The 106,849-nt window shown below is 34.5% G+C and overlaps 9 protein-coding genes across 13 annotated transcripts; 4 read left to right on the plus strand and 5 right to left on the minus strand.

Annotated features, from left to right (window-relative positions):
• The first annotated feature begins 4,334 nt into the window (after positions 1-4,334).
• LOC110683528 (abscisic-aldehyde oxidase-like) lies at positions 4,335-14,854 on the plus strand. Of its 2 annotated transcripts, XM_021859919.1 has the most exons (11): positions 4,335-4,878; positions 5,663-7,330; positions 8,847-9,106; positions 9,215-9,424; positions 9,565-9,783; positions 10,243-11,208; positions 11,540-11,635; positions 11,836-11,934; positions 12,261-12,450; positions 12,534-12,774; positions 14,742-14,854. In XM_021859919.1, exons 1-10 carry the CDS (start codon positions 4,728-4,730, stop codon positions 12,761-12,763), a joined length of 4,089 nt encoding a protein of 1,362 aa, XP_021715611.1. In that variant the 5' UTR covers positions 4,335-4,727; the 3' UTR covers positions 12,764-12,774; positions 14,742-14,854. The 2 variants fall into 2 exon arrangements, with proteins under 2 accessions (XP_021715611.1, XP_021715610.1); XM_021859918.1 differs by lacking the exon at positions 14,742-14,854 and having other exon boundaries at positions 12,534-13,209.
• LOC110683530 (beta-glucosidase BoGH3B-like) lies at positions 14,435-18,489 on the plus strand. Its single transcript, XM_021859922.1, has 9 exons — positions 14,435-14,588; positions 14,742-14,982; positions 15,245-15,449; positions 15,781-16,020; positions 16,881-17,124; positions 17,224-17,328; positions 17,413-17,595; positions 17,684-17,888; positions 18,002-18,489. The coding sequence occupies exons 2-9, from the start codon at positions 14,763-14,765 to the stop codon at positions 18,487-18,489; spliced, it is 1,890 nt and encodes a 629-aa protein (XP_021715614.1). The 5' UTR covers positions 14,435-14,588; positions 14,742-14,762.
• A 595-nt stretch (positions 18,490-19,084) lies between these two features.
• Positions 19,085-33,900, minus strand: LOC110683529 (structural maintenance of chromosomes protein 3-like). The gene is made up of 30 exons (XM_021859921.1): positions 33,751-33,900; positions 33,516-33,560; positions 33,281-33,356; positions 31,984-32,022; positions 31,818-31,885; positions 31,109-31,180; positions 30,751-30,830; positions 30,552-30,630; positions 30,317-30,434; positions 29,339-29,514; positions 28,731-28,976; positions 28,481-28,602; positions 28,166-28,310; positions 26,654-26,826; positions 26,427-26,526; positions 25,619-25,755; positions 25,319-25,520; positions 24,620-24,707; positions 24,390-24,539; positions 23,565-23,716; positions 23,298-23,489; positions 23,010-23,193; positions 22,859-22,929; positions 22,627-22,778; positions 21,768-21,936; positions 21,446-21,592; positions 20,631-20,726; positions 19,863-20,037; positions 19,513-19,707; positions 19,085-19,415 (listed from the first exon to the last, which is right to left on the minus strand). The coding sequence occupies exons 2-29, from the start codon at positions 33,528-33,530 to the stop codon at positions 19,514-19,516; spliced, it is 3,618 nt and encodes a 1,205-aa protein (XP_021715613.1). The 5' UTR covers positions 33,531-33,560; positions 33,751-33,900; the 3' UTR covers positions 19,085-19,415; position 19,513.
• Positions 33,901-36,384: 2,484 nt separating this feature from the next.
• Positions 36,385-37,754, minus strand: LOC110683531. Its single transcript, XM_021859923.1, has 2 exons — positions 37,377-37,754; positions 36,385-36,859 (listed from the first exon to the last, which is right to left on the minus strand). The coding sequence occupies exons 1-2, from the start codon at positions 37,682-37,684 to the stop codon at positions 36,757-36,759; spliced, it is 411 nt and encodes a 136-aa protein (XP_021715615.1). The 5' UTR covers positions 37,685-37,754; the 3' UTR covers positions 36,385-36,756.
• Positions 37,755-43,060: 5,306 nt separating this feature from the next.
• On the minus strand, positions 43,061-55,569 carry LOC110683532 (serine/threonine-protein kinase TOUSLED-like). Its single transcript, XM_021859924.1, has 16 exons — positions 54,463-55,569; positions 52,823-52,909; positions 51,773-51,979; positions 51,493-51,543; positions 51,079-51,186; positions 50,948-50,992; positions 50,699-50,811; positions 47,659-47,725; positions 47,473-47,539; positions 46,275-46,372; positions 46,022-46,201; positions 45,637-45,847; positions 45,268-45,532; positions 44,375-44,429; positions 43,975-44,136; positions 43,061-43,529 (listed from the first exon to the last, which is right to left on the minus strand). The coding sequence occupies exons 1-16, from the start codon at positions 54,700-54,702 to the stop codon at positions 43,434-43,436; spliced, it is 2,052 nt and encodes a 683-aa protein (XP_021715616.1). The 5' UTR covers positions 54,703-55,569; the 3' UTR covers positions 43,061-43,433.
• Positions 55,570-57,997: 2,428 nt separating this feature from the next.
• On the minus strand, positions 57,998-64,055 carry LOC110683533. 3 transcript variants are annotated; one of them, XM_021859927.1, is made up of 7 exons: positions 63,185-64,049; positions 62,095-62,207; positions 60,255-60,308; positions 60,049-60,106; positions 59,792-59,929; positions 58,868-59,035; positions 57,998-58,573 (listed from the first exon to the last, which is right to left on the minus strand). In XM_021859927.1, exons 2-7 carry the CDS (start codon positions 62,142-62,144, stop codon positions 58,502-58,504), a joined length of 540 nt encoding a protein of 179 aa, XP_021715619.1. In that variant the 5' UTR covers positions 62,145-62,207; positions 63,185-64,049; the 3' UTR covers positions 57,998-58,501. The 3 variants fall into 3 exon arrangements, with proteins under 3 accessions (XP_021715619.1, XP_021715618.1, XP_021715617.1); XM_021859926.1 differs by having other exon boundaries at positions 62,541-64,049; XM_021859925.1 differs by having other exon boundaries at positions 62,095-64,055.
• Positions 64,056-66,915: 2,860 nt separating this feature from the next.
• LOC110683534 lies at positions 66,916-69,862 on the plus strand. Its single transcript, XM_021859928.1, has 4 exons — positions 66,916-67,039; positions 67,323-68,398; positions 68,488-68,522; positions 68,882-69,862. Exons 2-4 carry the CDS (start codon positions 67,325-67,327, stop codon positions 68,979-68,981), a joined length of 1,209 nt encoding a protein of 402 aa, XP_021715620.1. The 5' UTR covers positions 66,916-67,039; positions 67,323-67,324; the 3' UTR covers positions 68,982-69,862.
• Positions 69,863-70,355: 493 nt separating this feature from the next.
• LOC110683536 (ubiquitin carboxyl-terminal hydrolase 12-like) lies at positions 70,356-93,608 on the minus strand. Of its 2 annotated transcripts, none has more exons than XM_021859929.1 (32): positions 93,410-93,608; positions 92,993-93,059; positions 92,674-92,824; positions 92,419-92,576; positions 91,663-91,928; positions 91,355-91,573; positions 91,172-91,280; positions 90,951-91,066; positions 90,622-90,720; positions 89,867-89,976; positions 89,383-89,457; positions 88,019-88,097; positions 87,799-87,945; positions 87,630-87,710; positions 87,420-87,539; positions 86,745-86,867; positions 86,368-86,445; positions 86,120-86,208; positions 85,886-85,994; positions 85,502-85,570; positions 85,305-85,415; positions 84,120-84,175; positions 83,825-84,002; positions 83,617-83,718; positions 83,455-83,526; positions 83,141-83,206; positions 82,922-82,987; positions 82,613-82,699; positions 82,350-82,466; positions 82,163-82,237; positions 81,972-82,058; positions 70,356-70,454 (listed from the first exon to the last, which is right to left on the minus strand). In XM_021859929.1, the coding sequence occupies exons 1-32, from the start codon at positions 93,437-93,439 to the stop codon at positions 70,371-70,373; spliced, it is 3,396 nt and encodes a 1,131-aa protein (XP_021715621.1). In that variant the 5' UTR covers positions 93,440-93,608; the 3' UTR covers positions 70,356-70,370. The 2 variants fall into 2 exon arrangements, with proteins under 2 accessions (XP_021715621.1, XP_021715622.1); XM_021859930.1 differs by lacking the exon at positions 70,356-70,454 and adding an exon at positions 80,793-81,553 and having other exon boundaries at positions 93,410-93,606.
• Positions 93,609-97,325: 3,717 nt separating this feature from the next.
• Positions 97,326-102,504, plus strand: LOC110683537 (protein AIR2-like). The gene is made up of 7 exons (XM_021859931.1): positions 97,326-97,926; positions 98,488-98,610; positions 98,702-98,860; positions 99,750-99,911; positions 100,438-100,554; positions 101,571-101,678; positions 101,862-102,504. Exons 1-7 carry the CDS (start codon positions 97,621-97,623, stop codon positions 102,294-102,296), a joined length of 1,410 nt encoding a protein of 469 aa, XP_021715623.1. The 5' UTR covers positions 97,326-97,620; the 3' UTR covers positions 102,297-102,504.
• Positions 102,505-106,849: the final 4,345 nt, after the last annotated feature.

Below are 106,849 nucleotides of genomic sequence, written 5' to 3' on the forward strand. Positions count from 1 at the left end.
TTTTTTCGCTCAGAATAAAAATTGCCGAAATGTTTACCATTGTCCCTAATACCTGCCGGGAGTCCAATTGGGTGGATGGAACCATCCAATTTGGGTTTAAACGACCAATTTACCGGTTTACAACCTACACCAATAATGATCATATATGGTTCCAAAAGACATTATATGGCCCAGAGATATATCCCCTAGAATTTCAAGACTTTTCGACATCAGGCCCCGAAACCTCCAAAATTTCTCAAAAAGTGTGGATATTAGCCTTCAATTTTGGAATTGTTTTACTTTTTTTTGCCCGGATATAAAAATTGCCGAAATGCTTACCATGGTCCCTAATACCCTCCGGGAGTCCAATTGGGTGGGTGGAACCAACAAATTTGTCTTTAAACATCCAATTTACCGGTTTACAACTTGCACTGATTACATTAACTCAAGCCTACCACGAACATTAATGACAACATATAATTATCATATATGGTTCCAAACGGGGTTATATGACTCCTAGATATATCCCCTAAAATCTCAAACCTTTTCGACACCAGGCCCTGAAACCTCCAAAAAATTTTAAAAAGCGTGGATATTAGCCTTTAATTTTGGAATTTTTTAACTTTTTTCGCCCGAAAATAAAAATTGCCGAAATGTTTACCATGTTACCTAATATCCTTTGGGAGTCAAATTGGGTGAGTAGAAACATCTAATTTATCTTTAAACGACCAATTAACCGATTTACAACTTGAACCAATTTCAGTTATTCAAGTCTACCACGAACATTTATGACAACATATAATGATCATATATGGTTCCAAACAACATTATATGACCCCGAGATGTATCTCCTAAAATCTCAAGCCCTTTCGACACCTGTCCCCGAAACCTCAAAAATTTCTCAAAAAGCCTTTAATTTTTGAAGTTGTTGACTTTTTTTGCCTGGAAATAAAAATTTTCGAAATGTTTACCATGGTCCTAAACCTTTCGAGAGTCCAATTGTGTGGGTGGAAACATCCAATTTGCCTTTAAACGGCTAATTTACCGGTTTACAACTTGCACCGATTTCATTAACTCAAGCCTACCACGAACATTTATGACAAGATATAATGATTATTTATGGTTCCAAACGGCATAATATAACCCCGAGATGTATCCCCTAAAATCTCATTTATTTTCGACACCGAGCCCGAAATCTTTGAAATTTCTAAAAAGCATGGATATTAGCCTTCAATTTTGGAATTTTTTGACTTTTTTCGCATGGAAATAAAAATTGCCGAAATGTTTACCATGATCCCTAATACCCGCAGGGAGTCCAATTGTATGGGTGGAACCATCCAATTTGCTTTTAAGTGAACAATTTACCGGTTTACAACTTGAAACGATTTCATTAAATCAAGCCTACCACGTACATTTATGACAACAAATAATGAATATAAATTGTTCCAAACGACATTATATGACCCCGAGATATATTCCTTAATATTTCAAGACTTTTAGACATCGGGCCTCGAAACCTCCAAAATTTCTCAAAAAACGTGGATATTTAGCCTTCAATTTTGGAATTTTTTGACTCTTTTTCGCCCGTAAATAAAAATTGTCGAAATGTTTACCATTGTCCCTAATACCCTCCGGGAGTCCAATTGGATGGTTGGAACCATCCAATTTGCCTTTAAACGACCAATTTACCGATTTACAACTTACACCAATTTCATTAACTCAAGCCTACAATGAACATTTTTGAAAACAAATAATGATCACATATGGTTTCAAACAACATTATATGACCCCAAAACGTATTCTCTAGAATTTCGAGACTTTTAGAGACCGGGCCCCAAAGACTCCAAAATTGCTCAAAAAGCGTGGATATTAGCCTTCAATTTTTGAATTTTTTGACTTTTTTTCGCCCATAAATAAAAATTGCCGAAATGTTTATCATGGTCCTTAATACCCTCCGGGCGTCCAATTGTGTGGGTGGAACCATCCAATTTTCCTTTAATCGACCTATATACCGATTTACAACTTGCACCGATTTCATTAACTCAAACTTACCACGAACATTTATGACAACATATAGTGATCATATATGGCTCCAAACGGCATTATATGACCCCGAGATGTGATCCTAAAATTTCAAGACTTTTCGACTCCGGGCTTCGAAATCTCCAAAATTTCTCAACAAGCATGGATCTTAGACTTTAATTTTGGAATTTTTTGACTTTTTATTTTTCGACTGAAAATAAAAATTGCGGAATTGTTTACCATGGTCCCTAATAACCTTCGGGATGCCAATTGGATGGGTGCTTACCACGAACCATCCAATTTGGCTTTAAACGACCAATTTATCGGTTTACAACCTACAACAATTTTATTAACTCAAACCTACCACGAACATTTATAGCAACAAATAATGATCTTATATGGTTCTAAACAGTATTATATGACCCCTAGATATATCCCCAAGAATTTCAAGACTTTTCGACACCAAGACCCGAAACCTCCAAAATTTCTCAAAAAGCGTGGATATTAGCCTTCAATTATGAAATTTTTTGATTCTTTTCGCCCCGAACTAAAAATTGCCGAAATGTTTACCATGGTTCCTAATATCCTCCTGGATTCCAATTGGGTGGGTGGAACTATCCAATTTACCTTTAAACGACCAATTTACCGGCTTACAACTTGCACCGATTTCATTAATTCAAGCCTTCCACGAACATTTATGACAACAAATAATGATCATATATGGTTCCATACGACATTATATGACTCCGAGGTGTATCCCATAGAATTTCAAGACTTTTCAACACCGGGCCTTGAAACCTCCAAAATTTCTCAAAAAGCATGGATAATAGCCTTCAATATTGGAATTTTTTGACTTTTTTTCGCCCGAAAATAATAATTGCCGAAATGTTTACCATGTTCCCTAATATCCTCCGGCAGTCCAATTGGGTGTGTGGGACCATTCAATTTGCTTTTAAACTTTCAATTTGTTGGTTTACAACTTGCACCGATTTACCGGTTTACAACGACCAATTTAATTAACTTGCATCTAACCCGACTTGAACCGAAATAGACCTAGACCCGTTTTAACCCATCAAAACCCGAATTTAACCCAACTTGTTACGAACTTGACCTGAATTCAACCCGACCCATTCTTAACTCCACCTGAATTTAAACCAAATTGTTACAAACCCGACCCGAAATCAACCCGACTTATTATTGACCTGACCTTAATTCAACCCGACTTGTTATTGACCTGACCCGAATTTTACCATGCCTATTACTTACCTAACCCAAAAATTCAACCCGATCTGTTACTAACCCGACTCAAAATTAGCACGACTTGTTATTAACCCGACCTAAATTCAACCCTTATTGTTCCTGACCCGAATTCAAATCACCTTAAATGCAATTTAGACCACCTTATTATTATTGATCAAAGCATTTTGTATTGGGACCAAGTCGGTCTAGGCCAACAAAAGAAAGGAGCATCATTCACAAATTTAAGAATTAAATATACTATATATATGTTGTATGGCCAAAGGAGATAATTATCTTCCTAAATTATAAACTATAGTTCCCTAGCATATTTCCATATATATTTATAGTCAAAGGATATAATTAGCTTGATAAAAATGATAATCATCTATTTATAGTTAGTTGAACCCGAATATGACCTGACTTGGAAATAATTCGACTTGATTGTAACCTGCAAATTATTGACTTAAACATAACCCAACTAGAATCCGAGAATGACCCTACTTGGAAATGACCCAACCTGATTATAACCCGCAAATTATTGACTTGAACTGAACTCGACTTGAACTTGGGAATGACCCGACTTGAAAATGACCCGACCTGATTATAATCCGCAAATTATTGACTTGAACCGAACCTGACTCAAGCCCGAGAATGACCCGACCTGATTCTAACCAGCAAATTATTGACTTGAACCAAACCCGACTTGAACCCGAGAATTACCCTAACCCGTTTTAACCCGTGAAATCTCGAATTAAACCTGACCTATTGTTCACCCGACCCGAATATTACCCGTTCTGTTATTAACCCGACCTAAACTTGACCCAAATCCGATAAAAAGTATGACCCAACGTGACTTGACTCAAGCATGACCCAACCCAAACCCGACCCACATACATTATGGAATTTAGCTGAATTGACCCGACCCAAACATGACCCGTTTGCCCATTTACCCGACCCGCATATATTATTATGAAATTACTGGTTATACTGTAATGTTACACAATTTGAGTAATCTATGTCCCCACAATCGTATCCTATTTTAGATAACTTTTAGAAACCGCCCTTAAAAGAAAAACACACACATAAAAACAGAACACTTCCCTTTTTCTTTGATTCTCACACTTACAACGATGCAGAATACTTCAACTCTCCACTGCCACCGCTCCTTTCACTGTTATGTTACAGATTGTATTTAGAAAAATTATTAATAAAAAAGATGTTTTTTGTTTCTTGAATTTTCAAATAATAACACCCTTTTAAGTTCTTTGTATACATTTCAGTGATTATGACATAATTATGATGATGGGTTAAATTAATGTATTTTAATAATATTTAATTTATTCATTTATGTTTTCAAATCTTGTTACGTAAGTCAAAATATTTGTCATTTATTTAGGACTTGTAGTTGGAGCAGGTGTACTTGATTAAGTGATTGATATCTCAACTTAATTTGCTGCTCAAAAAAAAAAAATAATAAAAAAAATAAAATGGAGAAGATAATTGAAAGAGGGAATTTGTTGTTTGCTGTTAATGGTGAAAGATTTGAGATACCCACTAGTGTTCATCCATCAACTACTTTGCTTGAGTTTCTGAGAACTCAAACTCGTTTTAAAAGTGTCAAGCTTGGGTGTGGAGAAGGTTAGCTTTACTTAATTCTATTTTATATCCTTTCAAATTTATGTATATGGAAACCCGATGGGTTTAATCATCGGGTTTGCTTTTCATGTGTGTGAGATTGATCAATATCGGATGTTAATATTGGGTGTGAATTACTGTTTCTTATCATTTATTTTACTATGGTAGGTGCTATTTGCATGGAATTTGAGACTTGTATATTATGCAATTTCTATTGGGTTTTTGTTGGAATTAATTATGGTTTGATCTGTTTATAGATAAGGATTATGTGTGATTGAGTGAGTATGTGTGTGTTGTTGGGAGTTATTTTTCTCTGAACTTCAGGTGTTTTTTTTTGCTTTCTGCAGCATTTATGTTGAATTTCAGATGAAATATTAATTGATATCTAGAAATTCTGCTTTGGGCAAGTGAGGAATAATTTTTGTATCATTATTGTAATATAAGACTTCACTTGGTGTTCTAAAAGAACATAACTTTGATTGAAATGATACTACCTCCGTCCCACTGAAATTTCCCCATATGACCATTTTCGGGTCAATCCCAGCAATCTAGTGGGGATGGAAGGAAAAACAATGGTTTGCATGTGTAGAAGGAATGGATTGAAGCGATTGTCAAATGGAATTTGAATCAGATTATTAATGGATAACCAGTTCTAGAATTTGGTTGTGTAATTGTGTTTAGTGCATCTTTTGAATCTTTGTGAAAAGTTGTGTTGTCATTCGCTTAGGGTACGATGATATATTGGAGTTAAAATTGTGACATAATTGTTCAATGTCAACAATTGCAGGTGGTTGTGGGGCTTGTGTTGTGCTGCTATCCAAATATGATCCTGTACATGATAAGGTGGAAGATTATACAGTTAATTCATGCCTTACGCTGCTTTTTAGTATACATGGTTGCTCCATTACCACGACTGAAGGCCTTGGAAGTCAAAAGGAAGGTTTTCATTCAATACACCAAAGACTTGCTGGATTCCATGCCTCTCAGTGTGGCTTCTGTACGCCTGGAATGTGTGTTTCTCTTTTCTCGGCTCTTGTCAATGCTGAGAAGAGTGACAGGGAAGAATCCCCACCTGGGTTTTCAAAGCTTAAGGTTAGTGAGGCAGAGAAAGCCATTGCCGGAAACCTCTGTAGGTGTACTGGTTACCGGCCTATTGCTGATGCTTGCAAAAGCTTTGCAGGAGATGTGGATATTGAAGATCTAGGATTCAATACTTATTGGCAAAAGGAGGAGGGCAAGGAACTTAAGGTGAGCAGGTTACCTGTTTATGATAGCAGTTGTCAGATATCAACATTTCCTGATTTTTTGAAGAGTGAATTAAAGCTTAGAATGTTATTGGATTCGGGAAAATATTCTTGGCATACCCCTGTTAGTATTGAGGAACTCCAAAATAAGCTGGAATTGAGTGAGGCCAACTACGTAAATCGTGTCAAATTAGTTGTTAGTAATACAGGTACAGGGTATTATAAAGAACTAGAAGGCTATGACACATACATAGACTTGAGGTACATTCCTGAGCTCTCTATGGTTAAAAGAGATTCTGAAAGTGTCCAAATTGGGGCAGCTGTGTCAATCTCTAAGGCTATTGTTACACTGGATGAAGGTGGTGAAGATAGACTGAGTGAGGGCAGTGTAGCAATGCTTAAGAAAATTGCTGCCCATTTTGAGAAAATTGCTTCTGGGTCGATCAGAAACTCAGCAAGTATAGGTGGAAATTTAGTTATGGCACAGAGGTCTGGATTTCCTTCTGACATTGCTACTGTTCTCCTAGCTGTAGATTCTAGTGTAGAGATTATAAGATGCTCAAAAAGAGAGACCATAAAATTGGAGGAATTCTTGGTAAGGCCACCTTTAGATTCAAAAAGTATAGTTGTGAGTGTCAAGATTCCGATTTGGGAACCTTCCTCAAAATCAAATTGTAAAGTTATGTTTGATAGCTATAGAGCAGCACCTCGCCCTCTGGGAAATGCATTGGCATATCTAAACGCTGCTTTCCTGGCTGAAGTTTCTCCCAGCAAGTCTTCTGATGGCATCACGGTGAACAAGATTCACTTGGCTTTTGGTGCTTATGGGACTAGGCATGCAGTGCGGGCTAGAAAGGCTGAAGAGTTTTTAGCTGGCAGAGATATTGACCATGAATCCCTCCGCAAAACAATGAATTTAGTTCGGGCTGCTGTTGTGCCTGAAAATGGCATTTCACATCCTTCCTACAGGATAAGCTTAGCTGAGGCCTTTGTTTTTGAGTTTCTGCACAGTTTGGTTGAGCCTAATTTTGGGTTTACAAGTTTAGGCTTGGATCAATACATTAGTTCTCAGTCTACAACAAACTGTAGTGTGAATGAGTACAATAAGAAACCTTTATTATTACCTGCAAAGCAGGTAATTGTACCCGGTACAGAATATCATCCTGTTGGGAAGCCCATTGGCAAAACTGGAGCTGCTCTTCAGGCATCTGGTTTGTTTTCTGTTAGTATACTAGCTGCTTTAAAGTTTAATTTACCAATTTGCTTTCATGTAAAAATAGATCCACACTATGTTGATTTGCTCTAGAATCTAAATGCCCATCTAGTTTGCAGGGTTAGTATAGAGAGTAATCTGGATAAATTGTTTTCATTGATTTAAATTTATGAGTTAATTCAAAGTGGACAGACAATAAAATAAGGATAGTCTTGAATTATACATGGTGCTCGGCCTCAATAAAGCATGTTCTCTTTATCACTCTTCAATGATAATAATACTAAGGAAATTTTGTCAAATAACACCTTTTAAAACCAAATTGTTGTGAAAAAACACCTTATAAAATTTTTCTTGTTAAAACACACCTAATACCAGAATTTTTTTGCGAGAACACACCTTAGGGCGGTTTTAGGGGAATTGACTTGGTTTTCCGGCGTTGACCATCACGTGAAGGTCACGTGCCGACAACCTTCCTTTCTTTTCCCCCTTTTTTCTCCAATTATTTTCTCTCTCCTCAAGACCACCAACCACAACCTACCCAACCCAGCCGCCAACACCGACACCACCGCCTAGCTAACCCGACCGCTAACACCACCACCCACCAACCTAGCCACCATCACCAGCCACCCAAATCATTCTAAACCCACCACGTATACCATACAACACCCACCAAAACCACAAGATCCACCATGAAAACTACCCAAAAAAAACCCTAAGCATCTCCATAAACACCCTTAACCACCTCATAAACAACCTCAAATATCTTGACAAAAACCCTTAACACCCTAAAACAAAATAATAGAGAGAGAAGAGGGTTGGTAGTGGTTTTTCCCCCTTTCATACCTCCAATTGAAAACCCTAAACTAAGGTAAATAAAAAAACGACGAAATTAACAATTAATTTTATTAAATTTAACAACTTACCTGCCTCACAATTAGGTTAATTAAGGTTCTTTGCAGCAATTTGAGCAAAAAATGGAGTTTACCCATTCAATTGATAGAATTTGAAGGTTTGTTGCTAGGAAGAAAAGAGGAGAGAGAAAGTAGTCTAATTAGAGGGGAAAGGGGAAAAAAAGAGAGGAAGGGGTTTTCTCAAGTGGCTTGTGATCAGGTGTTGGCGGCTAGCTTGGTAGGTGGTGGTGTTGGCGGTAAGGTTGGCTAGGCGGTGGTGGTGTTGGCGGCGGCTAGGTTGTGATTTGGTGGTTTTGAGGAGAGAGAAAGTAATTGAAGAAAAAAGGGGGAAAAAGAAAGGAAGGTTGTCGGCACATGACCTTCACGTGATGGTCAACGTCGGAAAACCGAGTCAATCCCCCTAAAACCGCCTTAAGGTGTGTTCTCGCAAAAAAATTCTTGTTTTAGGTATGTTTTAACAAAAAAAAATTTATAAGGTGTTTTTTCACAACAAAAGGGTTATAAAAGGTGTTATCTGACAAAATTTCCTAATAATAATGCTATGTTACTTAGATCAGCAAGTTTTGTGCTATATTCTTAAACGTTTTGAGTTACTTTCTGCAGGCGAGGCAACATATGTTGATGATATTCCTTCTCCAAAAGACTGTCTTCATGGAGCATTTGTGTATAGCACAAAGCCATTGGCAAGGGTTAATTGTGTGAGATATGAGTCTGAATCACATCCTGATGGAGTTGTTTCCATTGTTTCCTATAAAGATATCCCACATGGTGGGAAGAACGTAGGAGCCCAAACAATATTTGGCCAAGATTTATTATTTGCTGATGATCTCACAAGATCTGCTGGTGAACGTATTGCACTAGTTGTAAGTCGATTTTCCTTTTAAAGCCTTTTTAGGTGGCTTTTTTTCTCACAGCCTTGGTTATCTTTGATTTGAAGTATCGAGGAATACTCAGTTCTGAGAGCATTACAGGTTGCAGATACGCAGAGGCATGCAGACATTGCAGCTACTAAAGCAGTTGTTGACTATGACTTAGAAAATTTAGAGCCACCAATTCTGACAGTTGAACAAGCAGTTGAGAGGTGTAGCTTTTTCGAAATCCCTCCTTTCTTGTGCCCTAAACCAGTTGGCGACTTTGCCAAGGGAATGGCTGAAGCTGATCAGAAAATTCTTTCAGCTAAGGTACCACTCGCACATTCTATGTGTATTCTTAAGTTTGTTTAAGTAGATTTACTGTCTGAAATTCTGAATGTGACGGTATTCTGACTTCAACAATTCTAATTCTTATGATTTTTATGTTGGTTGTATACTTGTATCTGTAGATTAGACTCCCATCACAGTACTATTTCTATATGGAGACTCAAACTGCCTTGGCTATTCCAGATGAAGATAACTGCATGGTGGTTTATAGTTCTGCTCAAGTTCCAGAATTTACACAATCTGTGATTGCAAGATGTCTTGGGGTTCCTGAAAATAACATCCGTGTCCTTACAAGGCGGGTTGGAGGCGGTTTTGGAGGAAAGGCCATAAAAGCTATGCCTGTGAGTATTATTGGTTTCATTATTCAGGATTAAATTTTCCTTTCATTAAGCATGTGCTCTGAATATATGTTTCAACTTTCAAGTTGTTTATATCTTGCTTCTTTGACCACCACAGATGTATGGGGGTTATTTTATTCTGTAAGCTCTTTAATACATATTTGATGACTGATCAGAATATACTGACCTAGACTTGCTCATTGCATGACTGTACTTGAATATAATATACTACTGAATGAGAGATAGGAAAAATCATATGATACTTAAATATGATGTCTTGCATCATCAGTAGCTGGATATATATTATATGCAGAAAATCACTTTGAAATGCTCGGTTATTATAAATCCAATTCTGAAAAAGCAGAAAACCTGGCCTTTCAATTAAGAAATATATGTAGATTACTTCTAGTTTTCCACCTCCACCTTTTTTTAATTAACAACACATTATTGAACATCTTATAGGTTGCATCAGCTTGTGCATTAGCTGCATACAAGCTTCGTCGCCCTGTGAGGATGTATCTCAATCGCAAGACTGATATGATAACAACTGGAGGAAGACATCCAATGAAAATAACTTATAGTGTGGGATTCAAATTGAATGGGAAGATCACAGCTTTACATCTTGAGATTTTGGTTAATGCTGGTATATCCGAAGATATTAGCCCAATAATGCCAGCAAACATAGTAAATGGACTTAAGAAGTATGATTGGGGTGCTTTATCACTTGATATTAAATTATGCAAGACTAATCATACAAGTAAATCGGCAATGCGAGCTCCTGGTGAAGTTCAAGGAACATTTATAGCTGAAGTCGTGATTGAACATGTAGCTTCTGCCCTTTCGATAGATGTTGATGTTGTTAGAGACCAAAACTTCCACACCTTCGATAGCTTAACTTTGTTCTGTCAGGCTGCTGCTGGAGAGCCGAGTGAATATACTTTACGTTCAATTTGGGATAAGATAGCTTCATCTTCAAGCTTTAACCATAGAAAAGAGATGGTTAAGCAGTTTAACAAGACTAATATCTGGCGTAAAAAGGGAATTTCCAGGTTACCCGCTGTGCATGGTGTTTCACTGAGACCAACCCCTGGTAAAGTCAGCATACTCCGAGATGGGTCAATTGCTGTGGAAGTAGGAGGGATTGAGCTTGGTCAAGGTCTATGGACCAAAGTAAAACAGATGGCGGCATTTGGTCTGAGTATGATCAACTGTACTGGAAGTAATGAGCTTTTGGATAAGGTACGAGTAATACAAGCAGATACATTGAGCATGGTACAAGGAGGGTTTACTGCAGGAAGTACTACTTCAGAGTCTAGCTGTGAAGCTGTAAGAATCTGCTGTAATACTTTGGTTGAAAGATTAACCCCTCTCAAGGAGAGCCTACAAGAAAAAATGGGCTCCATTAACTGGGAGACACTTATTTTTCAGGTAAGTACTTGTTCACACTTATTAACTGGGACAAACTATTCTTTTTTATTCTGGCTGACTAAGCATATGTACTTTAGGCCATATGATTTTCCAGTAAAAGTGTGCTAGTCTCTCTGCTTATTTCTTTACTGTATACTGTCAGCGCAAAATAAATTGAAGTTTCTTTGATGAATTGCAATTATTATTACTTTTTAAATCTTGCTTGGGAGTAAATAAGTTTTTCACACTAATCAGATAATGAGCAACATGGATTCTCCAACCTAGAATAAAATGTGAAGTCAATTTATTTATCTGATGTAGAAAGTGTTGAATAACAGTTTTTTAATTGCAGGCAGGCATACAAGCAGTGAATTTGTCGGCTAGCACCCTTTACAAACCCGATATGACTTCCATGCAATATCTGAATTACGGAGCTGTTGTTAGTGAGGTAAAACTTGTTTGATTAGCCATGTTTAAGTCTCCCCTTTATTGAATGCATTTGTTGTATTAATGGAGTAATTGTTATACAATGGCCCTAGTCAAGCTAGCATCATGCTGTCTGAAAAGAAGTAATAAGAAATTAAGCCAAGAGTTACTTGTTCCATTTTTCCAAGTACTATTTCTTATGATACTACTTTCCTTCTACAGGTAGAAGTGAATCTCCTCACGGGAGAAACTACTATTTTGCGGTCAGACATCATATATGACTGTGGACAGAGTTTAAATCCTGCTGTTGATTTGGGACAGGTTGATTTTATTAGCATTTTTACAGTATTACTTACTTCGTACAATATAATGCGTAAGATATAATGACTTATGATACATTTTTAATCCAAGTGTAAGATTTAGCCTTCGTTCCGCTGACAGTACTGCTTAAATATAATGCTTATGAACTAATTAATTCTAAAATCTATTTTCTTAAGGTGAGAAGACTAAACCTTGTGCACTGATGTATTATTTTTTAATGATGCCAGGGTGATTTTTTTTTTATATTTTGGATTGGTTGTGAACCTACTTGACTCCCCTTCTTTAGTTGATAGTTAAAGCATCCAATTTGTGGCATTTTTTTACAGATAGAAGGGGCTTTTGTTCAAGGTATCGGCTTTTTCATGCAAGAAGAGTACCTATCTGATCCTGATGGTTTGGTTGTTTCTGATAGCACATGGACATATAAGATCCCAACCATTGATACCATACCAAAACAATTAAATGTTGAAATTCTGAACAGTGGACATCATAAGAATCGTGTTCTTTCATCTAAAGGTATAATTATACAACAGTGTGCCTTCTGTACTTTGATCGCGTAAGAAAAACTGTCACTTTACTTCTGTTTGATTTGCTTGCAGCATCTGGAGAGCCACCATTGCTTCTAGCAGCATCAGTTCACTGTGCAACTAGAGCAGCCATAAAAGAAGCGAGGAGGCAGCTTGCTTCTTGGAGTGGCTGTGCTGATGATTCCTTATTCCAATTACCTGTCCCTGCCACCATGCCTGTTGTCAAAGAGCTCTGCGGCCTTGACATTGTTGAGAGGTACCTGAGTAGTTCGCCTGCTAACAAAGTGACTGATAAGCGATGACCTTTGTGCAGGTTTGCACACTGAACCTTCAGTTATATGTGAAACATCTGTAACTGTAAGATAAAGCCGTGTATAAAATTACATCCATTATGCTACACATCAAATTCTACTGTACACTATCAATTTGATCATAACGAACTTAAGATGCAAATAAAGAGGGGCGTCTAATCGTCTATGGTGTTTCCTAAGAGGCCGATAAGGTGGAATACACCAAAAATTGAAAGATAAGAAAACGTGAAGCTGAGGTTGATTGATCAGCAGCACACTACTAATAAAGCTTGCAATTGTAATGTACAAAATGTGTAGTTTGAGGTTATTTATGTTGTTTAAGGGCATCTCAACATTTTGTTGGTTTCTGAATTCTCATCAGTGTATCACATGTCATACATCCTCTATTTATAGAGAAACATCGCGTGTTATGTCATACATGATACATCTTCTGTTTATAGAGACTAACGTGAAATATGTCATTTCTCCAAGAGACAAATACTCTAGTTAATCATGAAAAAAACCTCACCAAAGACCATTCAACCAAAAGATGCCTTCTAAATTCTAATTGATGAGATATATTGCATTATAGCAAGTATAAAGTACTTCGTACATACTACGTATCAGTTGACATGTAATCTTGTCATGTATTCATTCATTTATAGAATGTGTCAAATTGTTAATTTACTTTGACATGTATGGTTAAACCTTAGTCACCTCTTATCCATCCACTCACTTCTAAATTAAGATCTACACTCACGTAATCAAATACAAATACTCCTTACTTTTTGTATATGTCATTATTATTTTTTCGGAAAGCATAAAGTGTTATCGATCATCAATAATTTCACTTCTTCTAATGCGCTACTATTTTAATCACACTTTTTTTTAGGTTTAATAAGTTCGAATAAAATAAAATATAATAAGTCAAGATAAGTTTAAATAAGATGATGTAAGTATACAAGGACTATTAAATTTTAATAAGATTAATTTTAAGGTTAGTAATCTTGCTAAAAAAATAAATTGATAAGATCTTTAATATTAGGAAAATATATTGTTCGTGATATATTTTCCATATGGATATTAGGATTGACTTAGTAAATCATAGTCCGCATCATTGTAATTAAGTTTTTATAGAAAATATCCGAGTTTTCTAATTGTCTTGATTTTTTTGAAAGAATCCTAATTGTCTTGATTGACTATAATAAGTTTTTTTTTTAACAACTTGACTAGGATAAGATAACTAATTTGGTGACTATTTCGTAAAATAAAATAAATAAAATTCAGATAAATAGAACATCGGCTAAAACATCTAGATGTAAATCAATCCTTGAACCACGGTCCATCGTCCACGGAAGCCTTTACGTGCAGGGAAGGTTCTTATTATTCATTTATACTTTCCACAAAAAAGCACAAAACTTTGGAATGCGACCGTTCATGCACAAACACAACGGTAACATTATTGTACACCTTCATTTGAATCTTAGGTTTATTATTTTTGTTCTAGTGTCCTTTTTTTAACATGCGACAACGTTCCAAATCTAAAATACACCCCCTAATAAAAGGATAATATTTAAAGTACAAATTTACAACTAAGCTAATTTATATTTACTTTTAGATAATTTTTTTAAAAAATAAAAATATCCAATTTTAGGTAAAAATTGAGGGCAGTTTTTCCTTATAAAAAGCAGCTGATAGTCAGCCAATTTTTCCCACCAACCCCTGTTTCTCTCTCCCACCTCCCCTCAATTGCATTGCAGATTTTTCTTCCTATTTTTCTTTAATCTTCTATATATTTCAACAATTTTCTGGGAAATACCCAAAAAATTAAATAAATGTAAGTTCTTGAGCAAATTTACTCTGTTTTTATCAATTTTTTCTTGTAAAGCTCAAATCTTTTTTGATTAATTGCTCAATTTGTTCAAGATTATAGCTTTATTTGTTCTACATTATTATCACTAATTTGTTTGGGGTTTTTTTTATATTTCAGATATTATTGGAGAAAAAAAAAATGGGAAAAATGTTGATACCCCAAGTGGGAATTCTGGTATTATTGATGATGATAAGCTTAGGAGAAGCAGAATACATGAAATATAAAGACCCAAAAGTTCCAGTTAATAAAAGGGTCAGAGATCTTTTGTCTCGGATGACATTGGATGAAAAGATTGGTCAAATGACCCAAATTGAACGCAAAGTTGCTTCTGCTGATGTTATGAAGAACTATTTCATTGGTATATACACTAAAACTTTATCCTACATTCGTCAATTAGTTTAGCTGGTTAAAGTCTCACGTGGTTATTTCTACGTTTTATACATAATATTGCTCACATTATTCTTTGTCAATAGACAATAGTCATGATTTTTTTTTTTTTGGTATATAAACATAATTGTCGATTAGTTTACTTGGTTAAAGTATTGCGGGAATAGTCCTGGGATCGAATCATATCTACATTATTGAGGCGTAATTTTTTTTTTTTTTTTTTGGGTGAATAGGTAGTGTGTTGAGTGGAGGAGGAAGTGTGCCAGCACCAAAGGCATCTTCAGAAGTGTGGGTAAAGATGGTGAATGAATTCCAGAAGGGTGCCATGGCTACGCGGCTCGGCATACCGATGATTTATGGTATTGATGCTGTTCATGGCAACAACAATGCCTACAATGCCACCATTTTTCCTCACAATGTGGGTCTTGGTGTCACAAGGCAAGTACTATATATTGCTCCTTACAAATAATCCTATTTATTGCTTGTTTTGTTGTTGTATATAGGCCTTTTTTTATTTATGTGATTGAGATGTTATGTTGAATGACTATAAATAACCAACTAGTAATATTTATATTTGTAAAATAAATACTTTTTACCAAAATTTTAATTTCCTAGCAAAAACAACTCTAATTAATCAATTAGGCCTTATATTTTGCAAGAAATCAAATTAAAATTGTAATGATTAGTACTAGTTTAAATTAATGTGGTAGAGAAAATTTGTGATTAAAAATTTTGTTGTAATTGTGAATTTGTAATTGCCCTTCATCAGAGATCCTGAACTTGTTAAGAAGATTGGAGCAGCCACAGCAGTAGAAGTTAGAGCAGCCGGGATCCCCTATGCTTTCGCCCCGTGTATCGCGGTGTGTAGGGATCCGAGATGGGGACGATGCTACGAGAGCTACAGTGAAGACCATACCATCGTACAAAAGATGACTGAAATCATTCCTGGTTTACAAGGAGATATTCCTGCCAACTATCCTAAGGATTTCCCTTATGTTAGCAAAGGAAAGTAAGTATTCTTTACCATTGATAGTCTTTACTTGGGCCTTTTCTTTTCACCTTACGAGTTTAATAAGTTCTGATAAGTGTTAATAAATTTAAGTAGTCATTGAGGCTAATAGTACGAAGTCATATCATAATGTGTAAGTTTGAAATGATCTTTCCTTAAAATAGGCGTGAATTATGACATTTGATGACGCGTTAATCCTTTGATTAATAGATATGACAAGGAGGACGGTGTAATTAACACGTGATTAGGTGGTGGAATTAAAAAAGTATTAGCATAATGCATGATTGCATGTCTGGTATGATGGTAGTCTATTTTGGTTACATGTAACGTGTGAACAACTTATTATTAGTTTGAAGCACGTTGTAGCTTGTAGTACTTGGTCTTCGTACTGAATCACTGGTCATAAAACTCATATTGTTTATTCTAAAAGGTTGTGAATGTTGATCTTATAAATTCACATAAACAGGTTTTACTTGATCACTGAAATTTAAATTGTGCAAATCTGAAACTTAATAATGCTCAATCTATGATGGTTATAATTAGATATTGTTATCGAGTATAGACTAATCGTATATTAAGATTGTAACATTTGCTTTAACTTTTGGATTAGAATCATTTTGGTCATAATGTCCTTAAGTACTAATGTTCGTCATAAAAATTGTTACACCATGCCCAAAAATTGTTACACCTTGCCCAAAAAGTTCACGTTTTTAGTCCAAGTGTTGCAATTTCTTTTGAAACAGAGTAAATAAGTGTAAAACTAAAAGGGTAGCGGGTTTTGCCAAGCATGTTGTGGATTGTAAGCATCTCCCTGTGTGATCTATTGGCATTAATGGATGGTTGTTTGCTACTTTTGTTAGGACTAAGGTAGCGGGTTGTGCCAAGCATTTCGTGGGTGACGGTGGCACGACAAAAGGAATCAATGAAAACAACACTGTGATCTCTTACAAGGGACTTCTTGACATTCACATGCCAGCATACCTTAACTCCATTAGGCATGGTGTTGCAACCGTTATGGTGTCGTACTCCAGCTGGAACGGTGTTAAGATGCATGCTAATCGCAAACTTGTCACTGGTTTCCTCAAGAATAAACTTAAGTTCAGGGTAAACAAACACAGTTTGATGATCAAACATTACTGTATTTAGCCAAAATTTGAGAGTTTGGAAAACAATGTGCTGATTTTTTTGTCGATTTTTCAATAGGGATTTGTGATATCAGATTGGGAAGGAATTGACAGGATCACTACTCCTCCTCATGCTAACTATACTTACTCTGTCCAAGCTGGAGTTCAAGCCGGGATTGATATGGTCAGTATGAATTTTGATTTAAAATGCTCTGCAAGTCTGAAGTCACTAGCTGTTGTTCTGATGTAACGAAAAAATGTAATGCAGGTGATGGTTCCAAACAACTACACAGAGTTTATCGACGATCTCAAGTCACTGGTGAACAAGAATGTAATCTCCATGAAGAGGATTGATGATGCTGTCAGGAGGATCCTAAGGGTGAAATTCATCATGGGATTGTTTGAAAACCCGATGGCAGACAACAGTCTTGCCAATGAAGTTGGCAGTCAGGTCTCTACTTTTTTTCAGTTCTGATTTTTCCTGTGTTTTCTTGATACTATCTTTTTCTGTACTGATAATTTTTACTACTCGCGAGCAGAAGCACAGGGATTTGGCACGAGAAGCAGTGAGAAAGACCCTTGTTCTTTTGAAGAACGGCAAATCTGCTCACAAGCCGTTGCTTCCACTTCCTAAAAAGGCACCAAAGATACTTGTAGCCGGAACCCATGCTGATAACTTGGGTTACCAATGCGGTGGATGGACAATCGAATGGCAAGGTGCAAGCGGCAATGACCTTACTAGAGGTATTCATCCAACTCAGACTATAACATCAGGGCATTTAAAACTTCAGCTCTCATTAGTCAAAACTTGTTTTCAAAATTCTTAATAGTTTTTAACTCTATATTGTTATATATAGGTACAACAATATTGACTTCTGTGAAGAGTGCTGTTGATTCATCTACCCAAGTAGTCTTCAATGAAAACCCAGACGCAAACTTTGTCAAGTCAGGTGGATTCTCATATGCCATTGTAGTCGTAGGAGAGCCACCCTACGCCGAAACAAATGGTGACAGCCTGAACTTGACAATTCCCGAGCCAGGGCCAAGCACAATAAAGAATGTTTGTGGAAGTATAAAATGTGTGGTGGTTGTCATCTCAGGCAGGCCTGTTGTTATTAAACCTTACTTGGAAACTATTGATGCCCTCGTTGCAGCGTGGTTGCCAGGAACTGAAGGGCAGGGTGTCACTGATGTGCTCTTTGGTGACTATGGATTCACTGGCAAGCTTGCACGAACATGGTTCAAGTCAGTTGATCAGTTGCCCATGAATGTGGGTGACCGACATTACGACCCACTGTTTCCATTTGGTTTCGGGCTTACTACGAAAGCTACCAAAGGATACTAAAATTTAAATATGTAATTAGTAGTGGTAGTTGCATTCATTTGACATCTTAGTGCGAAAAAAACCCATATTCATGGTTGAGCATACAACTGATACAAGTGATCAGTCGGAATTCGTGTAATCATGATATTATTGAATTGTTAATTCATCAAAATTATAAATTCATTTATGTTCACTGTCTTAATACATACTCTATAGTCTATACATTAATTAATACTCTTTTTAATTGCCCTGATATCCAATAAATGTACTCATTTGATCACGCAGGTGTTAAATCTCAAATACAGAATTTCTTAGCAAGGCAAATTGTATTTTCAAACAAAATGACAAGTCAAATAAAATTAAGAAAGTAACACTATCTTACAGCTATACGCTAGAAGTCCGCCAGTTTGCCAAGTCCATTTTCAAGTCCCGCAACCTCGAGTTATAGCGAAGCTTTTGATAGTTCAAGATGAGAAATCGAGCTTATCACACCACAACAAATCCAACAATTATTGTCTGATCTTAAGATTTACCAAATGATCCTGGTTAGTTATTTGTGCGTGACATGAAATAAGATCATTATCGGGAGGGAAAAAACAGCTGTTTGGACAATTAATTTTGACGAGATGATGAGGATGTTAGCAAAAAATAAAAAAAATATTTTGGTTCCAAAATGACCAAATAACAGAGTTGATCAACAAGAATATAAATAAATAAAACTACATACGACTATGTGCAACACTATATGATGTCAATACTTAAAAAAGTAATCAGAATGTCCGTTATCCATCCTACTACCATCTATGTTCGTTATCCATCCTACTACCATCTATGTACAACATAGGCCTCTGATATAAACTAATGTACAGGCTCAGTAATAGATGGGTCAACTCAAGTTGTCAACCATATGATCATCTCACAACGGGCGAATCCAGCACGATTGATCCCTAAATTAAAGCAAAGCAAGCAGCATACAATTTCAGAGCAGATGATTGTGAAGCACCAAAGCTAACAAATTGGAACAACTCAGAAGGTGGAGCTAACCTCACTGATCGGCATTGGTAGTCTGGTCTCGCTCAATGAACTGTATCGCTTCATCTTTAGAGACAACATTTACTCGACTGACACGTTTATGGTGTGTCACTCCATAAATCTTGTCAGCAACTTTCACAAGCTCTGGTCGAAAAGTTGTAGTAATGAATTGTGTATTTGCTTGGTCAGCCAACCTACGGATCATATCTAACAAAAGAACAGGTAAGGATCCTCAGGTGTTCAAAATAAAATACAAAGCCACAAATAATTTCGGAAAATTATTGCAGATATATAACTAGATTATGAAATTGCTCAGTTTTTTCACATTAAGAATGAAGACTATAAGGAAAAGTTAAGCATACTTCCAACAGCTGTTCTGTACTGAGGATCTAGTGCTGCATCTATTTCATCAAAAAGATAAAATGGGGCTGGATCACATCTCTGTATGGCAAAGATCAATGCCAATGCTACAACGGTTTTCTGACCACCAGATAATTGCTTCATAGACTGTGTCTCCCCTTGCCCAGTAAATGATACCTGTTATGTAAATCATCACTTAATATTTTCAGATCAATAATGGTTGAGCCGAGAAGAATTATTCAATTATTTCTAGGAGTAAATAATATTTTAAAAATAAGCTCTCATACAGATACAAGTGTCTTGATCAGATAAGAAAATCGAAGCTTTGAGTAGCTTCAGCAACAACAATATATACCTCATATATATTACTTAATTTTGTTAAATGATGTACACTTTCAGCAAAATACCAGAGATAACTGAATGGATACCATCCATAACTTATTATTCCCTCAAACTATACCATTACTTCACACATATTCTCTTCACCCCATATTCTACTGCAGGTCAAACTTACACAAAAACCTTGCATTATCTTTGCAAAATTTCCATGAAAACCTTTTCTCAAAGTGTAAAACCATGAACTATTTGGTAGGGCAGTTTCCTTTTTAAACTAATCTAACAGTCAAATTCAATTAACTTTATCAATGGGTTAAAATAACAAATCCCTTGTTTGCAGATACAAATGTAAAAGACATTCCGGACAAAACAATGAATATTTCTGTGGATAGAAAGATAACTCATGCAAAACAACCCTGCTATAGTATACTTGCCTTCACTTTCACTCCAATATATTTCTCTACTCTTCCCTCAGTATCTGCTGTACGGGGCCCATCTTCATCCATATCATCATCTCCATTGTCTCCATCCTGTTAAAAATTACAATGTTACAAGTTCAAGGCTTCAAGCATGAAGTACTGAAGTAAAGTGAAGAAACAGAAACTAAACAGAACAAACAAACAAGATCCACCTTCCTTCCTGGATACGTGATTCAGAGTTTCAGACTGAAAGCACAGAGATTGTATATAGGGATTGGAAGTGTCAGACCCAGCTAGTTGCCTAATCTAAGGGACTTCCACATGTATTGGCTAAATTTAAGTGCCATTAGTATATCTAAGGTTGAGCAAGAGTGGTTGAATAACTTGATTTAATAAAGTATGATTTACATAGCACCCCATCAACCATCCATCCAACAAAAAATTCATACATGCCAGCAGAATAAGTAGCACCAGCATTGCCCAGTAGCAGAGCCTGCTAATTTGCCAAACACCTTTCATGGTTTATAAGAACTGGATGTCCCTATCAGGCAAACTGTATGCTTTTGATCTCTATTTGTGTGAAGTAACAGGCAGCTGGTGTCTTGTCAATAAATCCAACAATAACTACCGGTCAATGACTACATAGTAACTAGTAATCACTCAAGAAATGTAATGGTAGGTTTTTATGCACTGAATAAAGTGAACAAGAGCCCGAGAAGATAAGGACTGAAGAATCTCAAGGAATTGAATAGACTAATATTCACGATAAAATAACATCAGTAAACACACTAAACTTCAAGAAGCTGGGTAAATTTAATAATTTTACTAACCTTTTTCTTCATCATAACCAAGAATCCGTGACCTCCTTGCACAAGTTCAGAGAATACCTCTCGAAAGTTCCTAGCAACACCCTTGAAAGTACGCTCTATAGACTCATCTTTTCGTTGGTCCAGAACTTCTATTAATTCTTTAATTTTCTGCAGCAAAAGGTAATAGCGCGCGCACACACACATATTTTACATACATCAGAGTACATACAATGGAGAGAGAGAGCCAAACGAATGTGATAAAATCAGAGACAATTCTCTTGAGCATATTTCAACAGTCAACAAGCTGAAAAGAAAACAAATAGGAACATGAAGTATACAATACCTCATCACCTGCATCCAGCTCAGCTTGCCTTTTCTGCAGCTCTTCCCGTTGCTCTGTGAAATTTACATACTGATCCAAAGCTTTTTTGTTCACATGACTAAACTGTTGAAGTTGTTCATTACACTTATGAAGCATCTTATGCAATTCTTTAGCACCTTTCCGCCTATACCTGTTTATACAAGCATATTATCAAAAAAGAGTTCTTAAGAAGAACAATTAAAATAAGTATGATCACGAATAAGATGAGTTACATGACTTTGCTTTCAAATTTGAACAAAAAAAAAAATCTATGGAACATTTCCCACATCTTTTAACACAAACCAGTCATGGCTCTTGGGAACAAAACCAGAGGCATACCATCTCTCTAACAGCATTGGATTCCATAGAAACAAAATTCCAAATTATGGAACTGCTTAGTTCCTCACCAAATCATCAGAATCCCCATACGAAAGATGACCCTAATAACTGAAATGACGTTCCTAATTCCTATTTGCACTTAAAGACATTTTTATAAACCATCTAAACTATCTTGCTACCAGATCCTCAACATATACAGAAAATTAAAACACGCTGATCACGCCAGCTTGTCGCAATTTCACCCATTTTCAAAAGTAATACTTGTATTAAGCAGATAAGTTCTGCATGCTAAATTTTGCTTATCTATCTAATACTCATGTAATAACAGGTAAGAGTGTAAGACATTCACTCAAATTGAAAGAGGACCCTCATTGATGATAATTAAACATTGAAAGTATCTGAATTGATCAGCATACATCAAACAGTTGTCAACTAAGCAAAAAAAAAAACTACAGCTATACTATCAGATAAATATATTAGTTGAGTGCAGAAATCACATTACGTGTCAAAAGCATCTGAAGACAACGGACCCAAGTCTCTGATTTTTTTTGAGTACTCTTCCTGCCTAGCAAGAAGCATATTCTTGTTGCTTATTAACTGCTCTAGTTCTTCTGCTTCCTCCTGAAGCCTTTTCTCATAATCGACTCTTAATTTCTGCATTGACAGTAGTTAAATCAACAACAATAAATCAAAAGACATTAACTGCTGCATAAACGTGTGAAATTGATCATCACCTGCAATCTATCATCTTCAATTTTAATTTCCTTTAGTTTCTTCGTTATATTGTTCATTGACGCAGAAACTCCTGCACAACAGACATTAGAGGATTAGAAGAACCATTCAAGCGAATAAGGTAGGAAAAAACAGATCTGACTCAAGACTCGCTTTTTAGCTCCTCTGTTGCCTCATCCACTAAAGATTTGGCCTCATCCATTTCCTTCTGATTTGATTCAGCCTCAGCAGACAACATTTCATCATCTGCAGATGACATAATGTCAACCAACTCCTGTTGGCGACGCAACAGATTTGTGGAAAGATTTGTCTCAAGCTCCAATTTTTTTGTTTCAATCTGTAAATGGAAAAGAAAAACATGAAGAGATTGAAGACTATACACAAAGTAACACATTCTTGACAAAAAATATAGTTAACTCTTCAAATAACATTTGTGCCAACCTCCATAAGCTTTGACCTGCATTCCATTAGTTTCTCCTTCATTTCCTTGATCTCTGGGTTCAATCGAGTCAGAAGAACCCTCTCCTCTGGATTCAAATGATCAACAAGGTCTGTACCCATCTCAGCCTGTTTCTGGGCTACACTGGCATTAAGTTGCTCAATTTGTGTACGTACATTAGAAAGCAATTTTTCCTACAAAAAAGCAACAAGCTAGATGTAAAAATCAAATAAATCACATTAAATTTGTAAACACCATTTGGTGCATACCTTCTTTTCTAGAGCAGTAGATGTTGATCGCTTTTGCTTGTTAGCATCTGCAATATCCTGACGAAGCTGCTCCACTTCTGATCTATGATGAGCACGATCAGCATCTATTTTTTGCTGCTCTGTAATCTTCTCAGTAATTTTCTGATCTATATGTGATGATTGTTAAGACATAACAAATGATAGACATATTGTCAAAGTCTTCAGTATCAAAATGTCTCCCTCTCTCTGTACAAACTCTAAGACCAGTATGGGATTAAACTTTTAGAATCCTCTTTACCCAACTTAAGCAAAAATTGTACTTACAAATAGATGGCTTAACGATTCACATCATAGTACCAACTAAGCCAAACAGTGGTATTAAAGGCATTGTTAAGGATGAGGTTAACAACATTAGGATCACGAAGATTGACAGATTTGGTAACATTCCCAAGAAATCATGAATTTGAAATTCAAAATTATTTTAAGCAGTAAAATATATCTATATACCAGCACAAAAAATTTAACATACAATTTAAATACCTATCACAGGTTAAAAACTTAATGGAGTGAACTTTACTTTATATATAAAAGAAATTAATAATAAGAAACAAAAAAAAGCGGTCTTACTTTAGGTGGATTGGTGGTACTATATGTTGAGCCAGAAGCAACAAAAAAACCTCAAATCCTTAAGCATAAAAATTGTAAACCAAACATCCTACCGGTTTCTTGAGAATTTATTTTGTTTTTTCTAAACCATGTACACTCCTAATATTTGCCACAGAGAGAGAGAGAGAGAGAGAGGGTTAGCATTTAAGTTTTGATTATAAAGCCTTAGGAGAAGGATATCTTGAAGTTGGAGCCTTACTTCCTCTAGCTCTTTCTTCTTCATATTAATTACCCGTGTATTCTGCTTAATTATATTCATAAACTTCAATTTTGAGCGTCTATAATCATAGAATCCTCCCGTCATCCCACCTTTCTTGCTCACTTGGTCACCTGCTCCAGTATAAAACAAAATCAAAAAGGTGATCAACAGAAGCAATATCAATTAGCAAGAAAAGGGAAAATTTGGGGACCTTCCAGAGTAATGCAATCTAAACCATCAGTACGAGCAACTCTGGCAGCAACATCCAAATTTCGACAAACCACAGTTCTTCCAAATACCTTGGGCAAGTTAATACAGCTTCATAAGCTTAAAAATGTTACAGAATAAAGGAAATGAAATGAGACTGAAGTCGAAAGCACATCTATACATAATGAGACTGAAGTCGAAAGAACATCTATACAAAATAAAAAACAAAATAAAATAAAATAACCAAAGAGATAACCAACAGCTTTGGATATAACCACAGAAAGAAGTATTTACAATAACCATATCCCAGTTCCAAAGCTCTTAGAACTTGGAAAAGGTAGCTAATATGATAGGAAAAAAAAAAGGACAACTATAAATCCTTTAATTAGCCCAACATCATTTACAATGGAGAGACATTTTGACAAGCACAATGGCCTTCCACCCTGCCTTCATACAAAGTATACGGTGTTGTAATTTTGGGACTAAAGCAAAAAGAGCCATCATGCTGCTAAGCAGATAAGAGATAACTTAAAATAAATCAAACACCCCTCTAATGCAGTAGTCTTTAGAAACGTCAAGTTACGAAAATGGTCAATGGTGAAGGTATGAACATTTCATAGATAAAAATATACAAACTTTCTAACAACCAAAGTATCATATTAAGAAGGAAAAAAAAAAGGGGGGGAAGGGGGGGGATGCTCACCTGGGAAAATGCTTTAGAGTAGTTATCTTGAAATTTTAATTTCTTCACCAAAGGTACTACATCGTCGTTTTGTGGACAAGTGACATGTGGAGGCCTGACCTTGTTCAGAGGTATAAATGTCACTCGTCCACCCTTTGAGGCATTGAGATGCCTAATAATCTTAGTTGCGGTTTCATCTGAATCAACCACCACATGGAATAAGCTGCACATAGCAATAACAATGACACATGAAAAAATTAGTCTCTGAGAGATTGGACATAGCTTTCCAAGGCTAAGTTTCATCATAGGAACAGCATATACCTGTTTCCAGCAGTAACTTCAACTGCAGTAAAGAACCTCTCATCACATTCCAACAACTCAATGAGTGACCCAAAGACACCCTCAATCCGGTATTGGTCGCAAATTCTCCTAACAGAAGTCAGTCCCCTCCTAATATCCTACAAAATAGAGGAGAGAAAATAAAGATCAAGTAATACACTTTGCTGATACATGGTAAAGGAAGATGGAAAACTACTATTTCCCTTCTATTATACTTATATTATGGATGGCCATGCAGGGAAGGTAGTCTAAGCCAAGTTGATCATCAAACTATAGATTAAATACTAAAAGAAGAGGTGAGTAATACTGTAGTACATTGCTAGTGAAATATTTCATTTACACAAAGAGTGTGGAGCCAGGAAGGCAGATTGCTGTTTTAAATTCCAGAACAAGAAACTTTTATCTAATATTTAAGTGTTAACGGATATAAAAAGGCACAGGCCATAATTTAAGCATAACAACCCAAAGTTCCATTATTCAAAAACCTAATTGACTGATCAAGCAGAAAGATGGATCTCAGCAAGCACCTTCACTATAAAGCATAAATCAAGTCTTCTTTTAAAATGCCTCTTTATGTACTACACTAAAGCTTTACCAGCACAAGCTCACGAAAGTGAGACAATCAATCATTCAAAAAAATAATTTTGCTCAAACATTTGGTCAAAAGAAAAAAGATAAACACCAACACCAAGACATCACACTCCCACATCAGGTTCCATAGAGCATATAACAGTTGTCGTGCAACTCCTACACGAATACAATACCAAATGGATAGTTCAAAAGCACTTACACCAGGAGTGGCATGGTCAAGATTCTTTTCTGCCTTCACCACCTCGGACGTTAATTTTTCGATCTCAGAAGACAGCTCATTTTCTCTTTCCCACAACACCCTGGCATGTACAATATTAAAATTAGAAAACAGTGCAACAATCCAGATAGACAAGAAAGGTGAAAATTAAAAATTGAACAAACAACCAAACAAACAAGGAGACTTAAGGACAAGGGAACAGAACTCACTTCCGCTCATCTTGTAGCTTGTCTCTTTGCCCCTTGGATGTAATAAACCCATCGTTTGACTGATTAATGTTGCTTTCAAGTGCTGACAAATTAGCTTTTCGGGATTTAATAAAATCATCTATATCCCTGAGCTGAGCATTGAGGTTATCAAATTCATCCTGGAGCTTCTGTTCCTGTAGATACAGAAGCAAGACAGCAGAAAAAATAAACTCTAAATTCAAAAGAAGCTGATGATAGTGCAAAAAAAAAGGAAATTCAGCACATTAAACGTCTACAGCTCACAATGCAACAGCACACCATAAACCTCAAGGCTAATCAAGAATTCAAGACAAAGTAGCACGTTCTAGCAATGTAGTGCTTGTTAAGATACAAGGTAAAATCTCAAGGCTAATGAAGACAAAGTAGCACGTTCTAGCAATGTAGTGCTTTGTAAGAATCATTGAGAGTAGCAGTCAGGAACAAGGAATTATCTGCCCACTCCATCTCTTTTCTCTAACAACAGAGAAGCACAAAATCCAAATAATACTCGACTTCAACAATCAATATGTGAGAAAATTAGTTATTGGATTGGACAGACAAAAGGATACACTCCAACAAACAGATGCATAATATTGTAAATCACAATTGAACAGTCAAAATAAAGTGTGTTATCCACAAGATAATCCAAACCCCCACCCCTTTTTCTATCCTTATATAATTGCTAACCATTCCACTGCCAGACAATTGCCACTGCTTGCTGCCAATCTGGAAATGAACCAACAGTAAAAAAAGTTCCAGACCCAGCATCCACTGGTACAAAGCTGCAAGACACCATTCTTTTTCAATCTTATTTTTTCCTCTCCACCAGTACCCAGTATTGTCATTCCTACAGTGTATCCCTATCCATTATTCAATCCATTAGCATTACTCCCAATCTGGACAGATCAGAGAAACCGTGAAAGCTTGCTTGAAATTTTAGTGATGTACAAAGGCACACCAGTTCCATTTAACAGAAAATTCTTCTCATCAACAAGAATTATGTCAATTACTCCCTCTATCCTAAATTAGTTCGAACACTTACCACTGCAAATACTCCCTTGGTCCCAAATTAGTTCGGAAACTTATCACAACAAAGAGCTATAAAAGATAACTTGTCATTGAACAATCTATTGTAATACTAGAAAAGTAAAGTGTATAAGAGGAGATGGGGATGCAATCAAGACAAAATCATTGTAAAGCAGAAAATACGTTCAAGATTTTTTTTTTTTTTTTTTTTTTTTGAAAGAACGTTCAAGATTAGTATAAAGTAAAGACAATAAGGAAAATTTTCCAAACCAGAGGTCATGCAATGGGATAGATGACTGGGCCTTATAAATAATGAATAGCAATCATTGCAAGTACCAAGGATTTTCCAAATTACCCCTTGCGGTTAAATCTGAGCAGTGCATTAAAATAATGGATGGCTAAGATTACTATATATTAATATTAGTTTTCTTTATAAAGCCCATTAGCATAAAATCTGCAATGTATTACCTGTAACTGGTTTGAAGAAAGAACTCGCTCAAGTTCATCTATTTCCTTTTGAAGCCACTTATCACGAGCTGCTTTACTAGGAAACTGAGTGGCCCGACCTTGCTTCTGATAAAGGATACTGAGCTTCTTTTCACGCTCCATTATTCTGCAAGTTACAAAAGGGAGAAAAGTAATCCAATCAGTTAAATTATAGTGCCTTTCATCCCCGGCATAAGAACCAAAAAGCAATCTCTAAACTCAAGGAAAAGGCAGGCCATCAAATATTAGCAGGCACATGCCAGAAATATACATATCCAAGGCTTTTCCCAATCATACCCTTTAGTCATCTCATTCTCCTGCATCTTTAAGGCATCATATGAAGGCTTAATTACTTCAATCTCATTAGTTGACTCCAAGATTTCCCGTTTCACAAACTCAAGCTGTTTGGCAGCATCATTCTACAACAACCCATAAAAAAAGGAAAGAAATGTTTTCTATCTTCAATAAATTGCATCTTCAATAAATTGCTACTCCGTAGACAAAGAACTTAAATTTTTAAGCAATAATACAGTCAACCCTCTACAACCTTGACACGTGAACTTCTGGAAATCCTCTCTTTCAAGTCTCTGCAATCAAGCTCAAGTTGTGTCTTCCTTTTTATTGCTTCTGTACTACGACTCTCAACTGCCACTTTCTCCTTGCTCAACACTTGAAGCTCTTTGGAAAGCCTTTTCGAATCCTTGTCCAAGACCTTGCATTTTTCTTCAGACTCCAGAACAGTGTTGTACATTGTAGTTGACTTATCGGAAACTTTGTCCCGCTCTTCTTCAACCTGAAAAAAAGCATACATTTAACAGACCCGGCAACAACCAAATTTGGATATGAGAAACAACCAAACAATAATAGAAGGATTAGGTGAGTAAAGGCTTTTGTATTCAAACCCATACAAACACCGTGTATTGACGACAATAGTTCATCATCACACACCAATAAATCATCAAATAGCTACATTGAAGTGAATTATTATCTCAGTTTTAACAGGATTATATACTATCCGTACCATTAACAACAACAAATTTCTCAAATATTAATTACATCCATTAAGTGTTTAGAGTGTTGATCAAATTAAAATTGTGTATCCGTGTCATATATTGTGTATCCGTGTCATATATCTACTTCAGGCAAAATGCTGACCTTAGCTAACTTCTGTCGAGCATCTTGGAGTTCTTTATCATAGATGGTGTACTCCAGGGATTTTCTCTGTCTGTCAAGCTGCTGATATTTTCTCAGATCCTCCTTCTCTTCATCCAGCTCCTTCAACCGCTCATCCAAGTATTTAACAACTTCAATAATCTGTTTTCGTTTATTACCTGGTAACCAGAGGAAAAATCACAAGGTAATAGCAAAATGGACAAATCAAATCAAAAGAGACATGACGCATACAAAAGCAATAGACTTCCTCGAGCCTAAACCTGAGATGAGAAACAAGGGCACATGCTTATGCAAATTACACACATATCATATATGGAAAATAGAGCCACAATTTTGAATCACAGAACATTTAAAAGCCACAATTTTGTTAGGTGCTTCTAAATATTCTCCAGAGCTTAGGGTGCCCCAATTGCACAATTAACCGAGGTCCATGAAGATGATAATGCTAGAGATTAGTATGAGTAGCAGTAAGATAGCAAGCTAGAGAGACAGAGTAATGGCAGCCAAGGGAATGATAAATGTATTACTGAACAGAGTATCCAATAATACAATCCTTCTTTCGAGAGGAAGGAGCTCTCCCAAAACAAAACACTCAATTAATTTTCTGATGCATTCCCCTTACACCAATCATCTATTAATACCCCAAAATTAATTCCCAAAAAACAGACTTAACACACCTTAAGCATGCCAGCCTAGAAATAGCAAACTCATAACAAACTTATCTAGAGATTACTATTTTACCCTTCTTCCCAAACTGAATTTAACAACCTGACAACTCAGCATTCTTCCCTCTAATTCTTGGGCCTTCTAGCATAAGTAAAACGGATATCAGGAGGTTTAGACTGATTCCTTGCAGATAATTTCTGCTTCTAGCACCTAATGCCTCAGGCACCCCCTCATGCCATCTTTATCATACAATGGACAGTAATGCTAAAGGTAATTCATTTAGTTGTGACTAACCAGTTTCATGCATGATTTTCAAACTCTCACGCCGCCTCTCCTCATAAACTCGAGTACCTCCAATTTCCTTGAGCAGATCTAGTCGTTCTGCGTCCTTCATAAGTGTCAATGATGCAATCTACAAAACATCCCAGTTCAGAAAAATAATATAAAGCCACTGAGAAGAGATAAAGTTTCTGGCATGATTTAACCTACATATAAACATATTAGCACAGACAAGCAAGTCGATAGTCACCTTTCCTTGCTGTACAACATAGTAAGGATTTGAGCGAGAAAATCCCGCACTTTCTAGAAGGTTCATGACCTCTGTCTTCCTATACAAAACAGTATAACATTTAATTCAACAAGGGTAAATTTAATCAAAGGGCAATGAAACTGATGAAATATATAAGGAAATGAAATCAGGAGATACAATAAATAGGATGTGTTCTCACGTGATATGTTTTCCATCCAAAAAGTATTCATCCTTTTTGAGCCCAATTGTGCGCCGCAAGCGGACTTCATCTTTATCAACCTGAAGAAGGTAAAACAATGGTCAAGTTCATGAACCAACACCCACCAATGAGCTAAAGTATATGACATAATAATTCATTAAATATGTTCGTGGATGATGGATTTCAATTCACGCCCCTGGCCAAAAAAAAGTGCAGGAGCCAAGTGAGGAAGAGTTGAAAGATATGCAGATCACTTGAATGTAGGAAGTTGATGACAGAGATCAGCCAGCAGAAAAATACCCTTATAGATGAGAGGATGAATAGGGGGAAACAGAAACAAGTGTAAAGAATATATTACCGGAATTCGATTGTCAGTATTATCAAACACGATCTCCACAAATGCAGACAAAACTTGATTTCCTGCTCCTTCCTGTTAAAAGTTATCCACAAGTGAGAGAAACAATAGTAGTCAAGTTTTTTTATGAAAATTTGGGAAATTTAACACCATCCAAAGGTTCAGCATATATCCAGAATAATAACCTCAATTAGGCATCTCTTTAGAGAAAAGCTCCAAATACCCTCACATAGAGACTAATATTGAATAAGTGGATAGGAAGCAATATCTTTTCTTTTTTAAAAGATTTCAATACACCCAAACAAATAAATATCCTACAATAGGCAAACAAAGAAAGAGACAGCATAGATGCATTGGTAGTTAGTAATGCCAAGGCAGGGTTGATTATATTGGTCCAAAATATGAGGATTGGGTCTGAAATGGCCACACTGCTAGCAATACAGAGATGTTGCAAGAACGCCCAAAATTAGGAATTCATCAGCCACATATCAAAACGAAGAGCATTAATGTGAATATACACTGACCCAGAATGACATTAAAAGAAGCTAAAAAAAGAAAGAGTAAACATTCTTTAAGCATTTTTAACACCAATCTAAATGTAATTTCATAATAAAAATTCCTATTAATACCATGTGAAGAAATACAATCAAAGTTTATAGTCAACCCCTAGGGATGCATACATCAAAATTGAATGAATAACAGAAAAACTTACATGAAGTAACGCATGCCTGTCCTCGCTACGAAGATTTTGGAAAAGATCACTGAGGACAAAACGGATTGCTGCATTGGGGAAATTTGTTAAATGGAGAATCTAACATACAAATATAAAAACATATAAAGGTAGATAAGTAGGTAAATAATATATGCAAATAGCCTACCATGAAAAAAGTTTGACTTTCCAGAACCATTAGCACCAACTGCATGCAGCAACAAACTCCAAATTAAAGACAAGAGGCATTGTTGCATAAACCCACAATAGCATATACATAATCAGTATTAACATGCAAGCATGTACGTAACAAAACACCAGCAAATACTACATATTTCCACTGCCAAAATACCTACACTGAGACGCACAACATGCTGCTAGGCAAGTTCAACCAACAGCAACATTCCAACTAGTCATCCAAAGATTGTATTTTCCACCAGAAATACAATACCATAAAACCAACTCTTACCCTACTAAAATAATTGCATTCCAAAAATGAGATCATAACCTCAAATGTCAAATTCGCGCACAGATAGTATTCACTAATCTTTTATTTCACTCGAAGGATTATTTTATTTAAAATATATATATATAATAAAAAGAATTTACAGCCTCAAACGTCAAAAATTCAAAAAGCATATCACTTCAAGCTTTAATTACTGATGTAATAGCTAAACAAACATATGCTTTTTTTCTCTGAGTCATAAGCTGAAAATTTTGTTGCAAAAGACCCTATGTAGAGATAAATAGCAGAAATTAGGAGAAAGGGCAAAGGGGTACATGAGCAAAGCTCTAGCTAGACGTAATAGTAATCACAATGTTTGTATATGAGTGAGAAACTAAGAATGTATTTAATGTGAATAAATGCTTCTTATAAACCCCCCAACATCCCAATTAAAACAAAAATAATAAAATTCCTAGGACTTTCATATTTAATGGCTTGGGAAAAGAAAAAAAAAAAAAAAAAAAAGAGCAGACTAATATATTCTCTTAGCAATGCAAATTTAGTAAACAAAAAAAAAAAAGTGTCCAGAAGCATACATTATCTGGATATAATCATGTGTCATAAGCTCACCTTAATAATAGGAAAAGTCACTGTGTGTAATTTTTCGGTTATTTGTCTTAGTAACAGTCAAATGCAAGCACGTAATATAGTAACCAGATCATCAGATAGCTATGTATCGCATCCAAAAAAAAATACTTCAAATAATCCCAAACCATGATCACCCATTATGTTGGAGGATCATCATTCCCTCACTTTCTACATCTATATCACGTAATTTTAAAAACAATGTTCCTGGATTCCGAGTTTTCTGACTACTTGAAAGATACAACATCTGTTTCCTTTTATGGCCCATATTTTCGGACGGTGGATGTCATGAGCAGTACAATATAAGTAAATTCACAGCAGGAGAATCAAAGAGAAAGACAAACAACAGTGAAGATAATCAGGAAGAAAACCATACCTACACAATTAACCTTTGAACTAAATGCTTCAGTGGCCACTTGTTCTTTATAACTCTTAAAACCTTCAATAATAACCTTCACATAAAATCGAGACGAATTGTAACAAAAAACACAAACTAATTAGACTTACAACCAAAATAATCACCAAAAACACACTCAATTATCCAATATTCAAACCCAAGTGTCTTCAATTAGGGTTTTAAACTAGTAAAAAATCATAAAATTAGGGATTACCTGCTTTATATGCATGATTACAGCAGATACACTATGCCGCAACCTCTGCAAATGAAATCAAACCGAAATCAAAACTTTATGTAACTGCATCATAAATCAAAAATGAGAACTAAAATGATAAATGGAAGTAAGCAGAAGATGATTAAGTATAAATTAACCCTAAAATTGAAGAGAAAATCAGCGAAATTGAAGAAAAGAAGCATGAATTTAAGTTCTAGGGTTTGAAAAAACTTACGACTTGCAGCAATCAGTGAGAATTGATTGGGAAAAATAGAAGAGAGAGAGATGGAGTAACGAAGGCGGGAGAGTAGGAGAGAGAAAGAAAATGCGAATTTCGTGAAAAATGAGTTGTACGATGAAAGTTTTGGGGAATTTTTGGGTCGCCAAAATAAAATTGCAAATCTTAAAATTCCCGGGTTACTGAAGCTGGGTGTAAATTCCCCATTTTAAAATTTCTATTTTATTTTTTTCTACATTAAAAAAAAATGGACAATATTTTTTTGGTAAATATACGAAGTAATATTTCCTTCAAAAAAAATGAGCTTATTTGAATTACAAAAATTTTTGTATACATCCGATTTACACTAATATTAGTGTACATCGAGTAGTATAATGGTAACTTTTAGCTAAATTTAGAGTAACTTTTTGTCTGTTTTTGGGTAACTTTAAACATAATACAATCTTTATATAAATAGACAACAAGAAAAGTTTTTTAAAGGTAATTTAATTACATTCAATCATTAATAATTGATTTTTAGTCATTTAAAATGTGAATCTTTACTAATAAAGTGTAGATACTTTTTATTTGAATTGGGTTACTTTTACGCATATTGGGGTAACTTTTATTCATTTCAGAGGTAACTTTTAATCACTTTAAGCTATCTTTATAATGGATGTACAATAATTATTGTACACCCGATTTTTTAAAAAGTTTGTGTTTGAATTATTGTGTTTTGTGTATATAAAATTATAAATTAAGATAAAGTAAATAAAAATGGAGAATTATTTCAAAGGCAAAAGCTAACGAGCGGATAAGCTAACTAAAAGTAGATTAGTTAAATTAACATTAACATTAATTACACCGATCGACGCGTAATTTTGTCATATTTTATCAGATTAATACCACTTTAGGTAATATTTAAATCCTTGTCCAACTAAATTGTAAATACCCTTAATGGTAGCAAAATTAGCAAGAATTTATGTACCAAATCAATAATAGCAAGAGTGTGCAACAATCTTCTCTACTTTCTATACTAGACTTAGGCTGAATTATTGTTGCTCATATTTCAAATCTTTTTCATTATTTCTTATTTAAAAATAATAATAATTGACAGAAGAATCAAATACATTCGAAATATTTACAGCAAAAAAAAAAAAAAAAAAAAAAAACACTCAAATAATCATAAAACGTTTTCCATTCAATTTTAATTGTACTCCAATATTTTTTAAAACAAAATATTATGTATATTTTAAATAATTTCTAAGTACAAATTACAAAAACTCTTTTAACGGCAACTTTAATGACTTAAATATTGTGTTAAACTAATGTTCGTTAAATAATGAAGATTACCGTGCATGACACGAGACTTAACCTAGTAAAAAATAAAAATGGAGTACATAAAGTCCTGGATGTTAATTGTGAATAATGGTAAGGAACAATGGTAAAAAAATGAGTACATGCTTTTGGGTGGATGAGGGATGAAAAGGGTGATATTCTAGATAACACTAGTTTATTTCTGTGCAATGTACGTCTTTAATAACAAAAAAAATTACTTGATTGTAAACAACTAAACGTGTAATATAAATATATACTTATACTAGCTTAGATTCCGTGCAACACATGATATTACAAAAAAAAAAAAAATTATATTTCAACGATTTCATAGTTAAACAGCTTATAAAAAATATAAATGTTTTTTTTTTTTTTGAAGTAAACACTCCTAATTTTTTAATTTGTTAAGTTAAGATTGATTAAGATGAAGAGAATGCACCTTAATTAAGTTATCGAGTATATATATGAAGTAAGAGAAAATAATTTAATTAAAAAAAAAAAGGAATTGATGGATGTAAATTGTGGATAATGGGTAAGGAAGAGTGGTAAAAAAATGTGTACTAGTACATGTTTTGGGCGTAGGAGAGATAAAGAGGTTGATATTACATTACTAAGGCTTTATTTGGTTCACTATTAGTAAAGGAAAAGATGAGAAAGCATGAGAAGGGAAAAGAAAGGAAAAGAAGGAAAAGGAATGTGATTTTATTTTCCAATATTTGGTTAATGAAAGGAAATGAAGAGAAGATAAAGAAAATCACTTTTATTTTTCTCTTTCCAATCAAATTCCTCCAATTTTAAGAGGAAAGGAAAGCTAAAATTTTGTTAAGAGAGTTTCCTCCAATTTCCCTTCCTTTCTTTTAGATTTTTATGTCGTCGTTTATTCAACCAAACATGGGAATATGATTAAAACAATTTCCTTTATTTTCTTTTCCATCCAACTTCCTTCAACCAAAAAAGGCTTAAAAGTGTACGAAAGATAAACTAAGGTTGAGTCAAAATTACTAAAATATCTAACTAATAACAAAAAGTTGAACATTTAAAAACAAAGAGTGTGTAGTGATTTTTTTACCTAAAATTTAATTTACCTTGTGCAGCTAATCAAAGTCCTTAAGCTTTATTAGCTACTCCGTATTAGCTAATTAAATTTGGATATCACGAATTATGTACTCTACATATAGAGTTGCATCCCTTTTTACAAATGATCATTTGTATGAAATACATCGGAGTTATTGCTAGATGATGAGTACATGAGTTATTATATATTTATGGATATCCTATTGAAACATGATAGCTTATAATAGGGGTGAAATCTCAAAATCACTGAATTGTTACGTCATATTTCCATACACAATGCAATATCTAAAGAATATACAAGTAGAATTTTATCTAAGCTACTTCTACAGTTGTACATAGTACCTTTTTATTAATAACGGTACATCTTACATACAAGTTATAAGTACCTTTTCAATAGTGCATAATACTTCAATTCATATAATGAAATTCACTATAATATAACATGATGTGCAAGAAAGTATGAAGCAAATTAGTGAATTATAACATTTTTTTCATTATTATCGGATGTTTACATCATATTGATGAGTAATGACCATAAGTCGCTTGAATAAGACTATATAAGAAACCTCGGCAGGCTTGTAAACATGAAACCACGAAGGACAAAAGCTCCATGCATCATTCATCTAATTCGAGAGGCTTGAAATATTTCCTGTCGATAAGATATGTTCCAATGCTCAAACGTATAGCCCATACATCCATAGGTTTCCTAGAAATAATCCTGTCATATAACATAATTTTTTTTTGCATGATTATTTCATATTGGAATTATATCAAGAAACTACAAAAAGAATACATTAACTAATAATACACGTCCATTCAAAAAAAAAAAAAAAAAAAACTAATAATACACGTAAATTTCAGTCAAGTGTTATGTCAAAGTGGCAAATAGGCCACAATTTTCACAATAAATCCCGATTAATAAAAAATAAAATAAAAATTTGAATTTTTAAAGTATAGAAATCATATTTCACAAAATTCCTAACAATATACTAGTATTTTTGTGCCTTTTATTATATCATTGTGTTAATAAACACGAATAACTACCAATCACTACTATCCGTATAATTTTTTTAAGGGACTCTAATAAGTATCAAAATTTCACTTTGTATTGTTTTGCTTCACATCATCGTGTATAATATATATCCCGTACATTAACATAGTTATGCTTTAGTTTCACAAAATTCGTAGCAATATAATTTTGTGCTTTTTATTAAAGACGGAGTAGGAATTTTTACCTTCCAACATCGCCGGTGTTAACTAAGCCAGTATTGAGTCTAAGGCAAGGAACAGAAGCAGCAGTTTTGATCATTTGAGGAGCCTCAGTAATGATAACTGGAGAACCTACGCTCAATTTAGACGCATCTTTCTTTGTAGTCTCTTTAGGGAATGATTGTTCATTCAGCTCACACTTGGACGCAAAGCCATCGGTTCGGGTTCGGGTTCGAGTTTGAATTCTGATTATAGGTTGTAGATAAGTCACCGTTGAAGATATTTGAGGACATGGGAGTGGCTTACATTTGATGGAGGATAAAGAGAGTGACATTGGTGAGCACAAATTTTACTCTTAGAAGAATAGTTTACGGAGAGAAGGAAAGAAATAACAAAAAGTTTTGTGTGGCTCTTGTGAAATTTTGATGATGTTGGGACCTTTTGTCTTATTAGAAAATGTCAAAATCATGGATTGATTCAAAGTAATTCATAAAGTTTAGGATAGGAATATGATATTTATTTGTTAGTTAGAAATCCTATAATCCATTTCCTAAGAGTAACTACAATGATTGGCTAATTCATATAATAGCTTGTTAAGTTGTTATGTCAAATCATTTTTGTAAGCTACAACAATTCTACCTATTTGTTGCTCCAATGGTTAACCTAGTTATAAATTAATTTATTTTTAAATTTAAAATATTTTTTATCTAATAAATATCTACCAAGCTAATTAGCTCTACAAAGCTAATTTGCTTGCCAAAGCTAATCAGTAAGATGTGCAACAATGGTATAGCTATTAGTTTAAGAGTTTTAATATTTGCAAGCTAGTCCCTTTTTTCAACAATTGGAGTTGCTCTAAGTATTAGCACAGTAAGAGCAACTCCAATGGCAAGCTAATTGTCAAATTAGCTTGCCATGCCACCTAAGATTGCAAAGCTATTATTCCTGCCAGCTAATTCATACCACAATAGTTAGGCTAATTAATATTTAGATTTTTCACCTTTATTTTTTAAATAATTAGTATTTAATTAGTGACAATTAATTTCTAAGCTAATTAGCTTAGCTAAGCTAATTTGCTTGACATTAGCTTGACCAAGCTAATTATTGAATATACTCCAATGGTTGGGCTATTAGCTTGAAAATTATTAAAATTGCAAGCTAATCCTTGAAAGCAACCATTGGAGTTGCTCTAAGCATGTTTAGTGGACCATGATCCCATTAGTATTTCCTTTATTTTAGCTTGAGTTGGTTTGTTTGTTGTCTATATTAATGCTTCTTTCATACTTATATTGAATTAGTGCAATATAATGAAATATCTTTTTTCTTACGAAATTCTATAGAATACAATTCCTCAATGTGATTAAGCAAAATCAATGTTGGCAAATTTTCTTTTTTGGTGTACAAACAAGAAGTGATAAAAAAAAAAAGTAATTAATTTTTCCATACTTGTATGTTAAGGCATCACAAAAAAAATTGCAATTTTTTTTAAAAAAAATATATACATAGGAACATTGATTTAATAATATCAATTTTAGTCGATTTTCTTTTAATAACCCCAATTTTTTTTTTGTTATTCAACAAATATTATTATTGTAAATAAATTATTTTAGATGCACTAAACTAATTTTAGTGATTCCTAAAAAAAAAAAAAAAAAAAAACAACTAATTTTAGTGACAATTGGTCTGGTATGGACCCGGTCTACAATAAATTATTGTAGACCCAAAATTTGACACTTTCAAATAATATAATCCCATTGTGGATGATATAATCACTTTTTTAGACAATATAGTTATCTTTTTGTGAGTCATATTTTGAATTATATAATCTCATATTAAACCATTTAATGGGATTATATAATTATCTTTAGGATGATAAATTTAAAAATCATCTTTTGAATGATGTAATTTACCATTCCATACTTTTTATAATGATAAATTTACTTTTTGAGTGATACATTTACATAACAGTTTCAGAATGATATAATCACTTTTGTACTAATATAATCACATTTCGTATGATATAATTATATTCGTATGGTATACTAGAAGGTTGGGTCTACAATAAGTTATTGTAGACCGGGTCTATTCTAGTCTTTACCCGAAACCTCCTATTATATCCGTTCATTAAATTTATTGATTTTTATTGATTAAAACTTTACATATTTTAATAAGCTTAACTTAGTTTCAATATCTTGTCAAAAAAGAAAAACCTAGTTTTAATAAAATGAAATTAATATTAATGAACTTAAATTATTTTGACGGAATATTATTTGAATGGTGAAAAGATAAATTGAACAAGGCCTAATTCTTCAAAAAATTGAGAAAATGCATGAGACCTAAACTAAAGCTAGTTAATTTCATCTCATTATACAACCCAAATATAAACTTATTACTTTTATATTTTTAGAGTTGCTAAACAATGCTCACATTTTACGTACTAACGTCTTATTTTAAATGAATTACAATATTGTTACGTCCCACATTTAACTTTAATCAAAACCCGCCAACATTAAATTATTTCTAAAAAAAAAAACAATAGAATAGTAATCTCTCTGTTAAAAAAATGTAACAAAATAAAAGTAGTTGAGAGAATTGAAGGAGTGAATATGAAATTAATAAAGTATGGTTTATGTTGGGTCTACTAGTTGAGAAAAACGAATTAAATATTGTAAAAAAATTTCTAAATAAGGAAATTGAGCAAGTATTTTAAAACGGCCAAAAACGTAAAGTGGAGCAAGTATTTAAAATTGTAGAGAGTAAGCACTAGACATACCTTAAAAAAAAATCATATAAACAATAAACATACATTAAATGGTAAACCACAACCTTTAATAAAACCCGACGAACATAATAATCAAAATCAGAGTAAGCACTAGACATACCTTTTACAAAAATTAAAATAACACATGTAAACTTTGAACATATATAACAAATTTAAACCACGACCATTTATTTATCAAAATTAAACCTGCCAAAAAAAAAAAAAAAAATGAAACAAATAGAGTAATAAGGAGTAAGTGCTAGACATGCTTTAAAAAAGAGTCATGTAAACTAGTGTATGATGTAGAACAAGTTCCTATTAAAAGTTATTGGTCAACGATTTATCGAATCCAAAAATTGTGTGCTGCTAGAGGTGAGGTAGATATTAAAAACGATACTACACATACCATATCAGTTACAGTGGTGGACCACTGTCAGGTATTCACCATTCATTTTACAAGTAGTTATAATGGTTTTAATTAAATCTTATGTTATTGAGTTGTGAGATAGACAATTACTTGTATGAGCCAAGGAGTAGTAATAGATGGAAACAAAAGAAAGAGGCGAAATATGTCGTCGAAGGTGTAACAGGTTTGGAAAAAGGTTTTATCGGAATATATACTAATTAACCTAAAAAACGGATTGTTTGGGGTGAAAATTAAGTTTGGATATCACGTATTAGTTTGCGCAGCATTATTCATGTTTTAGACAATGCTATATAAAATCTTTTTTATTATATACTAACTTAAGCCTCGTACCCTGTACGGTAAGTTCAATTTTATTTTTAAAAAATTAATTCTATTTAGTAAATAAAGTTTGATACAATATACACATCAATATATTGAAAAATATGTTGTAATAATCTATATTAAAAGGCAAAGCAAAAGATTAATACGAAGTATATATATATATATATATATATATATATATATATATATATATATATATATATATATATATATATATATATATATATATATATATATATATATATATATATATATATATATATATATATATATATATATATATAACATTTAGTGTTATAAAGGTTATTTTACTCTTTTATAAGTGATTTTATAATTTAATATGATGAAAAATTTAAGTGACACTATGTTAAAATCATTTATAATCAATTTTTTTTTTAAAAAAATCTAATAATTATTTGTTTAAAAGAAAAATAAAAAGAGTTAGAATAATATTTAAAATGTGTATGGAAAAATTAAGAACACTATATATAAACAAAATATTTACGATTTTCATTAAAATGGAATATAAATTTAGAGGGAAAACACAACACCAAAATGTTTTATTATTAATTTATTGATTGTTTACGCATTATTTTTTTTTAATTTTTGATAAAACTAATAATAATACACAATATAAAAAACTTTATATGGTATTGTCTAAAATGTGAAATAGTTGGTATTATTTTTCAAATTTTCCATAAATTAAACTTGTATGATAATGAGTCAATTGTATATTTCTACATAATTTGTTAATACATAAATAATTTAAATATAATTTTTTTCATGTTGATTGATTTACTTATTATCAGGTGGTTGTCCTTCGTTTTGTTTCGTCGGAATATAATAAACTATTCTGATCACGATGGTAGAAAATATACCCTTGTATATTATTTACATGTTTGGAAACTTTGAGAGTTATGAATTGGATATTTTGTTATTGACGTCCAAGGTAGATAATTATCTATATGCAATCAACTCAAAAAATATTTGGCAGGAAATTAAATGGGCTAAAATATTGAAGGCGCATTATTACTTGAACGATAATTTGATGGATCTTATAGACGTGTTCCGGAAGACTTGACTGGGTCAAACATTAGTTCTGAACTCAGTAAATTAATGTATGCAATGATCGGGTTGCATAAGAATATAAATTAAATCTCGAATTTCACATGTAATCGTGTAAACGTGTTTTAGTTTATTAGATAAACAACAATGGAATATTCTTTTATTTATAAGATGTTTAGAAAAACCATTTTATGTGCACGAAATGTGTATTTTATCCAAATCTAAACATGTTTGGGGTGTAGTTCACAAAGAGTGTTATAATTTGTAGAAAATAATTAGAAAAGAGTAAAAAAGTTTACAATATATTTAAACAAAATACCAACTAAACTAAAGAGAAATAATTAAATATATTGTATCTGAGAAAATTTATATGAAAATAATAGGTTCTAACTTAAACAAAATAACAAATCAAACTATATTGAAACAGAGAGAATGTGAATGGATGTAGGCATGTAGCTATACTCTAATCATTTCTTTCCGATTAAAGCAAAGTCTTATGCATTTTTCATGCAATTCACGACCGAGGTAGTATGGATTGATCCATACTAGTTAATTGCAGCACTTAACAAACATGAAATAGCACAGAAGTTCACTAAAATTATATAGTGCCAATAAAAATTAAAGCTTCAAATAATAGAGGTAGTATATCTTATATATCAAGAAAATACAAATTTGTTTTCATGATAAATTTGTAGCCTTTATCTAAGAGTATAATTGTCCATTCGCATAGAGAAGTATGGATACGTTTGTAATTTTAATAATTAACACTATTAAGCTTGAGGAAAACCGTTAATGGCGGAAATTTACTTCGATAGCTTCACTAGGAATTTCATGAAATTCAATTATAGAAATTTAAGCTTAGGGGGAACCTTAGGAAAATGTCACCCCTATCCTTTGGAATTGACCTTGCCCTTATTTCTCCATTTTTCCTCAAGGTTTTCATTTGGTTCGGCAACAAAGCCGTTGGAAATGGTGGTTGGCATTTAGGTGTAGGGTGAGTGATCGAGGATGAAGAAGAAGGTGGGAGGTGAAGGAAAGCTTTGAATCCTTCAATGGCAGACCGGTGTGAATTGGGGGAGGAAGATGGAGTTAACGCAGTCCATTTAATTTTAAAGCTTATAAAAAAAAATTAACACTTTAGCACACTTTCCAACTCGATATATTTACTGTAATGCCACTAGATAAATGCCCCATGTTTATCATCAAGATAAATGGGAGCTCCCCAAACTTGCTATAGACAAACATAAAGCCACCAACATCATTAGAAATAAACAGACTTCCACTGTTCCACATTTACAAATATCAATATAAGTTTCACTTTAGGTAACTATTACTAAACTTCTTTTGAAGTACCAAAAAATATGCTAAATAATGAAGGCTTGCGCATTCTCAACTTCTATGCACAATCTATACAAAAAAGCCTTCAGCCGTTTAGATGTCTGAAATATAGTATTCGACAGAAAAACTCTCTTTTGGCCACATCCTCCACAACTTTCTTGGTTATAACAATTACTTCTTTGCATATGTTAAATACGGATCCAGAGCAATACTCAATACATCGGGCCTCTCAGCTTGATTGTAGGTTAAACAACGACGTATCAATTCCTACAGATCAAGAGAAAGAGACAGCGGTTATGCTCATTGTTCAAAACAGAAATATTTTCACAGATCAGTAAATAACACCCCTAATAACTAAAGAAAGTAGGATGAAATTATCTCACGCTAAGATTAATCAAAGCCACTAAAAGTTACCCTTCTATAAGTAAGAAACCACTCCAAAAATAGAAAAAGTCACTCCAGTCTCACAATATGTAGTTAGACTGTTATATCACAACTTTGCCTAATGACCCACCCACAGAAGGGAAGGGAAAATAACAGCCCACACTAACGTAAACATTTTACTGGTAACTTGGAATGTCAGAAATAGACTTGACTGCTTGAGAATAAGACAGAAATAAAAAGATCTATGACAGACATGGAATGGCAGGTTGTTACACACACAACATTTCAAATCCAATGGGATCATTGCTTGAAAAAGATGTGGCCTTACTTTTGCCTCGCTCGAGACACTAGGTCTAGTAGGGAAGTCCACCTTATTTGCTTTAATAATGGTATCCTCCCGTAAAATTCGTTCCTGACTTTGATCATGGCCAAAAGGACGTCTTCCAAAAAGCATTTGGTAAAACAGAACACCGGCTGACCAAACATCTACCTGTTTCAAAGCATTGGAGTCAGAAAATGGCCAGATGAACATTTTCCCAAAAAAAAAAAAAAAAAGGACAATTGAGTATTTAGTGCAGACGACCATAGTAACACCCATAATTTGCACCCAATGAGCAGCAGTTAAAAAGCAAGCCGCAAAAGTCCAATAGTCCATGATACCATATGGATTTGACTAAAGAGATTATATAGCTTAAATCTACAATTGAACACATCAAAGACAGGCATACCTTTGAGGATATGAGTGGTATCTTGTTAAGCTCAAAGCACTCAGGCGGCAGATACCTGAGCAAATAATAAATAAAATAAAATAAAATAAAAGTATAAAAATTTTGCTTCCTGACAAATGAAAGTTACCTTAATTAAAAATTAAAAAATGAAATACTACCCTCTGCATTTAGAGATCAGCACCGATTCCCTAGTTGCATGTATATATGCTACTCATGGGTATCACTGCTTTCAGACCATGAGACCATTGGACTGACCAAATTCTAGCAACAATGTAGACACTCACATACCAGGGAATGGGAATATCATGCACAAGTTAAATACCATTTGAAGAGCCTCAATAAGTTCAAGTTTAGTAAACATAAAACATTTAATAACTTGATTTTTGTAATTTATTTAAGATCAAGAAGAGTTCACAACTATACAAAAGCCAATTTAAAAAATCATTAATGTTGAAAATTATTACAGTTACAGATCATTTTTGTAGGGGATTTTTTTATTTTTTTATTTTTTTTATTTTTTTTTTTTTTTTTTTTTGACAAAGATTTCATAACGAAAGGCATAAATTACTTTTTATAAGAGCTAAACAAACCTACATTACAACCAAAAAATCAAACCACACGCATAATTTTGTAGTTAAAATAATGCAATTGCAATTCATAGATGCTAGATCAGTATAAACTACTGTTAACCTATGTAGCAAACTCACATACAATCAATTTGAAAGCTTAAACATAGCAAAGAAGAAGATTGTCATAACTCCATAAACACGAGAAGAGAAAAGCACTTAGAACCCACATTTCATTACGTCAGTTGTATTATTGTTCAATCTTATTATAGAGAACCCACATCCATGATATTTTAGAAAAAATGTATTATATCCAACATGGCTCACCAATAGGTACCCGCTCCTTGGGAAGTAAGCTCCATGCCCTGCGATCCAACATCATTTTCAACTATTTTACTCAGACCAAAGTCTGTCAATTTGGAAACTCCAAGCTCATCAAAAAGAACATTGCCAGGCTTCAAATCATAATGAATGATCTTTTGTGCTCTCTTGTTCAAGTAAACAAGACCTTGGAATATCTGCACGATGATTATTCTTGCTTCCTTTTCTGGTAATACTGGTGTTATCTTAAGAATAGCATCTAGATCTTTGCCTGAAAAAAGGTGTGTCATTTTTAAAAAGAAAATAAAGATTTAAAGCTTGAATTGAAGAAAAGAATACTTGTACTAATTCAAAGCAGAAGTCACATTAGTTTACCAGAACAAAACTCCAAGACAGTGCAGAATGTATTCTGATCAATCTCAAAGGTATCCCAAAGACGAACAATGTTATTATGTACCAAAGTCTTGTGAATGTTGTACTCCCGAATAGCATGCCTGATGTAGCTTTGCTTCTTTTCTTCACTCCATTGGGCATTCAGACCATGAAGCTTACAAGCCACGTACCGATGATCTACCAAATCAAAAGCCTGCCAGAAATTTCTTACTTCAAATCACTGCAAAAAGTTATATGCTCACATTGCCCATAGAGGCAAAGAATGAAAAACAAAAGAAAGAAATTTCCGTATTTTTCCCTTAGAAGACTATCATGAAATGCAATGCAGGTGACAATTCTGTACTTCTGTTATTATCAAGATACAAACCTTGTAAACCTCACTGAATCCCCCTTTGCCTAAGAGATTCAAAAGGGCATATCGACGATTTAGGATCGGAAAATTGTTGAAACGAGAACCATCCTCATCTCTTATGCGCTTCATCTCACGTATAAGCCTACCCTTATCCAACTCATAACGGTCCCTCTCCCGCAATACCACTTCTTCCTCCTTCAGACAAACATAGAGTAAGCTGCAACTGTAAAATCCAGAAACTTTAAAGATTAAAATGTAGGAGAAGTACCCTCTTGATACTTGCTAGACGAGATTTATAGATTTCATCCTGAATAAAATAGTCTTCCTCTTGGGTACCCGACTCCAAGTCACCTCCGTCACTCTTATCTGTACGAAACATTAGACACCCAAAAGACTGATAAGCAATTAAAAAAAAAAAAAAAAAAACGTGACAGTTATAAATTTTGTTTCATCATTAAACTTTACATTCACAAATTTCGATGTGTAGGAATACTGTCAGAGCAGGAATGTGGGAAGGGAAAAATAAAGCTAAGATAGACCCAGGGGCTTGACCACGTGGAAATTTGACATTAATGCCTAAGTGGTAAGTACACCATATAATTCAACCATGGTTAACAATGAAATAACAAGAATTAACTATTTATACAAAAGCCTGCTGATGAACATTATAGCAACAAATTCTCAAAATGAGTAACTGGAAGACAGGAAGAGTTGTCAGCGGAAGCAGCAATTCTTTTTTATTTTATTTTTTTAAAAAGCACTTCAAACCGATAAAAGCCTCCCATTTAATTTCACGTGAAGTTACAAAAAGTCAACTAATGTTAAGTCTAGGACAACAGGCCTATCAGGCAGATCAATTCATCTGATAGACCAACTGAAGTCTTGCTTGAGTGACAGAAGTTGACATCAAGCGACTAAAGTCACATTATTGATTAACTAGTACATCTAACTGAGTGACAATAGGTCATCCAATTGAGTTCTGATATCAATTAATTGCAGATTTTTAAGTATAAAAAGTTACTGGCCCAGCTATTTATTGCAGTAAATATTTCTTCCACGGACACCTAGACCTAATTGTCACACGTGCCATTTTTAGATAAAATTTTATAAAGAAGGGTAATTACGTATGCAGCCCTCGAGGCTGTATAACCACTTGGCCTGTATATAAGCATCTAACTTCCAGTTTTGCTAGAAGTAAATAATATGTGATTTAACCTAAATATATGTTACTTCTGACTTCTTAATTGCATCCTTAAGGGCTGTATATATTATTTTCCTATACATAAAATTCCACTTTGGACCAATCCAAATTGCCATTTACTAAACAAAAAGAAAAAGAGATTGCATATCATATTGTTTTGACATATATACAAAAGCTTTATTACTCTTAGACTATCATTATGGAACCCATTATTGAGCGGGATAAAGGACTAAAAAATCATTACTCGAATAAAATAAATCTATACCAGATTGCCGTTTTCTCAATAATTTCCGTTGCCTCTCAACTGTTTCCTTTGCCTCCAACAATTGTTTCTAAAAGAAATTCAGCATTAGTATATTGTGAAAAAAAAAAATGGAGCAAACAATATTCCAGCCAAAATGAGGCGCGGCGAAATAAAGGTTGCCAATGGAAGAACTTTCACAGCACTTACAAGGTGAGAAGTGATGTCCTTTAGTGCCTGCCCATCCTCCCATGTCTCAGATATTACAGTTCCTGCCCTGTAAAGATAAAGAACGAACAAAATTACTAATAGTTGAGGACACTGTATACTGCCTTTGAAGTTAAAGGGAAAGTTTTATCAGCCAGCTTTGTTATATGGGTCATAAATTTTAGAAGGATCATATTAAAAAAGATGGAAATAGCAGAGGCACATATGTTGGAATGGAAGTGTGGGAACGAGGGATGAGCATAATAATAAGGCACCTGATATCCGACCCAAAACCAATCAGGAACCGGCGGGTCCAGAGTCCAGACCCGGAATTGGACCCGTGAGAACCAGTTCCAAATCCTTCAAAATCCAAAACTTGGGACTCGGTTTTATCTAGCACCAGTTCCAAATCTTGGAATTTTGGATCCGGTACCCTCTACTCCGCTAGGTACCGGTACTAATGTGAAAAACTAGAAATAATATATTAAAGTTGCATCTACACACAGCCCACATCAAACTATAATTAAACCTACCCCGCCTACAATAATACACACCCGTAAACAACCTCACAATTCATTCATTTTTACTTGAATACCAACTCACAAGTCAGATATAAGCATCTCATTTTCAATATAGGCTTACAGCTTACTATTTTTTTTCTTTGCATTTTCGTCTTTACTCATTTATTTGTATGGAGATTTGTATTTTAGTTTTTACCTTTTTCGTTTAGATCCAGACCGGGCTCTCGAAAGCTCATGTGACCGGAGGTGAGAAGATATGGGATTGAAAAGCGCATGTTAATAATCACCACGTGGCCCTTATGCCCCGAGTGCTCAGCTTCGCTCCAGAAGTGGAACTAACTGGAAGGTCAGTATGGGAAGTCTCTTCGGCTACCTTTCTTCTTGATAAGCCATAATGTTTTATTTAGTTTATCATTTCTTTTAAACTAAGGGAGCTAACACGCGCGATGCGCGCACATAGCTAGTCTTATCTAGAAGCTTTTTTGGCTTGGTCTAATCACAAATTTAGTTGTTGGCAGAATTAATGACAAAAAATATGTAAACAACTATGTTTATGGGTATGAATGTCCAAGACAACTAAAATTAATGCATGAGAGCAAATAAGTACATAATTAAATATTTTAGAGGGTATAATTGTCCAAACACTATTCATTAAAAAACTTGTACATATTAATGAGGGTATATATGTAAATACACATTTTAAACGGTATAATTGGCATTACACTATTCATAAGAGTAATCTTGTATTTTTTATAAGGTAGGGAAATAAGTTAATTATTTGCAGATCTACTACCCTATAAGAGTGCTAATCTTGAGCTGATTTGAACTTTGGAGAATTAAGGGTATTCTTTTTTAGTATTCATCCATGGTGGTGGTGTGCTTTGTGTCGTTTAGAAGGGAGTGTGGAAAGAGGATGATATGACAGGTTTTCAGTGGGAGGGTGAGAGAGGTGGTGTGATGAAAATCGGTGGTGGAGCAGGTGTTTATTTAATAACTTTATCAATGAAATTGAACTGGGTACCAGTTTACCCGAACCGGTTCCGATTCCCAAAAACCGGTTTTGACCAATTCATGGTGCTTGATTCTGCTCACCCCTGGTGGGAACACATCAAAAAACAGAATTTGAAATGAAGATAACAGGAGGAATGTTGAGCAGCATACATAGAGGATAAGTAAAGGAAAACCGATTGTTAGTTTGGGCAGACAATCAGAAGATCAGAAGGCGCACCAGTAAAGTAAGTAGAGGGCTAGGATCAAGGGGATTTCAAAAGCGGCAGAGGAAGACCAAAGGTAACTTGGAAGGAGGGAGTTAAGAAGGAAATGAAAAACTTGGGTTAGCAAAAGCATACAACATTGGCTAGAAAGGAATGGAAGGAGAGAATCATGATTGACAAGTATAGAAGATAATATCTTGGTTCAGTTAACCAACCCTATCTTTGGAATTAACGCTCGGATTGGTGTTCTATGATGCTGTATGCAAGCATCCCTATAACCAACACAGAGCTAGGCCGCTAGCATCATCCACACAAGAATAGAACAAGTTCAAGCATGTATAAGATATTCAATGGATAAAATTTTCCATATCCTATTCCAGCAAGACGTCTATGCACTGCCATTAATTTAGTCAAAGTACATTTTCCCATAACAAACTGTCAGAGCCGATCTCTTCCTTAATCTAATGCATGAGTGTGATTAAATCCCAGACAAAGTCTATAATGCATCAGGAATTTACTGTACAGTCTAGTTCTTCCAGGGATTCATCCACTGCGAGCAATCTTAATGGTGCAAATATCACTCCTCTTACTTTATGGGAAGAGGTTAGGACTTAGGACCAGAAGACATCAGTAATTACAAAATTTTACTATTGCATAAGGTCAATCAATATTCTTGAACTTTATAGAGCATTTGGAGTCCCTTATCATTACATACAAGTCAAGCAGTGAAAAAAATAATAAATGCCAGCAGGCCATAAAAAACAAAGCATACCCACTATAGTTCCATCCCTAAAAGGCCTAAATTATAAAGGCTTTGACAGGTTATACCTTTTCAATAGGAGATCATGTCAACAAATGCATGTACTTAATGCTCTACAGAACCATAATTAATAAAACCTCAGCTATGGACTCCAACACATTGAATGGAAGGAGCGAAGGACTAGTTTTCAAGGAAATCTATTAAGTAGATCAAACACCTAAAGGAGGAATCAGACACTATTCTTTTAATAACAATATCATTTGCCCTGATCCCAACATGTTAATGGACGAGAGAACATCTCAGTGATAGAGATCTGATTACATGTATCCTAGGCAACTTAACAAGCCAGTTACCCACCAGAATTCATGAACATGATTCAATTTTCATTCTCCAGAACTACATTCAACACTGAACAAATTGCCCTTTAAGAACACAATCATCTTAAACAACAATTGATCAAAAGTGCACACTCATCTACTGATCACTATTCTTCTTGGCACACAGGAGAGGAAATGACATAAGAAAATCTCTTGAAGGTAATTACATACCTTATCACTCCGACATTGCCGAGTCTCAATGAATCTTGGCGCACTTTCATCCTTGCTTCTTCTCTCTCAGCTTTTGAAACAGATATAAGCAAATCTGATATGATTTTTGTCCGCTGCATGAGTAAGCTCATAATACAAACAAGTAAAGCGACATATTTTAGTTACTCTCAAGTCTTAACTATGTCACAAGAACAAACAGCAAGAAAGCACAATTTAGGCACCAAGGAATGAAGCGTAGGAAGAACAAACCTTTGGCTTCATTATTTCTTCACAGTCTTTGTGCTCTTTGAGCTCCTGATAAATAATGAAAATAAAGCATAAGTTCCTCGCACATAGAAGCAATTTTTTTTAAACTAACATCCATAAACACTATGATTCACCTTTCCTAATTGATGGCATTGATTCTGGTAATTAGAAACCTCTTCGCGTGATTTGCGCAGCTCCTCTTCCAAAGAGGCAACCTTACTTTGCAAGCAAGCTAGATCATCCTATATTTAAAGAACAAAGAATACAAATGAGATACTTCAATGTAAACATCATACCCACAACGCCACAAGGCCACAAGAAATATTATCTTCTCCATAAGGGTTGCCCATGGAAATATGCAGCTCTAATAGTCACATGTTTCTTTCTTCATTTAGTCTCCTATAGGCTATGATGTCTCTGTTTACCTAATTCCTACTCCATTAACTCCCCACCCCCCAATTTTGTTTGCAAGAAATGAGTGCAACGAAGTGGAAGCTGGAAGAGTATAACTAGTTGTCTTCTAGACACAAGTGACCATAAAAACATACCTTGGACTGAGGGTGGTTGCCATTTGCAAAAAACTCTTGACTTCTCATATCCTGCAAATTGACTCAAATTTAGTAGTGAAAAGTGATATAATCCAACACTAAGGTTCAAACATTGAATAAATTAATTAAACCTGATATTAGTAGAATGTTCAAACATTGAAATACTTAATTAAACCATTAGCAGAATGTTCAAACATTGGATTACTTAGTGAAACCTGATATTAGTAGAATGAAGCTATGTGTATGAAGAAGATGATTGTAAGTAGAAGATGTGCCAAACCTTATAATTTGAATTATCCATCTGGCCATTTGCAGATGACACAGCTGATGGTGATGTCTGGGTTTTAGGATGATCATTTGATCTAGAACCACGGCCACGGCCAGTCGGTCCTTGAGGTCTACCGCGACCTTGTTTTTTCTTGTTAGTATCAGCACCAGATTTGTGGGGCATATCTTCCACAGCCTTTGGCTTTCCATTACTGTCAACCTTACACATTCATCAAAGATCTGGTTACACTAAAATACTTCCTTTGTTTTGTTTTAGTTGCAACATTTTCACTTTTCACATTTGCCAATATAATACTTTAATTGTTAACATTTCTAGTTATGCATTTGTAAAAATAAGATTTTAGTAAAGTATGAATTGCAACAAATCTAACAAGATTCTACAAATATAAATCATGAAATGTGATTAAATTGGAGTATGTGAATAGAACACAATATAGAAGCATTAAATTACATTAGTAATTAGTAATCCCATGACAAGCAATTAATCAACCTAGGTTACAGATTGGTAACAAACAGAAATTTATCATGTTTCAAGAAAAGGTCAATCTAGCACTAAGGCCTAAACATATATACCTTATCTACAGTCAAGAGCCAAACTTGATGCAAAACCTGAAAGTTCATGGCCAAGGAGAAATGAAGATCATAACTTGGCAGAGTATAACCTATAGTGGCATCAACCAAGACTTGGAATTAAAGATTTGGGCTGCATGCAGTTTAAATGTTCTATGATGCAAACTTTTAGAATTTATTTAGTTTTCAAACCAGCTATACAGGGCCCCCAAGCTTTATCACAGACTGATTTGGCCCTACCCCTTTTTAAATCAAGGTGGAAAAGTTCCCAAAATTTTTAACAAATAAATAGCAATCTTTCATCTACATGTCTACTTAATTAACCTAGTTTGTTTCAAGTTTGAAATGCCCACATATAAAAAACAAAAACTATACGTATTACAGGTCTCCTCTTTATCAAATCATTTTTTTTTTTAATCTTTTATACAAGACTTCTTAATCAAATCTAAGTACAGTGTAGGAAAAGAACTACCTCGGCATGATCCAAAATAGATTTATTGTCCTCCTGAAGTTTTTGGCGCTTCCGAATGTTTGCCTGTATGAGAAATTCTCCACCACTCTGTAACATAAGAAGGCAAGAATATCCTCCATGAGAAGAGCATAATTTAAATATGTAAGGCAATAAGGCATCGTTTGATGAAAAATAAGTAAGTTAAGCGTTCAAGATTCATGCAACATGCCAACAAGTATCATAACTCAAACAACCCCTACGCAGTCCCATTCCTACAATCACCACCACCCCCCCCCCCTCAAAAAAAAAAAAGGAAACAGGTAATAACTTTGGATACAAAAAACTATTGTAGACTTGTAGATCACGTCTTTGACCTAGTTTAGCATCATATTATCCTCACAATTAAAATTATCATAGAGGTGCTCTATCCATCTTTTTCAAGATTAAGAACACAAAACAGCCTTCTATTTCCATCGTTTTTACATTATTCTCTTAAAACACAAAACAGCCTTCTATTTCCATCTTTTTTTATATAAAAGTATCCAACATAAAACATTAGATAAATTAAAGATTGCAGTAAGAAAGCTTACATCTACCAATACCATGGGAAAGCTTTCCTACCGTTTGTTTAACTCATTTTCTATATCGGGGTGTTGCATTAGAGTATGAACCACTTTTATTGTATTCCAATTTGGCAACTGCATATTATCTTACCTCTCAAAATTTACACATTTCCACTTACTGACTCTTTCTTTGATTATATTCACCTACCTTTTTACTCAAATCTCTTATACTTTATATACGATTTTCTTACATCTGTTCACTTTTACCAAAAATTCCTGGGAGCAAATATCAAGGGTCAAAATTTTAGATATATAGGAACTACAAGTAATTTTTATTAAAGGAAGTTTCGGAGTAGTTAGTAAGATGTTGCCAAGGTAACTTCCAGAAGAAAGTTCAGGATCAAGACCAAACATAAGGGAATTGGTTGAGTACTTGAATAGCACAATATGATCACACGAATTCATAACGTTATAGGAATAATCCTATTGTTTTCCCACTAAACAAGCTAACATCCATCAAATTTACAAAGAACCCTCGAAGTATATGACAATTGGTTGGTTGGTTACTTAAATAGTTCTCGAATAAGCAGAAAGTTTCTGAACATCAACAACACCTCAATAATGCACTTGGCGCATATATATTTCCAGATACTTGTAACTCTTCTACTGGCATGCCCTACAAAACTCATTTCGACAAAACATTTTGACCAACATACATCCCAATTGTATGTACTATGGTTATTTTATACAAACCTTAGTTCTTTATTTTAAAACTCTTTCTCTGATTGGTTAAGCAACAAAGAATACTCCTCATACTTTCAAACTTTCATATTCATATTCATTCAATATAATTACAGATTACTACTAGCAAGAATTGCAACTATCATCAATCCTGCTTATTCCTGTTTCTACATGACAGCACTACCTAAAGTACCTATCCTAACCATAACTCAAAGAACATTTCGTATTTGAGTAAATCACAATTGCATCAAATTAAACTGGCATAAATTCAACTTCGAAACATATATTCATATACAAAACTTTAATATTTCAATCCGATATAATCAACAAAATAACCAGCCAACAATATACACTTACATCTTCATCGGAGTCACTAGAAGTCGATGCCTCAGGTACATTATCAACAGCATCGAACTTCGACGAACCAGCAGAAGGCCAAACAGTTTGGGCAGGTAAGGGCATTGAGCTGGGTCCCGAACCCGAAATCGATCCCTTGCCCACTAAACGAGCTTCAAGCTTAGCAATCTTAGTGGGCAGGGATTGATCAGACTGATTAGATGAGTTTGAAGAGAAATGGATCAACATATCATCTGACATTTTCGATCCAAACAACTCAGAAAGCACCAAGTAAAGTACCAAACAAATTCGACAAAGAATAATGACTAGTAATAATTCAAAGGAGAGAGAAAAACCCTAAAAAAGAGGGTTAACTTCTGCTTATCCTGAGCATAATAAGCAGAAGGAAATTATCCCCAAATAAAATTGGAATTGCAATAGAATCTCAGCATTTATTGAAACCCTAACTCCAGCAATTTGGGGAAATTGTGAAATTGCGAGAAAGCTTAAGCTAGGAGAAACAGTGAGGAATTTCACACAGAGTAAAGTATATTATGTAGAAATCAATGAAGAATAAATCGTAATTAGAGAGTGTAGTGAAAGGAAGAAGAAATTGAGCAAATTAGGGTATAATTATAAGAGAAAATTAGGGTTCTAGATGAATTGAAGAAGGGGAGAATCGGAAGAATTTGGGGAAACAAATGAAATGAGGAATTGAGATGCGCTGTGTTTTGGTATTGGAGGGAAAACTGAGAATTTTTTTTTATTTTCCCTTTTTTTTTATTTTTTATTTTTTTTTTGTTGCGGAAATTGGACTATTGGAGAAAATTTAGGTCTTAAGTCAAATTAAAGGAGGCATGAAATTTTGTAGACGTACACTGGTACACGTACAAGCTTCAAATTTTTCTCTTTTTTTTAAAAAAAAATGAAAATTTGTCAATTAATTACAACAATTAAAAAAAAAATATAAATTGCAATCCAAGAGTAATACTAACGTTCTTTTTTTTTTTTTTTTAAAGGTACTACTAATAACTTGTTAATTGTCATCCGATCGATCATTGGTAGAAAATTGCTATTTTACTTTGTATATTCTTAAGCGAGACAATTATTAACATGGTTTTTCTAGCCTACTTTGATAATTATGCCCTATGTTACTCGGACTCTTCATTTCATCTCACGTACCCGTGTCGGACTCTTGACACACGGACATGGGTATGACACCCGGACACTTCACTTTTAGTTCAAAATCATGATATTTTTTCACAAAATAGCCGAGTCGAACGCTTGGACACGTACTTGTGTCAGACATGGGTACTAGAGTCCAAGTAACATAGATTATGCCATATTTGGTTCCAAATGTGTCAATTGGATTATGAAATTTGATTGTTTGATACTTTGATTAATACCTTGTAATTCATGTCAAACTACTTTTTGGCTTAATATTCAATAACACATATGGACCTAGATAACAAAACTGGTAAATACCAGTGACACCCCTACTCAAGGTGTACTCTGTCAGCGTAAATAACTAAATACCAGCAATCCCTGGTATGTTTTTGGGTGATTGTGATTGTTGTGAAATCTATTGCACTATTAAGGCCACTAATGGATTAGGTCATGTGTTTGATCTTTACAACCGCAAACGCGACAACCCTGAGTTTATTCAACTGAATAGGGCTGGCTAGCTACACTCGTTATTTGTCACTAACTGGATTTAAAGATGGTCGTTGTGGAGAACAAACTTGATGAACTGGTTAAAAGGCAGCAAGTAATGATTTTTTTTTTTTTTTTTTTTTTGTTCTCCGTTTTTTTATTGGTATACTGTTTTATTGTCTTATCTTACATTTGATGTTTTATGTTTATCTCTGCCGTTTCCTGCTCATCCACAACCTCCAACATTGTTGAATGATGATTGGTAGGTTGCTCTCTCTTAGTTGACGCCACTAGTAGATTAGTCAGGGAAAATACAAGTTGATCTTCGTGATAAACCACAATTGTATGTAAATATACTAACAACATTGAAGTAACGGGTTATATCCCCTAGATAAACATACGTTTACCAAAAAAAGAACAATGGGGCTCCCTCATGACAAAATGAAACATACATTGACAAATACGTACAATCAAAAATGAGAAAAAAAAAAAATAGGAATGGAGGGTGTAGATGACAACAATCGTATTACAATTTATCAATAAAAAGATTAATAGAGATGATTATTATTTTGACCAGAAAGTGGCCTCTAATTATAAAAGCAGATTTAATAGTTGATTATCAAATCACTTGTTTCATTATTTGAGTGCCAAAATTTCTTGTTTGTGTGCCAAGTAATGCTCTAATTTTGTTATACATGGAGTACTTGTGATTTGATCTTTAGATTGTTTCCAAAAAAAAAGTTGATTTATAAATTATTATAATTTCTTAACTATAATTATATCTTAGGGCCTGTTCTTGTTGACTGAACTCAGCTGAACTGAACTGAACTGAACTGAACTCGGCTGAACTGAACTGAAATGAATTGAACTGAAATGAATATTTTATAAGAGAAGGAAATTAGGAGCTGAACTGAACTAAATTCAACTGAGCTGAGCTGAACTGAATTTCAACGTAAGAGAACAGGCCTTTAATGGCTTAACTTGCTTTCCTATTAAGTAGTACTCTAGTTTTTTAATACCTAACAAGACCCGATCCATGTCTGATTAAACCTGACTCATATTTTAGGTTTCGAGTCCTAAAATTTTATACCCTATGGATTTGGGTTGGATATGGGTCTAAGTGCTCTTACAAAACCTACCTCTAAACTACTGTCGCCACTCCTCTCATTAAGTCAATGGTGGAATGTTTTTTTTTTTTAAAAAAAAAATTATCTTATTTATTTATGAAGTTTATTTTGACTAGGGCAGCCCCTTTTGGCTTAATTTTTCTTGGCTTTTGTTTGCACTTGACAATGAGTTAATGGACTAATAGAGGAATATCTCTCTATTGCTTAGCCTTAATTTTTCTTGGCTTGTGTTTGCACTTCACATGGAGTTAATCGTCCACTGCCGAAGGCTCTTGTCTTTAATGTTGTATAATATTCTCGGAAATGTGATACAACATGATGCACCCTTATTTAAGTAGTGAAAAAACACAATGTGCTACTTTATATAGGAATTTATGATATTAATACATCTTTTGCGCTCATTGGCCTAATTGGAAACAAAAAGGTACATAATATAATAGTACATGGTACATCAGAATACATATATAGTAGTGGCATTAATACATAATAGTATTCAAATACACATGATTTCATAATGTTCAAAAGTTAACAGATAATTAGAAAATGAACTCGGACAAAATGCTTCTAACAATTTCATTGAAGTATTATCTCTCCGACTCCCTCATTTACTTGAAATTAGAATTTTCACATTGGGTTATTCAGCCGAATCTTCGTAAAATTTTAGAGTTGTCAGATTAGATTTTTGAGCCACATCATGAATTCGAATAAGGTTTGATTTAAGTCACACTTGATATGGACTCAAGTTGATTTCCTAGAAATCTAAACAAAGTAGTCAGTAGAACCAAATCGCCCATTGGACTTTTTATTCCAACATTTGAGGGTTCCACCCCAATTTCATCGTGTTTTGGTCCATAAGAAAATATGCAAGGAAGAAACTCAAAGGTGGACCAACACCTGTTTTGGATTAAAATGTCCAAAGCCCTATATGACCTAATGATCCATTATCCCTCCTTAACAAGGCAGCAAACTATCCCAGTACAGTGGATAATGTATTTAATCACATTTACAAATACTTGTTTTTCCTGAGAATGACTAAAGGAATTAGACAACATAAAACATGCTCAACTTGTACAAAAGTTGTCCAATCCTTGAAAATTGGCCTCCTACAGCCCCGCTAAAACATGCCCCTTGCACCCCTTGCGCAGAGGCAGCTGCTGTTTGAGCTCATGATGCGTTCTTAGTTGGATGTATGTGTTAAAGGCCATGGTCTCCTACATGATTCAAGAGATTAAGTTGTCTCCAATCTGCATACAATTGACAAGACACATTGGCCGTGGAGTCTATGCATTCAGTTCTATTGACTTGTCATGAAGAACTTCTTCAAGAAGTTGGTTGATACTACTTCCTTTAACCTATCACAAGAATTATAGTAAGTTTGTACTCCGTAAATCATAAACAAAAGAATTATATATGCTTACAACAAGCAATGCACTTCATATGCAAATCATAGATTTGATCGCCCCCATATATTTTATATTACTCCCAAATCATACACCCTTTTGTTATCACTTGGATTCTAAAATCACCATGATATGCATTTCAAGCATTCGATGCTAATGGATCTTGCAAAGCTCAATAAATGACTATGTAACAAGCAAAATGTCAGGAAATGAGGAAAGTCAAGTTTTGATCTCTTGGACTAATACCTTAACTCCAAGAACAACAGCTGTTTTCACCTTGACAACTTCACCCAGTCTCAGAGAACCTTCTTTATTATCTTTAACATGGATAATTGGTATGTCTCTGGAAGAGGCCAAGCTTGGCAGATGCTTAGTGAGCCATCTCGAGTTGCAGTCTGATGCTACCAGCACAGCCTGATAACACAAATTAAGGAAGAGGTAAACATGAATGGACACGCTTTCTTGAATATGATATTTATTTACCAAATCCATGCAGTAGGCAAGATGATGACAATGAAGGTTGCCCTTAAACTAACTGCTAAACATGACCAGATCATGTTAAGTATGTGGAATGTAAGGCGCACCAAGCTGTAGCGTACACATTGTACAAAACAATAAAACAGGTTCTATTTTCTAGAACCAGTTTCTCCAGAAAATTATAGAACACGATTAAGGAAGTGACAGTAGTAAAGGTAATATTATTACCCAGTACTGAAAATAAAAAATGCCAAGTTCATCTGTTAAGCATTAAAAAAGATATAGGCACAGAAAAATCTGTTTAATGCATGATCTCCTTTTCCCACATTACCATATAAAGAAGTCATCTAGACAAACATAAGTCTCTTACAAAGCATTCAGTTAACCAAACTTTCCTGCCCTAGCATCCCAAATTGCATAGAATCCTAGGCATGGATACACCGATACACAAACCTTGAAGCAAAAACGTTTTACTTCTTTGCAGGTTGTATAATGTAACATGTAAGGGCATCTACTAAATTACATGGAGTTTATGAGGAACAATCATGTTCATGTCAAATTGTCAAGTCTAATAATTGCCTTTCATGACCCTTCAAGTCTAGCGTTAATTCATTCACATATCATATTCACTAGGTAACATCGTAACAACGGTTTCATAAACATAATATGATGCAGCTCAGGAAAAAAACAAACCTGAAGTTTAGTGAAAGAGGAACATGGAGGACGGCCCCCAGATCCTTTTTGAGCAGCAGCGAAGGCAGCATCATCGCTAGATGGAGCCATTCGTTCAAGCAGTCGCGTCACTTCATTGATCCCAACAGCAAAGTTTTGCTGCAATAGTCCACATCAAATACCACTAAAATTATTAGCTATCCCATATTTATAAACTTAGGCAGTACAATATTCCTTACACGATATTCAATTTTGTCTTAAATAAGTAAAAATCACACCTTGAACCACAACTTCTCAGGTAAGATTTTATTGGACTGTAATTCTGATTCGATTTCCCTGTTTCCATAATTACAATTAACATCATATCAGTCATAAACTTTTAATTCAACTTAAAGTGTGCTAATATCACCCATACAATTAAAAAATACCCTAATTACGATTTTCGTATATATTCAATTAGGGTTCTTGAAAATGCAAAAATTACCTTTGGAGGGAATTGAGAAGACGGAAAAGACGGTCGCCTTCAATGCAGCATTCACTGTAAAATTAATAAACACAGTTATTGAAATGAAGATTTGAAAATTTTGATAGTATTTAGTAATGAAAATTGACAATTTAAGATTAGGAAAAGAGAAAGAAATGAAATTACTTATTGGGTTTTTGTTGGTTTTGCACTTTGATGGCGTGTGTTGAAGATTAGAGGTTTTTCTTTTAGTTTTTTACGACTTTTTTTTTTAATTGTTGCTACACTTGTATTTTCCTCAGTTTTTCTCCCTTCTCGTCGGCCACCGGTTAAATTAGAAACCTTGTTGATGCTCTCTAACCTCTAATGACTTGAGTAATCAGTGAGTTTTACGAGTTGAAGAAAAATTAAGAATTAAATGAGTCATACGGGTGGATTAATTAAGCTTCCTATCTTCCGATTCTTCCCTAATGCAATTGCATGGTTTTAAAAATTGAATTATATCTACTGTTCCCTTTTTAATTTTTACAATTAGAATATTTTTATGAGAGAAAATTGAATTAGGATGATATGATAGGTTTTCAGTGGGAGGGTGAGAGAGGTGGTGTGATGAAAATCGGTGGTGGAGCAGGTGTTTTTTAATAACTTGGTCAATGAAATTGAACTGGGTACCAGTTTGCCCTGGTTCCAATTCCCAAAAACCGGTTTTGACCAATTCATGGCTGCTTGATTCTGCTCACCCCTAGTGGGAGCACATCAAAAAACATAATATAAAATGAAGATAACAAAAGGAATGTTGAGTAGCATACATTGAGGATAAGTAAAGGAAAAACGATTGTTAGTTTGGGCAGACAATTAGAAGGCGCACCAGTAAAGTAAGTAGAGGGCTGGGATCAAGGGGATTTCAAAAGCGGCAGAGAAAGACCAAAGGTAACTTGGATGGAAGGAGTTAAGAAGGAAATGAAAAACTTGGGTTAGCAAAAGCATACAACATTGGCTAGAAAGGAATGGAAGGAGAGAATCATGGTTGACAAGTATAGAAGATAAAATCTTGGTTCATGGTTGAGGTAACCAACCCTATCTTTGGAATTAACGCTTGGATTGGTGTTCTATGATGTTGTATGCAAGCATCCCTACAACCAACACAGAGCTAGGCAGCTAGCATCATCCGCACAAGAATAGAACAAGTTCAAGCATGTATAAGATATTCAATAAATAAAATTTTCCATATCCTATTCCAGCAAGACGTCTATGCACTGCCATTAATTTAGTCAAAGTACATTTTCCCATAATGAATGCCAGCAGGCCATAAAAACACAGCATACACTCTATAGTTCCATCCCCAAAAGGCCTAATTATAAAGGCTTTGACAGGTTATACCTTTTCAATAGGAGATCATGTCAACAAATGCATGTACTTAATGCTCTACAGAACCATAATTAATAAAACCTCAGCTATGGACCTCCAACACATCGAATGGAAGGAGCGAAGGACTAGTTTTCAAGGAAATCTATTAAGTAGATCAAACACCTAAAGGAGGAATCAGACAATATTCTTTTAATAACAATATCATTTGCCCTGATCCCAACATGTTTTTGGACGAGAGAACATCTCAGTGATAGAGATCTCATTACATATCTCCAAGGCAACTTAACAAGCTAGATACCCACCAGAATTCATGAACATGATTCAATTTTCATTCTCAAGAACTACATTCAACACTGAACAAATTGCCCTTTAAGAACACAATCATCTTAAACACCAATTGATCAAAAGTGCACACTCATCTACTGATCACTATTCTTCTTGGCACACAGGAGAGGAAATGACATAAGAAAATCTCTTGAAAGTAATTACATACCTTATCACTCCGACATTGCCGAGTCTCAATGAATCTTGGCGCACTTTCATCCTTGCTTCTTCTCTCTCAGCTTTTGAAAAAGATATAAGCAAATCTGATATGATTTTTGTCCGCTGCATGAGTAAGCTCATAATATCAAACAAGTAAAGCGACATATTTTAGTTACTCTCAAGTCTTAACTATGTCACAAGAACAAACAGCAAGAAAGCACAATGCTTCATGTTCACAAACTAGCTTCTCTCTCCACTGACTAATAGGATGAAAGAAAACAATTAATTACAAATAACAGAGCCTTATATTAGGACCAAGGAATGAAGCGTAGGAAGAAATAATGAAAATAATGACTATATTCCATATTAAACTAAACTAAATTAAACTAACATCCATATTCCATAAACACTATGATTGTAAGTAGAAGATGATTGTAAGTAGAAGATGTGCCAAACCTGATCAGAAAGCACCAAGTATAGTATCAAACAAAATTCGTCAAAGAATAATGACTAGTAATAATTCAATGGAGAGAGAAAAACCCTAAAAAAGAGGGTTAACTTCTGCTTATCCTGAGCATAATAAGCAGAAGGAAATTATCCCCAAATAAAATTGGAATTGCAATAAAATCTCAGCATTTATTGAAACCCTAACTCCAGCAATTTGGGGAAATTGTGAAATTGCGAGAAACAGTGAGGAATTTCACACAGAGTAAAGTATATTATGTAGAAATCAATGAAGAAGAATCGTAATAAAAGAGTATAGTGAAAGGAAGAAGAAATTGAACAAATTAGGGTATAATTATTCGAGAAAATTAGGGTTCTAGATGAATTGAAGAAGGTGAGAATCGGAAGAATTTGGGGAAACAAAAATGAAATGAGGAATAGAGATGCGCTGTTTTTTGGTATTGGAGGGAAAACTGAGATTTTTTTTTTATTTTCCCTTTATTATTATTATTATTAATTTTTTTTTTTTTGTTGCGGAAATTGGACTATTGGAGAAAATTTAGGTTTTAAGTCAAACTAAAGGCAAATTTGTTTAAAAAAAAAAAAATTGATTTTAATAATCCAACCTTTCACTAGTCTTTTTCTATTAATCTTACCTTCTAATTATACATAAATAATCCCACCTCTACACCCCATTCTATTTCATTAGGCCAAAGTGACCGATAACCTATTCTTTAGGTAATTTTTTTTTTCTTTTACAACTTTTAACAAAGATAATGGATTAAAAAAATAAAAAGCATCCCCTACCACCCCCTTCTCCGGCCACCCTCGACCGTCCCTCCCCCTGCCACCCTTACTCATCCAGTTTACAACCACTCCCTCTTCTTCCCGCGCCCTTCCCCTTCTATGGTAGAATCGCACTTCCCCTCCTATTTTGGTTTAATTTATTTCGAGAGGGGGTGGGGGGTTTCTTGGTTAGGGATCGGGCTGGGGGTTTCTTTGGGTTATGGGTTGGGGTTTTTGGGTTGGGAATTCAAGAAGAGGGAAGGTGGTTGGAGAAATGGAGAGGGATAAGAAGGGGGAGGAGTGGTCAAAAATTCGATCTAAAGGTGGAAGAAAAATGTTGGGGACGGGGGAGGGGAAGAGGGAGGATGACGGGCAGTCGGGAAGGGAGGGGGACTGCCGGGAAAGGGTGGTAAGGGGAGGGGGCCTGCTGGAAAAAGGGAGGGAATAGCTGCTAGGATAAGGGAGGGAAGGGGGAGGTGGTGGTGGAGGGGAAGAGAGCAGCCATTGATGAAGGTGAAGGAAAAGGATGGAGATGGAAGGAAAGGGGAAAACTAAAAAAAAATAAAAAATAATTATTGATTGAAAATAATTTGAAAAATAAAAATTAAATCCTAATATTTGGACGAATCATAGTATGACACATGGCAAGGTAACTTGCTATTGGAGGTAGGTGACCGGTTTGGCCTAATGAAATAGAATGGGGTGTAAAGGTGGGATTAATCATATATAATCAAAAGTGGGATTAATATAATAAGATCGATGAAAGGTTGGATTATTAAAATCAAATTTTCCTAAAAAAAAAAACCTTTTAAATGCCTCATTTTGCTAGAAAAAACCTTTTAAACGATTCTTCGTTAAAAAAAAACAACCACGATAATTTTTTTGTCTAAAGAAACCTCACACCTCGTTTCCGGCATTGACTACAACTTTCTGGCGTTGACCTCTTAATTTTCCTATTTGCACCCTACTGTTTGGTGATATATACATATATATACTAGGTTAGATCCCGTGTCATGCACGGTGATCAATAATTATATTTATACTTATAGATTATTGGTTAATAAGTATTATTATAAATTAGTCGATGAATAACAAATTATGTGATAGGTTGATTTGATATTTGCATTTTTTAATTGAAACATCTAATATACCACTAAAAAAAGTAGACAAAATAAAAATCTTTTTCTTATTTTAAAATAGGTCACAAATTATTTTAAGAGTATAATTTTTTGTTTATAATTGCCTAAATTTTTTTTAGAAAGAGTTGTGAAATCTTTTTATTTTAAATGATTTATTTCCTTAATTAATTAATTTTTTTAATTTTTTTTTAAAAAAAATAGTTAAGGACACACCAGGAGATGACATGTGTCATCGCTGGTGTGTCTTTTAGTATATAGTATTGATTGCACCCTACTGTTTGGTGATATATATATATATATATATATATATATATATATATATATATATATATATATATATATATATATATATATATATATATATATATATATATATATATATATATATATATATATATATATATATATATACTAGGTTAGATCCCGTGCCATGCACGGTGATCAATAGTTATATTTATACTTATAGATTATTGGTTAATAAGTATTATTATAAATTAGTCGATGAATAGCAAATTATGTGATAGGTTGATTTGATATTTGCATTTTTTAATTGAAACATCTAATATACCACTAAAAAAAGTAGACAAAAAAAAAAAAAAAACTTTTTCTTATTTTAAAATAGGTCACAAATTATTTTAAGAGTATAATTTTTTGTTTATAATTGCCTAAATTTTTTTTAGAAAGAGTTGTGAAATCTTTTTATTTTAAATGATTTGTTTCCTTAATTAATTAATTTTTTTAATTTTTTTTTTTAAAAAAATAGTTAAGGACACACCAGGAGATGACATGTGCCATCGCTGGTGTGTCTTTTAGTATATAGTATTGATTGATACACCGGTTAAAAAGCCACCAAACGTTTGGTGAACTCCCAAACGTTTGATACAATAACGTTTAGAATAACTATACCGGTTAAACGTTTGGTGGGTTTTTGGAAGTTCACCAAAAGGGTTATAGTTTATCGTAAAACAATAACTTAGAAATTGGTTTGGAATGCATTAGGTAAATAATGATGAAGATTTTGACATAATCAAACCAAATTTTGAGTTGAGATACAAAGTAATAATTCAGTTGGTGCCAAGAATTATTAGCTTATTAAAGGAGCCAGAATAACAAATTTTAATGAGCTTGGAGTTTCATTGAAGAACATTGTATCAACCTGACGTTGTTAATGCTACTGATTTGTAACTACTCGATATTACCGATGAATTATAAACACATTATATAACCGTTGTCATTCAAAAAGGTAGATTCTATTATAGTAAATAACTAGGTTAGAACCCGTGCAATGCACGGCTTATATAAAACCTATTTTTAATTTGTACTATATTTTGTAATTTAAAATTTTGATATTTTCATCAAAATTATGATATAATATCTGTTCAACGTTATCTAATTCATAGTTCAATGTAGGAGGTCATTTATTAGTGTTCTATTTAAAATTGTTTCAATTTCCTAAGATGAATTGATATGTTTTAGTTGTAATGTAGAAGATTCTAATATATAAATTTCAAAAATGTTAAATATATAACTCTTCAAAAAAAAAAAAAAAAAAAAGAGAGATGACATCATCATTGCATTCAGGCGGGAAAATTTTCATTGAGAGAGGGACACGTGGGCCACAGTGACGTCAGCAACTTCTGTTTTAGTAATACTTAATAGACTAGATGAAAGCCAAGGTCGGTTGTGGACTATTCTTTTTTTTAAAATGTTTATCTTTAAAGTGTTTTATATTAATCACACGGTGAGACGTGTCTATTTAAAAAAAAAAAAAAAACCTCTTGAAGAGCAATTCTAATGTAAGCTAATTAGCAAATCAGTTTGTTATTCCACATAAAATTTAAGCTAATTTCTTTTGTATCTAATTTGTGCTTCAATGGTTAGACTCAGGTTTGTGATTTAATTGAGCCTTAATTTGTTATTCAACCTATCTTTTTGGCAAGCTTATTTAATTTTTTAGATTTTTTTTTGATCCAATAATTTTTTTAGATTTAATTTAATGGTCAAGCTAATATCTATAATATTTTCTAAATTGCAAGCAAGTCTCTAGTTACAACCATTGGAGTTGCTCTAACAGGTTAACGATTACTTGGGAGTTAGGACTATTAAAAGTAAATACCCAAAAAATTTTGAATTATTAAATAATAATCCAAATTTAGATATTAAAAGCAAATGCTTCAAAATTGAGATTATTAAATCTATTTTTTTCTAATTTAAATGTTTTTTTTTGAAGACTCCTAATTTAAATGTTAAATTCAATTATTAATATCTATAATTTTTTTTTGAGAAAAATTAATATCTTTAATTACTGATAAGCAAGAATTATGAAAATTTGATATTTTAAAAATATATATTGTGAAGAATCTAACAATATATCACACAAATATATTTTTTATTAGTTATAAAGTACAAAACACAGTCAAATAGAATTATGTTTTCAAAAGAAAAGGGGAACAATCGAACAGAGTAATATAGAGTATAGACCTATTGTCCTCCTTATTTGTCCTCAGTTTCCTAACGAAGCGGACTCCAGTTTTTCCACTGAAGCGATTTCTGAAAGTTCTATCATCCATTGTAGCAGCGTACGAGGTAAGATGGTTTTTATTAATTTTTGGTTTTTGTTTATTATTCTAGGGTTTTTTCGCTAATTTAATTGTCAGGATGGGTCTATTAAATTACAACATTTTCTCTCTTAATTCATATGCTTTTTTCGTGCGTAATTTGAAAAATTGAATCAAATTTGGTTGCTAATGTGTTGCAGAACCCTATTACTAAATTAGTTTTGTTGTCGTATCTAAAATTTAAGCAAAACCCTTGTTCTTGCTTTCAATTAGATAAGATTAGTATTTTCATAGTGCTACTAAATTTACAGATATGGAGGTGAATAACAAAACAGATAAGAAGTATGTACAGAGGGGCTTATCCAAATATCAATTGTTTGGTGATGATGGTATGCCTAATTATGCTATGAATACTACTCCCTTATTCGAGGTGTTCTCTGTTAGCGTGAATACTAAGCGCTCTGATTGTGATTCTTGTGAAATATATGGTACTATTAAGGCTACTAATGGATTAGGTCATGTTGTATATCTTTACAATCGAAAACACTACGACCCTGAGTTAATTAAGCCGAATAGTGCTGGCTACAGTCGTTATTTGTCCTTAATTGGACTTAAGGATGGTTGTGTCATTATACCCCATGAATATGTCACTATTGAGGTGGATCTAAGGGACAGGGCGCGAAACAATGCTGCCATTGCAATTGGAAATTTGAGTTTCAACTATAAGGAAACCTTTTACTCAGGACATGGGGCTAAAGATGTTGTAGGTCAGGCCGGGTTTGTGACCATACATTATGCCACTTTCCCGTATGCATTGACAGCTTCTGTGGATGTGGTATTTTTCAGCAAGAATGATGATTATGATACAATAGACTATGATCCCGATGAATATAGTGTTGATCTTGCAGATTATGATAGTTCTGGATATGAAAATAGCGATGATGTTGCTGATATTTATGGAACTGTTGCTGCACACACCGATTTTCCTGGCAGTGGCTCCTATGGAGACAATACTACTATTTCAAGTATACTTTTAAATAAGCCACATAGTCAATGTGTACGGGTGATGTCTAGAAATTTTATTGAGTTATCAAGATGTATGGTTGCTGTGCCAGCTTCTTCGAACTTTCCCCTTAAAATCCATGTGGATTTCAAGTTTAACGATGGAAGCAGATTAGTTGATGGGGTCTTAGGATTTTCATCTGACGACTGCAGCCAAATAAAGAAGGATATAGTGGGAGAAAATGGGCGTATTCGAGTGCGAGTAAAATGGGGTGATGCATATGAGCAACGTTATAGAGGAACTGATCTGAAACGAAATTTGAATCAAGTGTTAACCCCTGGGAATGAAGAGAGCAAGCTCGAGGAACTGGTTAAAAGGCAGTGGGTATTTGTTTTTTGTTTTGTTTTTGTTCTTTTACTTGGTTATTAGTAGTTTTATACTCAATTGACTTTCGATGTTTGTTCTCTCTGCAGTTTCCTGATGATCCACAACCCTCATCAGTCTTTAGGTAGGTTGCTCTCTCTTTTGTTGGTTTCTTAGGTTCTCATGCCACTAGTGTTTTGTTTAGAGATTAGTCATATATGTTTTAAGGACTGTTATTACCCTTATCTATTATATTTGGTGACAAAATAAAGAGAAGGAAGAGGGGGAGAGGAGATGGTGATTGAGGGAGGACCGAAGGAGGAAGGGGTGGTGGATTACTATTTTTAAAATTCAAATAACAAAACCATGACTATAGCTCTCCACACCCACACCTCCCTTTTCAGCATGCCAGCAACTCATACCGCTTCTTATAACCACCTCTTATTTTATACTTTATTGCCTTTAAAATTTTCTCTATAAGAGGGACTGATTTTTTACTACCAGGTTGCCGCAGACACCTATGTACATTAGCCCCACGCCGCTAGTGGAGGTGTTTTCAGTTGGTGTTGGTAGCAATGATTTGAAGCCTCCCTTCAAGCTATAGGGAAGTATCAGTGTTGAAGGTCATGGCCGCTGTAATTTGTTCAAAAGAGATCAGTGTTCCCCTCAGATTTGTTTTGACAAAATCGAGGTCCAATTTTGTCGTGGTCATGGATTTTCAGCTCTGGACGATTTTGGCATTTTTGTTGACCTCAAAGATGTTGAGGGTACTGTGTTTATTGAAGGACATACCCGGTGGGTAGTCCACTTGTCCGACTCATGGTATAACAAACGGATATGTTCTCTTATTCGAGGGAATCATGGATTTGTAGCAGCGCATTATATAGTTATTTATGGTGGAGTACAAGCTAAAGTGAAGGTTTTGGTTAAAGGTAATGATAATGCTTTGAACTTACCCACCAAGTTTTATGGAACTATTGTTGCTCGTTATAGCAACCATGAATACTCAACTAATTATGATATGAAATATTATCAAAGTGTTCTATTTGAGAAAGGTTTAGATGATCTTATAAACTACCTTGAAAAAGATGGTTCATTGCCGTTGTCAAAATCTTTGGTTTGTGTGCCTCAGAATTCCTCGCTGATTGTAAAAGTAAACTTAATAATTGATGGTGTTGGTGTTGATTTACTGCAAGACAACTTGGAATTCAAGACTGATGGTCTTATGTCTTCTAAAGCGATTTTGGGACAGAACTACTCGATTTACATTTCGGCAAAATGGCCTGAGGTAAATTAGAATGATTTTGGGACAGGAGTACTCAGTGAAGTCAAATAGTTTGGTTGTAATAGTGCACTTCTGAAATAAGAGCTTATATAAGTTGAAAAATGGGTTGAGGTCAGATAGTTTGGTTGCAAGTGTACTGTGCCTATGAAATAACTTTAATTTTTATTTTCTACTCCATTTGTTTCTAAAATTAGTTTCTATATTCCGTTATGTGAAATTATATTTTATCCATTTCTTTATATATTTTTTTACAAACTTTCTCTAAATACCTTTTATAGTTGGTGTCCATATATACTCCCTCTATATAAAGTAATACGTAGTATAATACTCCTATTAAGCAAGTAATTATGGATTTACGTTTGGTGGAAACATAAAGTATGAGTTGAGATTTCTCTATTTTCAAGTTGAGAATAGAGAAAATATGGAAATATTAAAGTATGATAGTTTATGGTTCATTAGGAGAGCAGAAATTAGTATATGGTATCCTTTAGTTATTAGAAAGAGGAATCATCTGCAGTGGAGAGACCAAATATTACCCAGGCTTCCCTGATCCATCATTTTCCTTTATTTATTTATTTATTTTTAATATACTGCATAATGTTCCGACTAACTCAGGTTTTATCATTACACATAGATGAAGCTGTTAAAATCTTTACTCATTTAGACTCATGAACCATGACGACTACTAACACAGCAATGGAGTACCCCTTAAGGATACCAGAGTCCGCCCATGCAAATAGAATTATATTTTGAATTGTAGATTTTTACAGGCTTCTCGAATGTATGACGGTTCTGCAATTTCCAACCACAAAAATTAATTGAAGAACACTTCCAAATTTTTTCAGCACTAAGTGCATCAAGAGCTTGCAAGATCTGATAGTGAGAGAAAGTAACAATGTATGCTAAATGATTCAGCAGTGTTATAACTCATATAAATGTATTCATAGTTGAATCCAGTTCAGTTTTGCAATACATCGTAGTTAAATCCAATTCATTATCATGTTAAAAATAGAACCAAATGTTTCAAACTAACAGTCGGTGTCACAGCTCAACTTTGATCATGCAATACATGAAATTAGATTACTTTATAGATCTCATTGTTCATATGACATATCAATAAATTTTAGGCATGGTATGCTGACAAGACAAACCAGAAAATAAAACACTTTTACCTGATTTGCTGTGTAAGTTCTTTTAGGAGCTGTATCAGCATGTTCCCACGCACCATAATCCAAGGTACTGTTGCAAGTTCTTTTAGAGTACCCCCTCACAAACGACAGTGTCAGCCCATGCAAAGAGAGTAATCCCAAAATCACGATTCTGCAATATGCAACCATAAAAGTTATTGAATAACAGTTGCAAGTTTTTCAAAGGCTAAGTGCAATAAGCGTTGCAAGATCTCAAAGCAAGAGAGGTAACAATGGATGTTAAATGCTACAGCAGTGATGTAACTGCAGTCATAGTTATATCCAGTTCAGTTCATAGTTGAATCCAGTACATTTTCATGTTATAAACAGAGCCCAATGTTTCAAACTAACAATAATCTGGCACTGTTCAAGTTCAATCATGCAACATCTGGCTCTAGATTACATCTAAAGCCTCATTATCCATGTTTCCAAATCAATCTACATTCAAAAATCTTAAGGCACGGTATTATACTATGTAAGACGGTGTGAAACTCCTCGTGTAGCATATTCTCATTCATCAAATATATAGATTACAACCTAGGAATCTCAACAGGTACAATCCTAAGTATATGAGAAGATGCATTACACCAAAGGTCATCAAGTATTTACTTGGAGTATTTACTGTGAGAATACTAATCATATTCTCTAACATACTACTTGTATTATGATAACGACGAATCAGTATAAAAGGCACTTTTACCTGATTTGCTGTGTATGTTCTTTTAGGAGTTGTGCTAGCATGTTCTAATCCAAAGGTGCTATTCCCAAGCACCATAAACATTCTTCTCTGGAAGGCAGACAGAAGGACCAATTCAAAAAGAACAAGATGTTTTCATCAGCAGCAACAAGAACCAAACGACTTCACATAATATGTCAACTTGAACACATAACCATGAAATGCAGTAACATAAAAATTCAGCATACCTTGGAAAACTTTTCATCTGGAACTCGAAATTTCTTTTGAATATAACCCTGACTCAGACAAAGTTTCTCCTTCATGACTCACCAGCAAAAAAGGCTCGCCGAAGTTCTATATTTGCTATTAAGGTAAAAGTCGATCAAGATGTATTCAAAGATCCAATATAAGCCAGATGTCCAAGACTCAGAGTCATCACTAGGTATAAAGAGAAAGAGGTTTGAGGGAGAGACTTTGAAAGGACTGTTTATAGATGTAAGGTATCTACCATTTGGTTCTGTACTGTCTCTTTAGTGAAATGGTACACATAAATAACTGGATCATGAGGACCGACCCAGGTTCTTCTCTTCTTTGGGAATCTACGAAACAAAGCATTAAACAACATCAGGATTAATCCATAGTTATGTCCAGATATCATTACATGCATTGACATAGAAGGCTATTTGGCAACATTAACATTATAAAGATCTAAACAATGATGTAGCTACAAAAATATTGGTCAAATTTGATAACATTAACCACAGAAGTCAATTGACCGAATAATTTGAGTGGAAGATTATTAGGTAACACTGACCTCTCCTGCTCGTGAAGTCCAGTTTCATCAGGTGGGAAAATCTGCAATAAATAAACAAAATAAATATGAGTACAGATCAAGTTCTATTTACATAAAAACAAGACACATCAAGATTGCTAAATCAAGGTCAAAGGACAAAGATGGTAGCAGCTCGATCTATTTATTTTACTTAGTGCATATCAACATACACATGTATTACGTATAGCACTGCATAAAACCAAGTCTGTACCTTTGTCTTCATATCACTAAGAATATCAGACGATCTGTAATGTTTATGCCCTGGTGCCATACACTTACTAATTACATTGGTATAGGGAAAAAAAGGTGTCACCACTCAGTAAGTAATGCACGTAATCAAGGAAAAAATATGCCTAACCATCTGTAGAAAGCAGGCTCTATACGAATTAAAATGCAACTCTGTAGGTGCAAATCAGTAGAAACTTCTAAAAATTTGTTGTCCAAAACAGAGAATGTATACCAAGTTGCAACAAATGTCATACTAAAAGAAACTACAACTTTTGATTGAACAACTAACCAGCCAATTCAATTTCTTTATCAGCAACATAGCCACTAGCCAGCCAATTCTTTCAGCTTTCCTAAAATCTATCCTGGTTTTCCAGTGGCCTTAACAAAAAGTCTTCCTACGTAACTGAAGTGATGAGAGGGAGGAAAAACATTACTGCCATTATAAATAAGATTGCACACAATACGTTCACTAGAATCTATTATATATGATGAAGTGATGAGAGGGTGGAAAATCATAATGCTTGAAGAACAATAGAATCTAAGCCTTTGTCTTGTCCTGTATGATAATATAACAACTTTAATCATTACCAGAAAAACGTGTTTTCTTAGTGCTGCAATTATGCTATTCCAGCCACAAAAACTTACAGTTCTATTTTTACACAATGTTAATTAAAATCAAAAAGAGGAAAACATGACAGAAACTTACTATTCCAAGAACAATTTAAGTTCTGCATTATGAACCTTAATAGATACTTCCCTTAGCTGTCCAACCTACAACACAAATTGGACAAAAAAATCATGAGATCCACCGCATGGAAAATGGCAAAAGCATGCATTATTGTCACTGATATCTTCAATTCAACCACAAACTTAACACAGAATAAAGAACTAGCCAAGTGTTTCACTTTAAAATTATCGTAAGGAAAACGATCCGGGAAAAAGGTATCCCTTCAGTTTAGTCATTATTAAACAAAATTCACAGGGAAAAAGGGAGATCTACATATGTTTATAAGATGTAAAAATACTTGCCAAACACAATGCAAAGGGCTGGAACTGATGACTAGGTTTCTTCCAAAGGTGTCAATAGTTGATTTGGCCAATATGTATGATTGCCATTACCTCTCAATTAGTATTGGGATGCCAAATTCTTTAGCAATTTCCTCCTGCATGGATATAATGTCAAAGCTTACGTATGAATCAAGCAAATTTACTTGCCTAATCAAGACCAAAAAAAAAAAAAAGTGATCAGATTGGTAGGTTAATGAAGTGCTGTGTTGATGACATGGACAGCCCTATGACCTAAAAGGTGGCATAAGGCCTACATAAGGAGCAGTTCCAGTGAGTGTAACAAAAGATGGAAAATAAAACTTCAATAGCCAACCTGTTATATATAAAGTGTTAGGTTTATCCTTTGACAAGTAGTTGGTACATATAGGATGTAGGAGTAATGGTATGTAGTAGGAAACATTTTCTCTGTAAAAAGACAGCAGCAAATGCTAAAGATTATCCGTGACACGATCCAAGAGCTACAATTTTAGGTCTATCGACACTTCTTTCCTAGTCCAAAATAAAAATAAGTTTCATAAACTTGTACATCAAAGGTATTATGAAGTTCATTTTGTACTCGCATCAAGACAGGGCTGCAACTCTTTCCAGGATAGTGTATGTTCGTAAAAAAAGGAAGGATATACAGATGAATTACCTTGAAAACATCAAATGGCACCTGCTTCTGAATTCGAAAAGATTCAACTTTGTCATGGTCTACAAGATCAAAATACTAGTAGATATCCTTCCCTATTTGCTCGGTCAAGTCATCATCTCGTGCAACCTAGAAATAAAACCTTCAATCAGAACATACATTAACAAGGAAAGAGTATACATACCTAGGATTACATCCAGAGAGAAAAAAGCAGTAACCTTTATGATGGTATAAAGGTGTGCCTCTACCTTCTCCTTCTCCTCCTTTTTCTTCCGGTTCTCTCTTGCAACGTTCCTGGATAGAGAACAAACAGATTAATTCTTTAAACATTGCATCTTAGAACACAGCACAAAATTAGCACCACACAAAGTCTCACCCTTCTGCAATGTATTCTTCCACGTTACACAATCTTCTCTTTTTCACTTTTGCATATATAAACAAGCATATACACATTTGAATATTTTGTGAGCTTGAATGGAGTGTTATTGAAGCCAGGATTTGTCTGTGGTAACTGTAAAGAAAAAACAATGTAGGATAAGTTATTCATACAAGAAATATTCCCGCAGTGCCAATTAAAATATACCTCCTCTTCACCACCATGCTGCTCCTCCAAAGCTCTCTTCAAATCTTTCTTAGTAACCAATTCATCATCAAATTTGTACCTAGTAAGCACCATAAAGGGTAGTATCAAATTTGACAGAGCGAGAGAATCAGCATCCATAGCATTCTACATCATTGACTAACAGAATACGAACAAAATGGTATCCAAACCACTGCCCAGTCTATCAATTACAGCTTTACTGTCAGCTGTGCTAAACCTAATTGGAATCAGAAATCGATACCAAAGTGGCAACAGCTACAAGGATAGCAGGTTGAGGGGGAGAGTAACTTATTGGCTAAATAATTGCAAAATGTCAGTGATTCAAAATTAATGTTAGAGATTGATTATGAAATAAGTCTGAATAAAATTGATTGTTGGCATAAAACTGATTGGTTTTGGAGACAAAACAGCTTACATAACTTATTCGTCCTCTTTTTGTCCAGAGGTGGATGGGGATGGTAAGGAGCTGGATGTGAAGAGAATGGTACAGGGAAATGGGGTAACTCAAGTCCATGAAGGAGAGGTGGGAGTGGGAGTGTGGGACTTGATGCCAAGAATCTATGAGGAGCTCCAATAAGGAAAGTGGGGTAAGAGAATTCAAAACGTAGCCAACCAAATGCTGAATAGTGCCCTCAACAAACAGTACCCTGGAATGAAATATTAACATAAAGATATAGTCATGAATTATATACTCTAAAGAGGAGCAACATGCAAGATTGTTCCATTCAAAACCCTACCTTCCTTTTGACACCAAGCTTTTCACTTGGAACCCTACAGACTTAGGTCTTGGACATCATGCATGCTGCATGAAAGAATCTCATTTAAAAGATTTGGTCAATTCTTTAGTTGCAAAGCTGCTGTCGCTGTATTGTTGCTTGTAAAATAAACTCAGAAGAGCCAGAGGAATGCTTGCAGATGGCATATCATTCTCAGTTGTAGGCATATGATACACAGCCTACATACCAAATGCAAACAGATAGTTAGCTTACTGAAACATTCAACAGACTAGCTGGGGCTGCAATTGATCTTTCAGAAATAAGCAATGTGATAGAGTCTAGAGCAGAGAATTCAGTTAGATCCCTGATTCTTAAGCCCGACATACCTTGTCTCCTTTTTAGTATCATGGGACCAATTCAATAGTCTACAATCTTACAAGCACCAACCTCAGCTCAGCCTCCACAAGATCAATTTCATTTACAAGATACCCTCTGCTGGGGTCATATATTAGGCATATAAGATGTAAATCTGCAATCACTTTCCCGAGCATTAAACTGGTGTTGCGTATCTGCAAATTTACACAAGGGTGATATAAAAGAAATTAAAATGTAGCACTAAAAGAAATTTTTTGACAGAAGCACCAAAGCAGGAGATTTGAGTCACCTTGCATTTGCCAATCATATCAACACACCAGTCATAGAAAGATGAAAAGCAATGCAAGTTAGTATCTATTCTCGTAGGAGAGATTGGCCTTATTAATTGGCTTTCCGCACAGTCAAGAAACAGATGAAGAGCAACTGTAAACCGCGTCTATCCAGGGTATCCTTAGCGATAGCAGCCACCTTGACATCAGAGATAAATTGCCTCAGTTCCTGCACCCTCCATGTTCGTTCAACAATAAAAAGCAAATGCATGGAAGGATAAAAAGAAGGTTAAGGCTTTTACTAGTTACCAAAGGCAATACATATCTTTGCTCACGGTACACTTATTGTGAATATGCTTGACCTCAGCTGAATCGTTCATACCTCCACCTGTAAAGCAATTTAGGAGAATCAGCAACATTGAGATACAAGGACAGATTGCTCTCTTTAACTTAAGAGTATCATAGACGTTTACTTGGAAAATTAATGTCTCTCAGTCGATTTCAGCAGCCCAATAATCATTGGGGCCATTTCTAATCTTACTTTATGTTTCAACTCAGGATTAGTTTCCTCGATATCAAAATCATTACGTCTCTTTTGACGGGGCCATTTTTTCTCATCTTCAACCTCATTGCCTTCAATATCATCACCAATCACCATCATCCCAAGCAAACGTCCAAATATTACTCCTTCGATATCTCAACACGGTCTTACTAAAATAATTGAAATTTTTACTATCTAATCCTAACCATAACTCTCTGCTCATTTGACGAATAAACGCATTCTGGAGGGCAATATAACGCGTCGGCTCAAACACATTTGCCACCACACTGACACACATAAAATTTGATTCCACATTAACATTTCTGTGCAAACCAATAAGTGCTCGACACAAAGCTTTGAATCCAAATCTTATCCGGGCTCTCCATATACCTCCGGGCAAGTCCAAGTAAGAGCCTCTGAAAGCAGGAGTAAGCTCGGTTGCATTCTCAACTGAATATTTTGCCCCAACTGTTTCTCTCCAATTATTGTCGCCATCCTTAATTGCATACAAGTAATCATTGTTTTTTGCTGCCAACAAACTGATATTCAAATAATACCCTTCGACGTGAATGATAAAAACAGGGGGATTTCCAGTATTCGTCGTACTAGGTATCGAGAAGATATCTTGTTCTTCAACCTCTATATTTTGTTCTTCAACCTCTATATTTCTACCAGAACATAACTTCCTAGCGTCGCAAGTCATACGCAGGAGTCTAATTTTAGCTTTCGATGTGTCACACCTGTTGATACGAAACTCAACACGGTGATTTTCAGGCAATTCTTCAATAAATCGAGAAGAGAGCCTAATCGTCATCCTGTATAATTCATATATAATGTAATTAAACGATTTTGAATAAACAGGAAAACACCATAACACGTCTATAAAATCTCAAAAACAAATTAAAAAAATCCGTATTAAATAGTGTACTAATCATCCCAAATTCTTTCAAATCTACCCACAACAATTTAACAAAACATTACTATTAATTCAAAATACATTTATAGAACAATACTAGTTGAACAATCAGAAGTAATTCCAAATTTCAAGAATCAGAAACCCAACTTAGTCATAAAACATCAAAACAAGCAGAAAAATTAAAGGTCATCGATCTACATTCCATTTATCATTATAAATCTCAAAGAAGAAAACTAAATTGAAGTTAATATTGAGCAGAAAGTATATAACCGAACTCCCGAAGCGAAGAGAAGCAAGCTGTAAATGAGTTGCGAGAAAGCAATAATGGAGACTAAGCTTGAGCTGGTTTGGAATGAGGAGAGAGAAAGAGGAATAGGGAAGAAGAGGAGAGAGAAAATGGTACGGAGTAGTAGGTAAAGTAATGACAAACAATAACACAAAACCTTGAGTAACAATGGCGGTTGTAGTTGAAGTTCTTGAAAATGAGGAGAGAGAAAGAGTAGAGAAGAGGAGAGGAGTGAGAAAATGAAGAAGTGCAAATTTGATGTGCAGAGAAGAGAGAATTACTAAAGTGTGCAGTAATGGACTAATGGTCATATCACCACCATATTAGTAGTACGGAATAACAGAGGTAGAGTTGTACAATTTCATGCAAAATCCTTTGTTTTGGACACATCTTATATCTACTTGCTTACTCCTTATGCCCTAATGGTTTTTTATGAAGTGGGTTTTGATTAAGAATTTATTTATCACTCTATTGGTTTTATTTTCATCTCGATCAATGTTTACCTGTACTATTTTATTTTTTGAAAAAGGTTGTCTAATTCTTACTTCTTATTACTCTACTCTATTGGTTTTCATTTTTTTTTTTCGAGAGATTATTATGTTCGGCGGGTTTTGATTAATTATATGTAAGTTCAAAGTTCAAAATAACAATTTGAGTAGCATTTGAATAGGAGACAATAAAATGTGGGTATGAAGTTTGAGTAGCGATTTGAAGAAACTTTTTACAAAAAAAAAAAATACTAGTATAAATGGGCTAAGAATCAATGGATGGTTGAGAGTAAAGGGTGAAGGAAAGAGTAGATTTTGAACTCAAAAAATTTGTACTCGTAGTATATAGCCAAGATTAAAAAGAAATTACTCACGCAAACCAAAGTGAAAAATTTGCTACAACACCCACAAATCAACTTTTCCAGGAAAAATTGAGTTGAAAGCTTGCAGAAGAACAAGGAAGAAAGAGAAGTGAAATTGGAGGGAATGGAGGAAAAAAAAAAAAAAAAGGGAAATGGGTCTTTAAGTTGGGTCACGTGACACACAAGTAAGGGCCAATGCCGAAAATTCGAGTCAAAGGAAAAACGCCGTCTATGAATTTAATTATAAAATATATACTCCCTCCGTCTCTAAATTACATTCCTCCTTTCTATTTTTGGTATTCCAAAATTACATTCCTCGTTTTTAATTTTGATAAGTTTTTTTTTCGTAAATCAACTCTCTTTTTCTGTTTTATATTTAATGCTTTCTCACTCATTCTTACCTAATCTCACTCATAATCCTTGTGCCAAATTACAATAAATATGATTGGTTAAGAATTTTCAATTAGGAGCATGTGATTGGTCCTTTTTTTTTTTGCAAAGGATTGATGACATGTCATGAGTAATAATTAATCTATCTTTGTACTTCCCATTGCATTATCTAATTATTGTTATTTGTCTTATTTTTCCCTCCTTAATTCCCGTATAAATTTCCAAAGAGAAATGTAATTTAGGGACGGAGGGAGTATTATTCATTGAATTTGTCATCGTAAAATAAATTTTTAAAATTGTGTGATAAAAAATGCATTTAAAATCTCTCAAATAAAATGCATTTTAAAAAATATTCATCTGGTTTTTTCTCATAAAATAAATTTTTAAAATTGTTTGTGAAAAAAAAAAAGCATTTAAAAGTTTTAGTTGATAAAATTTCCAATAAAGTTTAAAACAAGCATATTTTATGTCACAGTATTACCGGTACTACTTTACAGAGTTCTATAACAATGTAATAGAGATTATTATGTTTTATTATTATTATTATTATTATTATTATTATTATTATTAGTATGGTTAAAAGGGGTAAGAAACAATTAGAATTGAATAAAAACAAGAAATTTTGTTGGCAGGAGTATTACTAGTACGTCGTACTACTTTATGCAGAGTCTATGGCCTCTATGCAATAGAGTTTATATTTGTCATTTTTCTTTTTTCTCCCAAGTTTTGTAAGAATTGTGTGCTCTTTCGGTTTATAAAAATTTCTTTATCATGAAAGAAAAACCAGATTAAAATCACAATGGCTATACTACTTTTTATCTTTTTTTTTAAGGGATTTTTACTTTATTTGAATTTACTATTCCGGTTAGTTGAGTACAAGTATAATTGCTTTTTATTTTTTTGAAAAGAGTACAAGTATAATTTCAACTTACATGTTATTCCTCGAAAAAAAATTAAAATAAAAATCTTAACATGTTATGTTGTCATGGCGGGAGTACATTATTCATATTTAGGGACGGAATCAAATACTGTATAGTATTATGGACTAAATCTTTGTTACAATTTATTGAGGGATGAAATCTTTGTTACAATTTATTAAGGGACAAAACTAAAGATATTATGGATGAAATCTTTGTTACAATTTATTAAAAAGCATTCAGAAACTAATTATCCATTCTTTCGCAACAAAATAAAGGCAGAAAGGATAACCAATTATAAAGGTGGAATACTGGGATGAATTTCACTGGGTATTTGGAATGAATTAATTTTGAAATTGGTATAGTTAGCCAAGTGTATTACAAATTCTTGATTAAGATGGGACTTTTTTAAAGTTACCTACTATTGTCAAGTACAAATTCTTGAAAACAGTCTCATAATCTCATGGCTCACCAAGTCACCATTTAAATAACTGAAGATATTTTATAATAGGGATACGATTTTGAGGATGTCTATAATAAACATTTACTTTGTGAATAAAAGCATTTTCACCAGATAATTCATGCAGGTCTGCAATCAAAGATGAAAATATGCTACAAATGCACTTTTGGACAAGTGTCACGTATAATTGGGCGTGGAACATCTCCAGAAAATATACTGCAAAATGTTCCGACTAACTCCGGTTTTATCATTACACATAGATGAAGCTGTTAAAATCTTTACTCATTTAGACTCATCAAGCCTGTACTTGACAAACTTCTTTTACAGGGAAAAAGACCAGGTAAAAAATAAAAATAAATAAATAGAGAGCGGGGGAGCTGCATAAATAACAAACAAACAATTATCAGTCCGAAACCCCCAAAACTAGACATGTGCCTAAATAAACAGGAGAGGTGAGCAAACGAAAAAAAATGGCGGGCACCCCAACTATGCTGTGTACACATTCCTAAAGCCAAAATCTCATCTATGTACCATTTTTTTTAAAAAAACTTACAACTGTGGCTGGGTACCGAGGAACACACACTACAGCCATTGAAACCAACTCCATAAGTGAAAATGGAAGACTTGAAAAGCTTGACGAGGGTTGCAGACTTGTGGTCGACAAGAAAAATCAAATACCGGCATCAGAAAAAGATCTTCCACATACACACTACAAGAAAGAATTATACAGCTAACAAAATCCATTCTAAATCCTTGCCGACACCCGTACTGACCAGGGCATCTGATATGCTAGGTGCTGGTTTGCTCTGGACCAATGAACCATGACGACTACTAACACAGCAATGGAGTACCCCTCAAGGATGCCAGAGTCTGCCCATGCAAATAGAATTATATCCCAAAATCACCCTAATTGTAGATTTTTACAGGCTTCTCGAATGTATGACGGTTCTGCAATTTGCAACCACAAGAATTAATTGAAGAACACTTCCAAATTTTTTCAGCACTAAGTGCATCAAGAACTTGCAATATCTGAAAGTGAGAGAAAGTAACAATGTATGCTAAATGATTCAGCAGTATTATAACTCATAAGTATTCATAGTTGAATCCAGTTCAGTTTGTGATATATCATAGTTGAATCCAGCTCAGTTTTGCAATATAACATATTAAATCCAGTTCATTATCATGTTAAAAATAGAACCAAATGTTTCAAACTAACAGTCGGTGGCACAGATCAACTTTCATCATGCAATACATGAAATTAGATTACTTAATAGATCTTATAGTTCATATGACATATCAATCTAGACTAAATAAATTTTAGACATGGTATGCTGACAAGACAAACCAGTAAATAAAACACTTTTACCTGATTTGCTGTGTAAGTTCTTTTAGGAGCTGTGTCAGCATGTTCTAATCCAAGGTACTGTTCCCACGCACCATAAACATCTCTTCTCTGAATGGCAGAGACAGAAGGACCAGTTCAATAATAAAAATCAACTTACAAAAAAATGCATAGCAATAATAGACAAACAAACATAAAAGAGAATAAAAAAGAACCTGAAAACGACTGGACACAACATCAGTGTCCTGGAGATATTCTGGACGCCCTAATGAAAGAAATGCGAACTTCCACTGGCAAAATAGAGCAAAGAACAAGATGTTTTCATCAACAGCCGTAAAACCAGACCGACTTTCAACTTGAACAAATAACCATGAAATGCAGTATCATATGAAATCAGCATACCTTAGAAAATTCTTCATCTGGAACTTGCAATTTCTTTTGTATTCTCACCTTGACTTCAGACAAAGTTTCTCCTTCATGAATCACCAAGAAAAAAGGCTCACCAAAGTTCTGTATTTGCTGTTAAGGGAAAAGTCAATCAGGATGTATTCAAAGATCCAATATCATACATAAGTCCAAAAATCAAAGGTTGTCACTAGGGACAAATAGAAAGAGGTTGGAGGAAGAGATTTTGAAAGCACTGTTTATAAATGTAAGTTAGCTACCATTTGGTTCTGCGCTGTCTCTTTAGTGAAATGGTACACATGAATTAGTCGATCATGAGGACCCAGGTTCTTCTCTTCTTCAGGAATCTAGAAAACAAATAGATGAATAAACAATGTTGGGATTAATTTGAAAGTTATGTCTAGATATCATTACATGCTTTACCATAGAAGGCAATTTGGCAAACACTAACATTATCAAAATCTAAACAATGATGTAGTTACAAAAAAATACTGGTCAAAGTTAATAACGCTAACCACAGAATTAAGTAACCAAATATTTTGTGCGAAAGACTATAAGGAAACACTGACCTCTTCTGCTCGTAAAGTCCAGTACTGATCATTTATATTCTCAATTTTTTCATTAGGAGGGAAAATCTGCAATAAAGAAGCAAAATAAATAATTGTTTAACTAGATACATACAAATTGTAATATCAAGGTCAAAGGACAAAGATGGAGGCAACTCTATTTATTTTGAAACAGTTAAAACTGAACAATAAGTCTATCGGATAACAAGATATAAGCTGTACCTTATAGATCTTGTGATAAAATACTTCAAGCAGCCTCAGCTCAGCATCAGGATGTGACAATTCAACCTACTCAAGAAAAGGCAAATAATTAATAATAATAGGATAAGGGCAGATAAAGGTCAGAAGTTCAGGATATTAACACTCCAATAATTGTCTCAGACAAAAGATCAACAATTGCAAAATGAACAAGAAGAATTTGAGATGCAAGAATAAGAGCTTTGGTCAGCAATAGAGGGAATGTAGAACAAAGATATGCTCAAAATACAAGGTGCATAGCAAAATACACTTGGTACTGCATAAAACCAAGTCTGTACCTTTGTCTTCAGATCATTAAGAACATCCCCCACTGTACTCTGTTTAGGCAGTCTAATAGTGTGAATGGTTACCTGATAAAAAAGGAGGCACCAAAAAAATTACTTGAGAACACATTAAATCCTGGAAATAAAAGGTATAAAAAAAAATCTCAACCAACTCACTTCATCTTTTGTCGCATGATGGAAAGCAACTTTTAAAGTTTTCAAGCCTTGTAATTCTGGCAAAGGTATGTCCAGAACTTCATAGTACAGTATGTCAGAAGTCTGAAATTTCAAAATTAAGTTTTAGGAGGTTGAAGCAATTAATTAAAACACACAGCGTATAACCACTATCTGTCATTGCTTGAAAGCTTAATAAATAAACCATTACCTGGTTGTAGTGGACCAGCATGTCCGACAAATGATCCACGCCCCGGTATTTAATAGGTTGGGGCTTTGGTTGCTGAGAATAACAGTTGTGAGATGTCAGCCTTAATTTGGATGGATCGTCCAAACCAAGCTGACGAGCCACTCGTTCTACTACATCATCATATGTATGATGTCTTGACCTACCATTAATCAAAGAAAGTAAAAAGGGTAAGAGCGGACATACCATTCACATACAACATCCCTTAATCAAGCACACATAAATGTATAGGGAAGTGTTAAAAAAAAGGCCAACTTACAACTCCAGACAAAAATCATCTTCTTTGGGTCTCTCCAGAGATCTGAAATGAACAACCTATGAAGCAAACAAATAGATAAGGTAGAGAGACACAACCAACAGATGTGCACATATTGACAGCATAAACAGGTTAAATAAAACCTACATATAAATCAGCTATCTTAAGTAACATTAACAGCTACTGAGAAGCTTTGGAAGGTCAAGACATACATGATTGACTCAAAGTACCAAAGCAATAGAGGAAGATCCAATAAAATGTTAACACGAAGAAAATGCAAGGACAATACAATGCGAGTAACTTTAATCAATATTTTCAAGAACAAAGATAACGTAAGCAAACACATGGGAGGGTGAGGGAGAGAAGATTATGAGATGCACAGGCACACAGCATCTACCAGTGTAGTGTAAATGCTAGAAGATTACCACCAATTGGGATCTTGATGGCGAATAATAATAGCTACAAAGATTGAAGCCTACAAAGGACCAGCTCCTATGTCAGCTCTAGATGGACAAATTAAGTCTCTCAAATGAGATATATGCAGGATACCTATACCAGAAATTTTCATAACTGATATACAGCCGTCTGATATAATAATTCCTAAGTTTATTCAGTTGCACAACCACTCATTTCAAGAACAAACTATGTTAAAATTGACCACGAAAATCTGTTAATACTCCCATCATTCCTGAAAGTCAGACTCGGTTACTATAGACTCTTGTTTCTAAATCTAGGAGTGCATGGAAAAAGAAAGCGGGTGCAAGGAAAAAGTAAATAAAACAAGAGATACGGTATAAATATAAGTGGTTCAGAATGAATGAAAAAAAGGTGTAAATAGTGCGGGATAGGGGGGTTCAGATAGTAAAGGGGCTTTCCAAAATAGGTATAAAGTAGAAACAAGTTGAACTCTTTTAGACACTCAAAACGGAAGAAAGTGAGTAGGGAAAAAAAAATACATATCAGAATTGCAAACACTAACGTTTGTAATTTTTTAAACTACAAAACCCAGTAACTGCATGCAAAGATAGTTTAGGATATAGAAACTGACAATATCTGTTAAGTATACACAATAACAGCCAAAATAAACGTCAGCCCATCACCACTTATATACATTTCGGACCTGTAAAGAGATACTCCTAATTGGCAACTGAAAGGTTGTGTAATTAGAAGTTCAAGAAGAAAACGTACTTGCCGATTGTGAACATAGTCTAAGAACGAGGGAACATCTGGATAACGGCATTTTTCTGCGGCTTCAGCTGGAAGGGATTTTTGGAAACAGACTATATCCCCATCTTCAAGCTGGTAGTCAAAGATCAAGATGTAAAAAAATGGAAATGTACATCATAGTCACAGATAAAAGTTGGAAACGTTTCTAAAAGACATACCTGGCTACCACGAAAAGTGAGATTTCGGTCAATATGTTCGCACATAACAGTTGGTTCAAACTTGATTTCCTAGAGACCATAACATATAACATCAGACAATCTGTACAGTTTACGTCATAGTGCCATACTCTTTATAATTACCGTGATATAGGGGAAAAAAGTGTGACCAGAGCTATAAACTACTCGGTAAGTAATGCATGTAATTAAGAAAAAATATGCCTAAGCATCTGTAGAAAGCAGTCTCTATACGAAAATGCTACTTGTAGGTGCATAATAGTAGAAATTTCCAAATATTTGTTGTCCAAAACAAAAATATCATAATGTATACCGAGTTGCAATTAATGTCACACTTAAAGAAACAACAATAACTTTTGATGAACTAACCTCATATAATTCAATTTCTTCATCAGCAGCATAGCCAGCCAATTCCTTCAGCTTTCCTAAAATCTCTCCAGGTTTTCCAGTGGCATTAACAAATAGTCTTCCTACGTAACTGAAGTTATGAGAGGGAGGAAAAACATTACTGCCATTATAAATTAGATTGCATCCCTGAATAGCAAAAGCAGGCTAAATTATGCAGTGCACACAATAATAATCACTAAATACTATCAAATTTACCGCATCTCTTCTTTCTCAGGATCATAATGCTTAAAGAACAATAGAATCTCATCCTTTGTCTTGTCAGGAGGTGGAAGAGGTCGTAAATCCTGTATGATAGTATAATAGCTTTAATTATTACCAGAAAACCGTTTCTGCCTAGTGCTGCAATCATGCTATTTCAGCCACAAAACCTAACAGTTCCCTTTTTACAAAAATAATTTTAACAGAAGTCAAAAAGAGGAAAACAGAAGATGACAGAAACTTACTATTCCAAGCTCTATTTCCAAGAACAATTTAAGTTCTGCATTATGAACCTTATTAGATACTTCCCTTAGCTGTCCAACCTACAACACATTCAAAACAAAAAATTTCATCATGAGATCCACCACATGGAAAATGGCAAAAGCATGCATTCTTGTCACTGATATCTTCAATTCAACCAAATATTTATTGAATAAACAACTAGCCAAATTTTTATCACGTTAAAATCATCCTACACAAAACAGTCCGGGAAAAAGGTATCCCTTCAGTTTAGTCGTTAATAAACAAAATTCACGGGAAAAAAGGAACATCTACAAATGTTTTTAAGATCTGAAAATACTTGCCAAACACATAATGCAAAGGGTTGGAAATGAAGACATACAGATTGGGTTTCTTCCAAAGGTGTCAATGGTCGATTTGGTCGATATGTATGATTTTGGCGCTTAGCCCACAGCCAAAACCGCTGAAATTGTACTGGGATGCCAAATTCTTTAGCAACCTCCTCCTGCATGGGCAAAAAGTCAAAGGTTATGTATGAGTCAAGCAAAAAAAAATTGCTCAGATTGGTAGGGCTGTGAGGTGCTGTGCTGATCAAGACAAAAAGAAAAAAACCCTACTAGATGACATGGAGACCTATAACCTAAAAGGTGGCATATGGCCTACGTAAGGAGTAGTCCCACAAAAGATGGAAAATAAAACTGCCAGGTTCCTAAGATAATTTCAATCGCAACGCTGTTAAACTTATTAAGAATATCCTTTTGACAAGTAATTTAAACATATAGGATATAGGAGTAATAGTTTATCATAGGAAACACTTTCTCCGCAAAAAGACAGAAGCCAATCCTAAACATTATCTTCGACGTGATCCAAGAACTATAATTTTAAGATTATCCTGTCAAAATTAGTTCTACTACTTTCTAAAAAAAAGTTTCATAAACAATATGTATCAAAAGTATTGTTATTTCAAGTTCAACTTGTACTCCAGACAGTCCCTGCACCCTTTCCAGGATAGTAGACAAGACCAAGCTATGAGGATTGATCCAAATAGAAGAATTACCTTGAAAACATTAAATGGCACCTGCTTCTGAATACGAAAAGATTTAACTTTGTCATGGTCTACAAGATCGAAATAGATATCCTTCCCTATTTGCTCGGTCAAGTCATCATCTCGTGCAACCTAGAAAAAGAAAAGTTACAATCAGAACATACATTGACAAGGAAAGAGTATACATACCTAGGATTACTTCCAGAAAGAAAAAGCAGTAACCTTTATGATGGTATAAAGGTGCGCCTCTGCCTTCTCCTTTTTCTTATGTTCTTTTTCTTCCTGTTCTCTCTTCAAGCGTTCCTGGATACAGAAAAATAAAAATTAATTTTATAAACATTGCATCTTAAAACACAGCAAAAAAAAAATCAGCACCACACTAAACTCTCACCCTAAGATGTTCAGCAATGTCCTTCTCATCCACGTTACACATAATCTTCTCTTTGTCACTTTCACGTATATAAACAAGCATATATGCATTTGAATATTTTGTGAACTTGAATGGAGTGTTATTGAAACCAGGATTTGTCTGTGGTAACTGTAAAGATAAAACAATGTAGAATGAGTTGATCCATACAAGAAATATTCCCACAGTGCCAGATAAAGTTTACCTCCTCTTCACCACCATACTGCTCCTCCAAAGCTCTCTTCAAATCTTCCTTAGTAACCCGCTCATCGTCAAATTTGTACCTAGTAAGCAACACAAAGGGTAGTATCAAATTTGACAGAGCGAGAGCAGAAGCATCCATTGCATTATACATCATTGACCAACAGAACATGAACAACATGGCATCCAAACTACTGCCCTTAGCCCTCAGTTACAGCTCTACTGTTAGCTATGCTAAACCAAATTTGAAACAGAAATCATGAGCCAACAGCAGTCAATTAATGAGTACCAAAGTGGCAACAGCATCGAGGAGTGCAAGTTGAGGCAAAGAGTAACTTGCTGGCTAAATAATTGCAAAATGTCAATGATTCAGAATTAATGTCAGGAGATTGATTGAAATATTATCAGCCTCAATAAATTTGATTGTCAGAATAAACTGATTGGTTTTGGGAAATAAAAAAGATTGCATAAACTATTGCATAACTTATCAGTCCTCTTTTTGTCCAGAGGTGGTGGGCAGTTAGTTGGTGGGGGACAGGGATGGGGATGGTAAAGGTATCAAGTCCATGAAGGAGAGGTGGGGGTTGATTTGTAAAGGATTTATGGGGAGCTCCAATAAGAAAAGTGGGGAAATAGAATTCAACACATAGCCAACCAAACACCTACTAATGGAAATGGGAGTATCATATCCCATTGCTTTCAAAATTTCCCAGCCAAACGCACCCTAAATTTGGCCTTTTTGTAATGTCACTACAGCATACTACTATCAACTACCACAGAAAATTATCACTCCAGTTAAACAAGTCACAACTTCAAATACCCTATTCTGTAAAACTTGAAATTTAATTATGGTAAACATTTGAACTGTGCACAGAAAAAGTTCCACATAACGTTATCCCTAATGTGCCACGTATTCCTCCCTATTCGAACATATTTAATCTCATAGGATTATAGTGACAAGATAACAAACCAGATTTAAAATTATCTAATTAAATGACTTCTCTTCATGTAATTTCTAATGTGAAGGGGAGAAAAAAAAATCAAGATTTATGCATCACTAACATTCAGAGCTAGTTAAAAAAATTCCCTTTGTCCAGAAATGATCTAGCCATGGCTCCAAGAATTATTAAGCCATACAAGTTGCAGTACTAGACTGTATACCAAGCCAAAATGAGTCAAATCACATTCTAAACATATACACACTACATGGGAATTTTGATAGATAGTAAATGGAGAAACCAAGAAATTTGAATGTAACTACATAAAATATTCAAAAAGCCATATACATAGCATATCCTCTAATGTGCAATTCTTTACATGCTAATGCATAAAAAATATACCAACCAACAGAAAAAGTTAAACGCATACCACTGATCAGTAAGAGAAGGCCTTATAAAGGCATAATAATGTCCACCATGCACCCCACCACTGTGAACCAAAACACTGCAAAATGATATTTGTACATATTAGAAGTGTCATCTTTCCTCAAGCAAAGCAACAGTATAGCCCATAATCAGACAGGTAATCCCCAACTGACCACAAGGCTTCAACATAGTTACCACTAGAAATTCATGAACATGCTACAATCCAGGGATCAAGAAAATGAAAGCTAAAGAAGTTAAAGGCCAAATTAAGAAACTTAGGTAAAACCATAGAACAAATATCAAACAGAAAAATTAAACCAAGACATGAAACAGCATAGGTCTGAATGCCACCTGATCCAATCCTAACATATGAAAATTTACCCATTCAATATACAAAAGCAATAAACTCACACTACACAATTCAGCTCCAGAACTTCCACCATGAAGTGCCCAGAAAGACAGTACAATATGCATAGGCATATACATACCTGTGGAGTGTGTATAGGTTACGGACACTTTTATCAGCATCAGGAGATAAATATTTCCCATTCTCGCGATCGAGATCAAGTTGAAGAGGAAATTCATAGCGATCATTTATCTATAGGCGACCAAGAAAACCGTAAGTTTTATCATATTGAAAATACAAAAAAACTCTTCGATTATAGATAGCAAATTGAAAATTAAGGAATCAGCAAATGTGCAAGGTGGTTTTAAAAAAAGCAAAATATTCACCTTTTCCTAGCAAATTTTCTAAATTTCTTGGTAAAAGCATAACAAGAGTGCAATGTATAATTAGGGATTTGCAGTCAAATGACTTGGAAATATTCTACAGCAATACAGAAATACAAGATAGTTGTGTAAAAGGAAAATACAAACTCTGTAATACAGAAGAGATGCATTTTAACTTTTTAAGGGATATATAATGAACAAAACAGCACTATAATCCACATTAAAACCCGTTAACCCGACATAAGTAGAGAGTGAGAGTAAATAGGTTGTAACATAAAAAAATACATCAGCTTTGCACGTGGAAAAACGTAAAGGAAAAAAGAAAAGCAGAATGTCATAGGGACCCGATGTCAGCAAAAGGCCAAAGAGAGCTACTAAAGCATAATGTTCCCCCTTTTCATCACTTTTTGTGCACTTGTTATTGGTAAAACACTCCACGAGATGATAAACATACAAATGTCTAAAATTGTGTATCAAAATCAAGTGATATAAATTGAGGATTGAGATGACCAACCTTCACCATTGTATCACGCATAAAATCATATTCAAATCGTTTGAGCTGCAGTTGAAGAACTGGGGGAAAATCAATAAACAAGACACCCTTCCTAGCATCCTGGTATTGACAGAGTCAAATAATAAGTAATAAATACTGACAAACAGAATCTTCAGGAAGGTAAATTATGTTTAAACATCAGCTAGATTATATTAAAAGAAGGGATCTTAAAAAAAATTAAGAAAATCAGAAAACCAATAGGACATCGAAATCTATAACCACTGCTTTAATCATGTGGTACACTACCCAAAGTGGGTGTCTTAAGGATCATGCAATGGTGTAATACTAACCTGTAAACCATACTGCTCAGCATGATACTTGTTATCACCCTCCAATCGCTCAACTTCCACATACTTATCAAAAGAAGCATAAACATCACGACAACCTTTGACATCGAGCTGAAGGTCTGTGACAGAATATGCAAGAAATTAAGAGCACATACCCCTGAACAGCCAAACCTAACATCCGGATGAGATTGCTATACAGAAAAAATCTAATCAGAAGAACTTACCATAAAAGGACTCCTTTCTTGTAGATTTGTAATCAACATTTGCACATTCAATATAGTTCATGTGATGCCCTTCAAACAATTGCTGAATAGTGCCCTCAACAACAGTACCCTGGAATAAAACATTAATAGATCATAAACTCTACAGATGAGTAACATGAAAGTTTATTCCATTCAAAAACCTACCTTCATTTTGTCTTCCAGCTTTTCACATAGAACTCTATTTAACTCCTGGACATCATGCTGCATGAAAGAATCATAAGTATCCCATCCAAAAGATTTGGTCAATTCCTTAGTTGCAACACTGCTATCGCTGTATTGGAGCTTGTAAAATAAACTCTGAAGAGCCAGAGGAATGCTTGCAGATGGCATATCATTTTCAGTTGTAGGCATATGATACACAGCCTATATACCAGATGCAAACAGAGTGTTAGCTTACCGGAAAATAAACTTGTATCCTTAAAATCAATAGATTAGCTAGGGTTACGACTGACCTTTCTGAAATAAGGAATGTGATAAAGTGTCTGAAGCAGAGAATTCATGTAGCATGTAGCTCCCTGATTCTTAAGTCCAACAAACCCCGTCTCTTTTTTCGAATCGTAAGACCAATAGTCTACAATCTTACGAACAGCAACCTCAGCCTCCACCAGAACAGTATCATTTACAAGATATCCTCTGGTGGGGTCATATAACTCACTTAAAGGCATAAAAGACGTAAACCCCCAATCACTTTCCCGGGCATTGAACTGGTGTTGTGTATCTGCAAATTCACAATGGTGATATAAAAGAAATAAAAATGTAACATTAAAAAATCTAAACCACCAAATAAGGCTTAAGGCCTGGATTGCCTACACATTGACAATTCTTTACTTTCAGCACTCGTAACTGCCAACATGACATGATTTTGCTAGTTAAAGTAGTCCAGAAAAGGTCGGGAAGGTCATGGATACATATTAACCATTGCACACAACAAGTGTGACATAGCGCCCAAATCACAATATAGGTCAACATTAGCATTAACAAAGCACACTCACACCTCATGTCTTTACTTACTGATTGGGTATCTATCATAATCCTTTTATAATCAATGCCTTTGATATGATCAAGTCTACAGCTCAATAAACTTATAAACTAAATCTCCAATTTTACAAGATGAAATGACATATCCACGGAGACATGGTAATTATTACAGCCAAATGCAAGGAAGGAAATAAAAAAGGTAAAGGCATTTATCAATTACTAAATAATACCTTTTCTCACGGTATACTTGTTATGAATTTGATTGACCACACCTAAGCTGAACTGTGCATACCTACTCCACCCATAGGGCAAACTAGGAGAATCAGCAACGTCAAGATACATAGACAAGTAGTCCACATTGTTCCCTTTAGGGAAAATTAATACTCGCCTGCATCAAACGTTGTATAGTAAGTTTATAACTGCCAACAAAAAGCTCTGCCAATAGCATACATAACGAGATTAACGACAAAGCTACTCAATAGTACCATTTGTAACCACCAACGACAAACACATCTGAATAGTGCTTCTTGGAATTTAAACGGGAGAAATTCTCAATCTTCCATGTAAACCTGGAGGATGGAGGATCCTCTGCCGGTTGATTCTCAGGATTAGTAGCAGGCTCGGCTTGCGCAACGACTAAAACGTAAACAAAACTAATTAGCAACAATACAATTAGAACCCTAGCAATGTGATTAGCATACTTATAAACTCAACCAGATCAAATCAACCCCCAAAAGAGATCAATCAACGCGAAAAAGAAGATAAATTTCAAACACAAATCCTAAAAAAATATTGAAATTTAACCTTCCATAGGCTGGTGATTGTCAGCAGCTATGTCAGAATGCGGGACAAGCATCTCCTCATCTTCTTGCTGCAAACACAACAAAAATCAAGAGTAAAAAATCCGATCCAACTTACATCAAACCCCTAATCAAAAACCCTAACATCAACTCGAAAGACGACGAACAATCAGCTAATCGAAAACAGTCCAATTAAAGTACCCAAAAATCAAAAAAAAAAATGCAGAAAAGCCCTAAAACAAACATAAGAAACAGCAATCAAAATAGAATTTGCCAAAAAACAAACAAAATCGACAACATTCGAGCGAATTGAATCAAACGCATGAATTGAGCAAGAATTCTGAAATTGATAGAAAATTGAAAGCGACGGAAACGAAGAAGGAGAAGAAGATGATGAAGAAGGAGGTTGGAGAAGGCGTACGTCGATGGGAGCAGGAGTCATTACAGTCATTGATGGAGGAGAGAGAAAGAGAAGAGGTGGAGCAGCCGTTAATGGTGGAGAGTACGGAGGAGAGAGAAAGATGGAGGGAGAGAAGGGAGAATGCAAATTGCAAAATGAAGGAGATCGTCAGAAGAAGGTGGTCGAGGTTAGAGGAGAGAAGGAAAAGAGAAAGGGTCTTTTTCGTCTTTTTCTTCAATCATGGGCATTTTCGAGTTTTTCTAGAAGTGTTTATCAATTTATTTCAAAATAATAATAATAATAATGGTCGTCTTTCAAAAAAAAAAAAAAAAAATTAATAATAATAATTGTCTTCTTATTAATCTGGTCAAGATTCGTACGTATCATTTTACACAAATAGGAAATCAAATCAAATATCATATGATATATAATAGAATTCAGAAGATAAAAGTTTTATTTTCGATAAAATACCAATTTTTTAGATGTACAAATTGAATTATATTTTATTCAAAAAAAATTATTAGATTATAATTCTAAAAAATTATCATATAAATTTACTTTTTTATATCATAATATTTTTTTAGAGCGAAGGAAGTACTTCAAGGAGTAAAACATACATTTATAATATATACTAACCGCTTAAAATAATATAGTTCACAATTTAAGCTAATAGAATTTTATAACTATGTAGACATGTCAATTAGGGTCGGGTCATGAGTAATTTCGGATTGAGTCACTTCAGGTTACGAGTCAAAACTGTTCAACCCTTGCCTAAAGTTTTGGGTTCGAAACAACCCAACGGGATTTGAACATTTATTTAATTTAATTTATTTTTTGCTAATTTTTTTTTTTTTTTATGTATTAAATCGAACATTTTCACTAATATTATTAGGCATTACTTTGATATATATATAATAAAAATTTATCTTAAAATTTAATAAACAACCCGGGCATCGCACGGGGCACGATACTAGTACTTGTATAAAAGGGAGTTTTTTCCTGAGTTTTTAGAAAGCCACGTAAGATTTAATTTTTTCAGCGCGCCACGTAGGATAATAAATTTTAGTGGTAGCCAATTAAATACGAAATTATTAACTTCTTTTAGAATTAAATAATTTAAATGACACATAAGCTAAATTGACGAATGAGATTTCCCAGTTTAAATTAATTAAATATAAAATATTATCTTTTGATATTAGGAATTTTATCTAAGTATATAACAAATTTTAGCACATAATTAAATATATATATATAATAAACAATTATTTTAAAAAATTCAAACAAACTGTGCATCGCACGAACTTCATCTGGTCATATTTTATTTTCAAGTAAAAGCGGATAATGAACGCGATGCGCTAACCTCAACTAACCATGTTTAGAGAGCTCTTTCGAGTCGATCACATGTCACAAATTTAGTTGTTGACAATATTGATAAGGGGAAATATGTAAAGACAAAATAAATAAGGGTATAAATGTTAACAAACTATTTTAAAAAAATAAAAATAAAAAAGTCAACTAGCAATAATAAAGGCAAAAAAGTACGAGTAGTAAATGTTTTAAAGGGTATAATTGTCCAAACAATAATATCCATAAAAGTTATCTCTAATTTTTAAAAGGTATATTATTATTATTATTATTATTATTATTATTACCCTGTATTAGGGATTAGGTAAAAAAATATTGGAGTCTTTGGGGTGGTATTTGTAAATCTAATATCAAGTCTCGTCTTTATTATCAAACCCACGAGATACATGGTTAAGTATGAATCAATCAAATCTCGGGTCCTCTTCCAAACAAATAAAAAAAATAAAAAAACTCGGGTTTGGATTGGAGCTCGAGTTCTTTTCAATTTTGGACCGCTTTATTAATTTAAATTGCTAGATTTTGATCTTTTGTATTGTATTACTCCATCTCCATATTATCATACTATTTATGTATTCCACTTTTTCATATTATTGAATAATGTTGAAATTAATAGAATTCGATTGGCTTTTCGAGTGTCATTCTTGTATTTTTTTCATCATAACCTCAAGGTCATAAGGTGCAAACTTTTATCTCAATAAGTAAGGACAATTGTTGTTTGGCATTATATTTATATACGTAAATTGATTGAGCCTTGTAAAATCTAATGATATGATATAGTTCGAGTAATTTGTACGGTCCATGCGACCATTCAAGCATGAGACTAAAAACATTACCTTGATGGAATTAGTTATTAGATGTACTTGTATGGTTAACAATAATTATCTGGTCAAATTGAGGTTCGAGTCATCTATTAAAGTGCGGACCAATTGCATCTATTATTTCTTAATGAGTTGCAGGTTAACTTAGATATAGGATTAACATGATATTTTACTTAAGTCGATTTTGAAAGTTTAGTTCTCAGAAGACAATTAAGTCGAATTCTAGTTGATTTCGATCTACTTCTCAAGTTGAGTAATTTTGTACCTTTTTTTTTTTCCGTGTTCTTTGTAGCACTGATATGATGATTTGCTTTTGTATATGCTTGAGCAATATTGCATTGACAATGTCGCGATACAATCACCAACTTCGAGTAATGTAATTTCATAACATATCAATACACGATGACATTCAAAAACAAAAAAACTTTTGGTGCATGATCAATCTTCAAACTCAGGAGGACGCTGCCACCTAATAGTCTTGATGTCAATACCTCGTGATTAAACTTTAGTTAAAAGATAATTATATGTTGTATAAAAAAAGGGTTGATAAACAAGGTGATTAGATTATTAATATGTTTTTTTTTTGGTGCAAAAGAGGGGCAAGGCCCCGAAACATACAAACCACACTAAATAAACAAAAACAAAGTCAAACAAAACAAAGAAACAAAAAACAAACAAAACAAACCAAGACTCCATTACGCCACTTCAAACCCTATTAGAAGCGGCAATTCTCGTCTGAACCACTTCACTCAAATCCTCCAATAAAACCGCACGAAGATCCCTTGAGATCGCTAAAAAAAATCACCAACTTTTGATCAAGTTGACACCATGGTTAGCCAACCAATCCGCTGCTTGATTAGCTTCTTTATAGTACTTCCTCTGTTTTTAAATACTTGCTCCATTTTCATTTTTTGCACTATTCATTTGTCCTACCTTGGCTAATGTTTGTGATTTATACCTAAGATAAAATATAGTCTAGTGGGTACTTGTTGGAATCATCTTAATGAATAGATTATTAAATTTCAATTGTTAGAATTTATATTTATTGGTAATTAAAGATATTAGTGATCAAAGATTAGCATCGGCATGCGTGTCCAAGAGAAATGGAACAAGTATTTAAAAATGGAGGGAGTAGTATTCCATCAACACTTCCCAACTCTGTCTCGAGATAAGTGATTAACATTTATTTGTGGATGATTTGAATATAAGGAGAGTGAGGAGGCGCATCCTCCAACAACATACGAGCAATTGCCTCGGAGTCAACCGAAAGCTAAATTTTATTAATGTATTACACATACAATATATTTCCTCACTTAAAGGTCGAAATTAAACATATACATTACAGAACGCACTATTTGGCGATCTCAAGACAAATTACCAAACTTGGCGTTACTTCATACTTGTGCAACGTTTTGGTTTTCATTGCTTGAATATTACTCCAAATATATTGATCTAATATGCATACATATGTTGTCAGTTTTGTTGACAAATTGATCGTGTTTTCTTAACCATTTAACCAATGTACTTATCGTATAAGATCCACAAAAGAGATATTCTAAGTATTCACAAAGCAAAGTCGTCAAATTGCAATGCTTTATTTTATTTCTTTTGTTAAGTTGTTTAATTAATTTCCAATATAAATATGTACCTTGAATATCATCTGTCTTTTTTTTTTTTTTTTTTTTAAATCACATATTACACCGTATGCTTATAATAAATACTCCATTATTTATACAAAGTACACTGAAAAAGAGTAGTTTGACACTGTAATTGAGTTTTTCCACATCAACCAAGCAAGTAAAAGTGTAAAACAACCCACTCTTTTAACTCCTTTTAACATGTCCTTTAAAAAAAAAAAAACTGTCCTAGAAAACTTACAGATACCATTCGGAGACGTGACATCGCACAAACCCTAGATTTCTGCAGGCTGCTGCTATTCAACTGATTTACTTGGTCACACATCAATAGAAATAGAAAAAACTGCCCAAATTCATCGAATTCAATCGATAATCACCAAATTAGGGTTTAGTGTTTCTGCAAACCCCAGCAATGGGGAAGCGATCGAAATCGAGATCGAAGTCGGAATACTCAGAAGATGAAGAACACCATAAATCTCGTCGTAAATCTTCTTTCGTCTTCATTGATAGTGACGATGAAGAAGCTAACGAAGATTTGAGCCTCAAAATTGTTGAGAAGGCTATGTCACGCGCCTCCAACGCCGCCAATGTTGCAGGTGACGACGATATCGTCACAACTGAATTGGTAGCGTCGGAAATCGTCAGGAAGAAGGAGAAGAAAGAGAAAAAGATGAAGAAGAAAATCAAGGGCAAAAAAGTTGGGACTGAAATTCATATGGTTAAGTAGTTTTCCATGCTCTAAAGTTTTTATTTTGAATATATATACCTGTAAATTAATATATAGTTATTGCATATTTTCGCATTTATGATTGATATTTGAATTATGTATAAATTAGTAGTGTGCATTATGTGTTATGATAGATTGATGAACTTTTGTATCAATGTTGGTTGAAATTTTGATGTAAAGCTCAGTTGCATTCGCTTTGATAGGGCAACACTTACCAAGTTTATTTGGTTTAATATTCGATATGATTATAAAAAGGGTGATCTTTATGAGTATAGAGTGACTAACGGAACTCAATTATAAAGTCAAGGCTATGCTTCATGTTAGTGAAATAAACCCATGAGTTTGGATGTTATTCGTCGTCTCATTGATATTCAGAAGACTTGTTATAGTTGTGATAGTCATAGCATCTGAGATGATGATGAGATTTCTGGTTTTGAAACTTTTGCTGATCATGTTATGTTAACAATGTTTATAGAAAGGTTATATCTTGTGAATTCAGGTCATGTTTCATGTGCTTTCTGATTGATTGATTGATTGATTATATTGTTCTAGGTCACACCGATGAAGGAGGAAGATAATGTGGAGCCAACAGACGATGTGGAAGTGGTTAAGCTATCCGAATCAGATGGTGTTGACAACTCCAATTCTAATAATGTTGTTCTACGAAAGCTTCTTGTGAGTGTGATTACTGGCCCTGAATGCCCATTTTCGGAAGTACATTTTACTGTAAAGGCTTAGTTTCGTATGTCTCTTTTTATCCCCTCAGCGCGGACCAAGATATTTTGACCCTCCAGATAAGAGTTGGGGAGCATGTTTTAATTGTGGTGAGAATGGCCATTCAGCAGTTAATTGCACGTCGGCTAGGAGAAAGAAGCCTTGCTTTATATGTGGGAGTCTTGAGCACGAGGTGAAACAATGTCAAAAGGTATATAGAGAGGAAACTTTAAGAATATGATTGTATTTGTACTTTTTAGCTTCTTCCATTTTTTATAAGCCAGGTAACTGAATTTGTGTTCCTGATATTCATATAAGCTGAGGCAAGCTTGCTTACTGATGCTTTCTGCTATGTCTGAAGTCTGTTGAATAGCCTAAATGTTTGGATATTTTAGTATCCATAGCTGTCATTTGTCTATTGATATAATTAATCTATTTCTAGGATTGGTTTAACAGTTCAATCTAGTCATCTACTAGGAATTGATATAGTTTCTTATTCATCATAGGAGCTACTCTGTTTTGATTGTCTGGTTGGTTGTAAGCTGACTTGGTAAATTCATTTAAGTACAGAAATGTTGCAATGTTTGGTTGATACATATCATTGGAACTCGAAGGTTTTATGCTCAACTGAATTCTAATGTGACATGGGAGGTTCTTTACCTTCGAAGGTGCACTAAAGTCCAATTTTTCATGTCCCCTATTTGTAAATCAACCATCATTACCCATTATAATTTATACTCTTACACCTGTTAGGGAATAGGGACTCTGAGGATATGATTCTGTTTCTGCCTATGATTAGTTGGAAGGTTGGTATATGTCTGAAATACAGCTACCCATGGATATACCTCCAAATCTCTTGCTTCCCCATAAATTTATCCCGCCTGCATTATTCACGGCTTACTTAAAAGTTGTATTTGTTGAACCTGTTGAGCTGTTAAGGTTTTGAAGCTGTCATGTCTTTACTCTATCTATAGTAAGGCGGACAACTATCACTTTCAGGGCTATTGTTATCGTTTTGTGTTGAGAAGTTTCTTTGCCCTTCCTAGTACTGTTTAATGTTTTCACAATGATGTTTGTAATATCTGTGTGCAATGATGTAGGGAAAGGATTGCTACATATGCAAGGGAGAGGGTCATCGTGCCAAAGATTGTCCTAAAAAGTTTAAGCGCAGTTCTCAGGCCTCAGATTTGTGTTTAAAATGTGGTGCTTCTGCTCATTCCATGTCCTCATGCAACAGTGGCTACTTACCTGATGATCTCAAGGTTTTTTTTTTGTTTTTTTTTTTCCCCTCCTTTTATCCAGCTGAATTTCTGCAATGAAAAGTGGAAAGGATTACTTGTAAAAAAGGCGCTGACCAAGCAATCATACTAGGAAATGAAAATGGAAATTTCAGGGGACTAATTTTTTTTTTTAAAAAGTTAAAAGAGTATTTCATTGAAATGTTTTCTTCTTTGTGTTAGCTTAATAAAGTATTTCTTTGCCTAGACAAGTCAATAAAATCACATAAATATTGTGCTTTATTTGCACTATGACTAAAATTGAGACCGGAAGGCATTGTTCTTTTATGGTAAGTTTATGTAGTTTAGACTTTGTGCTTGAAAGAGTTGAGTCATAGTTCAATCCTAAACTAGTAAAACATTTGTTGAATTATTCTTAACTTTGGATTTGGGTAAATATAACCATAGTTGGCTATAGAGAATGCAAATGGGAATCTTATTTGTGATGGGGTGCTTGTCTTTTTAAGATAGTATCTTCCTGACCATACTTATTGGTTATAAATGTTACCAGGAAATTAAGTGTTATGTTTGCAAGAGATTTGGACATCTTTGCTGTGTGGACTATTATGATGCTCTTTTAAGTGAAGCTTCATGTTTCAAATGTGGTCAGTCAGGACATGATGGACAGGTATTGTTTCTATTCTCTTAATCTGCATCATGCTTTATGCACTACTTTTGGTCCAACTGATGACTTACTATTAGTGAAAAGTGGGAGTAATGCTTTGTGCTGGGGCTCATGACCTTGTTCAATGTTATTTCAAAATTTGCTATGAAATTTCTTCTGTTTCCTTGCCCAGATATTTTGCTATTCTAATGTTCATTCTTTGCCTCTTTGGCACTTTGTCATTTCTGTATAGTCTTGTACTTCATCGTTGTTATGCTGATTATACTGCTTTTTATCTAACTGCCATTAGTGTTGTAGTATTTTATTTTTTGATGCTTTTTCTATTTCATAATGCTTATAGGCTTTTTTCTTTCCAATATTAAAGTCATATTTGGGTAACATTCTCATACACCCTTAATCAACTTGAATCTTAAGAAGAAATTTGAGTTTGCATTTTTCTGTGCTTGTTAATAAACTTGAATGTCGTATATATTAATGGAAGGATAAGCGTAAGTGATGAAAATACTTGGAAAAACACCCAAGAGTCTCACTTATTTACAAAAGGAGGAAGTGGAGGATTATAAGGATATGAATTATATAATCAGCGAATCTTGGACATTGATGGAACACAAGCCTTAGGTTAGCAGGAGATACAAGTAAGAAAGCTCAAGCTAAAGAATTACTCCTGATTTTATTTACAAAGGCAAGAAAAAACAAGTGTCTTCTTCATGTATACAGGATTTTAGCTTAATAGCGTCAGGAATTGATTTGCCTGATATTCACAAGTTGCTTTAATTCTTTTGCTTTGCTTTTGAGATCTAGTTTGATTCTCAAGGGGTAACATTAAACTTCCTTAGCTTTTTAAAATTGTCCTGTACACTGAATAGGCCAATCCTGCAAATACGCATTGCAAATGTTACTTCAGCACTCATCATTTTTGGGGTTATATTGCATCCATTACTTAAGTGTTGAGGTCTAATTTTTTATAATTTGGAGGATGCCTTTCTAGTTGCATGTGGATCTGACTATTTTCTTTGCAGGAATGCAGAAGATCACGGGGAGAAACATCATCTGCAGGTACTCCGACATCATGTTTTAAGTGCGGTGAAGAAGGGCACTTTGCTCGTGAATGCACAAATTCTTCTAAGGTATTTTCTTTAGTTGCATTGGCTCTTCACTGATTTGATTTAATTGAACTGCCTATTCCTGGAATAAGTTCAACCTTCTACCCTTCATCTCCGTTGCTTTATTTGAATCCTATAACCTTAATGTTATTATAATGATGATTTGGACATCAGTGACAAGTTTTATTTTCTCTTATGCGGTCATAGGCGAAGAAAAGAACTCGTGATTTATCAACTCCAACCAAGAAATACCCTAGTGACTACAAGACCAGCAAAGGATTTAAATCTGCCCCACATGATTTTGGCAATACCCATAAGAGATTTGACAACGGAAGTCCTACCTGGTCGAGCAAATCTAACAGGAGGAGTGGCTGGATGACAGATCACCCAGGTGATCTGCCCCCTAAAAATGGCTCATATGGCTGGAGGTCTCCTTCTGCACCAAACAAGAAGCACAAGATATTTGGTTTGACTGCGGGTGGTCAAGGTTCAAACACGCAGTCTTCAAAACGACGGAATAAGTTCAGTTCTGGTACTCCAATTAAACAAGGATATTCAAATCATTATCCACATGGATTTTCTGCGTCAAGGTTTGGTAACTCTAGTAGTGATGGGACGAGGAGAAACTACAATTGGTGGTAGTAGCAAGTATACCAATAGTATTGGGCTTAAATTTATCTTGATATGTATGTGTTTTTTCCCTCTAGATGTTCCCTTATTAGCAGTTAGCAATGGTAGTATCATAGATCTCTTATTATATTCAATTATATTTTTGTCCAAATTTACAATTATCGTTTCATTGACTGTAACAATTCAGAAATTTTGGTCATGGAAGCAAGGTTTTGTGTCATCTATTGTATTTTTTTTTTTTTTTTTAATGTTTAGAGAGTCATCAGGACGGATAATAGATTTCAGGATTTCCTAAAATTGGGTAGAAAGCTCTAACCAATTGAGCTCAACTCTCTAATTTTTTTTTGGGAAATTCTACATTATAACCCGCTACTTTTCAAAATTCTATGTTGTGCCCTTACATTTTCAAACTTCTACACTGTAACCCCAAGGTACATTTAGGTACTGTACGGTAACCCGCGTCATGGTGCATTTATGACAGACGTTAGGTGGGCATTTAAGACGTCACCTAACTCTGCCTTTGTACTGTCATTTTCTCTCTCTTCAAAATTAATTCCCTCCTACACTAACCCCCTATTTCATTCCTTCTCCACCAAAAAAATTGATGTGAAACCCTAAATTGCGAAATCAAAAGGACGAATTTTCAAGCTGTTGCTGGTGCGATTTGAAGCGACGAAGCTAGGGTTTTCTGGTGCGAAATTGTGTGCGACATTAGTCATCGTTCAAGGTATGTGTATTGGCTCTCGAAGTTTAAATTTTGCGAATTGTGGCTATTTGTTGTTGAAAAATGGTTGGATTGTGATGTTGATTGCATAAAGTTGATAAATTTGTTTATTATTTGTTATTATTTGTTGGTTTTGTGGCATAATTGTAAACAATTTTGGTGAAATATGCAAAATGTGGCTGAGTTTAGTTTTCTGGGTATTTGGCATTATTGAGTTTAATTTTGGTAAAAAATTGTGTATGCATGTGGTTGTATCTGATGTAGACTGTAGTGAATGGGTGTTTGATTGTTGTTTGGTTTTGGATTAAACTTTGCAGATGGAGGAGGAGAGAATATTGAAAATTCATTATTTTGAACATTGTGTTGATGTAAGGATTGATGATATAGATAAGTGTTTGTTAATTGATATGATAAATGATATGTGTGAGGAATTTGGTAGGAGAGGTTATGAGTTGCCTGAATATCCTGGGTTGCACTACTGTCGTAATGAGAAAGCATTTGATTTGGTTGATGATGGTACATTGATGAAGATGTTTAAAAAATTTGAGAGTAAAGAGATTGATATTTGGGTAAGGTGCTTGAGTAAGCCTACATTTATATGGAATTTGGCCAGAACTGTTAAATCCCAACAAGTGGACCCTAAGCCACAAGCCCAAAAATGTCCAGGCCCACTACCTGATCCAGTAATTCAACATCATGGCCCACCCCACTCTTCTGTTGATACCCAAAATCAACCTCATATCCCATCCCGCTCACACTCTATACAAGCTGGCCCATTTGTTGGTACAATTGCTGTAAAAAAAGGTGGTCCTTCTGTTCTTTCAACCAAGCCACCAACATCAAAGCTTCTAGTTAAGAGAAAGAGCCCAAGAATTACACAACCTGATTCCCCTCCACATCTCTCCCCTGTTCATAACCCCCTCTACAAAACCAGTCCATCCATGTCAATAGTGGTGGTAGGAGATTACCTAGGTTATTGGAAGAAATACCCTTGTCTCCACCCCATATATCACTTGCAGCTTCCTCTCAATCCCAACTTTCTTCTCCAACTCAAAGTAGGAGGAGCCCTAGGCTGCTTCTGAATCAAACTCAAACTTCACTTCCAACTAGTGACACAAACCATTCATGTTCACCACAGAAGCAAAGAGTTAGATCTAAAGCTATAATTTTCCCTCATGGCAAAAAATTGGCTAGTAGTACAGCTAGGTTGAAAGGCATTAAGGTTGTACCAACCCAACAATCACAGGTCACACCCTTAGTTGAGAGTGGAAGGGTTGGATGTAGGAGTTGGCAGTTGTTTGTTGACAGGGAGCATTTTAAGGATGCCCTTAGAGATTACTGCATCCAGGAAGGTTTTTCACTAGTGGTGAGGAAAGCAGAGTGTGATAGGTACACTGAAGAGTGTGCTGACATAAGGTGTAGCTGGAGAATTCATGCAAGCATTCTCCCTGATGGACACACCTGGGCTATTAAGAGTATCAAGAACAAGCATGTGTGTAACTTGAACCTTATCAACAATCCTATGGCTAACTGTGAGTGGGTAGCTAAGAAGCTTCTGGAGGAAATTAGAGCTTGTCTTGATATCAAAGGAAAAGCACTGAATGAGCTGCTATGGGAGAGATATGGAATTAAGATGGCTACATCCACTATCTACAAGATGAAAGGGATTGCTATGGGAATGATACAAGGTGGTCATGATGAATCCTATAGTAAGTTGCTTGACTATTGCTATCTGTTGATGGAGAGGAACCCAGAATCTGTTGCTTTCTGTACTTGGAAAGTATTGCAGCAGCCTGAGCACCCTCTGCAATTCAACTCAATTTTCATCAGTTTTGCAGCTCAGTTCAAGGGACTAGTGCAAGGGTGTAGAGGTTTGGTAGGTGTGGATGGATGCCACCTGAAAGGGAATTATGGTGGGGTGTTGTTGTCAGCTGTCTCATTGGATGCAAACAATGAGATCTTCCCTGTTGCTGTTGCAGTGGTGGACTCAGAGAACAAATCAAGTTGGTGTTGGTTTTTCCACCACTTGAAGACTAACTTACAAAGACTGGTAGAAATGACTGGACCATAATGTCAGATAGACAAAAGGTGACCATCTTTTTTTGTACATAATGTCAGGTGTTTATATATGTATACGTTAATGTTATACTAACTGGTGAGGCTTATTTTTTTGTCAATGCAAGGGTATTGATCCCTCATTGGATGATGTGTGGCCAAAAGTCCCTAGGAGATATTGTGCAAGGCATTTGTGCAAGAATTTCAAGTCAGCTACCCTGGGATGCTAATGCATAAGCTATTCAGGTCAGTCACAAATGCATACTCTGAGTTCAGCTTTAGGAAGGCACTGATCAAGCTTCAGTCAGTTGCTGGTTTAGGAGCAGTGAAGTGGTTCAGGGAAGTTGGCCCACTACAAACATGGACAAGGTGGAAAATTGATCCCCAATTATGCTCTGATGAAAATACCAACAATTTTGTTGAAAGTTTCAACAGCACAATTGGTGTGGACAGAGCATATCCAATCCTAACATTATTGGAAGGTAATCATGTTTGAACAACTTGGTTTTATTTTTAACATTTGCATGATTTACTTAGATGCAACTGACTTATTTATGAATGTAGGTGTGAGGAGAATAGCTATGGTGAGGCATGCTACAAGGCAACAAATAAGTGATCAATGGGTGGAAGGTGTTTGTCCTAACATCAGAGAGAGGGTTAGAGTTCTAATCAAAGAATCTAGATCCTGCCATGCATACCCAGCTGGAAGGGGGGAGTATGAGATCTCAGATAGGAAAAGCATGCTTCCTGTCTCACTGAACTCAAGAACTTGTGTATGTGGTAGATGACAAATAACTGGTATTCCATGTAGGCATGGAATGAGAGCTCTGCTACATGCTAGAAAGGAACCAACTGACTATGTCAGTGAATGGTACTCAGTGGCTAGGTACAAGGCTACTTACAAAGATAACATTTTACCACTTCCAAATCAAGAACAATGGCCAGAGATGGATAACCCAAAACTGTTGCCACCACCAATCAAGAGAAGTGTCCGCAGACCCTCCAGGAATAGAAGAAGGGAGGAGGGAGAACAGAGGAAAGGAAAGAGAAGTGCCACTGTTAGATGCAGCAAGTGCAGTCAGTATGGGCACAATACTCTAACATGCAAGGGAGGGGAAACTAAGAAAGAGTTGTTGCAGCAACAAGGGAAGGCACCCACCAAGACTGCTAAAGGAAAAGGATCCACAAGAGCACAATCTTCAACCCAGCAAACTGACACCAACTTGATTGACCTTATGATCAACAATTGTACATCAGGCCAAACTCATACAAGGGAGAGGTCAAATCAGCCAGTTCATAATCCATGTACAAGCCAGCCACATCCTAGGCAAAGTGGGAGGATCCCTATTCCAAGAGCAAGTTTCAGCCAGCCAACAAGACAGAGCAGTAGAACATCAACTGCACAAGTTTCTGCTTCTACTCAACCACCACCAACCAGAGACATTCACCAGAGCATCAGTTTAAAGAGGCAGAAAATTTAGAATAGGCTTTCCATGATATAAATGGATGTATTTGAAGTTTCAGCACTTTTGTAATTAGCTACCTGATGGGGGAATTTTGGTACACCCATGATTTTAATGGTTATGGATTAAATGTAAATGGGGTTACTCTTTTTTTGACTACAAACTGCATTACTTAGCTACTTGATGGGGGAATTTTTTGTAAACAATGTTTGGTGTTTATTTATAAATGCTTAGCCACCCCTTTGCTTTTATTGAATTTGGTTATTCATTATAAACAACTGTTATGAAACATAAACAGAGTAACAAAAAAACAGAGTGACCAA

Source organism: Chenopodium quinoa, unplaced genomic scaffold (assembly GCF_001683475.1).
Source record: "Chenopodium quinoa cultivar QQ74 unplaced genomic scaffold, ASM168347v1, whole genome shotgun sequence".
Lineage (NCBI taxonomy): Eukaryota > Viridiplantae > Streptophyta > Magnoliopsida > Caryophyllales > Amaranthaceae > Chenopodium > Chenopodium quinoa.

Excerpts from the sequence above, each read along its gene's own strand:
- LOC110683528 (XM_021859919.1), top strand. The coding sequence starts at position 4,728 with ATGGAGAAGATAATTGAAAGAGGGAATTTGTTGTTTGCTGTTAATGGT. Across the intron at positions 4,879-5,662 it reads CAAGCTTGGGTGTGGAGAAG|GTGGTTGTGGGGCTTGTGTT; the intron begins GTTAGCTTTACT and ends CAACAATTGCAG. Across the intron at positions 12,451-12,533 it reads TCGTGTTCTTTCATCTAAAG|CATCTGGAGAGCCACCATTG; the intron begins GTATAATTATAC and ends ATTTGCTTGCAG.
- LOC110683530 (XM_021859922.1), top strand. The coding sequence starts at position 14,763 with ATGGGAAAAATGTTGATACCCCAAGTGGGAATTCTGGTATTATTGATG. Across the intron at positions 14,983-15,244 it reads TATGAAGAACTATTTCATTG|GTAGTGTGTTGAGTGGAGGA; the intron begins GTATATACACTA and ends TTGGGTGAATAG. Across the intron at positions 17,125-17,223 it reads AGAATAAACTTAAGTTCAGG|GGATTTGTGATATCAGATTG; the intron begins GTAAACAAACAC and ends ATTTTTCAATAG.
- LOC110683529 (XM_021859921.1), bottom strand. Across the intron at positions 31,181-31,817 it reads ACAGGCATGCGTTACTTCAT|GAAGGAGCAGGAAATCAAGT; the intron begins GTAAGTTTTTCT and ends AACTTTTAACAG. Across the intron at positions 28,603-28,730 it reads CCAGAAGTTCACGTGTCAAG|AATGATGCTGCCAAACAGCT; the intron begins GTTGTAGAGGGT and ends GGGTTGTTGTAG.
- LOC110683531 (XM_021859923.1), bottom strand. The coding sequence starts at position 37,684 with ATGTCACTCTCTTTATCCTCCATCAAATGTAAGCCACTCCCATGTCCT. Across the intron at positions 36,860-37,376 it reads AACACCGGCGATGTTGGAAG|GATTATTTCTAGGAAACCTA; the intron begins GTAAAAATTCCT and ends GTTATATGACAG.
- LOC110683532 (XM_021859924.1), bottom strand. The coding sequence starts at position 54,702 with ATGTCAGATGATATGTTGATCCATTTCTCTTCAAACTCATCTAATCAG. Across the intron at positions 51,187-51,492 it reads GCAACCACCCTCAGTCCAAG|GATGATCTAGCTTGCTTGCA; the intron begins GTATGTTTTTAT and ends CTTTAAATATAG. Across the intron at positions 44,430-45,267 it reads CAAGGAGCGGGTACCTATTG|GTATCTGCCGCCTGAGTGCT; the intron begins GTGAGCCATGTT and ends TTATTTGCTCAG.
- LOC110683533 (XM_021859925.1), bottom strand. The coding sequence starts at position 62,249 with ATGTCGCTTTACTTGTTTGATATTATGAGCTTACTCATGCAGCGGACA. Across the intron at positions 59,036-59,791 it reads CCTCTTTCACTAAACTTCAG|GCTGTGCTGGTAGCATCAGA; the intron begins GTTTGTTTTTTT and ends TTGTGTTATCAG. Across the intron at positions 58,574-58,867 it reads CTGTTGTTCTTGGAGTTAAG|GTTAAAGGAAGTAGTATCAA; the intron begins GTATTAGTCCAA and ends TTCTTGTGATAG.
- LOC110683534 (XM_021859928.1), top strand. The coding sequence starts at position 67,325 with ATGGAGGTGAATAACAAAACAGATAAGAAGTATGTACAGAGGGGCTTA. Across the intron at positions 68,399-68,487 it reads AACTGGTTAAAAGGCAGTGG|TTTCCTGATGATCCACAACC; the intron begins GTATTTGTTTTT and ends TTCTCTCTGCAG. Across the intron at positions 68,523-68,881 it reads CAACCCTCATCAGTCTTTAG|GTTGCCGCAGACACCTATGT; the intron begins GTAGGTTGCTCT and ends TTTTACTACCAG.
- LOC110683536 (XM_021859929.1), bottom strand. The coding sequence starts at position 93,439 with ATGACTGTAATGACTCCTGCTCCCATCGAC. Across the intron at positions 84,003-84,119 it reads GATGATTTTTGTCTGGAGTT|GTCAAGACATCATACATATG; the intron begins GTAAGTTGGCCT and ends GATTAATGGTAG. Across the intron at positions 82,238-82,349 it reads CAGATGAAGAATTTTCTAAG|TGGAAGTTCGCATTTCTTTC; the intron begins GTATGCTGATTT and ends CTATTTTGCCAG.
- LOC110683537 (XM_021859931.1), top strand. The coding sequence starts at position 97,621 with ATGGGGAAGCGATCGAAATCGAGATCGAAGTCGGAATACTCAGAAGAT. Across the intron at positions 97,927-98,487 it reads TTGGGACTGAAATTCATATG|GTCACACCGATGAAGGAGGA; the intron begins GTTAAGTAGTTT and ends ATATTGTTCTAG. Across the intron at positions 98,611-98,701 it reads TTGTTCTACGAAAGCTTCTT|CGCGGACCAAGATATTTTGA; the intron begins GTGAGTGTGATT and ends TTATCCCCTCAG.